Here is a 144,179-nt window from a genome sequence, read left to right as displayed (position 1 = left end):
CCACAGAAGGAGCACCGATGTGGCACAGTCTGTGTGAGAGCAGGGATCGGGTGTTGCTAACTGGGCTGCATGGCTGGCTCAGTGCTTTGCATGGAAAAGCAGCATGTAACACGGGGGTGTGTGGGTGAGCAAGTGAGAGCTCACACGAATTACAAATGACACCACTCTGCCAGTCGTGAACTGTGAGTCACATGGGCACTGGTGTCTCAGGCACATCAAAAATGCAACTTGCCCTTTTCTGTAGGTTTTTATGTTAATTTGTTTCACGTTCAACTTTCTAATTCAGAATGCAGAACTGGGCTGTGGTCAAGAGTACCAGCAGTGGAGATCCTGCAGAGGAAACAGCTGATCCCAGCAGGCAAGGTAACAGATGCTATTAAAGCTGAACCCCCTAATGTCATGTAATCACTCCTAAAAAATAAGCAATGCTTGCTTCTGAAATGCCCCTCCATTACCATCACGAGAACATGTTATTTATAATGTGTGTATTGGCAGGATGTTCTGGGCAGAAGAGCAAAAAGAAATGAGCTGTCATCTGCAGTTAACCTCTCATTCATACATCAGTGTGTGCATTCAGTGGTTCAAGGTTATGCGAGTTGACTGTGCCCTCATTAACGAGCAGTGTTAATTGGTGTCTATCCTGCTTTGAGATAAACATGTATATTATGTGTTAAAAGCATTGCAGGCTGTTGAGGAGCTGTATGGTATACAAATGTATAGGGGCCCTGCTCACGGAACTGCAGGGAGAGGTTGTGAAATGCTGGGACTGATTTAAATCCACCAGAGATTCCAGTCTGTGCAGCCCACGTCCCTGCAAGACAGCCTGGCGCTGGCTTGAGGGCCGAGTGACTTCTGCTGGCAGAGCTGTGCCCCTGTGTGTGCCCCCAGCTCCCCACTCGGCTCTTGCTGCACCCCTGAGCACTCTGCCTGCAGCCCACTTTTCAAGGTGAATTAGCAGTGATTTTAGTTTCCCTTAAGCCCCGAGGCTGTCACCTCTGGCCATCAGCAGCTTAGAAGTGGTTTAACCTCCAGTGCACCAGGGCAAAGAGACACAGAGGAAAGTGGTGTCCATCTCCATATGAACTACCCCTGCTCAGGAGTCAGGGGCAGTGCAGCCAGGTCTGCTCCTGGTCTCTGTGTCAGCAGCCCTTAGGGCTGTATTCAGCCTATTTTCTCTCACATTTCCCGCTGCTCATGTGCTGGCGTGGTGCTAACTCAAAATGAACTCCAGTACACAGACCCACAACTCCCACCTCTCCTGGTGAGGGATAGGAACGAAGGTTTCACATTTTGTCAGACTTGTACATCATGAAAAAAGCTTTTATTTTTTCCCTAAGAGCTGCTGAAAATCAGCACAGATAAATACTCTGAACCAGGTCATAATCAACACAAAACATTGATGCAAATATTACTTAAATTAGAGAATTATGGCAATTACATTAAATAATCAACTGGAATATTGTAAAGGCTCAAAAGAATTGAGTTACATGTCTCATAAGCAAGCACAAGCCATTCCAGGCCAATGCAAGAATTTACCAATAAAGTAATATTTGATCATCTAATTAATTGAGCTGTTATCTCCCCATAACAAGTGGGGCTTAGAGCTTTTAGGCTGTTAAACACTGTGTCTCAATGTTTAAAAGCAAGTAGCACCCAACAGACCTTTCCTATTCTCAGTATCGTTCCTGTGAAATGCAGTTGTTTACTTCAGGCCTTGAAGGCCGGATTAAGAGTGGAGATTGTTTGCTTTAAATTATACACACAAATTTTATTGTTATTCCTTCTGCCACTAACAAACTATTTAATATATGTCAAAGTGGCAGAGCTCACTGACTGCAAAAATAAAAGGGTCAAATCTGTGAATCAGAAATCATACTGAGATTTTCCTCTTTTTTCATGAAATGTACATGCAGCACGCAGCATTGAAGTGCTTCCAACTTTCATAGCAACAAGGAGAAGCAGCTCATGAGTCAGCCCAAAGAGGAAATATGTCATTAGCCAGGGAGTTTTCAACGTATGCAAAACCATCGACGTGTCTATGGCATCCAGGGAGGAATTTTTATAATATTCATTGCAGTCAGCAGTTTATTGCCAGAGCTGTGGGTGTGGGCAGGTATCGCAGTGGCTGAGGTTGTGATTGCTCCCAGCATCACTGAGCATTTCACTCCATGGCTCTCATGCTCCTCCTTTTCAAGACAGGAAACAGATGAGACATATTTGGTTTTAATAACTGCTGGAAAAACCCAACTAAGTCCTCGTGGTTGTACCTTGAGTTCCTCTTCATCCTTCGTATCATGCTCACTGCACCAAGGAAGGGGTAGGGCTCTTATCTCGGCTTTCTGCAGTTCCAGCCCTTCTGTAACTGAATGAAAACAAACACAAAGGAAAAAAAACCAGCTTCCTACACTTTCTTGCCTGTGTAAATTATGCATCACACTCATTATAGGAAAAAGGAAGACGCAGATTTGGAAATCAGTTGTGAGTTTCTCCATATTTCTTAAAATTATGCAAGTGTTACAGCTGCATACACAGAGGACTTTCTTTTTTCATGCAGCTTTACACCAAAATAAAGGCCTCAGTTGTTTTATTTGGTGATTAGGCTCAATATTATGCCTCTGGGAATGGGAAGCACAGGGACTCAGAGGAACAGAAACTTAATGAATTCTTTATTTGAAGAAGAAAAAAAAAATTTCAAAATGTTTTCCAGAGTTCAAAGGAGAGTTTTGGAGGTGCTTCCCTCTTCAGGAAAATGCAGCTCTTCCAGGTGAAAAAATTAATCCTCACCTGCTCTCAGCTGCCCCTCACCAAAGGTTTCCTTGCCCTCAGAGCCCAAGCTGAGCTGCAGTGCACAAATTCTCCCACTGGCTAAAATGAAGTCAATTTTACTTGATCTTTTTTACTAATATGGCTCATACTGGCATGTCTCCCTGCAGGACTTGGGACTCACAATGGGATGACTCAGAAACCAATCTTTTGTTGCACAACAAGCTTGAGGAATACAACTAGTGAATTTGCATATACTCGCTTTGGAGAGGGCCTGCAAATGGTTCATGAACCAGGCTTAGGAGGCCCCTGCTTTGAACAGGTTCCTGCATCCAGGTCTCACCCAAGAACATCAGACCTCAAAATGGAAAGCACTGTACCATGGGACAAAGGGACAGCAGCCCTGCCCAGCAGGAGCAAATGGGAAATATCCTTTTCTGGAAACACCTTTGGGTACTGGGGGCTTTCCTGATGTTGGTGCGAGGTTGTTTTTTTGTTGTGGTTTGTTTTTTTCAAATTTGACTGTTTTATGTAATGAAATAAATAAAAACAAACCCCAATCTCAGGATTGTTTGCAGAGCAACTGGGCAGCTGGCAGAGCATCAGTGAGGCAGGGCAGCAAATCCACACTGTGACCCTGAGACAGAGCCACCTGGTGCTGCTGGGTCTGTGACGCCTGCCTGGGGAACAACACCAGAGAGGCCACAAACCATGACAGTGGGACATCACTGGAGCCATAGGCCAGCACTGGAGCTGTGGACCAGCCTTAGCTCCCAACAGTCCAAGTGAGATATGCCCTACATCCCAGGACTCTGCCTCTGCTGCTGCTGCACTGCAGCACTGAGGTGACAGGGCCACCCATGGGCACCTGCTGGAGATCACCCTACTGCCAGCCCTGTCTACACCAGGAGGTGAAGACTCAATGGTAAAAGCTGCCCCCTGTCTTATTTCATCCCAGATCAGATGACCCTAAATCAGTGAGCTGTGCCTGATGCTTCCAAGTGCACTCAACCCTGTACGTAAAAGAGGACTGGCAAAATAATCATGTTGCAAAATGCTGAGAATAGTAGAAGTGGTCACCCAGTGTATCCAGGCTGCTAAGAAAGCTTTTTTATTAAATCAAATGCAGAGCACAAGAAAAATGCTCGCATCGTACATGATGGTGTCTCCTGGGCTGCCTTATACTGAGATGAACAAGAAAAAATTACCCATGCAAAGCCCACATCATCCATAATCTGCAATGCATTTGGACAGAGGGAGGCCAGCCTTAACTCAAACCATGTGTGTTTGGCTTTAAAACCAGCATCAGCAGAACTCAGCCAGCCTGTGTGCCATCCTGCCTGCCCTGGATTCCCCACTTCTCTCTCATATTCAGCATTTCTTTCCATGTTCACAGTTGAATCACTCTTGCATCAGCAGCATCACCATGGGCAGTGTTCCTTCTGCAGGCAAGTGGCAAGACCCCCAATCCTGCTCTGCTCCAGCTGTCAGCAGCGTAGGATCTCTTCTAGGATACTGTGTCAGACTCCTGCAGGGCCCTGCACAACTTTTTATTTCAATCCCAAATTAAAACTTAAGCTTCAAAGGCATAGATCTGGGGGGGGGGACGGGACGGGCGGGGGTCTCTTCATGCAGACACTGTATTTCCTGGAACAGATCCTTTAATTTTGCAGTGAGCCGGAGTTGAAGACATTTGTATTCAAATCCTTATTTAGGCTCTAATGCTCTTTAGTATTGGATATAGGGATTTTAGACTGGAAATGGCACTTTTGACTTTACTATCACCCCAAACAGACAATCACATTTTAAGCTGCTATTTCTTTTCCAGCCTTCTTATGCTGTTTCCCACACTCTCCCAGAAACTGTAATTATTCTGCCACATCTACTACACTAATAAAATGTATTCTGTTCTATGTTCTTCCCCCCATTTTCTTCACAAGTCTTACACCATCAAATAAAATCAAGGTTTTCATTTGTGAAGTGGTTATCAGCAGCTCAGCTTTTACTTACAGTTCTTTGAACAGGCTACAGGGATGGTAGATGGGTAGAAATGTAATGCAATAGCATATACTGTGGGGTAACCTCCAAGCATCATTTTGTATGGGGTGTCCCACAATACCTTCTCCTTTTAGGGGGGCGGGGTTTAGCCCTACAGATGATAACAGTACTGGTTCTAATAATTTTGCTGGATGTTAAAAAAAGATATTATTTAGTTGATGTTTATGTCATTCATGCCAGCTCACCTTAGTGTTTGCAATCCTGCCTGAACACATCAGGTTTTGTAATTTCCATGGGTCCTTGCAGAACAGCCCTCACTCAGGGATCTTTCAGGGCTTTACGCTGTGCTTTGTGTGCTGGCTAAAATCCACAGGGATGGACATCACTTGGCTAGTGCTGAGGCAGGGACAGGCACAAGACCACATTCCTCTAAAAGTACAGTGACTGAAATTCCCTCTGAAGGATTGAACACAGTTAAAATCTCAACTATGCCCAAAAAATATGTTGAATATACACAAAACATTCGTTTGAATCTCAGTTCATTCCCAGATTTGCTCATCTCTTTTGCATTGGTGGCTTTAGAAGCAACAGCTTTTGTAGCTGTCCAGCAAAGGATTCATTCTTAAATGTCCCTTGTATGCAGCTGTGCCTGTAGTGTCCAGAGTGCCATGCACTTCCTCCACTCTCATATGTGCGGATGTTTTCCTCAAATGTTCACACCTAAGCTGGGATGCATGGGCAGAGCCTCCCACTCGCTAACACTTCATTCCCAGGCCTGGGGCCTGGGAGAGTTTTGTTTCATAGTCTGGTATTGCTGTTGCTCTTAAAAAAAACCCCAACAAATCCCACATTAAGAATGAGTTTGAAATTTTATGTACATTCCCTTTGCAGAAAACAGAGACTCCAAAAAAATTGGGGAAGGGCGGGTGAAAATCAAATGTCATTCCCAAAAGGCAACAAGACAACATCCATTTATATTGTCTCACGTTCCCTCATCTAAAATCAATAACACCCCCAAATGAATAAAAGAGGCCCACCCATTCAGTAGATCTGGGGAATACTGCAAAACAGTAGTCAGGCATATTATTTCATATCCTCAGCATATGGATGTGCATTGCTCTGGGAGCAGCTTTCCATAAGAACCCCAGCTAACAACCTTGCTGCAGAGCAATCTTTGAGCAGCAAATTTTAAAAGAAGGCCCATAAAATATTCCCCAGAAGACAACTTGGAATAACTAATCATAAAAAACTTCACACTGGACAGCTAATTTAGGAGCTCTGATCATCCTTTCAGTAGCTGGAAATACACCACTTGATGTGCTTGTCCAGTCAGAACAGATGTGTGTGACTCAGAGCCACCCGCTCGGGAAGTTGTCGCTCACCCTGCACTCAGAGGCAGAACTGGCTCACAGGAAAGTCACAAGTGAGAACGAGTGTGTGTGTGTCTGTGTGTGTGTGTCAGGGGCTTCCCTCCAGCACATTATTTACTGTGAATTACTTAGGCAGCCCTAGATTTTATTTGATAATTTTTCCCTTGATGTGCTCCATATAAAGGCAATGTTAGCATTAACCAAAGCTAATCCACGGCGCAGTTGGGAAGGGGATTATTTTGCCAATGATTGGTTTCTTTAAACATGGACTTGTGATCAAAGCAATATGGTTCTGATTTTTTCCTCTATTTTTTTAGCTTTGTAGTATGGTTCTTCTTAATAGTAAGTTACTGCTATAAGCACGCTGTGAATTTCCAATATAGCAAAGCTTTAATAATTTGCAGCCATAATTGTTCCTGCTTCAGTCTCCAATTCAATTTGGTGTGGAATTCCCATCTCCCAACACAAAGCTTAACTCAGTGGTATCTGTGTGAGACAGACTATGAAACAAGTCTGGTATAATGGACTTCATTAGGGGTAGGCAAATTATTTTCATCTGTAATCTATTTTAAATGGAAAAAAAGGGCTTTTGAATAAATATTTTTCCTTCAGAAGTTATTAATTTCTGTGGGGGAAAGAGGCATCATTATTGTTGCTAATTTTTTTCCTTTGTTTTCATAAAGGGTTTGAAAATTATTTTCTAGTTGAATTATTTCTTTGGTTGAAATAACAAATATTTAAGACAGGGTGGAAACAACATTTTTTTATTTTACTGAAGAGTCAAACTGTGCAAGGAGCTTTCACTTCTTTGCCTGCCTATCTGTAACCTCTACTGATGCTAAAATCCAAGCTCATGGACTGACATAACAAGCATCACCCATCTCCAGACCTCAGTGGCCATTTCTCTGCCTGTGTGTAGATTTAGTAGCCTCAAACAATTTTTCAGTCCAGCCTGAAAGTAGCAAGCTGTGAGATTTTAGCACAGATATCTGTTTTTAAGAGGGAGCCTGTATTGGCACAAGACCATTAACCCTAATCTGAACATGCACAGGCTAATAACAGGTTAGTGGAAAGTCTTATTCAAGCCCTGCACATGGCAGTAAATTACTCCCTTGATGAGTAAAAGCCATTACTTAGTATTTAGCATCATAGCAAGAAGCCTCTTCGGCCTGTTCCTAACAGAGATGTTACAGTTAATTTAGTGTAAAATTATCACCTGCTGTACAATAAAACAACAAACTGCAGTCAAATAATCTCTTAATAAATGAAAATGTGTAATAAACTGTGTCAGCACCACAGAGATTTGGCAAGGCTGAATACCCTAAAGGTACCAATCCAAACAAATTCACCATACAATATATGGCCTATGTAATTTCTGGTTCTTATCAGAGATGATTCATCTGGGAATCCTTGGCACTAAGTTTTACCTCTAAAGGCCAGGCAGTTATTACAATGATATAATTTCTGCCACATTAATTAAATATAATGCCTGTTAGCCCCCTTTATAGGGGTCTATAAATTTGTTGTAAACATATGCTGTAGATGGGAGTATGTGATGATCTACAAATGTAATAAATGTTCAGTCAGCTTCCTCTCCTTGCAGAGCTGGGAGAAGTCAGATGATCACAGTGCCAGAAAGACCACGGATACCCAAAGGTAAATCTAATCTTGCTTCTGTCACACATTGTGATAAATATATGTATATATACATATACACACATATTCATATACAGAGACCTGTGTCTCTGTCAGAGAGGAAGGCAGCACGAGCACAGGGAGCATGAGTTGGTGGAAGAAGGCAGGACAAGCCACTGCTCTCACTGCCTGCAAGCTGCCAGATCCAGTGCTGGTGAACAGGGATAATAAAGGCCCTCCAAGTCACTGCAGTTCAGCACAGTCCTTCTGCTGGCCTCTTCGGACTGCCGGAGAGCCATGGTTTTGTTAAATTGCCTAAACTTTATATTTGCTGGAGATTAAAATGCTCCCCTTTTCCAGTATGAAAAAGACATAAGAGAGGAAACCAAAAAGGCAAGCGAAACCAAGGGAAAAAAGGCTGGGTAACACCTTTTGCAGTCAGCCAGACCCAGACTTTGAGCAGCATCAACAGACTTTCTGAGGCATCACATGAGATAGCTGAGGAAGACCATCCCCATTCCTAAGCTCCCTTGGGAATAGGAAGACAGGGTGCTCAGTGGGCACTGCTTGCCTTGAAGTCCAAGTCCATCCACTTGAAAACTGCAAGGAGACCTTGGAGGGCTGGCCTTTCTCTGTCCCACTCCACACTGGCTGCTTTAGTGAGCGTCGGGAGCCTGGTCCCCCCCAGCCACACAAGGTTTTTGCAGGTGTGTGGAGCAGGTTGTCCCTCCTGGAGCTGGCACAGGTCTCCAGAGCCGCTGACTTTCAGCTTCTGCTCTTGGAGGGAGCCCAAGGGTGGTCTGCAGCACAGGCTGTTCACACTTTCATGCTGTACTTATCCTTGTTTTGTTTCACAAAGCTCACAAGGCAAGAGCAAGGGAAGCTGGTGACAGCTGAAACCAGTGGAGGGTCAGGGCAGGACATGGCAAGATGCAGCTACCTAGAAGAAATTTTAAATAAGCATCACCATCAGGAGCCCTTTTATCTCCCCAGAAATATTAGTCATATTTTGAAAAACTGCAAAATTACTTCTGTATGTGTGCTGTGTCTCCTATATAGGCATTTCTGATCACATTCCCACTAACACAGTAAACCCCACGTTTTACAGTAGAGTTCGACTAGAATAATGGCTTCACTTGAGAGAACTTGGGAGCTGCCTGGCACCCCGTGCCACCCCTCTGAAGGGCTGGCCCTGGTGCAGGTCAGCAGTACTGGATAACCCCTTATGTTAAGCATCCATCTGCTACTGCTTTTATAATGCAATCTTCACCGGTACAAATAACCCTGATCCATCAATACTTCCAACCAGTCTGGTACCATGGGCAGCAGGAATGACCTCTCAAGTCTACTGGCTCACATCTATCTTCCAAGCTGTTGCTGGTGTCTTTACACAGCTAATTGTGCCCCAATACTCCTTAGGTCTCCACTCCTCCAAGATAACTTCTGCAGAAGAGAAGTGGAACAACTTGTCTCAGGCTTTCAGGATGGGGAAAGAAGCTGATGCATAAATTTGAAAACCAACAAGTCTGGTGTCTGTATCTAATGCAAAGGAGAAGTCACCAATAACAGGATGCTGTAGAAAACCTTGTTACTACCAAGAGGGGCTGAGCCTGGCTCAGTCTCCAGCCAAGGGCAGCTGATATGACACCCATATCTGGCCACCACAACACTGTGCAAATCAAAAGGATATCACAGCAGTAAGACTTTTGATCTGACTCACTTTGCAGTCCGCAACTGATGCCTGACAGGAATCACTGCCTGTGAACCTGTCCACCACAGCACAGGAAACAAAACCATCGAGGGTGAAGCCAATGGGCAGAGCCCAGGGCAAGGCAAGCACTGGTCCTGCTTCCTGCTCATTCCCATGGGGAGCAGAGGTCAGGGCCCCAGCTGCTTCTCACTCTGCTCATGGCTCAGTCCATAAGGGCAGCAGGACTGTAAGTACATCCCCACATCCTCCCACCCCCCAGCATCTGCCTGCTAAAACAGTTACACCACCCAAACCTGCTATGGTTTCAGTTTATCACATACCATGTACAGATGTCTCAGTGCTCACTGGCTCTCATGATGTTTGCTGCCCCCAAATGTCATCCTATAAAAAATACCTAATTCAGCAGGGGAGGGAGTCTGATATTTTCTTCTGAGGCTTTGGGTTTGTTTTCCTTTTCACCAAGCAAAATCACTTTGGCCTTCTATAACTGGAAGGAAAGAAGTGTGATCCAGGGCCTTGAACTGCTGTTAAAGGCTGAAAAGGAGGGACTGTGGTTTCCTTATTTCATCCCAGAAGGGCCTCTCTGTCTGTAAGGCATACAGTCATATATCATATGCCTATATGATATCATATATCATATGACTACATGATTTGACTGTATGATCTTACTCTGTCCACGAAAGGGACAAATCACTGCCTGAACTTGTGTTCTTGCTGCTGTCACCACTTAGTCTTCCATTGCAAACAAGATCTCCAGCCTCAGCATGTCCCTTTCTTTATATTATGAAAATGGCTGTTTATATGATTACTATTGCTACTGGCACTTAAGTTTGATGTGAAATGAAATGCTTGGTTTGGTAATGAACCATGGTTTTCAGTTTTTTATTAAAATTAATAAAAATTGAGTAAAAACAAAAGTTTGAAGTTTGAAAATCCGAAATTTTTAGAAAAACAGGGAACTGTTCAGCTTTACTTTGCTTTATCTTTCAGCTGTTTCAATGTCATGAGATTTTTGCATTTTTGCGAAGGAAACCCAGCTACTCCAGTTATGAGCTGTAAAGCTAAGAAAAATAAACAAGAAGAGTTTCACTAAGCCTTTATCTGTTGTCAAATCAGACGTGCCTCTTGCCAAATCAGACGTGCCTTCTGCCTGAAGTACAGTTACATTACAGCAGAGATGCCCATTGAAGGAGGATTTTCTCAAAACACTTATGGCCACTGCCATTCCTTATGTCCTCAGACAGGATTCACTCCACTTACCTGGGATCACCTTGCTTTCAGTTTTGCCCAGTCCTGGATTTTCCCTTCCCCTATCAAAGGCAAAGCCATTTTTGCACAAGGGTTCATTTTGCAGAAAGGGCAAGCAGCCTGGGCAGCAAACCAGCCCCCCTGTGCTGCAGGACCGCTGCAGAGGTGGGGGGTTCCCCCCAAAGTGGGGGGAACATGACACCACCCAGGAATGATTCCCCGTTGGCTGTGCAGTCCTGCCCAGGGGGCTGCTCTATGTAGGACTACACCATGCTCATATCCCTGACCTCTCAGCACATGCTGTGCCTTCCCCATGCAGGACACATGCAGAAAGGTGATGCTTTGACTTTTTGGAGTCACTCCTGACTTACACCACACAGCCGATTTAGAGATTCCTACAGGAGTAGCACTTGTATTTGGTTCCACATGATGATTTGGGTGGTGACAAGGAACAGGATTTGGGCTTTTATTATGGTGTCATTATTTTGATAACGATTTCTGCTTAACAGACATCTTCCCCCTCTCTGCTGGGTGCAAACCTCACACAGAACCAAAATCTGTCCAGAAGTGCATTAAAATGCAAAATTATTTCTGCTTCACAGAAGAACCTTTCCATGAACATCTCTAATAGACTGCATTATATTTTACAAAAACCCCCATTACAGTAAGGTGAAAAGAGGCAGAGGGTTGTTTTAAGTGATGTGGAAGCTGTTAAACATTTTCACTAGGTCTGTCAGAAATTCGCATCAAGAAGGTGAAGTTGCAGAAAAACCACACACACACCAAAGAATTCCAACAACTGAATTTCCAGGCCAGCAAGAGCTGTTTTGCATGTGCTCAGCCATCAGGTATGAGCAGAGTCTGTACTGCCCAGGCAGTTTCTTGAATCAGACTCAAGTTCCTCTGCTTATAGTACTGCTGTACAAACAGGGGAAGAAGAGCAACTGAGACCTCAAGACATGATTACACCCATGTCACTGGAATTATAGAGGGTCGGCATGGCAGAAAGAAAGAAACAAACAAAAGAAACCTGCCTGTACCCTGGTCTTAGCTCTGCCCAACAGCAGAGATGGTCCCACCACAGCCATGTCTCCATGGTTTGGGCTTTTCCCTAGTGTGTGTTTCTTTCCTGGCTGTGTGGTCTGGGCATCGCAGATCCACACAGGGGCTCAGCATCCTGGGCAGTGCACACCAGCATAGTTCAACAGCAGTGAAAAAGGTTACTGCTCAGTAATTAAAACTGAGCTCTCACCAGGCACACAGCTGGGAGATGGAGCAAGAGAGGCTGCAGCTAAGATTTAGCTTCCTTGGAATGCAGCTGCCAAGGGAGAGTACCCCATCACAACATGGCTTTCTGAGCCTTGTGTAGGGTCTGCAGACCCAGACATAGCCAGTGCCCATAGCCAGCCCTGCAGGAGAAACCGCCAGGAGAGGCCTAGAAATGGGAAACAGCCCCTTGGACAAGCTCTGCTCAAGTGTGCACAGCATGGATGTAACCCAACAGCAGCATAATCAACAGAGAAACAGCAAAGGAGCCACCTCAGGGCTACTGAGAGAGAGAAGGAGAGCTGAGCCCACTTTTACCTGCTTAGTAAGGAAAAGAAAATCCAATTGCATTCTCTCTGCAACCAACTACTCAGCAGCTTCCTTCTATTCCTTTGTTCTTTTGTTGCTCATTACAGACCTTGGTCTTTTTCTTGCTGTGACAGTCCAGGTTTTCCTCTCAGTGTAACCAAGCACACAGCTATCCTGAAACCATTTTCTCCTCTTCCTGGAGAAGAGAAATATTAAAGCACATATTTTCCTCCCTCAGTTCAACTCACCTCTCTACTTTCCACAGATGCCACTTCCCCTAACCTTAAATTTCTTCTGCTGAAAAAGTCCCTCAAAATAACTAATCCTCCTGCCTTCCTTCTCTACCTCCCACCTCCTGTTTCCCCATGCCTGCTCCTCTCCTGTTTCTGGTTTCTTCCCTTTCATCTGGTTTCTCTCCACCAGCTGGTCTCTACATATACACAGCTCTCCCCTTCCTTCCCAGTCTCTCTTCACCCCATTATCTTTTCTTCACTTGTGCTAATTAGGCCCTCAGTAAACATCTTCTCTGCCTCCCTTCCCCCTCCCTCCCTTTTCACGACTTCCAAGCCCCCCTGTCCTGGCATTTTCCCTTCTAGTGCTGCCTTTAATGCCCTCCTGGGATAAAGAGTGCACTCAGTGCATCTAGAGGTCTGTGTGGGCTCTGGCAACCCCTATTAAAATACCCTTGCTCAGAAAGCTGCCCAGTCTGCATCCCCACATGCTGCAGCTCAGCACCAGCGAGGAGCCACTGTGATGATGATCACCCCAACCAGGGCTCACTCTCTTAATTAAGAGAAGGAGGTCAGATCATTACCAGCAGGTCAGGCTGCCAGCACCAGCTCTGCAAGCACAGCCAGACCAGGTGCCATCCTCCCCCAGAGTCCCCAGCTCTGTGTGAAAACTGCTCCACTGCACTCCCCAACCACAACCAACACGGGCTGCCAGGAAGGGCTGTGCATCTCTCCCTGCCAGGGGGAACAGAGCCCACACGGGAGCATTTCGTCTCAAAGCTGATGTTCATGAGACTTGCCTTTGAGGACATAGGTTACAGCAGCAACATGACTTATAAACAGAGCCTTGCTCTGCATCCTGGTGGCACATTCCCAAGTCTCCAAATAGCACAGGTCACCGACAAATTGTATGGTTCAGATGCCAAACCCTTGGTATCTGGCGTGGCTCTAGTTAAGAAGCAGAGAAAGGAGGGCTTGTGGCTCCTGAGGAGTCCAGCCCATTGCTGGGAGAGGTCAGAGGGGTTTTGGTCTATGTGTGCGCTTTTGTCAAAGCTGGACTAGAAGAAAGTTTCCTCTTCCAGAAATGCATTTGAACTGCTTTTCCCAGGGGTATTTTTCTCACCACGGGATCCTCAGGCAAAGATTTCTGCAGCTGTCAGAAAACAAAATGCCTGCAAAGAAAACCAGTCCAGCTCAGTGTATTTTGTTTCAACGTCACTGTCATTCTTCCTCATCACTGTTTGCCAGAGCAACCAAAGTCCTATTACTGGACTAGACCCTGTGCTGAACATGGGAAAATTAACTCTCAGGTACAAGGGGAATCATCTAGACAATTAGCTCCTGTTTGGAAATAATTTAGAACATGAAAAGTAGATTTTTTTTTTAAACATTGAAAACACTGAGCCATCACTTATCCAGCTCATACACATAACCCACCTGAGGACACAGGAAGGGAACACAAACACTGGGTTTTGGCCAGCACTACTCGTGACACCCAGACTTTGCCTCTTTCCAGGCTAAAGGCTATAGGGAAGAGCTGGTATCAGTCTTACAGGAGGTAGCTGAGGAACTGGGTGTTGAGACATGTGAATGCATGGCCAGCTCTACCCAAGCATCACCCACAGCCCACAGAGAACAGCATTGGCAGAAAGATTTGTCCCAGCTCATCACAGCCCCTCCTCAAACCACAAGGAGCCCACCGGGTACCAGTGGGATCAAAATCCAGAGAAGGGCTCTGCTGAACACACATGAGAGCTGGCACAGGAATGCTATTGTCCCTTCCCAGCCCTGCAGGGCCTTTCCAAGGACAATGAGCCACCGCAGCTGCATCTCTGCACTGCAGCTCTTCCCGCTTGGAGGAACACCCGTTTGGGATGTGTTTGACCCCATATGAACCTTCTCCCTCCTTCCCCTGCCAACTGCAAATGCGTCACTGAGGGATATTGCCAGAGCCAGCCCCGGTGAGAAGTCGGGTGCTTTTTATTGCAAAACGGATGAAAATAAGGCAGTCTGCACACAAAACTGTATCAAGAAGTATTTTGACAGGGATAAAGTTATTACTGTTTTTTGCATCTAACAAATTTTATTTTATATTAAACCAAAATTTTCTGTTTGAGTTTTCTTTCTGTTCCCCCCCCCACCCCTTGGATTTAGAGGCTGTGTTAGCAAATGCCATAATGCAGCAGCAGTGCCATAAGCTCCCAAACAACCTCCTTGCTGACCTCACAGCACAGGCAGTGAATGAAGGACTCCTTTAAATTGCTCTCTGTTTTCCCCTTTGCCTCCAAGTCTCTACTCCCCAGGACACAGCTTCCTCTGGGACCACTGAGAAAACACAATCCATCTCCTCTTCCACAAATACTGAACTTCTGACTCTGACAGGCATAGATCCTCCAGGCTTGGGCTGCACCCCTTCAGCTGTCTCAGGGCTCATGAAGGCTGAGAACCACACTAACCACACCAGCTCCTCCCAAGCTCAGGGTCAGTGATCCATGCCTCAGCAAAGCTCTGCCTGGGCTGGGTTAGCCCAGCACACTGGCAGTCCTCTGGGATCTGCATGCCTGCCCACCTAAAATATTGTTCTTTTGCAGTATTTACCAGCTGCAGGATGGAACAGGCCTTGCTCACTCCAGCCATGGCATCACCCTCACCAGGTGTGAACACCAGCAGGTCCCCCACAGTCCAAAACTGGTCCTGGTCAGGTAGAAGCACAGGGGGCCTGGATTACCTGAGCACTGCAGCTGGCTGGGAGCTACGTGCCAGGGCCATGCCAGCTGTGGGAAGATGGGTAATCTCCAATGAACCATAAGGCTGGAGCAGCCCTGACAACCTCTATCTGATCTTGCATCAAGACAGCCCATACAGTTTACTTGTCAGAATGTTTTAAGCCCATGTGGATGTGCAGCAGGAGCTCCTGCTGTACCACTGCTCTGTAGCAAGGGGGTTGTGACAGCAGTGATCCAGGCTCCAGGAACAGCTATTCACTGCACTGGCAAACCAAACTCGTGGCTCTCCTCTCACCCAGCTCCTGATGCTGGCGTCACACATCATGGCACGAAGCAAAAGCAACATCATATTTTAACTGTGCTTGTAAATAAACAGCAGCAACCCTGTCCAGCTAAAAAGGGAGAATTCTAAGGCAGCAACAGGCTCCAGACAGGATTAACAGCACATATTCTGGAGATGAAGTATGGGTGGAAGAGGATGCAGTAGAGACAAGACCAGCAGTGCTTTCCTTCTAACAACAGTGATTCATTCAAGAGAGTTAACTTGAGTTTTCCCAGAAAAACAGAGTAAGATTTGTTCCTGTAATTCATTCTAAAACAGCTGGCTTTTAGTTTTCCATTGAGCATTGACCATTTCCTTGTCCATTCTTTCCAGGAAAACCTTTAGAAAGGTTGAGGGGGAAAGAGGGATGACAAGAGAAGGCTGTTCAAGAATGCCTGCAAGTTAATGTAAAAAAAAAAAAAAAAAAAAACAAAAAAAAAAAAAACACCACAGTGTGGAATGCACTTCTGTGACAAAATCTGAGCACCTGATTGTCTAAAGATTCAACACTACTTCATTGCTTTATTGATTTTTTTTAAGAGGTTTGAGTATATTCCCATTTGGCCAAATTTCCAGGCAGCTATAGTGTGAGTTTTACACACCCTCTCCCTGAGCCAGGCCTAAACTTCTCCCCATCTCTGGCATGGAAATTGCTCTCAGGAAGATGCAGGCAAGGCACAGCTTCCCTTCCCATCCCTACTCCCAGTGTTGGGTGAGGGGGGGCTGGTAGCACTTTTAGAACTCCAAGGGCCAGATCCCTGGGTTAGGTATCACTCAGAGGGGTTTAAGGGCTGGAAGTTCCAAAGCTCAGATCAGCAGTACAAGATCCAAGCATCATGAGATGAGACATCCCAGTCCTGGTGAAATAAGGACAACAAGCCCTGGCCACCACACCACCAGTCTTAAAATGGAAGAGAACATTTAAAAGTGCTTGTTTGCAGCACCCTAAATAGGAAAAATAGAAATATTTGCCCCTGTCATAGGCTTTGGTTTGTGAAGGGAGAGAAATGGGTTTTCAGGGGCTTTTTACACCTTTGTGAGCTTCCATTACAAAAATAAAAGGAGGATACAAGAGCCCTGTTTCCACCATTAGCAATAAAATGTTACACAGCTATGAAGCTGAACCTGAGATTATAAAGTAAAACTAACTTGAAATTTAGTGCTTTTGCCTTAGGTCAAGAAGTTGCATTTTCAGTGGAACTTTAATTACTTCTTCCAGCTGTAAGTCTTAAATAAGCCTGTCTGTCAAAAGCTCACAGATTGGGTTGAAGTGGAAATTTCTGCGTAACCAAATTTGGAGCAGATGAAATTAAAGAAAAATAAACCACAGAAGAAAAACAAAATGACATAATGCACTGAGCTGGAATTAGTTTTGCTTTCTTGACAGCCTTCTGGAAGGGGTTACCAGGTCCCACATGCCCATGTCCAAGGTGTTGGGCAGGAAGAGAGCCACAACAGTGCTAATGCAGTGAAAACACCTACATAAAGTTGAAGAAAGCCTAGAATAACTAAAGTCAAATTTCATTAGGTCACTCCTCAGTACAGCTGCATTTGATCATCTCCCAAGGTCAGTTTTCATGTGAGGGAGTGTCAAAGTCAGCAATTCACATTTTTTATTGATATGCCACCTTGCAGCATGTTCCATGTTAAATTTAATGTGTGCAATTTCCAGCAGGGCAGGCGGCTGCTGTGATGTTGCCTCCTCCTTGGGGAGCCCTTAGTCCTGTCTGTGTCTACTCCAGAAACCAGCTTAGGGCAGAGCCAGGACCACCCTGGGCTCAAGAGTTTTTTGGACACCAAGAGCTGTGGTAAGGTCCCACAGCCCCTCCAGCATGGTTCATGCTGCTCCACAGCCTTCCCTGGGGACAATGACCAGCCCAGCATGGCAACCTAAAGCAGGGTGGACAGAGCAGTAAGGACACCAAGAGTCACTGCTGGAACATTAGTCTGCTGCCAAAGCACATCCCCCTGAGCCTTCTAAGGATACTTGGCCTTAAACCCCAAATCCACATTTAGAGTAGGTCTAGACTCCCTCAGGTCATCTTCTTCCTCTCTTTTTCCCTAAAGACAAGGAATGTGTTGTTCATCCACTGTAACAGCTGGGACAGCATTTGGCCTGGAAGAGAATGATCCTCTGCAGAGGAAGGGCCATAGGAGCAATCAGCTTGCAGCCAACAATCCATATCCAAAGGTGTAGGCACTTCACAGCTACACCACACAGCTGCTGGCCAGCTGCCACAGCTGCTTGCCAACGCTGGCCTCACTATTGCCAAAGCCTGGAACTTTTCTTTAGTGAAGGAACCTAGTCACCCATCCCTCCCCATCCAGCCCTCTACCCCACACTTAGTCTGGTCACTGGTCTGGAGCTTTTCCCTGCCTCCATTTCAGTCTGGGCCCACTCCTGCTCATTCTGTTGTGCCTGATCATGTGTAAGGAAGTAGAGATAATCAGATTATCACCACATTCAAAAAACATTTAGAAAAACACAACTCAGGACGCCCAGGAGAAGCCACACTGCATCACATACTGTCTCAAAACAGACTGATGTGATAACAAACCTTACCCAGACCAGGAAAGGAACTGACACCCTAATATTTTCAATATATTGTGTAAAATATCATCTCCCAGACCCTATGAAAACAAAGGGCTCCGTGCACCCACCTCCCCCCAACGCCAGGGGAGGACAAGAGAATAGACAACTTGTGACAGACAGCCTCACCTCCCACCACACTGGACTGTGCTCAAAGCACAGAGCAATCATCCCTGACATCTCCTGGGAGGAGATGTGTCCAGGGCAGGCTCCTCTGCTCGCAGCACGAACGTGCTTGTGCGTGTCATCCATCCCCCACCCACGCCTTTGCTTTGCCGTGTCAGCAGTGCTCGGGAGTCCTTGGGGCTTTACCCATCCTTTTCAGTGACATTCACTGACTGTCAAGCCCCGTCCTGTCTCCGCACTGGGTTGGCAGCGAACAGGAGATGCTCTGGCCCCAGCACTGGGGTGCCATTCCGGGCTCAGCCCCAGGCCGGGCAGTGCCCGCCGCTATCCCGTCCAGAGGTGCATGCAGCCGCACCATTCCATGGCCGGCTGCTCCCGTCCCCACGCCAGATCACGTTGCCCTCTAGTGGAGCTGGAGTCACAAAAAACCTTCAGCAGCGGCCACAATGACTGGGGAAATTAAGACTAAATATATATATATATATATATATATATATATATATATATATATATGCATACACACATACACACATCCAGCATATCAGCTCCCAGCCGGGCTCCTCCCTGCATGCGGAGCCTCTCTCTGGGGACAGCCGGATCCAGCAGCAGCGCCCGCAGCGCGGAGTCCCCGGCACGGGGAACCGCTGACCGTGCAAGAAGAAACACCAGAGCCAAGTGCTCACTCCCGGGAAAAGCAACGGAGCAGCTCCGTTGGGGCAGCTCCCAGCCATCCCACACAACGAGGCCAGGACATTCCCCAAAGTGTTTGGTTCCCCTCCGCACTCGGGGCTGGAGCCTGGGTCACCAAAGGCTGCTGCACTTCGGATGAAAAAGCAACAAGAGATGTCCCTCCTCCTGGGAGAGAGGGAGGATTTTAAGTCGGCAGTTACCGAACTCTAAAATGCAGGTGCTTTTTGAGAGGGAAACACTCCAACTATTTAGCCGAGGTGGTGGGTTCAAAGCAATGGGAACAAAGCGATGGCTCCAAGCTGCTCCAGCCTCCCAGCTGGCTCACTGCATCCCACATCCGCTGAGGACAGAGGGAGCAATTATCCCCCTTAGAACAAGATTTCAAAACATCCTGCAGGACCTGTGAACTATCAGGACAGCAGCTTATTCCTTCCAAAGGAGGGGCAGCACCGCTGGAAAGTGGTGGCCCTGCCAGTGGCAAACAGGGCACGGTTCCGTCCTGAGACACAGGCACCAGCAAAGCTTGGGAGAGGCTGAAGTAGCCTTTTTTCCCAGCAGCTACTTCAGCGTGAATCCTTACCAGCTCCTTACAGGACAGAGCCACAAGAGAAGCTTCCCAGGAAGACCAAGAGGCATCACTAACTGCTATGAAAGCTGCCCAACTTCTCAAGGGGTTGATTTTCCTTGGCAACCTGACTCCAAATCCAGGAAGGGAGGATCAGCGCAAGACCTGGCCTGCTCATGTCATTAACTCCAAGGAACAAGCCAGACTCTTGACAGGGCTTGATGGAAAAGCAACACAAATGAGAGGAGAATTGAACTTTCAAGCCACTTCTCACCTAAAAATAGTTAAAGGTAAAAGAAACGTGACTATTTTTGCTTTATGGGTCAGCACAGACAGTCCTGCACCTCTGCTTCACAGAAGGATTCACCCACCCCAGGATGCCAACAGTCACATCAGGAGCTCAAGGCCACACTGGGTCAGGGTATTGTCCCAGTTATCCTTGGAAAGATGGCCCAACCAGAGTACTTTGGGCCTCTTGCAGCCCCTCCTCAAGTGCTATTCAGCAACTTCTGTCTGAAGTTTTCTGTGGTTTGCCGAGTTGGACAGCTGCCACTGCATGACTGCACCACCGAGTCATCCAGCTGGAGCAGTTGCTGAGGGGAAGCTCATCTGGACTTGGATGCTGCAGGAAGCCTCCCAGGACTGTGTCACTCTTGGACACTCACAACCCCACTCCCAATAAAGGCTTCCTCCACACTCTTCCTGGGGTGATTTTGGGCATCACCAGCCACTGGGCAAGGAAAGGTTTGTGGGTGGGAGCATGTGGCTCTTCATGTCTCCTGGGAGCGTCACCTGGTTGGGATACAGGTCAGATTGCTGCACCCCAGCAGGGCATGAAGGCAGGGACCTATATGCAGAGCAAAAGTCTTCTCCCTCTCTTGATCCACCTCAACCAGGAAGGCTCATACCCTCCCTTTAGCTGACAGCCATCCATGAAGGAGTTTCACCAACACTAAGGAGGGTCAGGCACATAGCTGTTTTTTGGGTTTGATTTCTCCATCTGTATTCCTTGCATCCATGGTTCAGGTATAAAAGCCATGCAGGTGAGGTCTTGGTGCGTTATCTATTTGAGACCAGGCAAAAAAGGAAAGGAGGTCAGTGCACAAGAGGTGCTTTTCCTCCAAGCCTGAGTCAGTGGGTAACAGCCAGTTCCTGCTGAGAGAAGAATCATGGAAGCAAACAGCCCTCAGGTTTCCCCTGAAAACTGGGAGTAGATGCTGTGCAAGACACTGGACTCAAGTGCACAATGCCCTTTAGCTGGGCAGTGGGATGCAGCTGATTACCTCAGCTTTGGTGAGGATATACTGTTGGACTCTACAGGACATTTCACATGCCTCTCACACACAGGCCCATTAGTCAGATCTTTCTCTTCCCCACTCTTCCACTTTTATTCTTATCCTTTACTCACGCATCCACCCAGATCCTCCCATCACCCAACAAACACCCACCTAGCAATGGCTTGTTTAAATCACACGATGGTTCCCACTGCTGGGCCAGCACTGCTCTTGCTGAGTGAGGGGGAAAGCAAAGAACTTTCTCCCCCCTCATGCTGTTTCTCCCATCCACAGGAGGAACAGCACCAACCTCTCCCCACCTGCACCCATCCTCCCCCAGTCCTTTCTTTCCTACTCCTTCACCTAATTCATGTCAAAGCTGCTGTGCTCTGTGTGTTCCTCCATTGCCCAGGGCTGAACACACTGAAAAAATCACTGTATTTTCCAACATACGCAAATAATAAAGAATAAATCTGTGATATGCTCACCCATTCTGCTAGAGCCAAAATGGGGACAGAATTTACCTTCAAAAGTCCTGAGACACAGTATCCTAAGCACAAGATTTTTAAGAGGCCTGAATAGACAGAGATGGAATTCAGCAAATTTATGATTTTTGGGGCATTGAATCTAAATTTGGAATCAGGCAGTTGCCTTCCTGTTAGCCCTTAGCTACCCGCTTTCCCAGAAGTAGATGCCTGTGTTTCCAAGACATTTGGCAACTTTTCTGCCTCTTGCATCATGACAACTTCCATTGGTTTCTGTAAAAAGACTTTAAATAAAAGGAAAACACTATAGAAAGGTAGGGCATCCCCTTTGATATGGGTTTCAGAAGACATAATCATGTATTCACCTCACAGATTGAGAAGAACAGTGGTTTAAGTTCTAAGTGCACTTTCAGTGAAAAAAATGCTCATGCGATTAAAAAGTTCCAAACTTTTTTTTTCATTATTACTGATGACAAATTCCATATGTGTTCAACTGGTGCCAAGTTAGGTCTTCTAAACCTCTGACAGAACCTTATTTCATCTGATCCTTAGTTACAAAATTAGTTCTTTGGGAATACCATCTCCTTGGAGAATCAAACAAGTTGAGAAAATTTCCCTCTGGGGAATCACTGGTTTAATATTCAGATTCAATTCTTTTCTCAACTTCTGGTGTGCATCTGTAGTATATTGAGTAGACAGTTGAAGACATTTAGTAGACTAACATCAATTTGAAATTCATGTTTTATCTGGGAATGTGAAGGCTGAGCTGCTAGAAGTAGAAGCATATTCGTCCCCAACTTGCGCTTGCAAGGGCCCCCCCTTCTGAAGCACTTTGTACAAAGCACCATTACATGTAAAGCTAATTTAATCATGCACAGGTGCTTTGCAGCACTGCTTCCCATGTGCACACAGCTGCTTAGGTGCCAAGGTCTGTGCCCCCAAGTGCCACTTTAGAAATCCCCACATACATCCTTATTTCCCAGCCAGGATGAAGCAACTCAGTGATGGCCATACAGCTCAAAGGGCAGAAACCCATGTCAGAGGAGTCCCCGATGCACCAGGAGCAAAGAGTGGCAGGAACAGGAAAAAAAGTCTATTTACCCCTAAAAGCAGTCTGGACATGAGAGTGAAGTAGAGAACACACAGCTTCTGAAGGAGGGGAAGCCTCACCCACTGGTGCCAGGGCGTTCACTGGTGCCTCTGCAGAGGAAGGATTCCAGTCCCTGAGGCTCTTAATCAGGCATTTAATATAATTGATCTTATTACACTAAGCATATTACTGTTAAGCCTTCAGCTGTTAATGTTCAGTTGCCATTGGAAGGGTCAGGCAGGCCGAGCCACAAATCAGCCTAAAAGCGACACATCTGAAGCAGCAAGATGATACTTCTGAGAGTAATAATTACTTTGTCCAGGGAGTCTCTGAATCAGCACAGCAGCAACTCCTAAAAGCACTGACTAGTCATTGTGAGTGACCTCTGGGACACTTCCCCCAAGGACATCTGTCCGCAGACATGCCTTCCTCCAGCCTCACACTACAAACTGCCACTCTGGGTTCTCCTGCTCCTTAAGCCCCAGCTCTGAGTAACTTGGACAGGTCTGTTATCCCATATCAGAGAGCATCCCACACTGAACTTATCTATCAGGTTCACAGCGCTTTCCTACCCCTATGGATTGCACAGGCTCTGCAATTCTCCATCCTCCAAAACACACACAAGCCTCACTGGCCTCCAGCCCAGCTCTTACATCCTCCAGAGAAGCCAGAGCCCACCTTCGTCTTCCGAGGCAGAGACAGATTCCCTACATGCACCACTCAGTCCCCAGCAGAAAGCTTAACAAAACAAGCTTCCCTCCAGCCCAAATCCCAGGACTGCTACTGAACATACCAGTAAAGATCAGTACCTAAACCCAGCACCTCCTCTTTGGGATTCCCAGTCTAGACCTTTGAGCTTTTAAGTGCCCTCTATATCCAGCATGAGCAGATGACAGCAACCACCTGAAGACAAATCCTTAGGAGCTGTAGGTTGCTGGGGCTTTTTTGATGCCTAAATGAAAGCTTTAACCCCACCTGGTGAGGAGTTCATCAGCCAAGGGGGTTTCTGTGGGTATTTGGGCAGCTATGGTGAACAAGGGGTCAGAGGCAAGTGAGCTGCTCTGGGCATGGGTGGGGGTCTCTCCACCCAGCATCATGTGGAACCAGGCAGAAACCATGCTGGATTGCATTCACACCATCTACTTTTCTTTGTGTCACAGGGTTGTTTTTTTCAAAAGATTTTAAAATTGGTCAGCTCCTTACATACTATTTGTTTAAAAGGGACCTTATCTTGAATACCCCTTTTTTGACATTATCAGTCGTGATTCCACAGCTTAGAGAGGCTCAAATTATCTAATGCAAAAATCACCAATTATCTAAAAAAATATGTATTTGAGAGTGTCTTTTAATTTCTTAATTTTCCTCAGCCTTTTTAGGGCAAAATTATAACCCTGAATTTGAGAGATGGAATAGAATTTAAGATAAAAAGAGTCAAACATTAGCTTTCAAATACCAGGAATGAGGACCCAGGGCTCTAAAAGGATCCTTGAATATTTGGAACCAGAACAGTATTACAAGAACCATCTGTACTGAAATTTTTTGTCTCATTGTTTTTACACATGAGGTGGAAATTTATATTTACAAAGTATTGCATGTGATTTAAGCACCTAAGAGGAACCAAAAGGGAAAAATTCAGCCCTGAAGATTTGGTCTATTGAGAGTAAATAACTGAAAACTGTGTGTTTGCTGATTCATTCAGTTTGTGATCAACTCTGTCATTGTCACTTACTTGATTTCCTTCTCTGTCATATCTCTCTGTTTCACAATGGACGGAGAAGACTGCATGGAAGAGTCCTTGGAAGCTGTAATCAGTTATCAGCACACTCAGATCTGTGACTGAAGGCTGTGGAAAATTCAAAGACTTCAAGCAGGAGTTCAGTGCAAGACACAGCTGTCTTGAGATGCTGGTAGGCAAGAAAAGAGCAGGTGAGGAAAAAAAAAGTGAGATCTGTGTTACAAGGGAAAAAAACCAAAAAAACAAAACAAAACAAATCAAAATAGATTTTGCAACGATGCCCACAGGATGCCTCTGTCAGACCAGTCCTAAGGAACACGCTGGAAAGTCCACGTTGCTACCAAGTCTATCCCACACCTTGCTGGTGGAAATCAGGGGTAAGGAATAGCAAACCCCATCCAAAGGATTCCCAAAAAAGTCCTCCCAATGCTCACGTGCATTTCTCCCACCGCGGGAAGAAGGTGCTCCTGGACTGAGGCAAGCAAGGGAGGCTGTGGCCCCTGAGCTGCCCTCCCCCAGGAACTCCCTCCATCTCTACTGCAGCAGCAGACGAGGCTGTGCCTGGACTGCCTGCCATGAGACCTCTCCTGGCCAGCCTTTCCCAGGCCATCTGGGCCAGCAACATCAACAAAAGCAGTTTAAGGCCATGAAGTATGAGTCATGCATCCTGTGACAGCCTTTGCACACAGGGACTAAACTCTAGGATAAACCATTTCCCGCTGTTTCCGTGTACCAGTAGCTTCCAAACCAGTGCCACTCAGTTCAGCACAGTGCACATTGTGTCCTGCAATTTGCACTGGTTCTTTGATGGAAGTTCCTGTCCCTTAGAAGCAGAGTCCAGCCATGCAGTAATCTCACTGACAGCTTGTTTCATACAGCCTCAGTCCTGCTGGGGAAAACCAGTGCTGGAATGGGAAGTCTGATGTTGGATAGCCCAGGGGCTTGAAGCCTGGGTTTGAGGCAGAGCCTCTGGTTTCTGAGATGCTCTCTGAAACATTATCCACAGCTCATTAATATGACCTGCCCTGAGCAGCCTGCAGAGCACAAAGATACTCTATTGGAAAGTCCTTGGCTACTCAAAACAAAACAGGAAATAAAATTGAATGAAATATAACAGCTCAAATAAAGGCAGCATTCTGCTGTATTATCCCATTTGGAAAGGCTAAACTAAGTCCAGTGGTGAGAAAAATCTTGATTTCACTCCTGATTTAGCATTTTCAAGGCTAACATGGGATTACACTATATAAACAGGCTGCTACCAAATTAGTTGACTTCAGGCTCTCCCCAGCTCAATAAGCAGCTGGATCACTATGGCCACGTTTTGCTCTTCTCTGCAGTAGGTTTTTGAGTGACTCCCTGTGAGCAGCAAGAAAACAAAATATCACCCTCCTATTTCTACATTTTTAGGGCCAAAACTGCTGTTCTCTCCTCTTCTGTGTCCAGGCACAGAGATCTAGACAAGGACAGTTCACCACCATTGGTAAAGACCATCTCCAGACAGGGAAGACATGACCTTCACTTTCCAGTTTCCTTCTCTGCTTTTTTTCTTTTTTTTTTTCCTTCTCACCATTCCTTTCTCCAGAAAGTCCCCTCAGCAACAAGACCAAATTAATACTTGTGAGGAGTGTCTCACCAGACTGCAAATGCCTCTGCTCTTTATCCTAAAATAATTCTCATGTGAGTGACTAGAATTGCAAATTGTTTTACCTTAGCCAAATGTGGGACTTAAAATTATTAGGCTTTTTAGAAGAGGCCAGAGGGTGCCCAGAAATGCCATTTCCCCCTGGAGTCAAGCATGACCTCTGCAGGGCATGGCTGTGTCCTCTGTCACTCCTGAGGGTGGCTGTCCTGCCTGGAACAGGGGGCACAGAGGCAAAGCTCTGGTAAGTCTTTTGCAATGCAGGTGGCTCTCTTTGATTCCCAGAAAGAGCTGCATTTGTATCAGATAATGGCTCAGGGTGATATTTGAAGCTGGCAGGTCCATGTTGAGCTGTCTGGAGGCAGCAGCTCACCCTGTGTGATTTTCATATTGCCAGAGGATGGAGAGGCAATGGGCACAGGGACATAGTCCCACCAGCTGTGGATTGTTCAGGGTGGCTCTTGTCTCTGCAGATTGATTTTGTCATCATCTGGAAATATCTTCTTGTTAGACATTTCACTGTGCTTGGTCTTAAACACACCTGTGCACATGTGTTCCCATCAGTGGGGTCACTGATGTCCCTCCTATGCTGCCACTAGGTTGAACATTTTGTCACTCAACAGATAAAAGATGCTACAAAGTGACCTTTTGGGAAGGTGCAAATGCTGATCTCCAGTCTGAGGGTAGCCCTGCCAACATACCCATGTATCCCAAAACCAGCAGCTCAGCTAGTCCAGAGCCCAGAAAGACTTTTGGGTTCAGAGAGAGAACCATGTGACAACGCCCAGAATGCAAATCACTCAAGAAATGTTAGCAGCCAGATCAAACCCAACATTCGCACTGAGCATCTCAGCAGTACAAAATCTCCCCTCCAAAATTACTGAAGGTGGAGGAAGTTTAAATGCAGAAACAAAACACTTATACTTGAATCAGCCAGTATTTAGAGCTTGTGTTCATTGGTGGGAGTTACGTGTTTGTATCCCATGCACGCACATTTGTATGTACTCATTAACTATTGCAATTTCTAAAAAAATGTTAAAATCTAAGATCACAAGAAGTAAGGATCACTCATATTAGTTCCATTTTTCATAGGCAGAGTCACAGCTGAGTTTAGCACCACGATTTGCTTTTGCTAGCTCTTTTCCCACAAAAACAACTGGTTTAGTGAAGATGCAGAGAACCAGCCCATGCCAGGGGCAAATTCCGGGCCTGGCCTAAATGAGTGTAATTCACATTCAAATCAGCTGAAGTTATGCTAGCCTGCTCCAGGACTGACCCAGCTCCTGCAGCTTTCCTCCTCAGATTGTTCCCAGACTGTCACTGTGATGAACACACACTCCCAGGATTTTGGCATAGGAGTGAGGCAAGGATGGCTCTGGACATGCTGATCAATCACAGAGCCTTACATTGGACAGATCTGAAATCAGTCACCGATTTACCAACTTCCAGGCATGTGACAATCAGGAGCATTTGGGGATACATATTTATGCTTCCAGAAATGAAAACACAGGGAGCTATTAATAGATGAATCTAAAAGCATCCCTGGGACCGTGTGAGGTGTCATCATCTGGCAGCACTTCACTGTACCCACTGCTGGAAACATAATCATGTGGGTTGTCATCGTGCACCTGCCCGTAGCAGCAGCACAGGTTCAACCCCACTCTGGGGCCAGCTCAGTCTCCACCAAAGGGGCAGCAATGTTTTAACTCCTCTCCAAAGCACTTAGAGAGGGAGTCGGTGCTGGAGCCCAGGCACAGCTAGGACAGGGATGTATTTTCTTCTTAATAACTCAGCCGTTTCCACCCTCCCTTAGGAGACAGGATCCTATCTCCTCTCTCCCCAGGCAGATTGAAGAAAGCCTGGAGCCATCCTCTGGTTTCATGACAAAGGTACATTTGGGTGAACGATGCTTCTCAGCTGGGGGCAGTGCTGAAGGAGGATGCATAACTTAACTTTGTTCTTATTTTCTTGGAATAGGACCTGGCTAGGGTTGGGAAATGGTTGGGCAAGTCTCAGCTTGATGCCTAGACCTTGTCAGCATGTGACTCAGCAGACTGGGAAGCATTTCTCATCCCCTGCATCAGGACCAGGGGATCAGGTAGGATTTGGCTGCACAGGCCAGGTGTTGTATGCACTGTGCATCAATATTCAGCATGAGGAACAGAAATGCAATGTGTGTGTCCATTTGTTTTTGTGTCCCTCCTGCCATGAGTTCCCCTTGGAATTGCAGTCACATTAGACTGTTTTCCAGCTCTAAGATAGCTCTTATGCAAATAGGCAAGGCAGTACTGGGAGATACTATCTCAATAACCTCTCTCACATCTGTGCTATTGCCCTGTAAAGGTGGAGGTGATAGCAGAAAGCAGGCTGAGCATCCACCGCTAAAAAGTGACAGCAGGAGAGAAAGGTGGCCTGACCAGCTGATTCCTAGTTAAGTCCTCAGTTCCTGGGTATGGAAGGCTGCTGAGCTCCTAGGGGAAAAATATTTTTATTATTTAAAGCCAAAAACATGAAATAAATAAGCAATTTTACCTTTTTTTAAATCTGTAATTTTTCTGGGAAGATTTTTCAAATATATTAAAATAGAGGTATTTCACATCTAATCTGTTCTTGTTCTTTAGTGTAGTCAGCTGGCATCCCCTTCAATTTCTAGAAGGTCATTCTACTAGAAGGCTGTTTCAAATAGCTTAAAATTAGTTACAGATTTATAAACAATTACATATTTATGTAAGATGAGGGATTTTCCTTAGTATGCATTTAATGAGACACTCAGAATATGAACTAGCTATGGTTTGGGATTTTGTTCATTTTTATGGTGTTTCTACCCATTTATTTTATGGAAGTGGAGTCTAAAATTGAGAACTTGTAAGAGGTTATAAAAGAAAAGGACATCTTTTTCATGGCAGTTTGAATAGACACGTTGAAGAAAAGAAAAAAAAAAAAACAGCAATGCCTTTTATTCACATCTTAGGTAATTGCTTTTTCCCAGTGCTGGACTCAGACGTGGGGACCTGTATTTTTTTCTCATGTTTTTTTTCCACTGCACCTCACCAATGCAGCCCAGTCCTCACCAATGTGAGAGCATCTCCTCTACCTGCAGCCCGAGGAGGAAGGGGCTGTCGCTGTCCCCTCCTTAGGGACTGGGCCAGGCAAAGGAGAAGCTGCAAGCAGCCAGGGGCCCAAGCAGAAAGCCCCAAGAGCCCAGTCATGGGGGTGCATGTGCCTCCCCCTGTATGTTTAAAGCATCACTCCTACCAACATCTGTCAAAGCTGCAGGCACCTGGCACTTCTGTAAATCAGATTTTCAGGTCTTCAGCAGGCATTCGGAGAAAAAGAAAACACATTTATGGCCCACCTGCAGTCAAACATCATGGAGGTCCAGACACAGATTTGCACAAACCAGTTCCTCGTGACGGATGGTCTGAGTACCCAGCAAGCCAAAAGCTCAAACTCCTTCTGTGTTGTTGATTGCATATCTCACATGCACCACTTCCAGTCCCTGTTTTTACAGAAAGTGTCTTGAAAGGAGAGGAAACAGCTGGTGAATAATTCATTGTGTACCCTCTCAGTTGTATTGCAGCCTCTCCTCAACAGGCAGGGTTATCTGTACCACCACGAGCCATTCCCCCAGTGCTTCTGGAAACAAAAGCTCCCTTTCTGCAGCTGTTTATCCAAAGGACATGGAGAGAGCTGCAGGAGAAGTTGGCGAAACAGCACAAGTCTGAGATCCCACCCAGTGTAATCCCTTCTCAGGGAGCAGAGGTATCTCTGGACAAAGAGGACTTGGGACTTACAGTCGCATTCCAGGTTTATATGCCAGCTCTGTTCCACTCATCATTAGGTCTTCTCCCAGCTTATAATGAGCCATCCTCCCATATCACAGACTCCTGGACTTGGTAACAAACCTGAAGTTGTGAAGATTGAAGAATTATGAAAATTAAAGAAACAAGCAATAGGACAAGAGAAAACAGCTTCAAGTTGTGCCACGAGGTTTAGACTGGATATGAGGAAAAATATCTTCACTGAAATGGTTATTAAGGGAAGGTGCTGCACAGAACAGGCTGCCCAGGGAAGTGGTGGAGTCAGTGTCCCTGGAGGTATTTAAAAGATATGCAGATGTGGTACCTGGCACATGGTTTAGTGCTGGGTTAACAGCACTGGAACTGGGTGGCAGAGAACAGCCCTGGGGGATGTGGCAAAGTGTGCACTGGCTCCAGGGAATACTTTTTCTGGAAAGTGGCCATTGCCCAGGACAGGGCTGACAACCAGGATAACCACACTGCTCATCTTGTGCTGAGGACCCCAGTCATCCTGTCACTTCCAGCTCATCCTGAACTTGTGGAAAGTTGGTATTTCACCTCCCAGCCCATAACTCACACATCTATTAGTCACTGACAACCAATTATATTTTTGTCATCACATGCAGTGCTGTAGATGTTGCCAGAGTCTGACTTGGGGAATATTTCTCCAATATGTCTTTAGATGTAATTTAAAAAAAAAATTCTCTCACCAGCTAGTTTCCCCAGTCAGCCTGCAGCATGGAGGGAGTCCAAGGAGAGGTTTGCAAGTTTTTTCAGAGTTGCAGTAAACCCATCTCCAGGCTCCCCACCGCCAGCCAATGCTGCCCTTTGTGAGCTGCACAGATGCAGCAGGAGGGAGAATGTTGGTTGAAATCCTGACAGACTTTATGCTAATTCACCAAGGAGCATTTTAGACCATACACGGACACTTAATCGAGTGGGAAAGACAGCAACGAACACGACATTTAATTATGGGAAAGAAAAACGAAGTCTTTTACCCTGCATTTGGCGTTCTCCCAACACACAGAGTTAATTGTTAGGAGGGTATATTAGAAGGCAATGAAGGAGAAGATTGAAAACCCTGATTATGCTGAGGTCCTGAAAATGCTGAATTTATTGAATTTCACATGAGAAAACACAGTCTGTGCTACACTGAGGGCTGTGCCAGCAGCCAGCTAAGAGCTCAGGGGGTCCGTATATGCATGTAAGAGGGGAACAAAGCACCCCAACTGCTTTGTGAGCCTCTGCCAACTGCTGGCCAAGTCCCACTGAAACCCTAAAATGGGGCAGGTCCACATATACTCCTGCAGATGCTTTTGGTGTAGGTGATGCACAAGGCCAGCATGTGTTTCAGGAGTTCAATTTTCCTTTAGAAAAGGATCTAACCAGGTAAAGTTCGAAAGTGCATTTTGTCTGTGACCTCTGTGTAGTACATTTAGTTGCATTTGCCCAGATTTGGCCAGAACCTGAAGAAACAGCAAGCCCAAATGCTTTGGCAAGCACTAGCACAGATGCCCATGAGATAATGAGTGGTGGGGCTGGATCATGTGAAGGTCCATCAGTCCCAGGTGCACCCAGAAGTGGGGGTACTACCAGAACAGAGAATCAACCAAAATTCTCCCCCAAAACACCCCACCACCTCCAACAGTTGGATTTATAGCCCTATCCTTGGGCTGTGGTGTTGCCTCAGTGTCCCTCAGAATGTTTCACTATTTTTTTTTTCAGTTGTTCCTTGAACCACATGAAATTTTAGCCCATTATTTCTTCATGCCTCATCATGGGTAAGCAGCAAAATTGTGACCTGTGGCCCAACATATCTCCCTGGGAAACTCCCCAGATAGGGTGCCCCAAAGGGAAAGTAGTGCCAATAATTGCCAATTCCGTTATGACATTAACAATCCCATCTGCTTTTGCTGAAGTCTGTAGAATTTTCTCTGGATTTTAACAGCACAAGATACTTTTTATTTCTTCCGTTTTTTTTTAAACGGGAAAAATCCTCATGGATAAATGAGTTCCAGCTGATGGGGCACCTGCAGTAGCTGTCACTGTGCTGCAGGGGGGAACCTTTGGCTGCTGATGCACTCGCGGCTCCTGCACGTTGGAACAGGCACCGCAAGTCAACTTTGGCCGAAATGCCCGCAGGAAGAGCCCTAGTGATTTGTATCGTGGTCACAATTTTATTACAGCTTCTGGGATTTTTTTCCTAGCTTTAAAGAGTTTAGGAAAAAGAGTACTAAAAATTAAAATATTTTTTTAAAAGACAAAAAGAATCTGACATTTGGGGTAAGATAGCCAAAATTGTTCCTTCAGATCACATGATTTTTGTGCCTGACCGATGTCACTGGAAATACCCAAACAGAAAACCTGAATCCGCCTCACAGACAGAGTCAGGCTGTCGCTGCAGAGGGGGAAGTCCAGGAGAAAATGTAAAATTCTGGCTCCTAATGAAGTGCGGCAAACCGAAAGTGTTATGTAACAGTGGCACACCCCTCTCACGGCAGCCAGGTGTGTGTCCCAGTCCAGGGAGCACTTGGCACTCGCTGAGCTCTGAACTGAATCCCAGCAGCTCCGATGGGAGTGAAGCTCAGTGCTGAGCCAGCTCCAGGCTGCTGCTCGGAGTGGCCGTGGGCAGCCTGAGGACACGCACAGCTCCCGGGATGAGGAGCTGAGGCAGGACAGTGCGACACCGAGCATCGATTTGTTGATGGAGATCTCAGGGGAAACTGCTGAGCCGAGAAAAACAAATTGACAGCAACTCCATCCTCAGCAACCAAACGCACTTCGGTTTTGGCTTAGATTTATCAGGTGCCTGACCAAGCTTGTGCTAAGCTTGAGCACAAGCCAGCCGTGTTTACCAGGCTGGTGGCAGGCAGGAAAGAGCATTGTTCCTGTGCCAGCCCAAGGCCTGTGGACAGAGCAGGAGCCATGGGACCTGGAGCTCTGGCTCAGCCCCACATGCTGGCAGCATCTGCCCCTTGTGACACAGCTTTTAGGTAAATAATTAAGTTTGGATTTTTAATTTTTTTTATGAGGCAAGAATAATTCTCTCAACTAAAATGTCCACTATGCTGTTTAAAATTTGATTTGTACACTTCCCACTGCTTTTTGATTATTTATTCCTCTCGGGGAGATTTTTTTGAAAAACAATTTTCCCCTTTAGTCCTTACAAATATGTTCCTATAAGGACCTCTGTGAGGATGGGGCTGGCTGATCATTTGCAAGAGTGTTGATCCCTAGGGCCATTTCCAGCACTGCTGGGTAATGCTCCAGGAGACTTGGCAATAATTCACCCCCAAGCTGTGTGTGCCCTCAGTCACATTGGATTTTCAAGAACCACGTCAGTGTAGAACCGCATGCCAGGCACACAGTGCCCTGCCCAGGTCAGCAGGAGAAAGTGTGAGCACACAGCTATGGGCAGGTCACGAGTGGAAATGAAGGTTAGAAAGGTGCAGAAGCCAGGCAGCAATTAAACACTGGTGAGCAGATTCCTCTTTTTTTCAAGGCTTGAGGGGAATTGATTGACTTCAGTTTGCAGCAACAACCACGCTTCAGATCCCCATTGCACTGCCAATGCAAGCATCCTCAGAGGAACCCAGGACCTTTGCATATAACGAAGATGTCTCAACACAGATTAAAAAAAAAAATTCAGAAAAAAGCCACCTCAACTGCAACACTTTAAATGGAAGTTAAGTTGATGATTGAAAGACTGGCCTTCTCCAGAAGCACATTTTCCTGCTCTCTGTATGACAAGCAGAGGGTGGTTTCAGTTCAGCTGAACTGCTGTACAGTAAAACTCACTAGTGAATGAGCTACTTTAAAAGCAACAGAACTTTGTCCTCTTGGTGGCTCGGTTTCTCTGGTGTCTCCAAAATGTTTGCTTATAAGTGGGAAATTACTAACTGGCCTGTGCAGAAGGCAGTTGAGGTTCCAGCTTTGGGAAGTTGCCCATGGTGTCAGGCAGATGGGACTGGGGAAGCCCTGTGAGAGCAGGGGCTGAAGGCAGCAGAGGGAATGCAGCTCCATCCTCACCACTGCAGGTGACTCAAGGAGTTCAGCTTCTGACATCTGCTTCAGCCCCCTGGAGCCCAGAGAGAAAACCTGAATGTCACATCCCACTGCTCTGACCTCGCCTCATCTCTCCCCCCACCACCATTCTCACACTTCTGCTAAAAAAATCCTGCCCTCAAACACACTTAAGTCTCTCAGAGCACAAACCAAGCATCAGAGAACCAGTCCCTTTTTCTCCAGGCAACAAAACACTGGAAGTGGAAGCACCAAGGAGGCTCTCCTTGCCTTTACATCTGCACATGCTGTCAACTCTGAAACTTAATGATTGTGCTAATGCAGCAGCTACCTTTGGCTTGCTTCCAGGGACCATTGCAGCAGGCTGCCAACTGCAGTGGGCTTGTGCCACCATCCCATACTCCTTCCACAAAGCCCAGCCCCTCAGAGGGAGCATCCAGCTTAATGCACATGTTTGCCATGACGCAGCCACTGCTGCATGCCACAGACTGAAAAGTCACCTCTGACACAGGACAAACTACAACCCATACAACACAACCTTGTCTTACTCACCAAGAACAGCCCAGACACAGGAAACAACAGATCAGCACCCTCTGGAAGACTGTGGATGCCAGCAGTAACTTAAGCACAGCTGCTTTTATTCTATAAAAGCAAGCAAAGACCTTGAACTTTTTTCAGGCAGTTATCACCAAGACAACCAAGAAAGGTGCTTGAACCCTGGCCAAAATGTTTTTCTTTCTGCTTCACAGAATACATGAATTGCAAGAGCAGGCTATCTCCAGGAGAATTTGTGCCTCAGAGATGGCAGCCAGGTTTCCAGGGTAAAATCAAATGAACTCTTACATCTCTTGTGGGCTTAACCAAAACACAAGTCTAAGGGATCTCAAATGCTGACATCATTTAATAAACCCAGCCCCACAGTATTACCTCTCCTAAGTACAGACCTTACTCCAAAGCTTACCTCCCTTTATCACACTGGTATATTATCCCAGACCCACTTTCTTCATTAAGCTGAAACAACTGGCTGTAAACCAGGACGCAGACACTTCATATTCTGCCATCCCCAGTTTGGGGGCAGGAGAGCCGGGCTAGAGGCTGATAGCAACAGAGCAGAGATGTGAAGAGGTGAGCCTGAGTAATTTTCTTTGTCTCCTACAAAGCTTCTTAGCATGACTGAAATTCCCACTTGCACTGTTGGGTATTTCAGTGGGTGCTGCCATACCCAGCTCTGAGTGAGCTCCCAAACAGCAGCACTCCCAACAGCCCCATTTGTGACAGACCATGTTGGCAAGCATGGGGTACACAAATGGGATGGGTGGCCAGGATGGGCTCTGCCCACAGCACTGCAAAAACATCTGAAGGTGCCCAAGACCTTTGTCCAAGTGTGCTTCACACCTTTCTGCACTAAAAAACCCCTGCATCTGCTCCAAACACTCTGTTAGCTTCAACAGTGGCTGCTCCACTGTGGGCAGCATTTGTGGAGATGGAAGGCAATGGTGAGCCCTGTCAGCCTATCCTACAGCTGGGCTGTAGGAGAGGTCCAGGAAGCAGAGCCAAAGGGGAGGAGACCACTGGGGCCCCTGCAAGGCTCAGGTGGTGGCAGGGAGCAAGCTGACCTTTGTGCAGTGCTTAGCAGCTGAGTTCAGTTGTTTTTCAGCTTCACTATTTACATGTGGCTAGTTTTGCTATGTATCTCAGATCCCAAATACATCACCTTTTTAGACCTTTTAAATTTCCGTTTTATGAGGCGGAGGCATCACAAAACTCTTGCAACACTTGGAAACATCAGTCCTACCATTTCCCTAAATTGCATGTAGAGGAATAGAGGAAATCCTGGCAAGGGAAGCTTGGACCCTAATGTCACAGCCACTTAATAAGCCATGAATAGACATACTAATGGACAAATCTGATGAGGCAGTTACAACAATTTCTACGCAAAAGCAGTGCTTCCAAATGGAGAGTGCATAAAATTATGCTAGTGCTGAATCCATCAGGTAAAAGGCACTGCTACCGTGATTTTAAGCACCTTTATATTCACAAAATTATCTATCACCTTTACATAGGGGATAGCTACTGACTTAGAGAGAGAAAAAGCAAATGGAAAGACGTTACTATGAACTCGCTATGGTTTAACCTCCTGATTGTACTTGGATTTTAAAATTTAATTAGAAAGTAATTACAGAGAAACCAGAAATATTGCAGAGGCCTCGTCACCAGGCCTGGGAGGTTTTCTTGGCAGCAGAGCAGCTGCATGCAGGACTAGAAGATTTCTGACCACTTTTTCACAAAGCAAAGGACAGACTCTTTCTAAACACCACTCTGCAGCAAAAAAATAGGCTTTTGACTGATAATCCGATCTTTTCTTCAGAAAAACAGGGTGGGTTCCCGTTGGACTGCTGGCGGCAGAGCTGCGGAGGCTGCAGTCACCGTTGGAGTTAACTGCTGCACCGCAGCCACTTCCCACCGAAGGAAGCTCACGACAGAGCTGCCCTCTTTCTTCTTCCCTGTTTGTTATTTCAACAGACCCAGCAGCAGCCAAGAGCAGAGAGAGTGAACAAATGGGAATAAAAATAAGTCCTCTAAGACATGCAATGCATTAGCCAATTCTTTTTTTAATCTTTCTACTTGGCCATATATCTATTGTGTTTTAGAGCTGAAATAGCAGAGGGGTTTCTTACAGCAAAGCCAGATCAAATACAACTTTTGGGTGAGTGTTATACTGAATGTACCAGCCTCTAAACAAAAGTGAGTGGGCTGCTTTGCTTTATCTTAGACAGGAGCTCGTCCCACAATGAACTACAAGGTCAGAACAGTCTCATGCTGAACAGCAGGGTCTGAACAGTCACAAATGCCACCAAAATGAAATATACACTAATCACAGGTGAACTCAAATAATTTAGGCCCAATGGTTGGATAACTAATTTCTGAGTCACAAAGCCCTACTCACATGTCAGCTACAAATGCCTTGGGGAAAAAAAAGGATGGTTAGGGTAATGCTCCCCATGGCAACCCAAGCATCTACACAGTGAAGCTGCTGCAGAAAGAGGGTATCTCTGCTTTGCTCCAAGGAGCCTTCATCCCCCCAGACCTCATCTAGAAAAGGGGATCTACATAGCCCTGACAAGTACAGCCTGCTCCAGAAACCGGGAGCTTGTGAACATACCGCTAGCACTATGTACCTACACATCCCTCAGCTTTATGCAAAGCCATTTCGGCATTCCCAGCAGCATTGCTTGGAATTAGGGTGCTGCTGTATCAGCAGTCCTGGGCCCTACAGCCTGAACCACAGGTTTCATTCAGGCCAATTATAACACATTATAAACAGAGGATCCTGCTTGTTTTGGAACTGGCACACAGCAAGCGGCAGGTTCTGCTTCCACAAATAGCCCAGGAGATGGTGAGGACAGGCTCACATCCACTGGACTGAAAAGTGCTGGGGTTAAAATGACACCAACAGGGAACAAGGAGATGTCCCCAGCCTGACCAGAAACTGGAATGAATAAGTCTGGGTACTGATCCCCCATGGGGCCAGGCCCCGCTTTAGCAAAACCTTTATCCTACTTACTGACAGGAAAACTGAGCTTTAATCCTGAACCATCCCTGAATGTTTTAAGTAGCAAAATTTAATAATCACAAGTAAACTTTTATAGACTAACAGATGATTTTGTAATTATTTTAAGGCATATTCATGATATATAATACAAAATGCAGGCAATTCATTGGTTCTTAGGGAGCCAGGGCAACAAATTCACATTGAATTCAATCAGGCACCTGCTCAGAGCAATTCCCACTGGGGAAGACATCCTATTCTCTAATTATAAAATACTGCATCATTTTTCTAACTTTTTAATATTATTGATTTTTTTTTAGGTGGGGAGAGAAATGCCAAGTGTGATGTCAGCAGGCAGCAGTACCTGGCACAATTGCTCTTTCCCAAAACAGAGAACTGAATGCCAACTGAAGCATGGCTGGACGTTGCACAATAAGAGACAAGCCATGCTGTACATATTTGGGGCAATGGAGGCAAGGGTTTGACCCCTTGCGCCCTTGGGAGTTGCTCTGCCAAGGCCAGGTTGCTGTATCATTATGATAAGGGTAATCCTGTTAGGCAAACACATCAAACAAATAGTCACTCCTGATTGCAGACCTTGTCTAGGCAGATCTAAGCCTGGATTAAAAATGTGCTGAGTGTGTAGTCCTCTGACACAGCACACCAGGGACCAAGAGAATGATACGTGGGGGTTTCTGTGCCTCAGAACCCCATGAAGGCTAATTCCTGGAAGTGTCTAAAAACTGCAACAGAATAAGTTCCCTCTCTTTCCCCTTCACTTCTTGTGTAGAAGAGGACAGATGACTCTTATGTCAGCCTGTTTTGCTTCTATATTTGTGTCCTGCCCCAGGCTCACAGTGTTCAGCTCAGATGCAATCCAGTCTGGTCATATTAATATATCTGGGAAAATATTTTTAACAACCAACATCAAGCTGAAGGCCAAAATCATCCACAGGCACCCGGAGGTCTCTGACCCCTCTTGACCACTTGCTTACGAAACAGGAAGGCTCCCCAAAAGATACTTGGTAGACTTTTAAGGGCCAAGCATGCTTTTCAGCTTCCCTATGTAATATGCTTGATTAAACTTAATCTCTGCTGCAGCTCTGGGAATTTCCCTAAGTTTCCAAAAGGATGAATGTGGCTCTTTTATTGCAGGTGCCAAAATCAAGGCTTAATAAGAGGTGGGCTATGAGTCCAGCCAAGGTGAAGAGGACACTGATGACAGCCTGTGAGCATCCCTGAGGGCTTGCAAAACAGCTGCAGCTGAAGGAGCTCATCACCTTGCTGCCCACCTCAGTCTGCCAGGCCACTTTATCAAGGAACCAGAATAAAAAATAAGTTTCAAAGCCTTAAAAACTGGGTAATCCCACTGGTGGGCAACACCAACAAATCTGTGACACCAGATGAGCCATTTATTCAGCCTCTCATCAGCTGGGACTGATGTCTGACAGCAGTCAACCCTCACATTATGTAATTCCTACAGAGCCACTGGAGAGATTTCCTTTGCAAAACAAAATGTATCAGAGCTTCATTTGGGCTCTGAAGAATTAAAAATGGGTAAGGTTGGAAGAGATCACTAGAGTTCATCTAGTCTAACCTACCCTGCTCAAGCAGGGTCCCTGGGCACACATTACTCTGGATTGTATCCAGGCAGTTTTTTAATATCTTCAGGGAAGGAGACTCCTCAAGGTCTCTGAGCAACCTACTCAACCAAGAACCATTTCAGATGAAGATTTTTAGAATTTTCTCAGCAACAGACAGGAAACAAGAATAACAAGAGAAGGTTTGCTCACTTTGTTGTTTCCAAAGCAGATTTTTTCTTTCAGGCCATGGATCAGGATGGAACTGATCCTATACTGCAGCAGAGAAAGCAGAGCAGCCAAGGTTATGGGTAGCTCTGGCTCAGTGTGAAATGGTGATTCACACAAAGTCAAGCAAGCAGAGACTGATTGTAATACGAATGAAGACTGAGGAGAAATAAGAGGTGGATGCTGAGCAAAACAGTGCAATTATGAGTAATGAGGACAGGGCAAGGTTCCAGGCCACTGCTTCTCCCCTGGATAGGGTGATGTTGTCTGATGATTCCAGCAAGGGAGCCAGAAGTATTGCCCCAACCCAGATCACCACTGACGCTCTAATCAGCTGTCTTGTTTGTCAAATGAAAGTATTTTTGGACTTCCCAGGAAAACTTCTGCATCTTTTCCAAACAGATTTGATATTCTGAAATGAAAGAACAGCCACTTGCCAAAATGCTCCCCTGAAAAATGGAGATGGGCAAAGAGATGGACAAAAGGCATGTACATGACTCAGGTGGGTATAGGAAGGAGGTGCTCTCATCTCTGCATCTCATGTGCAACAACCATCCATGGTGAGCAGCCCTCACCCACCACCACGTAGAAAGATGTGCACTCCTCCTTACCAGGCAGCCCCAGGCAGCTTCCCTTGCTGCCTTCCCATCCCTGGTGCTGCAGGCAGTCAAGGGTCCTGAGATGACAGAAACAAAGGACAAGCTCATCAGGGGAACCAGCAGCAGCAGAAGAAATGAAACCGAAAGGTTTCTGAGAGAATGTTTGTGTGAGGCTTCCACGAGGTGTCAGCAACAGCTATTATTCATCAGAGCTGAACAGAGTGCCTGGGGCTGCCATTCGCCTCCTCACATGGCATGTCCTCACCAAAGGAGAACAAATCCTGTCTAGTGACTGCCAGCAACTCTGCCAGCGTGTCTCTGTGCAGGATGACCAGTCTCTGTCTCCTGTCTAACACAGCAGAGCAGAGGGTTCCCCATGCAGACACCAGACCCCAAGGACCAGAACAATATACTTGCATATTATTCATGACCAAAAGAACTCACCAGATGAAACAGAATGGTCAAAGCAGCGTTGCTGCATCCTGTGTGCAGGTGGGATGCTGGTGGCACAGAGAGATTAAACTGAAGATAAGTGATGTACCTGTGGTGAGAGGGGGACATACAGTGTGTACATTCCAGTCCAGTGCCCCTACCCCAAAACCCCTGACTCTCCTCGTTCCTTACTTCACTCTGAAGATGTGCAGTTTTAGCTAAACAGGACATTAGGCATTTCTCTCTGACTTGTTGATGAAGATTCCAGAGGCTAAAAGTGAAGTGGCAGCTGTACTGCTCCAGCCCACCAGGGATCTGAAGCTGTAATCCAAACTCTGCTGACCTTTGGTCCTGAGCCTGCCTTTTTGCAGAGGAGACTGGTAAGGGTTCAGAGTCAAACCCATGCACAAATTCTTTGCAAGGTCTTGAGTAAACCCTGTATCCTTCAGCTCTATGCCTGAATGAGGGATATACTCTTTTCCCATCTTCAATCTTATGCTCAAACCCAGCACTAGACCATGTACAGTGTACTCCCTGATAGTGCCTATTTTTATTTGCTTTTAATTACACACACAGTCATGTCCATTAAGTCAAAATTATCCTGCCCTCAATTTAATGAAAGCCTTAGGAAGCAAATGACGCCTTCCACAAGAAATGGCAGAGCTTTTCCCTTTGTCCGATTACGTACTTGGGGTTTCCGTAGTATTAAGAAGGTTTTAGTTGGTCACTGACTGGAGAAACCAAAGGAACAAGGTCTCGGAGGAGGGTGAAGATGAAAATAGCTCTGAGAAAATACGTCACGTCACTTGGATATGGCTCCACTGACAGAGTAATCTCTGTCATGTGCCAAGGAACCTGTGATAAGCCCTCTCATAGCCGGATTGGTAATAAGATCAGTTACTTAATTCAAAGTGATTAAAACCAGACTGGACTGCAAGCAAATAAATCATGTTCATGGGTCTGTGCAAAAAAAATATATATATCAGAAAAGTAAAACTTTTCTGGGCTGTCCTGTTGTATCACTAGTGCTGAGCACTGCACTCTATAAACAATTTTGGGGCCAAAGGTAATCCAGTGCAGCCCACAGACAGGCTGCCTTTCCTACCGGTAGGTTCCCACTCCAAATGTATGTGACAAATACAATTTGCAAAGGGTTACCCACCAGCTGTGAGGCTGAAAGGACTTGGCATGATCTGCCCTATTTTTAAGCCAGTGCTAGGGCCCAAAGCACACTATGGTTGTAACCATTCCCACCACCTCCACAGGAGAGCTTAGCCCATGAATAACAGTCCCATTTCTACACTAAAGACATTAATTTCCTACAAAAAAAGCCAGTTTGGCTTTGCAACTATGCTAATGCCTTGCCATTGGGCTCTGACACCACTTGGTTTGCCCAGGCATATGTGCAGAATGAGTAGAAAGGGCTGGGCAACCTGACATCACCACACTGCACATCCAAATCAATGGCAATGTCCTAGCAACAGCTAGGAAAGGATTTGGGATTCTCATCAGGGCATCCCCCAGAGCAGGAGGCACACAGAGATGTGATGGGTACCACTGCTATCAGCAGTGGGCAGCAAGGCATGGGCAGACACAAAGGAAGGGCTGTAGAAGCAGCTATTTTTAAACCGTTTCTTTTGGTCCTGCACTTTGGTACAAATTATCCCATGGCTGCAGTGGTAGGACATGACTTACAGGTCAGTGCCCTGGTGGTAGCAGGGAGTGGTGAAGCGGCTGCCTTTAATGGGTTTTCACCTGGAACGGAAACAAGCAGTGAAAGAGGATTTTCTGTGCCTGGCTGACATGCAAAACGCCAGGAGCTGTGGTGGATCCGTGGGGATCCTTGGATGACGAATTGTGCTGACAAACACTGGACGTAATTCTCTCCAGCAAAGCAGATCAGTGCATATTATCCTTCTTTTATTCTCTTACCTCAGATGCGTTCCGCAAGAGTTTTTAAGCGTGACAGTGGCATGTAGTACCCTGTCCAGAACTCCCACCTGCCTGCCCCCCCTCACACGGATCCCCAGGGTTTGCTGTGAGCATCACATGGCAGGCAAGATGTTACAAAGCATACCAAGCACAGTTTAGGCATTGTTTCCCTGGCTGAATGGTGGTTCAGAAAGAGGCAAGACAAAGGGGATGGCTGTTCCTTGCCAGCTTCGTACTCATCGGGGTCATCGGGACAGTTGGTAGCATAATGTGGCTTCCTGCCTCTCCGAGCAGCTTCACAGAGAGGGCTGCAAGGAAGCAGAGCATTTCAGCCCCTGTCTGGTGATCCCCCTCAGTGTGCACAAGTGTCTCCCATTCCAGCAGCAAACAGCAGCAGCAGGACAACTCCAAGGGCAGAGAATTCAGTTGTGGCCTGTGAACCCATCAGCAAGTGACACTGCCCACCTGCAGATGTCAGAGTCTGATCTTCCTGATGGAAAGGACAACTGCTGCAAAAGGGGGAGACACTGGGGCCAAATGGTCTCCAAGGAGGAGCAGATCCCAGTATTTGCTATCAGTAAGAAGGCCTTATGAGAGAGCAGATACCAGTAATGCTTTCCCAGTGTGCGACTCTTACCTGTATACATGCATTTTAGGGCCAAGGGACTGCAGGTGCCCAAGGGCAGCCTCTGGTGCAGAGCTGTGGGCAGTGCTGGGCTCACCCCACGCCATGACTATCACCTCGCTCTTCTGTAGCCAAACCTGACAGGTGCCTGTCAGAGGGAATGGCTGCAGGCAAATGTCACTCTCTGGAGACATCCGAGAGCCACAAGTTAAGCAACAAGCACGAGTGCGCACACGTGCGCTGGCCGGAGGGCAGGGCCAGGCCCCAGCCCGAGGGGGCGGGCAGGGGGCAAGCCAAGAACTGGCATAGGCCAGGCAGGGCCCTGCCAGGGCGGGCACGGCCGTGTGACACCGCCTGCCCCGGCACCCGTGTAGCCGGGCGCTGCACGCCCGCAGCCTCGCACGCCCCGCAGGCCGGGTGTCCCACAGCCCGCGGGCACAGGTCCGCTGTGGCCCAGACGCCGTGCGCCCTTGACCCGTGTGTCCAGGCTCTGGTGTGCCCCTGATCCCCCAGACTCCAGGACTCTGCGCATCCCTTAGCCCCAGGGCCCCATACCCTCAGGACACCAGGTACCTGTACTCCATACCTTTGAGAACCCAGACCCCACACTGCTGGGACCCCATATCCCTGGGACTTCATACCACCGGGAACCCCGATCCCTACACCCCCGGAACCCCACACCCCCATTTCTCAGGAACCCCGTATCTCTGTGAACTCCTGCCCCCGGAAGCCCCGGTCCTTACGCCCCCGGGACCCCCGTGCCCCCGGCCCCCCTCCCCGCGGCATTCCCGCCCCGCCCCCGCGGGACTCCGAGCCCTCAGCCAAGTTTCTTGGAACTTTGCCTCCCGTGACGCACGCTCCGGCGCCGGGCCCCGTCCTCCCTGCGCAGCCAATGGGCAGCCGGGGCGCCGGGGCGGCGGCCAATCGGCGTTGGCCGGACAGTTCCCCGGTCCTGACCGACCTTCGCCGCCCGGCCGGGGGGGGCCGATAAAAGGGCCCCGCGGCGGCGCGCGGCGCTTCTGCCTCTCGCGCCTTCACTGCGGCGGACACGGCACGGGCGGCACCGCGGGACTGGCGGAGAGGTGAGCGCTGGGAGCGGGGGAAGGGAGGCAGGCAGGCAGGCCGGTTGGCCGGCCGGCCGTTCCCCTGTACCGGTTTCCTGTGCACTGGCGGGAGGCCGTTCCCTTCTACCGGGTCTCCGTGCACGGGAATAAGAGTGTGCAGTGTACCGCGGTGAGGCCGTTTCCTCATACCGTGTTCCCGTGCGCCAGGGACATGGGCGTCCTGTGCGTTGAGGGGAGGCCGTTTCCTTGTACCGGGGACACGGACGTCCTGTGCAGCGGGAGCAGGGATGGATGGACGGACGGAGGGAGGGATGGCGATCCCGGGATACGGGTGTCTCCCGCACCGGGATATCGCACCGGCTCGCTGTCCCCCGCGCCGGCGGGGATGCGGGTGGGCCCCCCCGGCGAACCCCGGAAGCAGCCCGGGGAGCCCCGGCGCTGACCGCCCGTCCGCTCCCGCAGGTCCGGGCCGATGGTGGGAGGCAGCCCCCGGCGGAGCCCGGCCGCACGCCATGCCCTGGAGCGTCCGCTTGGTCGGCGGCTGCGGCGCCCAGTCCCAGAAGCAGTGCAAGAAATCCTCCTTCGCCTTCTACCAGGCTGTGAGGGACCTGCTGCCCGTCTGGTTCCTGGAGGACATGCGGACCATGGAGGCCTTCCACTGGGAGGATGGGGGTAAGGTGAGCGTGTACTCGCCCTCGGAGGCGCTGCTCTACGCGCTGGTGCACGACCATCAGCCCTACGCCCGACACCTGCTCACTAAGTTCCCCCAGAGCGCCCTGGCTGTGCCCAGCCAAAGCTTCAGCTGCTGCCAGTCAGCCCCGCACCTGGTCATGGCCGTCCGATACAACCGCGTCCGGGTGCTCTTCCGAATCCTCAAGGCCATCCAAGCCTTGTCCCCGAGTGACAGAGCCGCCCACCTGGACCGCCAGGGCTGCAGCCGCGTGGAGGGCGGCAAGACAGCCTTGCACATGGCCTGCGAACTGGTGCGGCCCGAGTGCCTGCTGCTGCTGCTGGGGCACGGCGCGTCGCCCTGCCTGCAGGACAGTGCTGGGAACACCCCCCTCGACACCCTGCTGCAGCAGATCTCCCACTTGCCGGCAGCTAACATGCGTGCCAAGCTCCTGTGTCTCGACTGCCTCTTCTTCTTCGTGCCTCAGGACCTCAAGTTTGCAATGAAACAGCAGCTGTTGGATAACCGGCAGCAGTGGCAGGACCTCCTGGGGGAGAACAGGTTCCAGTGCCTGGTGGGCTTAGTGCCTCCATCGCTGTTTGTCGGAGCCATGCGTGTCTTGATCAGGACCATTTCACCTGAGCACTTCCCAGAGGCTCTGGATAATCTGCCTCTGCCTCATTTTCTAAAGCCTTTGGACTTGAAACTGGAGAGCTAGAGGGATGGTATGAGAGCCTCCGGCTCACCTTACAGAAATAGACTTGTGCTAAAAATGTATCAATATACAAAGCTGCTAATGCAGTGGCCAAGTATCTGTTTTACTGAGAACAGTGTTTTTAAAAATAATTGTATCCAGCACTTTACAATACATTTTATTTAAAAATCCTTGTGGTGAGGTGAGGGTCATGCTGCATTTTATAAAGGTGTTCTATGGCATGTATATATGAGGGAGAACATATTTGTAAATACATCCAAATAAAACAGTGGCAGATATGATCAAAATATAAATCAATACCCTGGAGTGGCATGTGCCTTGGAAAAGCGTGTGCAGGGTGGGGGAGTATCTTTTTGTTAGGATTTCCCTGTTACATAAGCCTTGCCGTCCTGGAACAGGATGACTCCTTTTTTTACAGCTCTCCTAATACATCTTGGCAGAGATGCAGGTTTTTTTTTTTAAAGGCACAGATGAAAACTTCCTTGTACACAAGACCAAAGAGAATCCAGATACTGTTACAACTTTATTAAACAAGGCTGGCAAGGATGTGCATCTGAACAAAATGTATTTTACAGGGAAGCCAACTGCTGTTTATGCTTATTTTAAGGTTGTCTCTGTTCCCCTTGGAGGGTCAAGGTGTTTGTTGTCAGGCAGAGAGAGAGAGAGCACACATGTTGCTGTGGCCAAAAATGTACCTGTGCTGGCCCTCTGTGTGACTGCTGCAGGGTGAGGAGGGTAGCACATAGCAGGAGGGCCAGCCTGCTGAGGGATGTGAGGAGGTGTGACAATGGCCCAAGATCCTAGATCATAGCTTTTTTTCAGTGGATTCTGGCCACTCCATTGTCATTCCCTGTCAGTGTGTGATGGCTCAGGTTCAGCTGAGAGCACCATGGCAGTCTTGCTGTCTGCTCTGGGTCCAAAGGAGTAGCTTAGATATCAAACCTTTCCCCAGCTATCCCTTCTGAGATGCTCCAAAGTACAAACAACATCCTCACAGCTGCTCCAGATCAAAAAGCCCTTTTGGGGTCATGTCCTGCTTCCAACACTTCTGTTTTGACTGAGCAAAGGGTACAGCTTCAGTTTCTTGCTCTGCAGCCTTTACTCTTCAGCATTCTGGGCAGTCCCTGTGTGCCCTGCAGGGAGCTATGTCGGCTCTGCCAGCCCTGCATTGATAGTGATCTCCTAGGACACAGCACTGGAGCCTTGTCTCTGTTCTCAGAAGTCGTCACTGAAACTGCAGTGTTCTGTTTCAGGGCTTAAATTCATAGCTAGGGAGTTGTTCGCCACTTGAACTATTTCAGGACTGTTGTTCACTCTAGGGTCATCAAGGAATCAATGTGCTTAGGAGGGAAGAGCTGTGTTCAAGGCACAGATTTCTTTATTCACTTATTAATTTTGGTTAAGGAATGAAAACCCCATAGAATTAGGCACTGTAAGCTCTTCGTGTTTCAGAAGAAGAGTGGTATTTCATCTAAAATAATCTCTGTACTTCATGCACAATAAAAGATAAGCCATGCTTCTGAAATTTGAGAAGAAACAGAAAAAAGATTGCTATTCTTAGCCTGATAGCACTGAAAATGTTTCCTAGAAGAGAAAATGTTCATTTTTCTTAAGAAACCAAGCTGATACATGTTCAAACCCATTACCATGGGAAATTCAAATCCCTTGCTGGAAAACACGGAAAAATTCTTACTGTTCTCCTCAGCTACCTTGTTGGTTATAAAAATACAGAAATCCAGAGAACTAATCCTAATCTTCTAAACCTAGCCACTTAAAAAAAAAAATCTATGTTGCTGCATTCTTTATTGGAGTAGCTGTTCCCCATTACTTCTGTAACAATGGTGTGGAAACATCTTTCCAAACAGACAAGTAATAAAGCAGTCAGGTCTAACTTGCAGGTGGCAAAGGGTCATGAGGTAGGGGAGGAGATAGAGCAGCAGGTGGGACAAATATTCATCAGCTTTTCTGACAAAGACATCATGAGATTCAGCAGTAGGGGAGAGTTGGTTGGTTGAACTGAGTGCTGGAGGATGCTTCTGCTCCCAAGCTGTGAGAGTAATTACACACTGGAAGAGCAGAACAGGCTGGGCAGGATATCCCACACCTTCAAATGAGCCCTTTAACAAAACACCAGTGCAAAGGCTGCCCTGTGACTGCCACCAGCTCTGGGGTAATTCATTTCAACAAACAGAATGGATCCCCTCAACATGTTGTGATGGGTGCAAAGCCAGCTGACTGCTGTGCCCTTCCTGTTATTCTGGGACAGAAGTCAGACTTGGTGATGAGCCCAGGCTGGGATGGCTCTTCTGGAGGTCACCGATCAGCCATCGCTAGGTGTGGCTCACTGATGCCTGCCATGCTTCATCTGGAGAGGAGCTGTGGCCCAAATACACTGATGAGCATACAGATTATTCACCCAGCTGGGTCCAGACTTGTTTTTCAGACAGAGTCACAGCTTGGAAAAAGGCTGGGAGTTCTTGGCATTTGAAACAGAAGTCTTTTGTTTATAGACCAAGCGATTGCAGCAGCATCTTTCCTCAGACTGACCTGCCAGCACATCTCTGTCTTCTGCCACCTTTAGGGCACAATGGAGTGCAGGCTCCACAGCCCATTCAGTTTTCCATCTCCTGGAGAGGGCTACCAACAAAAGTACTAAGAAGTGCCAGCTGCATCACCACTGGCAAGCTTAATAAAGCAAGCATGGACAGTGATTATATCACTGCAGAAGAGAACTGTGGTGCTAGAGCCAGGAAACTGACCACAAAGGTGTGAAAAAGAAGATTCACCAAGTCCTAACACCATGGAAACGCAAGGGTAAGGAGGTAAATCTTAAAAGCTTCTGTTTTACCTGTACAGGTTAATGTTGTCACACATGGCAAATTACTCATCCATAGGAAATGGTTTCCAAAAGCATGCAAGACAGTAGATAGAACCAACATTCCTGAAAAGCTTGGTTACAGTCAATCCCCTAAAAAACTATTTTCTGTCAGGAAACAGTGATGAAATCTAATAAATATGTCTCATGGGCTGCTCAAACTCTTCCAAACAAAAATATTCAAATACTACCCACCTCGTAGTACAAAGTGCTTTTATTTGCTGTGACAGGTACAAAAGGCCTGAAACATTATCATTCAGAAAGCAAGGGGTGGGAGGAAGTACTGAATTAGTTTAGACTCTGCAACTGACTCCTCTCTGCAGCTCCCAAAGTTTAGCCTGCCTAGAATCAGCCAAAGGAGATGAAGTCTCTTGTAATTTTGAGTAACTTGTTTAAAAGATGGGTTTGTGCTCTTTAACAGTTTTCTTTTACCCTGGCACAGAGACAAGGAAAGATAGAGACTAGAAAGGGGGCAGGGTGCCAGGCTTGTTTCCTAATTTCCTATTTGTCTTATGTCTGGTATTCAAGCCATATGGGTTTTTTTGATTTGCAGTATAAGAAATCTACTGACATCAGCCGATCCTTGTGCATTGCATCATCCCATCCAGGCAAACAAGGCACTCATGCCATGTGCTTAATATTTAAAGAGCACTATAAATCCTTGCAAACCAAGTTTCATAAGATCTAAGTTAATAACAGTAGTTTCATCCCTGCTTGGTGTCTGAGACTACATAATGCTTAATTCTCAGGCTGCCCTCAGTGGTCTCTCCTCATCCACCTGTAATGTGTGAAAAGGAAGCTTTGCTTATAACCAGCTCAGACCACATCAAACTGTCCTCTATTACCTAGAATCTCATCTGTGGTGCTGCAAGGCTGCTGCTTGCACTGATTTACCCCTGCTCTTCCCACTGCACAGGTACAGGTGCACATGTAGCACAAGAGTGGAAGGAGCTGAGCTCCCCCACAAAACCTGACTCAGCAGGAAACACAAACACAGATTTTTGTGCAAAATCATCAGAGATCCCTCTGCTGCTACAAGGAATGGAACCAAGTTCAGCTAGGTACAAAGATTGCCCCCACTTGCCCTGATGACCTCTGAAATGACTGGTATCTGTTTGCCCAGTGGTTTAGTTGATAGATGGGAAAAACAAACAAACAAACAAAAACAGAAAAAAAACAAAACAAACCCACAAAAAAACCCCACATAAATCAACAAAGCAAATTTCAGAAGTCTCAGACGCAGAGAAACGCATCATGTTTAGGAATTACTGCTAAAGCCAGGCAAGCCTGGCCATCTAGTCTAAATTGAGTATGACCCAGGCTAGCAGTTCTCATGTTGAGCTTATCACATCTGATTGATTTACAGCATCTGCTAAAAATCCAACCTTACTTTATTTCTAAACTGTGGCACATCCAAGGCTCTCTGAAAAACCAGTAGCTGAGCCAAAAAAAGATCCCATCCAGCTAACCTTAATCTCTAATCTGTCCCTAAACCTAAAAATATCCCCTTCCATCAACCCTACCTCCTTATTTTCTAGGAAAAAATACTCTTTTCCTAATACAAATGTGAGAGTTAACCAAAATGAATCTGAATCAGCAAGGAGAAAGGCAGAGACTATTCAGAGAAGCAAGGAAGGCAGAGAGGGACTTCAATCTGTCCCATACTTCAGCTTTCTGAGCAAGGTTTTAGCAAGTCTGAGCCAGTAAATCAGGATCCTGTGTGAGTTGCCAGACCCTCCAACCATTGTAAGGTTACATTCCCTGTACTGCAAATCTAATGAGAAGCAGAACAAATCAACACTTCTCCTTCAGGAAAGCAAATAAGGCCTGAAAAGCTCAATTCCCCTGTTCAGGAGCCATGGCAAGACATTTGCATGCCTGGGACATGAGGGGTGAGCATGGACCAGTCTCCCCTTCCCTGTGTTCCCCAGCTAAGGCAAACACAAGGGCAATACACTCCATGGACCTCAACAGGGAGATGAACGAACAACTAATGCTAGACAAGTCATTCCCCCAGGGTCCTCTGTGAAAAGCAGTGGAAGGAGGCCAAGGGAGGAGAGAGACACTTCCAGGCAAAAAGGATTTGGCTCAGCCAGGACAGGGAGCAGCTCCCAGCTCCAAGGAGGGCAGCACCCTCCCTGCCCCTGGCCCCCTGGCTCCTGCATGGTTTGCTGTGAGTGCCACAGCTCCTCTCCCACAGTCTCATGACTCTGAGGGCAAATTGACTGTCCTCCCAGCTGTGACCAGACAGTGTACACAGACCTTGACTCTGTTTGCAGGACTGGGCAGCCCTATCTTCTCTCTCAGCCAGCAAAGCAACTTTGCCCAAAATTGTCCCTCTACTCTTTTGTTCCAGTCCCAGTGGTAATTACTGTTTTGATGTAAGGGGTGTTTTTTGTCATCACGCTTTTAATATTCAGGCTTTATTTTATAATCATTAGGGGTTTTTCTTTTTAATAGCGCAAGTAAATTGCAGTAAACACATAGTACATCACACTCATATTTTTAATGTGATGTCATTTTCCTGACTATGTTTGATGCAGCCTTTTAGAGCAAAGCCTAAAAGGAAAAGTAATTTCTAACTCACTGTAAGGGAGAGGATGAAATCCCTTGAGGAGCTGAGTTTCTGGACATGCTTTCCTCTAAAACCATCTGCTAGTGCTCTCCTGTTCTCTCCCACTCCTGCAATAGGGAAAGCTATTGATGGTTAGTGACTCAAAGTGACAAGACAGAGGGATGCAGACTCTCACACCGATTTCAGTCCCTTGCTAATGCCATGCCCAGTCAGGGCTGTGGCCAAAGGCTGGCTGGATAAAATTCCCCAACTGCTAAAGGAGGTGATCTGAACAATGACTTGTCCATTTTTTCTGTGAGGAGAGGGGCACATCACTTCTGGCAACACATCTGCAGGCTCTCCCAGCAGGAGTGCAGCTACAACCTTAAGGGCCCCAGAGTTTAGGAAAACTGCTGAAAGCACTGTAGGGCCAGAGAACCATTGCAGAGCTCTCAGCGGTCTGAAAAAACATATGCCAGTGGGAAGAACGTGGGACTCCCTCAGGTTTGCCTCCTCCTCCAGATGCCCAACGTTTGACTCAGTTTTGTTGCTGCCTCATTTTCCCTGCCAGCAGCAGCATGAGAGGTGTGGTTAGACCATGAATGCCCTGGCAGAGAAACACCTTCTGAGACAGCTCTGAGGTGAGAGCTGCTGGGAGAGCAGAGCAGGTGAGTCACTCATTGACTCTCCGCAGGTAGAATTTTTTGAAGGATAAAACCGGGTCATTTCCTTCAAAGTGAAATGCCAGCTGCACATCACCCAGACTGCCTTCACTGTGGAGAGCATCAGCTGAGGTGTTGGAGCTCTGTACAACATCCTGGCCAGAGAGAAGCAGTTCATATCCAGCATCATCCTCCCAACCTTCATGACAGGTCAGCAAGCCACCATCCCATCAGACAGGGCTGTGGTATCAAGATCTAGGTGAAAGGCACAAGGTGTATTTCCTCATAATCCTTTGCTCCAGTCAGTCTGGTCTCTATGAGACTGTAATTCTTCCTGAGAGTTGCCACCCCAAACTGGGTGTGCAGAGAGAGACACGCCACCCTCCATTCTTTCTGTCAGGAATAAAGTCCTCTCTCCAGCACAGCCTGTCCCAAGACTCTTGTCTGCTACTGACCCCTTCCAGCATTTACAGCCTTGCTCTCAGGATGCATGGGAAGCACACTACCAGCATGGCGATGAGCATCCAGGCTGTCCTTCACTGTTCAAGAGACTGGGTAAGTCCCAGCTCCTCAGTGAGATCAGGCCCCTGTGGAAGCACAGAGTAGGAGGAACCTGGGGCTTTGGGAAGACAGCATGGCCAGGCAGACAATGGGGCCAAGCACCACAACACTTGTGTCATGAACGCAGTGAGAACCTGAGTTCCTTTGGCACCACATGGTATCAGCTGTGTGTACAAATAGGCTTAGACATGACTAGTAACAATATGGCTGTAGGTACTGAGCCACTGCCCACATGATGAACAGCCAACTCACAGCACATCTCCTTTTGCCAGTTTAGAAGAACACAGAGCAGTTAAATTCCAGTTTCTGAGTTCAAGCTTTTCCTGAGTAACATCAACAAACATTCTTATCAGTAGCATCCGCAAATATTCTTATCACCAGAGGTCTCTGGCTCAGTATTGCTCTGCAGTGACCACCACAGCAGCCTTTAACTCCTCAAATCTCACAGGCACCCACAGCACAAGCCAGATAGCAGCAGACCTTGTCTTGCAATAGTCCATGCTGCACCTGCAAACAGCATTTTTGCTGGTACCAGCCCAGGGGTTGTCAGGCAGGTGTTTCTACTGCACAGCTGAGCCCCATGGGGCTAGACAGAACCACAATGCTTTGTTCAAACAGCAGGGCTCTCATGTGTTCCCATCCCCTTTCCACTTTAGCTGAATGATGGGGGAGGAAAAACAGGGAGCAAATTACTTTGCTGGCCCTGACAGTGAGGGAGTAATTTTCCAAGCTAGAGCCAAGCAGAAGAGGGAAGAAGTGACAGAGCTTTGCTCTGCCCACCTCCAACTTAGAAAGAAAAGCTCTGCTGAGCAAATGCTCTGCCTTTCAGAGGGTGCTAAACAGCACTGAGTACTCACTCTGGGAGGTAGTAAGTCCCAGCTGGTAGTCTGGATCTGCATCTATTCACCTTTTCAGCATTTGCAGTTCATGCATGAGAAGTGGCACTGTACTGTACCAAACCAAGGACATAGAGCTGAGGGTATTCGGAAGTCTTTTGTTCCAGAATCAAAAGAAGCCTTTCCTGCCTCCTACTTGGGATTTGATGCTTTAGAAACTGGTTGCTCAGAAACCAAACAAATCTTGTGTAGACTCCCTATTAAAACAAAAGCATAGAAATTTATGTAACTAAATCCCTGCTTTGGACTGTGACCTTACCAGGCCCTATTCATTAATTAGGTTACACTGAAGCTTTTACTCAGATCCAAACCTGACATTGATGCAGCTCACTCTGTCGGAGACACCCTTGCTGAGGGGACACATACCAAACACACTGTTTTAGTTCCACGTTGACCACAGGTGACCTTGACATTAAATACAGTGTGGCAGAAAGATGTGTCCTACCTCTCTCTGTCAGCTGCTGTCTGTGAATAAAAAAGCAAGTTTGGTTATCCAAGCCAATGAATTTTAGCTCAGCTGACAGAAGGGCTGCACCCCCTGTGACAGCAAGTCTTGAGCTCCGACCCTACAGAAAACCCATGTTCTTTGTTGTATCAAACATGAAACTAGCAGAGTTTTAGAGAGCTCCTGGCATTTCTACCTGCCTTCCTAGCTCCCAAACCTCTACAACAGTTATTTATGGGTTAATGGGAAAACATAACTCTACTGGATTGTGGCTCACTTTCCTGTTGCTGTAGGAGATATCTGCCCATCATGATACTCTCAAGCCCACACCCTCAGTGTAAGCCCAACTCTTGACATCCTGCTCAACTGGGTAGTGAGGGTCACCCCACTCTGCTGTCCACTCCAGCTGGTTCCTTTCTGAGCAGCCTTTGGGAACTGCCTGACCAGTCAGTCTGTCAGCAGTAAACCTCCCGTTCCTCTTTCCTGTTTGCCTGCTCTCCTTCTCAGTCTTCCTTCAGGTAAAGGTAAGTTTACTACTGGTTTACCACAATAAATACATGAGATGACTGGGTTTGGGGAAAATGATCAGCTAATAAATAAAAGGGACAGCTCAGGCCTGTTGATGTCAAAGACTGATACTACACATCAGCATTCACTTGTGGAGGGATCACCTCTGTGGAGAAGGACTATTGGAACAAGCACCTAGAGCTTAAAAAATGCATTTACTACACAAGTCTAATAATTTGCCTGTTAAAAGTCTCCCATACTGTTGTAATGACAAATCATCAGTGGTCAAAGGAATCTTTCTTTTTTATGCTTGTAAGATACTGATTTTGAAAATAAAAAAACCCCAAACCAACCTCCAGGTATGTTACAGCTATTACAGGTGATGTCACATGTTATGAGCCTACTGGTGGCATTGCTTTTGTGCCTATTCTACAATAAAAAGCACTGTTCTCACACAGGCTGTCAACAAGCCCTGAATGTTCTCATGGATAAGAGAAGTGCTGGAGGACTGATGTGCAAAACTGCTGGGTGTTCACGGAACCGAATGACTGCACAGGCCATTCATTCATGAGTTGGACTCGATGATCCTTGTGGGTCCCTTCCAACTCATAACATTCTGTGATTCTGTGAAAATGATGTCAAAGGAAGATGTACATGTTCTTCACCTTCAAAATTCCTGACTTTCTGCTAACGTCATTCAGATCTACCGAGCAGAACACGAAGGGACATAAGAGAACTTTAAGAAGTGAAAACAAGGTGATACCACCTACATAAAAGACTCAAGCAAAGCAACAGAACATTAAATGGCTATGACAGATAGATGTTCTTATTCCTTTTTATAATTACAGGGTTTGCTCCTTTTGTCCAATGTTAAATGCTTCATGGAATGGAACTGCCACCACTTCCTGACAACAGCACAACCTAATAAGTCTTATGATAAGGAAATGCTTCCTGCCATTAAACCTGTTTCTTCTTTCCTCATTCATCTTCCACAGGTCAGAATTATTCTCTTCAACATTCCCTGAAACCATAATTTTACTTGTACTCACCCTACCAACCATGGATTAAGGTAGGTATTCTTTCAAAATTCTTTCATTCCCATCCTTGCTCCCCTTCTCAAGGGGGAGCATTCTCTCTCCTTGTACTGATTTCTCAGAAGGTCTTTTCTGAAATTCAGGTGCTTCCAGCTGTTTGCAGTAACCTCGATGTGAACACATCAATATCAGAGGGAAACAAAGTTACATTAGCACGATGCAATGCAAAAGACTTCATCCCAAACCAGGAACAAAACTGCAAATACTACATAAAACCACTACTGCAGGCTTCCTGTGATTTGACTATCTTTTGAACAGATAGGCTTCTATTTCCCAATCAGCAGCATAAATTGGCTTCCAAAGATACTTCTTACTTAATGTGAACTACAGCAGAAACATTGGGGTAAAGAGAAGGGTGAAAAAAGATGGCTCCTTCCCCAAGTGTCATCCATGTTAAAATTTTGAGTCACTGCCACAAAAAAAAAGACTATCACATTATAGTAAGAAGGTCCATTTATTTTGCAAAATCACTCGCTTGGGATGGCTTCCAAAAAAATCTTATTTGGCTGAACATGAGCAGAGTTGCCTCCAGAGATGCTATATGGCAAAGGCCTATAGGCAAAGTCTACTAATAATAGAAGCCATCCAGGGTCCATTGTAATGAAAGCTTTTCCATGAATAGGACTAAATATGAAAGACAAGCATTCCAGTATTCCCTACTTGCCTGGCTGTGTTTTCACAAAATATTTTTTCAAAATAGTAAAAAAAGTGGTTTTGTTTTTCCCCTAGTCAGCATGGCTGTAACTGTGGCCAGTATTTCCTGAGCTTTACATGATAACTGAATTCAGATACTCTTAATCTGCTATTGGGAAAACAGCTAAATATAAGTAAAGAGATCAACAATAAAAGTGCTAATAAAAATAAACTCTGATTTATTTTCTTTTGGGTGAAAGCAATGTTCATATTCCCACTGCAGCAGTGTTTCTGGAACAGTGATTCTCCAAGATGCTTCATCAGGCACTGCCAAGTGGACCACATTTGTCTGCAGAAGCATACAACTTCTGTGGTGTTTTCTATTAAAAACTAGATGGAAAAAGTGCAGGAAAATCTACAAGGAAGTTTTAGTGGTGACCCAGGTCAACCCACTCAAGAATTTGGGAATAGCTATTTTAAATCTACTCACTCTGAACAAGCTGTACTTGTAAAACTAAGAGCGAAAAAAGTGAGAATCTTGAAGGCTAAATGCAAACAAGGTAATAGTATGCAAATCATCTGGGTGAGAGGCCTAATTGTTGGATCCATTGGACACTGGATTTTAAAAGTACCCATCTCCAGGTCAGAGATGGGTACTTATGGAAAAGTACTGTCACTAAAATAATCGTAGATAGTAGACACAATACAGGCTGTGCTGCTCCCCTCAACATTTAAATTTTAAAATTAAAAACTCTATGAAATTTGGTCAAATTCACCCTGAGAGTGCATGAACAAAGTTGTATTTATAACAACTGATCAAGGATGCAATTTGTGTCTCTTGTGCTGATGAATAGTATTCCACCCTGGCTGACTTTGGGAACTATAGCAGGGAACCCTAGATTTAAAGCAAGAATCCTTAGAGATAGATGTGAGAAACCATCCATTTGTCCAGATCTGCAAAAGATTCCCTTATGCCCCCCAGAGACTGGCAAAATCTCACCAAGCAAGGAATCCTATGTAGGTGATGAGCCTGCCCATGCTGCCCAGAACAAATGTGCTCAGGGAGACACTAAGTCTGGACTCTTGGCAGTACAGTTCTGCAGAGACAATGTTATTCTTAAGGTCCCTGAAGCTGACAGCAAGATAGATGCCAACCTGCTTCTAAAAGTGTCTCTGAGAAATCACAGGCTGTATGATTGCGACACTCAGGGATTGAATGAAGCGTGGCCTTTTAAGTGAAAGCCAAGCTCACCTTGCTTGGGATGCTTTGAAAACTCATCTGGAAAAATACGGCATCTCTCACCCATATAAAAAAAATATAACCAGACATCTGTTACCTTCCATCTCAAAAGTCAAGTCTTCTATTAAAACCAGTTCAAGAAGTCACTATATTGCAAGCACTCAACAATGGTGAAAAACATGCTGCAAAGGACTAAGGACAAGGTTAAAGTTGACACAAATCCCTGCTGATTTAAGCTCTGTTTTTTTTTTTTTATTAAAACTGAAGTTAAAGTAGAAGGAGCTGGTTCACTACATCCCTGGACCTCAACTCCCATCCTAAAGCAATTAGAAATGGCAAGATGGAGAGGAAGGGAAGAAGGTACCATACAAAACACTCAATTGCCTGTATTTTCCTCAAAGGATTTGCTCTATATGGGCATCATGTAAATGCATGAAAGGACAGAAGAAAGATCTCCCCAGTAAGCAGAGAACAGTATGAAAAGCCATCAGCAGGCCTTAAAAGCAAGGAGATTCAGCTCCCCAGCGTATCCATTCCAAGTAGAGACAAACATGTGTTTCAGATTTGTTTGTTGCTGTTTCAAACAGGACTCATGTTGGCAGTATTTTAAGTAATCAGCTAATGAGATCTGAAGCCCAACAGATTTCCTACACAAGTACCTATGGCATCAATGTTAATATTTAACAAGGTCAGCATTATTATTACAGCAATTACAAAGAGAACCAACAGTGCTAAACATGCTATTTTGAAGTGTTAACACTGATCGTATACCATGTTCTCCTTAACTTAAAAGGTCTGACTTCCACCAAAGCACCATAGAACAAAGTGCAGGTCCATTGCTTCACATGTTTTTATCTCCAGTTTGGAGTGCTGGGTGCAGCTCACAGAGGGAACAGACCTTAGACCATCTGTTGAGGCACAGAACGGATTTAGCAAGACAAGCGTGGGAGCTGAGCAAGTAAAATCTCAGTCATTCTAGCAATTACCCTACTTACTTTGCACTTCCCATGATCAGCTGGCTGGTCTGTTCCCTAGAACAACCAGGGATTGTGGGATTTCTTGCTGGCAGTTGCAGTTTTTCCCCTGCAGCTCAAGCAAATTCGTTCTCGATGGTACATCCCCCTGCTCTGTAGCCAGGCACACATGCCAGGAATTCTGCTGGGGGCTTCCCTGGAACTTTCCTCCCAGCCTTTTATTTTTTTTTCTGGGAGAGATCTAGTTAGCTTGATCTTTCACCTGACCCAACAGAGCTTAGCTAAATTCATCCAGCCCACATTTAGGGAAAAATACAGCAACATGACAGCCTCAGCAAGGAGTCATCTGTTGAGTACTCTCATTTCATGCTTTAAGAAATGTTAACACCTGTGTCACTTCTCCATTCCATACACAAGATACACACCCTTAACAGCAGAGAGCTCTCAGCAAAGGCTCCCCACACTCATTAGAAAGCAGATCCACTGAATACAAATAAAGCACGGTCACTTGTGCAAACCCAAGATGGGAAGCACAGGATGTTATTAATTCTGGACACATCTTTTGAATCTCATATCCAGAGAAAATGTACCTAAACACAAGTGTTGTAAATGGAAGTCTCCTTCCTTTATCTGCGCTAAGTGTATCTCAGCTGAGGTTATGAGAAAAGTATATTAAAATTGAAAAACAAGTGACTGGTTTCTTCAGTAGCAGAAATAGTGAATAACTTTTGAAAGATTAACTCATAACTGCAGCTCCACTAAGTGATATTCAACTGTGTACTATTCAATTCCTCTATCAGAATCACAGGCTATAAAAATCCCTGTATTTAAAAGTATTTTCTGAGAGCCAAATGGAAAGGGCATTTTTCAGTTTGGAAGATTTAGTACTTTATGGTATTTTAACATAATTGTTGTTAGCTTATGCAGAACAGAAATCAAAGCTTTTATATATGTGCATGTACATATATAAAAAGTCCAGCATCCCTAAGAACAAAGAGATTCTCAAACAGATCTTTATTTTTTCTATGCTTTTTTTTCTTCCAATAGCATCAAGCAGGATTTTCACCTTATGGCTAATATAATAATTTGATAGATATATTTTAATAGATTTCAAGTCAGGTTGACTTAAAAGACCAAAGGAATCATCATGGTAATTTCACCCAACTTCTAGTGTGATACGACAGAACATTCTAAAACATTTCCTGCACTGAACCCAAACCTTACTTCCCATCTCAGTTTCAAGCAGTGAGAAATCCATAAATGATAAACCCAGATATTGCTATTCTCCAGACTAGGGAGATAATTTCATTCATCCAGACATTTTAATCTTTATTGGTGGAGCTTTGGTTGTAGTAATTCACAGAAGATAATGACTGCAACTCAACTTTCACTTTCTAGTAATTAAAATCTAGTCCTATATATTACAAGTTCTCTTCTGTCCTGCTGATGTGAGAGTGGTTAACTATGATAACTCATTAAAAAATTAGGGTGATCTACTTTGTTTGCACAGGACCTATCAACTTTCTCTGCTGGCAACTTGCCACCATAATACTGCTTCCAACGTGTAACTTTGGCTTTCAGGAAGGCTGCAAGAGGAATAAAGCTTGCATCTTGCATTTTACAGCTAGAAATCCTCAACCCAGTCTTATCTCTCCACTCCTGACAGTAGGGATGGGATGTAGACAGGGCCAGTTAAGTGTAAAAGATGGAGAACCTGAGAACTTACACCAAAATAATAAGGAAAACTCCATACCTTCATAAACAATGTAAGCTTCACTAATTGCTAATTAACCAGGCAAAGCCATAGGCATGCAAGCACTTGAACATCAAGCCTTTATACTCAGAACAGCATTTACTGAAAAGGTGAATCAAGGTAGTTCCTTGATACCTACCCAGAGCAAGCTGAAACAACTAGCAAAACCTCACTACTAAACTCTTAAAGTGAGTTGCATAAGAAAAGCAGAAATATAAACCAGAATGTCACACAAGTCTGAAATAACCCACAAGTGCCTTTGAAATGCTTGGCAGAACTCATCTATTGGAAAGTAGTGTTGAGGAGCTATGAGGTTCTGATGTTCACAAGTGTGTGGGAAGAAGGGGATCCTAGTCTATTCCATCAGACACTCTTTGAACAGGTAATGAAGGCTGAAGACACGTGAAACTTTGCACCTGCACAAATAAAACTGTTTAGGCAATGACCCAAGTTCCTAATTGTTTCTCATAATTTTCCTAGTAGTAACACAGTTTCATATAAACAGTTCTACCATCTTAACTAAGGAATTAATATGTTTTCTTTGACACTTGTTAGTGAAAGATTTTGCCTGTACCATTTAACATGATCCTATTTTTTTTTTATTGTTGCAAGACAAAGAAAACCAGGAGTTCCTCATCTATCTAAGATGGCTGGCTTCACAACAACTCATCACAGTCATCTTCCTTAAGCTGTGACATCAGGATTACTCCTGCGTTATAGCAAGGAGCCAGTGCTATAAGGAGACTTCTATTTCCCTGCAGGAGTCAGAGAAGCAGCTGAACCAGTTAGTCAGGATAAAAGCTGTGATAATTAGCAAGGACGCCCGCCGCCATCTGAATCTGAACAGGATTCCTGGGGCTGGAAGTGTGTTTAAGAGTCAGAAGCCTCATTAATCACTGTTGTGTTCTCTTGTGTGAAGTTACCCAGGTCCTGACTCAGTCAGGAAACGGCTCTCTCCTCTGGGAAGCAAAGCTAAGGTGTTCTCTTTTAAGCCCCAGCCGCAGTTCCAGCAAAATGCCAGAAACACAGGAAGTCCTCAGATAATGAATAATTCAAGGAAGGGTGCAGTTACAGCACACGTGGTACAATCACCATTTTCTGCTGGACCATTTTCTAGCTGGAACCACAAATGTGTATTTTTCACTGAGAGCTAAAATATTCAACATGCAATTTTTGTTCAGCATGTAAATAAAGAAATTTGTTTACTTCCATTACAGCAAGACTATGTTAATATGGAGGCAACAAGCTTAATATTCAAATATGAGACATGTTGAATTGTCTTTGCTTGAATGATGAACATTTTGCTGGCTTGACAATTTTAAAAATATATAAAACAAACTTCACAGTATCTAGGTCCTTACATTATTATGACCATGTTGTCTGGGGGAACATTAGGGAAGAATTTCATAAGCACAGTCTTTCACAACAAGACCATTGCCACATACAGAGAATTCTCTTGTAAATCACACAAAAGATGAGTCTTACCACAGTAATTTATTTCTTAAAAATCTAATTTATTGCACTTGTCTTAAAGCACAAACAAAACCAAAAACCTAAATACAGAAAAAAAAGTAGAAAAATCCATCCTAATTTTGTTTAAACTACCCTAAAAAGTAGTCTGTAAGAGCTCTTGACACCAATTTAATATTAACGACCATAGCAAGGAACAGTATTATACAGTAAATAAACAACTAGCAAGCTCAAACCATTAATAAGATGACTTTGAAAAATGTAATACAAAAGTGTCACTATTAAATAATGCCATGGTACTTGAGCATCTGGTGCTTGGAGGGCACAGGGAAGTTGTTCTTTCTCATGTCCTTTCTCCAAAGTAATTGACTTGGGAGTTGCCATAAGATATTTTTAAGCTGAATTTCAGCTTCTTTGGGATCCTCAAGACACCAAGCTATGCTTGCATAAAGCAGACTGGGTTACTGCACAAGCTGATTCCATTACCATCCACTTCCAGACAGGCTAAAAGAATCTCTCTGGGGTAATCTCTGTAGAGAGATGAGCTAGCAAAGAAGCAAACATATAATCTGTAAAAAGGAAATAAATCTGTCCTTCCTGTAGGACTGAGATTCGACTGAGAACTCACAGCCAATACCAAAAGTGCTACTAAAAAAACAAAAAAAAACAAAAAAACCCAAAACAAACAAAAAAAAACAAAAAACAAAAAACAAACAAACAGACAAAAAAACCAAAAAACAAAAAACCCAAAAAACAACAACAAAAAAAACCACACAAACAAACAAACAAAAAAACCCCGATAACTTGGTTCTCACTCCACCAATTCACATTCTCACCTTGCACCATGTTTGTTCCAAGTTCAGTGCAGTACATGCATGAACTATTCTGAAAGAGAACAGAGGTTAAAAAGAAAACACATCCTTTTCCATTTCTGTTAAGTTCTGAGAACAGAAACATTCCCAATTTTCAACTCTTGGCCTTTCCTGAAGCTGGCTCTTTTACAGTATTGGTTAGTAGCTGCTTAAAACATTCTGATGATTTATAAGCTTAGAACAAACACAAAATAACTCCTCCACCTACATACTGAACTCAGGTTCTCTCATCTACAGTTCTATTGCTTAAAAAAGATGAGGTATCCTTCAAAGAAGATTTAGTATAAAGAAAAATAAACTGCAATGATTAACTTAAGGTTACTTCCCAGTTCATCACATACTTCTGTTGCAACATCTGTTAAGTATAAGACACTTCAAAATTTAGCTAACATAGCTAAAAACAGAATATTGTTAAGTATTTTCTCACAATATCACAATTTTTATGGGATATATAGGTAATTCTATCAATTACCATTTTATTCTTAATACATCTAAGTTTGGTACTCAAAACAATATGAGTCCAAATGTTAAAGCACTGACTGGAGGCACAAATACAGCACAACAGGAATTATGACAGCTGCCTTGTACATTCCTGCTTTGTACTACAAGCCCAACAAGCGACCTCTTCTTATTCCAAACTGGGTCTCACCCCAAAAACTGTCAGCTCCCTGATGGCTATGGAAATGGGAAAAACTCCCCCTGATATTAGGTGTAATCCAAACCTCTACCTTGTGAACGAATCCCAAATTATGAACAAAATTTCTGGAAATGGAAGGTAGTATAGCCTTGCAATTATTTATATGGAAATGGATCAAACTCAGTTCATTCTAACAATACTGTGTAAACATGATGTTTTCAGATCTTGCTAAGAAATACTTCACCAAATTTTCTTCCATGCTATAAGGAAAAGTAATTCTAAATACATGTACAAGAGTCAGGGAGTGAATGATCCCACCAGTATAGTATGGAATTCCAAATACAAGAAGAAATTGAGAAATGCTTAATGTTTCCACTGTAGAGAAATATTTAATGCAACAGAATTCCTTCTCAAAATCAGTACATTAGTTGCATGCTGTTGTGAAGTACTCACTTTCATTGCTAGTAAGGTTAACTTAAGAGCTATATTTCCAAAGGAGCTTCTACAAGTAGTATGGTATAACAATTGCAGTATGCCACACCTAAAGAGTCTCCCAAAAGATATGTAACAAACATCAGAACTCACAGCTTGGGGGCTATTTAACAAGTCAGTTTTCCAATACAAAAGTGCTAATATCACAGGTCCAATAAGTGGCTTTTAGATCAAATATTCTGTACATACATTACAGAAATTCTGTCCTCCTGTTTTTTTCTTCACTGCTTCACAAGCTTGACAGACTTCATATTACTTCCCATTCATCTTCCAAATCATCAGGGTGAAGCAGAACAGAGGTGTCATTATTTTTCTGCAAACTGTGTGAATGGCTAAATGTCTTAGTGAGGCGCTGGAGCAGAGATCCTGAAGTACTGATCGCCCACAGTTCATCTAGAGGGGTCACTGCAAAGCATAAATTATCCATCTTTTAATTACAGCAGTAGGTTCCAATTCTAAACATTGAACAAATAATATTTAGATCTGTTTCCCCAATTATACCCAGAGAAGGTTTTTACTAATGTGATAAAAACACCCTTGGTGAAACACAGTATGTTCAGCTCTCCCTGCATATGGTCAGCTTGAGCACCATCAGGTAGAACTCAAAGCAGACATCACAGTATTTTGGACAGACTGTGATGCAGAACCAACTTGCCTGTTAAACGTGAGACATTCCCAGGAATTTTCTTCCAGTAGTCCCCTGCAGGATTCTTGTCAGTGATGCCGTATCGGCGCGCGACGTCTCCATTGGGGCAGTGTGCCCACACAGTCCTGCTGCTTAGAGCCAGCTGGCAGGCCTGCAAACCTACAGGGAATTGGACATGAGGAGGGAATAATCAGGCTTTCCTAGACACTAAATACACTGGCAGAAAGTACTTTGAGAGCAGACATTAAGACTATAATAGCTTTTATGTATTCTTACACGAAGCAGTGCCACACACAGTGTGGCAAAAGAAGTGTGAACAAAAACCTTTTTAACTGCTGACTTGGTACTCCTTGCATCTATTGGCCATAAGGGTTACCCCAGTTTGGAAGTAATTTTTTATGTGGCCACAGCCACAAGCAACATCCAGTTAGAGGATCTTCGTAACACGCTTTTGGAGCCCCCACTGTATGTGACTACCACATGGGGAATAAGCCAACAATTACAATCTTAATTTGTCTAAAATGGTTAACATTACAGACATTGTGGACTCTTGCCCCCTCTTCACAAGAGTACTCTGCAACTAAGTGCCATGAGTTAATGCAGTGACAAATACTTAAAAAGCACACAGCATCAATGCACAGTTATTTAGCAGGAAACAAATCAAATGTAGTTTTATTTAAAGCCAGTGCAAAAGTGTCATTGCCTAATCTACAACATATCCAACACACAGGATTAGTAGAAAGATGTGCAAAATAGTTTTTATTACCCACATCTAGGTAGAAACCTCATGTGATATCACAATCAAATACAAAACCCCACAGCACAAGAGTCTCCCTACTGCTTAGGAATTCTGCTTTAGTTTTAACTGAAAGGGAACTGTACCACTTACTGAGTGGCAGCAGCCTGAAATAACACAACAGAAATTCATCTTAAAAAATCGTATTTCTCCCAGTTAAATACTTGGTGTTTTTAAGTAAAACCAAGGTCCTCTTTAAAAGATAACCCTTATCAAACACATGATGGCAAAAAATAAAAAAATTAAGCATTACTGTCCAATTTAAAAAGCAACACAGAAAACAAAACAAATCCACTGAGATAACAGCAGAAATAAGGAACTGATGCATTGATTTTTACCTGGTACATGTTCCCAGTCAGTACCTACAGGCATTTCATCTGTAATTCCAACTCGTACGTGGACATTCCATTTGCTATCAATTGCCCACAACATCTGATCATTTGGACTTGAATGAATGCTGACCAAGTTGATTCCTACTGGCTATAAAAATTAAGCACAGTATTTAAACTTTGTACTATTGTATCTTTGTACTATTGTAGCATTTGTTTTTCTCAGAAGTACACAAGAGAAGCAAAATATTTACCAGATACTGAAGACAGGGAGAAATGCAACTGGTATTTTATGTGCTATTGCACTTATAAAATGATCAATTTTATAAGCACTTAACCCCTTTGTAAGTACAAAAGGAACATCAATGAATGCATCATTACTGATTATGATATTCATGTTTCATGTTCAGTATATTCAAGTTTAATAATGTTATGAGAGGTATTTGCTTAACCACTGCTATTCCAATCAGATACAGTTTCAACTGCAAGTTGGAAGAGGGAACTCTTCCAATGAAATACACCAAATGCAGTATTTTCCTCCTGCCTGACAGAAAGCTTTCCAACCATTAAATCGGCACTTTATTTCTAAGCGTATTCCAAAGCAGACCATTTCTAGAGTCTGAATGTCTCCTCTTTGCAATGAAATGATGATCTGCCTCCTTGCCTGTACTCCTTTCTACAGGAATACTGCCATGGAACTCACTGCAGAGCACCACAGTACTGGAGCTGCCACACTTGCAGGAGAGGATTCCCAACACTACCCACTGGCAAACACAAGTGAAACACACTTCCCATTCTGCTCCCAGGTATGTCCTTACTCCACCTGCTTCCACAGAGATTTGCCTTAACTGCTGTTCAAAATCAGCAGTCCTGACGTAACAACATGATTTTGTAGCAAAATATATCATCCAATCAGGTTGCATGACTGCAAATATCCTGCAAAACATGTACTTTGAATAAAACATGGATATTAAATAAAGACGTTTTTCTCCACATCAGCCTAGAAAAACACTGCAGAAGACAGTATGATGTCTGAAATACATCATCTCCTCACAAAGCAGCACTGCATTTCCTGCTTTAGCCTCATGGGTATAAGCTGAATTTCCAGAGTGCTGAATAGAAGAACAAGTAGTTCTCTGTATGTATAAACCAAGGGATACAAAAGCATGATCTGCATGTATATAGAAGCACACAACCCAGTCCCAGATGGGCCTTCTGTGTACATAACAGTTACCTAGTTTTGCTTTTAAAATTCTGGTGCTGACTTGGGTCTGACCAAGCTACAAACAAGTCTCACTTGCATCACCAAATCAATCCTGTCTATTCAAGGCCCTTGACAAATTATCTTCTCATTAGGTATTTGCCCTCTGTTGGAAGCCTGAGGCTGGTAAAGGCTTGATCGAGTATTCACCTGTGGTCACAGTAAATTCACAAGTGGCTGCAGTTTGAACACTTAAAAGTAAAGCCACTAATTGTCTTGAAAAGCACTGACTACATAGAATACATAGCTGCTTAGCCACTTTCAGATTGGTACTAAACTACTGTCTTGAACAAAAACCTCAATCAACAAAAAAAACCCCCCAAAAAACAAACCAAACCAAAAAACAACAAAACAAACCCAAACAAAAAACAAAAAACCACTCCAAAAGAACTCCAAACATATCCAAAACCAACTGAGCAACCCATCAAATGCCCAAACCACACTAAAAAGAGAACACCCCAAAAACCCACACAGTTTTCCCATTTGTATTTTCTGCTCCTTTGCTGGGAGTGATCCTTACTCCTGGCCCACTTTTCATTTCTCCCCTCCATTTTTTACTTGCTTCTTTCTACAGCCACCTTGTCTCTCACTCCCCACTTGTCCCTGCTCACCTCCCCAAACTGCTGCCATGGCACACTGCCTCACTCCTGCACAGCTTCCTGCTCCATCACATCCCTCATCACACTTGTGCTCTTTCAGTTCCTTGTTTTCACACAACAGAGCTGGGCAGTCATTAGCTTGTGCAGGCTGAAGTACTGTGTGAACAGGAGACCTTTGCCTTTCATCTTTTTTTTATATTTTATTTTTAAAAATCCACTTATCTCCTTCTTACTGTGTTCTTCTAAATAGCCACATCTTTCCCAGATTTAGGACACTGTCACCTTTCCCCCATGTCCCTCACACCATAAGCTGACAGTCTGCCTGTCTATGCTCTGCAATACACTTCATGTTCCAACCAGGGTCCATCCCAAACTGTGCCTGACACCTTGGTGAGATTTTGTTGCTGAGCTGTTGTGATTTCTGCACCTTGCTCACCATTCTCTTACATCAGGACCCCATGCCTCTCTTCTACTGTCATTTGTCTAGAACAGAGTTCTCTGAGAAAGAGCTGGAGGAATATTTCCATCCAAAAAGACCTACTTAGGTAGCAGGTTTAGTGCTTAAACCTACTACCTAAGCCTGTGCATTATTACAGATTTACAGGTAGTGGAAGCCAAGAAAAGCAGAGGAAACACCCAAAAGGAGAGCCACAAAAGGAGTTGCATGAATCTCAGCTAAATTGCTCTTGATACCACTGCAGGCTCAAGTGTAATCAAAGCAATTACTTCCACCCTATTCTGTACCACCAACACATCTAAGAAACAAATGACAATCACCAAATTCAAACTAATGTGTTTAAAAGCTTGGCCAATTAGTTCTCATTCTCTGCTTTACTAAGTGAGCTCATGTCATCCTTAAGTTTCCCTACCTCTCTGGGTATTTCACTTCCAGCTTCTCTTCCTTCTTCAGGCGACTCAGCTCTTTCTGATAACCTCTCGTCAATAAAACAATCCTCTCACTCCTACTGCAAAGGATCCAGGCAATTCCTCTACCCCCCAGCTATCTGCTGTGGAACAGCCAGTAAAAGACACAACTGACAGGACACATAGTGACATCATTATATACAGCAGCTTTTGGCACAAACCAGGGACAAGCCACTGGAAACAAATACAGGCAATTCTTAGAGCCTGTTGCAAAGGTCTGACTTCTGGATTATTCCTTACACAGAAAGCAGCCATCTACAACAAGAAGGTACTCTCATGGCTACTACAGTAAGGTGGATAAAATTAATTTTATTGGACATAGTGTACTATTTTCTTAGAACAATTATGCTGATATTATCTCAGATATCTCCCATTTTCACGAAGTTTTAATTAACATAAGCATGCTTTAAGTATAGGTTACATAACAAGAAAATCTATACAGCTGCAGTTAAAGGTTAAATAGAATTCTCTCACTGCACTAAAGAGAGAGATCTCTGCAAATATATAAATCTTCTGATAGCATTTCAGAGACTGATAACCATGAAAATTGATGAAGTATTTCAGTGTAGCCTTTACTCAGGTGGTTTAACTTCCACAGCATTCATGAGATTTATAAACCTTGACTGTGAAACATGTCTTATTTGTAATTTACTGAAGAATCTGTAACTTTAAAGAACTTTGCACCAGTCTTTCAGCCTTCCTGCTCTGATGCACCAAACTCTGTGTATACATTTATCCACAATATAATCACCACTGTGAGAGATCAACCTGTTATGGATCATTCACAGATCCAGTGCTATTTGATAAAAAATTGTGGAACACTGTTTTTCTATTACTTGGGTTACCAAACATTTCTGAACTCTAAAAATCTCACAAGTCTGACTGCTCTAGCCAGTCAGATCTGAATGCAGATTCCCCCATCCTCTGGTCTTGTGTCTTGGCTACAAACAGCCCAGTCACTCTCTGTCTTCTGATATGAAGAATTTCCCATCAGGACCATGGACTGCAACACTCTCAACTATGTCCTTTTCAACATAAAACCAATATACTAAGAGCTGTGGATGTATTTGTTGTCTGCCACAAATAAGAACAATGAAAACCAGCTTGCCACATGTCTGTTGTGAAAGCAGTGTTGATAAAATAAAATAAACTTGAATTAATCACCTAACTGGCAAATTGTTAAATTATATCAAGAAACTATGTCTATGCTAAATATATTTAGGTTATCGAGTTGTCCATTAGCTTTATAATTCTGCACAAGAATTCTTTCTGCAAACCACAGAGAAGTAAGTTTCAGTGTAAGAATTTAACTTACACAATAGTATCAAACAAAACCCAAAGTAAAAACTAACACATTCCCCCCCCACAGTCTCCCTACATTACCACTCAAAAGCTTAGTCTTATTGGTCACAGCTGAACCTAAATGGTTAAAGTTCCTTGTCAAAGAAGAAAGGACAAACACACGTACATAAAAAAGGCACCAGAACATTTTCCACGTCACTTTTCAGGAGCACAGAGTCCACATACCAGTAAACCTCCACTATCTCTGTTCTGCTGCAAATATCCAGGATAAGGAAGACTAAACACAACATTATCAGTCTGTCCAAGCCCAGTCCTTTTTGTAACAGCTTGGTGTTACATTCAGCACATAGGTTCTCCTTGCCTTCAAAAGACAATCAGAAACACCTTCAGCTGGTCCAGGCCAGGCTGTAAGAAGGTCACATCAGGGATACTTCTCACACTCTTGAGCATTATGAGTGTATCAGACTAATCTATTTTCATCACCAACAATATCCAGGCCCTCCTAATGAGGATAACAAAGAAAGAATGCAACTTAGAGAGACTCCCCCAAGACAGGCCTATTTACACATTATTTTCTGCAGTCCATTTAAATGAAGGTTGTAAAGCCCTTCCATCATTAGCTTGCTAAATTAAGTGCTGCTTTTTTCTCTGCAGAGAAGTTCAAGGCAAAATACAGGAGCAGGAAAGATGAATCTGTGTTTGGTCTTCCTCGATGCCAAGCGTACACATCCTTTAACGAATCTGCATTTGGTCCTCCTTGATGCCAAGCGTACATGTTCTTTCAACAAAGCTGGCATTAAATTGTCAGAAAAATGTAACTGTTCATTGTCTGTAAAACCTGTGCATTATTTTCCTCAGAAGCCTTAGAACAACAGCAGGACCCTTTGCACAACTCTCTGCCTTTTGTGGATAAAAGGGACAAAGGCCTTAGCTGGGTATTTCCAACCAAGGAAATATCTCTTTTCTATGACTAGCACCATCTGGAAAACAAAGCAAAGCCAAGGAGTAAATCTCTTGACCTCCTACTAACTCAAAACTTTTAATTCCAAAGTTTTTTCTTGAAGAAACATAGGAACGACAACAACACATGGTATCAAATCATAGAAAAGATCAAACCAAACCCATGTAACTACTCAACATGCTCTCAACAGAATCATAAAATACTTCAAAAATACTCAGCACAACTGAGTACTTAGAAGTATCTCAGAAGCAAGTAAAAAAAGAATTAATTTAAATTTCAAGTAACCAGATTAAAGACCATACAAACTCCAGGCCTACTCAGGTTTGCCCAGCTGTCTTCTGGTCACACCATTTTATAACTAAGATTATAAACTGTAATGTAGAAAATAAACCCTCTGTAATTATAATACTACAGGTATTTTTAATAATGTACTGAATAACTGAACTGTTAGGAGAATAAGAATGAATTACTTCTAGAAATGTGTGTTAAGTAAACATTAAGTTTAAATTCCCAGGAAACAGAACATAATTCAACACTAGGTAATAAAAACCTTGTATAAACAAAGATGAGTAACCAAGTATTTTATTTTTATAAACACACTTTTAATGAGCATCAGTGAAACACCCTCTCATGCAGCCTATGCCCTTAAAGTGCTCCTCTTTAGTTTCTGAAATTTAAATACTTTACCAAGGAGAGAAAGTTTTTTTGGGGGGGTTATAGGGAGGGGCCTTCAAGCTCCTAGTTCAAGGACAAAGGGTCTGATGGGTCCAGCAGATACCCCAGGATGTCTCCTTACTCTGTGCAACCACAGCTCATACCTGCTAAATCATGATGATCATCCTCTATCCATGAATTTCTATACCATGGTGCTTTTATTTTTGACTAGAGTAACTCTGAAAACCACTCAAAACTTAATGATAGTTGTGGTTACTTTATTTGTTCAACTGAATGTCAAATATATTTCTTCATCTCTCTGAAGAATAATTAAATATCTAATTCAGTGTTAACTAACCAAAATACGGGAATATTGGAAGAGTTGCAGGTATGAGGGAAGTTCCAAGTAATGACCAAACTGAACTATGAAAACTGAAGGTTCTCTTTCCCACAATTGTTGTTTTAAGCCAGTCTTGTCAAAAAGCAAATACACCACCTTGAGATCACATTTTAGAAGGACATGGGAGGATTGCCTACTGAATTTTCTGGGTGTACTGCACTTTGGGCACTTCCAGTGATCTGAAGCTTCTGGTGCTGATAAAAACTGCTATCTCCCATGACAGGCCACATGCACACTCTTCTGAACACGGTGATAGCAGTGCCTTAAAACAACTATCAGAAGGCTAAAACTCCAAAGCAGCAAAATACATTGAAATATAATGACAGCAGTTTTCTTAACTAGCAACAAGGAGGAAGATAATAAGCACTATGCTCAGCAATGGAATCAGTGTGAGACAACTTCAGAACAAATACTGAAATTGCATTTTTTCAGTGTCTAAAAGCACCTTTTATGTAACTTACAATTACGCAAGATAGGCATGCCTGTGAAGAACAGCACACACTTGAACTTAAACATTATGGCATTCTAAATCAGCTAAACAAAAGACACACCTGCAGAGGCTTTGATCTCCTATACTTATTTGCAACCCACCTTGAGACAGCTGCTCTTACAACTGCCAAACTGCTTTCTCTACATCATCTTGAAAAGTGCAGTCCTCCAGGAAAATCTTCTCCCTATTAATGTCTTCAGAGGCCTCACATGAGTGAAGATACATAGAACTACAGACTAGTTAGTCTGGTCTAGAGAGAACCAGGCCTAATGAGCGTATTACTTCTCCAACTCAAGCAGACTTTGGTTAATAAAAGATACTTCCCCTGAATCTCATCTCAGCACTCCAAAATAGAACTCATAGTAACTCAGATGTCTGTGCAATGGCTGAGCAATGCAAGCTGGTCCATGCTAGCAAAAACCAGTGGATTTGGAAAGAACAGGCAAGAGGATATTGCATTGGAAAGAAGAGACTTCCATGACAAGGATGTTCAAAAGTAGCACAGATGATTCTGAAGTAAAAGCTATAAAATATTTTCAACAGAAGAATTTCCTTCCCCTCTAAATATTCAGTTCTTGAAGACAGTTTCAAACAAACCCTTCCTACATTTCAGCTTAATGGCAAAATCTGCTCTCGAGAACTGCTCACCACTTCCTCCTCTAAGTACCACTTAGTGCAGAACCAGCCTTAATAACAGAAATCTCTCTGAGAAATGCAAAAAACAAGCCAGATGCAGAAGAAGAGAGTCCCCAGATCCACATTAAGTGTTCTGTGAGGTAAGCAGAATTTTATCTAAATAAAAGAAACAAAACAAAGATGATGACAACCATTTCTAACAAGTCAACACTCATTTGTAAGGCACAACCAACTCCTTACCTCTTCTTGACATACGTTCAATGTAAGGTATTGAAAAGAAGTTAAACCTATCCTGTATTGATTTTTTTAGAATTACAGATAATTTGCATAAATTCTAAATGGTATTTTTAGACTACCATTTGCTTAGTAGTTTTAATATTTTTGAATGACTGTAAAAGCACGAACAGCCTTAATTTAGTTTTTTGGAAGTCTGCGTGCAAGAAAAAAATAGCTCCTCCTAAGTCAGTAAGAATTTCTGCTAGCTACAAAAATTTCTTTTACCTATGATGTCAAGCTTAAAGTACAGAGACACAATTACCAGGCTGTTTATGGGAAGAGCAATAAATCAAAAGTTCCTCTAACCTGAAACACATAAAATACAGGTGACAATTTTATGGCAAACTAAGTCAAGCAGTGCTCATCTGCTGAGACTCTGGGAACTACAAATGACCAACCAAAGCTTTATGCAGTAGCCAAATGTTTCCTTAAACAAACCCCTCGCACTTCCTAGTTCAGACAAACTATGTGGATATTTAAACAGACCTCTGGATTTAATAACATCGCTTTTTCAATTCTATTCTCAATGAAATTTGGTTACAAATGAGCAAAGAGCAGCAATTAAAGAAGCGACAATAAAATGCCCCTATTTTTAGAGTAAGGCTGATTATTTACAATGAGTAGATGATTAATCACTCATTACAAATATTTGTTCTGTTTTCCTTTAATTTTGTCAGATAAAGTTGTTTATCTGATAGATGACTTAATGTAAATCTGAGAAGGTGGGTTTTCAGGCCAGATTTTAAACTGTGGGAAGTAAGGGTTATTCAAGATCAGATTTTGCCTCAGCATCCTTTTCAGAAGGTACCAGAAATCAAAGCTGAAATGTTCAAAGAATTATTCTTAAAGAGTTCATCCTGGGAGGACCTTTGAAATTAATTTAAAGACTCTTACCTTTTGATCAAGCTCTACTCTTTAATAATCTAAATTAGTCTATACTAATTTTCTATTTTATTTTTAGTTATTGTTCCTTTAGGCAAGAATCAGAAAAGCATTAAATCATAATAAATATACAGACACATTAAAAGATACTCTGTATTATCTATATAAATAATATTTGTATTTCCTGTGTTTTTTAAATTAATTTTTTTATATATGTAAAAATTTGTATGTATTTTGAGACATGCTACAATAGATTATAGTTTTATCCTGCATGCTAACAACAGAATGGAAGAACATTTTCTATATCCTGGTCTAAAATAATTTCATCAAAGCATTTTGATCAGTTTTGTCAATGTCCTTGAAGCAGCTTCCAAAAAGCTGCTTAACTACGTAATTATTTTACTTCTAAGACTGCAGAACCAAATTGATGAATCACAGAAAACAGCTATATATAAACTACCACTGTTCAAGATACTCAATGACAATGATGTCATCATTAGATGACATCAGCCACTTCTGAAATACTGGGTAAAATAAAAAAGAAGGAGGAGAGCAAACATACAATGTTATTCTTCATCTCAAGAGGTGCTTCAGTAAGGCGGTACAGAGGGAAGACTAAATGAGAACGTGTTTAGTCTTGATATAAGAAAAAAAATACAGCCATCACAGAGCAAAAGACTGAACTTAAATTATATTCACTCATTTTAGCATGAGCAAAATCTCATCAAAACTGAAGTCTCTGAATACCTTTGTGGAGTTATGCAAAGATGAATGCTGTGCAACTGCAGCACTCCTTTAAGGAGAAGTGGCACCATAAAAGCAGAGTCTGCAGCTGCTTACAAGCTGCTCCTGAGTCATGAGATCTGGGATAGACAAGTCATATTGACTCTGACATTTACTAGGGAATGAAATATCCATAGTTGGTTTTAAATTACGTTATTTGAGAGTGCTTCTGTACTTGAAGCAAGTGAAAAGCAATTTTGATTTCCTTCTTCAAACAGAAAATGGCTGAATCCTTCAGAAATACTTATTACAGTATTTCTGCTGTTCTGAACGTAAGAGCAAAGCAGCATGAACTGTGTCAAAGTCAATTAAGGGACAGAACAGTAAGGTGTTCCTAATAATTAAACACTGATCACTTAATAGCTCACTCCTCAGACATCATGTTATATTTGTTTTCCAAATACTAAGTTAGTATGTGGAAATACTTTTAAAGTTCACATATTTTCTCATTTTGCATTAAGCCTCTGCAAAAGCATGAATGGCTGCTCCTTTAGTGACTTGTTTTAAAATGCTGGAATTGACTCAAAACAAGCATGTAATCTGTAAGTTTTCATATTCTCTGCAAGCAATGTTTGAAATCTTGCCCCTTTGTATTGACTCATTAAATTTGTCATGTCAGGAGTTGGCAAGATAACAGGAAAGGGAATGACACTGCTCTGGCTATTAGAAGGTTATAATTTTTGGAAGGCAACATCATCCAGCTTTGTTGATAAGATAATGGGAAATAATTTGATTTTCGACCTTGTCCACTTTCTACTTAAGGAAGTCACTGCCAAATCATGAGCCACAGCAAATCCCAATTCTTATAAACACCTCTGTATTAAGTAATTTATTCTACTTCAGTGGAGGAGTAGAGAATTGCCTAGTACAGAGAAAATAGTATCAGCATAGAGAAACAGTTTTTGGGGCTATTTTCCTGGATAGACCTTTGGAAAGAAGTCAGTACACAAGTTTATTTTCTGTCTCTTGGCAAATTGAGTTTAAATGGAATGTTTCTTCCTCTTTTTTTTTTAAGAATACTGCCTTTATGGGAGACATCACTGACACCTTCAGTCTCCTCTTCCTGCTGCCCTACTCCCTTGCTAGCAGGGACAATGTGTTACATTGGAAGACCTACTTGCAGCACACCAAGAACAAGCACTGCAACCAAGGCCTTTTTGCAATTGATATTGGTGCCTATTATTCAGTCTGCCCTGCTATTCTGCAAAACAAGGTACCAGCTCTCCAGAACCACACTCCCTGTACAGAATTCCTCATCTAATCAGTGTTGTGCTAATTGATGGGATGCATATCTGCAGTTTTCATTTCCTTGTTCCCCTGCCCTTCTTTGCTGTTACACCCTGAGATACACATGAGCCAGCAACTGGCTGATGAAAGATAAGAACTAAAAGCAAATTATGTAAAAACCAAATAAATTATTGCAACTCCACTGCCACAGATTTACTTCTATTTCTTAATGTGTACTTTTGAAAGTACCACACATTTCAAAATCTTTAAGAGAAATGCTGTAACCTCATAGAATGTCAATCAAGTATGCAAATACATCCAGTGCTACTGTGCTAGATCAGCACAGTTCAGTTCAAGCAATTTTGTGCCAAGGGGTAAATAATCAGTAGTCAGAGGTCAGCTCCTTTACATCAGTCCCAACCCACAAAAGAAATTACTCCCATTTCATAGATTAACTTGCAAAGTATTAGAGCAGCAATGAAAGCAAGCACTGTGGTTTAAGTAGAGATTAAAAAAGAAAACAACCAAAAACCAAACAACAAACAGATACTGGAGAAACAGATTTTGTCAGTTTTCTGTATTTTCCATATATGCTTCCAGGTTAATTTAGGAAGATTCTTTCAACTCCAATCCTCCCAGCTGGCAGGTAGGAAGGATATAAAAGTTCGCCCATTGAGGAGAGCCTTCCCACATCCTCTGCTCTGTGCTGTTTGCTCATCCAGCCTCTTGCTTAGCACACAGAAGGTACTCCAAGGCATAGCTCATAACTCTGCTATAAAACCTGGCTCTAGTGTTCTTCATGAATTCTAAAATTACTGTTTTATTGTTTAGCATAAAGCTAAACCACCACGTTACAAAGAATTGTAATCAACATTTTACCTGTATAGGTGGCTCAATCATTATCCATGCGGGAAGCATCAAACTTGGGTTAAGAGGTTGAGTTCCTACACGGAAATAAATGCCACCATTGGTGTCACAGGCCCAAACATGCTGATTTCCACAGGTCAAGCTGATCAGCTTTACACCACCTAATAACAAAGAGATTATTAGCAACCTGGCATTTTCCTTTCAAATTCAGCTAATAATCAGAACTTGTATTTAGACTTCATTGTATTAAGCAAGCTTTAAATACAGTCACATAAAAATGATTAAAAGTTAATACAATTTGTGAGAGAATTTAAAAAATTGCTGGATACAATGAACAAAACCAACAGGTAGTGAATATGTGAGAAATTTCTCTTCTAAATCGAAAAAGAAATGTTTTAGTCATAGGAAAGTGCAATTTCTAAAGTACATTATAAAAATGCTATTACAATAACCAAATTCAAGCAGGGAACCATTCCGTGACAAATGCTATCAGTGCCTAGACAAACTTTCACATGACCTAACATGAACTCTACTCCGTAGCTGGCCATGCTTAGAGACTTTTAAAGGTGTTGATCTGCTAATAGAGTCAGCAGAGAACATTCCTAACGTCACCAGCATTTCAAAAATATGAGAGCATATGAGTTATGCATTTCAGTGTTAACATACCAGTGTCACATCTGTAAATAAAGGAACTGATTTTCAAATGGATTTATATTCCCCACTCTACATATTTATAACACTAATCTCAAATGTCCAGCAATATTTCAACTCTGTCAGGACCACGAAAACAAAGCTGCTAAATAAGTGGGCGTTACAATTTTGGTGTGGTTTGTGTTTGGCTTTAGCATAGATTCCTGCAAAGACACTAGAGATGCATACCTCGTATTTCAGACTAAAAAGAACTGCTAAGTTAACTGACTACTGAAACTCTTACTCCTTCGTGTTCATTTTAAAATAGCCATGTGATGTAACGTATCTAACATTTTATTTCCTTCTTTCACCCCATGTTGGACAAAACAAAGCTAAGCAATGGAAAACAAGCTCCAAGAAAGCAGGACTCGAGCAGTACAGATCCATGACAGAAGGAATGCTCTGGTCAGACTCCAAACTAAAGACTCTAAAAATAGGTCTTGCTGGTTAACTGAACATGCCAGTGCTGCTTGGGATATCCCATTCTTGGTAACAATTCTGTTTTCAGGGATGTGAAATTTGGCAACAAATCCTTGTACACTGCATCACACACAGCATTTGTTCAAGAGGGACGTTGAATTTTATCCCACAGAGTGCAAGTTCAGAGTATTTATTTCTGCAGAATTCAATATTCCCATTTATTAGGGCTTGCTGAGGGAAAAGAACAGGAAGCAACAGGACAACATAGCTTTATGTTTTAATTATCTGTAGTGGTTAACATCTCATTAACCAAATTATTTCACTTTCTGAATCACAGGAACAGAAATCAACCTATCTCATCCCAAAACCTCCTTTAATCACACAGCTTCATATGAAAACCAAAATGACGAACAATAACTTCTACTGCTTGGGATGAGAACATCTATAGCAATTTTATTTTGTGGACAGAGGCTTGACTTTGAGCTGCAAAGCCAAAATCTTACTTAAAACCTCATTGTTCCTTCTAACAAAGTATGAAGCAATGGCTTTGTCACCTGATAGCTCAGCTGTTGAAGTGTTCTGATGCAGACAAGCATCAGGCACTCAAACATGGAATCATATATCACCTACTCGGCATAGCTGATACTATTTGCATCTACCCTACAATCTGATATTCAAAAACACTGTCCTTATGAAAATGTTTTGGGGTTTCTCCCTCCTCCCACTTACTGTTTGTATTTTAGGAGAAGGTCATGCTAACCACATTCACCAACTGTTTTAGAGCAAGTAGCATGAACCAGCAGCATTGTTTATTGTTAAAACCTAAAGGTCATTCTACTGTGTTTAGAAACCTTGACAGTGATAGCAGAATGCTGATCAAAATAATCTACTGGGTGCTACTCCCAGTACATAATGTAAAGGGCAAGATACTATATCAACATAGTAAGAATATTTCAACCATAATGCTGGCAACCCCCATCACTTCCATACAGAATTCTGAACTGCATTTTACAGAAAGTTGCTTCCACACTGCCTGCTCTCCGCAGTTACAGTCCTAATGTTTCTGGAGTAAACCTAAACATACACTTGAACAGTAACAACAGCTCTCCAATTTCTTCAGCCCCTTTAGAATAAATAAATGCTTTTCTATTGTAGCCATGGATATGCACTTGTTAAGCAGTGATGTACCACATGCAATTAAATGGAGGAAAAAGGCCTTTAACATTTTTACATTTCAGTGCTAACCCACAGTGACAGGTACAGTGGAGTGTTTGAGTTTTTCCTGACCCCAAATCTCTTCTATGCCACCACCATGTGCCACAGAGCTGACAGGAACAGCTGAATGTAAAGGTTGAATTTCTGAACTGCTGAAGTTCACGGGCTAGGTATTACAGTCAGCTAACACCAATTACACTGATTTCCTGTATGAACTCTTTTGAGATTTTCAGACAATGGCCAGAAGTTACTTATTTTTTCAGTTAAACAGTGACTGCCTAAACTGCTGGAAAGCAATGGTTCATGAGAAGAGTTTCAAACCACACTAAGGAACATGAGAAGGACAAAGTGGCCAAATCTATCCTGTAGGTCAGTAAATGTAAAAGGCATCAGTCAGTGTTTAAACTATGGTATAATGAGTGATTTGGGACCAAATCATTGGGTCTGAAAAATAACTGGTGTACAATGACAAACAAATTAATTTTAAAAGATACGCTTTAGAATTTTTCCATTAATTATTATAAACTATATACTAAAATTGTACATGAGGCTTAAACTCCTCCAGCTGTGTCTGCCTTTCCTTAAACCTTAAGTTAAAATTGCTTGTCTGTTCTCAGACCAGTCATGAACATTGCCATCAAAAACGGAAAAACTACAAAGTTGAATTATTTTGAAAATGGTGTGAGATTGGTGCATAGTCTCAATTTCCTTTATCTTTGCCTGAAACAGGAATGCAGATGAGCATGAATGTAAGAATATTCTAACAGACTATTAAAGAAATAAATCTGATCAGAATATTGCTCATGAAATTGGCAAATAACTTGATTACCCCAGAGCCAAACTCCTAACGGTGACTACATGTCAGTAATCAAATTACAGTCAACCACATAAGTAAATGAAAAGACCAGTTAACCAGCATCACATTCTAAGCATTATGCTGAATTATTACATCACTGTACATCTGAACATGAGTGTTGTCAGCTGCATCACCCACAAATGATCCAACTCTTGGAGCGTAACACTTCCTTGGCAGGAAGCTTTGATGACTCTACTAAAAATGTTTAGCTATAAAATTCAGACCTTTGTGCTCTAGACCAGGTGATTATGGCTGCACTGAGGTACAGGAGCCAAACTAGCTAAAGCTGCTGGAGCCCCTGCACAGCACTGTGTCAGGCCCAGCCACCTCAGACTGACCAACTGCAAGATGCACTGAACACACAAAGTATTCTGCAAACAGAAACCTTCTTGTCTCCAGGAAAAGGCTAAGCAGAACACTTTTTGAAAGCCACATCTGTTCCTGATGTTTTACAACCACCTGACAATAGGTACTATTTAATCCAGGAAACTGGAAGACACTTCTGGAAAACATGGTGTGCTAAGAGATAGTCTACTCAACAAAAATGTCATACCTAGCTGGGAGAGATCCAGTTTTGTCCAGTGCATCCCTGTTGGGCAGCTGGAGGAAAGTGTTCTGATAAATATCTGCCCAAGACTATCCAAGCCCCAAATGGCATCCTGGCAGGCAGAGTAGTGCACCATCTCAGCCTCTGGTGGCAGCTGCACCGTAGAAGGACGAGAATGAGGATTCTGATCACTGACACAAAACAGATCCTTGTTGCTTTGGCACAGCCACAAAAAGCTTCCTATGGAAAGGATACTTCTGTTATTAAAAGAATTCCTAATTCACTCGGAAAAAGCTTATACATCTACTTTTTCTGAAAAAAAAACCTATTAGTACATTTGAAGGCAAAAACTAAAGCTTCTTGGCTATGTTCATAGGGTAATGCTTTGAAGTACAAACACACATCCTAAGCCCTTATTTAGGCACTTAAATACTTCATTTCTCAAATAAAGGAAGTAGCAAGTGATCTCACTTGAAGAAAATGTTTCATTTGAAGGAACTAATAGAGAGAAGACCCATATAACAGTGCACTATCACCTCTCTTTATTCTTTTGCTCTTTATCTTTGATAATAGCCTTTGAAAAGCAGCATTCTTTTTCAGCTCTAAACCACATTTTTGCCACTAAAGCCAGTGTACTTAGATAATGCAATTGCTTAACTATTGTAACCAGCAGTTCAATTCCCTGACAGGGTCTCACTTCTATCAATAATGGGCAATTTTCTGCAGTAACTGCACTGACTTGAGAAGCACTTGGTTATACAGGCATTTCAGCAAAGCATGCTCTGAAACTTCCAATTACAAATTCTGGCAATTCATGCTTTGGCAGTTTAGGAAGCTGCTGCTCCTGAGGACCACCCATTTCTCTGTTGGATGCTGCACCACACCAAAGGTGAGAGTGAATAATATATTATTTAAATCCCCAGTAGTTTTACACACGTTTCCACCCTACTTCAACTACTTTAGATCCCAGCAAACAGAAAAGATAACCAAAATCTGAAGTAATTTAAGATATTTAATTACTTCCACCATCAATTCCACTCTGTTTAAAAATCAGATACTATATGCCTCCACTGTTGATTTACCAACCTTCTTTAGATGAAGCTGGGGAAGCCAACACAAAAATCCATTTCGTAGCAGAAGCAGTACCACGAGGCACAATATTATTCCAATACGTGCCTTGAAAGAAAGAACGAGTGGCATTAATAGGAAGCTTAGTTTTCTGTTAAAATTTGTCCTTTAAATTTTAAAAGAAATTTTATTGTAATAAATTATTAAATATATTTTAGACAAGATTGTCTATGAAAATCTTTCAAGAAACTGTTGGGGGGAGGGGGACACCTCCTGATACCTATTATAAACACACAGAGAAAACTGGGAATGCAGAAGAGAATAAAGAAAAATATTAATGTTCTTCAGTAGGGGACCAATTTGGTAATGAGGTTAAACAATATCCTAGATGCATTGTTAGTGTTTACCTAAACAAAGAAATGTACTAAATCAGAATTCTATTTTGAGAACTGTAGCAAGAAAAAAAAAGCAATCCCTCTATTAGCACTGTAAAACCATAACATTAGTGTCTTGCAGTCACATTGATCATGAGCCAGACTCCACTGTGGAATATAAAATAGGTTCAGCAGCTTATGATTGCCTTCTCAACCCAGAGAAGAGACATATGTAGGTGTTAAAAGCAGTAACCTATGCACAGTTCACTGGTTGACAATGACTTTTCCATGAAAAATATTTCCCTTTAAATGAGAAAATATTTAAGACCAAATGCTAATGAATTTAATTTTTAAACAAGTTAAAGGTGCCCTGACTTGCCATGGGTAATTTCTGTGGTGACAGAGCTGTAGTTAGTTATTTCCTTCTATATAATATTCTTAACTTTAAAAAACTAAGATGCAAAAGCACACTAACCTATTAAGTTTCCCTTTGCTACATGGAATTCGTTTTTGCCTGAGGAGATCCAGACTCCACTGCCATTAACTCCAAGGAGGCTGGGCTGACACTGAAGCTGCTGAGACCAAAATGCCATTCGAAGCTTGTCAGCCACCTTCTCCACAGGTGCCTGAGCTGCTGTTGCCACCGTGTGAGTTGCCTGGATTATAGTCTGGAACAGGCTGCACTGGTCAAACACTACATAATCAGTGATGCTTACCTGGGGGAAAAAGAAAAAAGCGCTCTTGATAATTAGTTAAGCTGCGGAGTGAACTGCACAATCTTCCACCAGAAGCTTTTTTAGAAATATTCAGAAAGTAGGAAGGGAAAAATAAAAATGGTACATTTTGAGTAACTGTCTTGCTAATAAGCCACAATCAGTATTAAATGCCAGCTTACAACTCTTTCCTATCCAGCAATCCATTTAGAAATCTGCATTTTAAGATAGTCCTTTGGTATAGGATGTCTCCCTCTAAAAACATGCTGAACTCTGCAAACTAAGAGGTGAATTTTCAATATCCCAAAGGAAGAGAGAAACTTGCACAGTGTAGCAATTCAAACCATATGACAAAAACTTGAATGCAAGACTCCTTTGCAACTGCCTCATGGACACTTTAATTCACAGTGCAGGAGTCTAAATAAGTAATTGCCCAAGTTCTGTCATGGACAACTAGGTTGGCAACACTGTGGGATACTCCCAGAAAGGAACAAAATGCCTAAGAGCACAAAAAGAGCAGCAATAATGTAATAGTTCACCAATAATCTCAAAGCCAAGCAACTCGTGATGCCCATGTGCAAAAAGGGATTATACATGCACATTGACCGAAATTCTTGTAGCTAAGGTAGACAAGCAAATTTCCTGTAAGACTATTTTTGAACTCTCTTCTTCCCCATCCCTATCTCTGGAGAAAACAAGGAAAGCTGGAGAAACCAGAGTCAGGAATTCCAAATCATTACCAGGTAGTACTAGCAGTAACTGAGCTGGTTTCACCCACATGAACTGCGGCTGAAGCAAGCAGCTCCACATGGCCCAAAGAAATCTCAATTGAATGGAAAAATGCGAAACACATTCTTATACGTGGTTACTTATTATTTATTCTCTCTAGCTAAGGAAAAGGATGGTCACTGGAAGACAAGAGAAGGGGCTAAGTTCAGCAGTCAGACTTGATGCTCTGCCTCAACAGCATGTCCTGTGACCAGGCAAAGCATTTCTTGTGCTCTTGAAAGCTTCTGCAATGCTGCTCTGTATGATCATGGGATGGTTTTTCTCCCCTCCTTATAGCAGACACAAAAAGGGGATTTCAGCCATAGCCACAGAGAAGTTTTAATATACTGAATAAAGTGTACTACAAAATACAAAGCAATTAAATGATTTTTTTTTTCTTAGAATCTTGTGGGAACACAACACAAATAATCAATCCAAGGTAAAAGACTAAACTGAAAGCAAAATCAAAAAATGCCTACTTGCCACCAATGGTTATCATCTCCTTGTGGTTTCTTTGAAACTATACCAGTCCTGAACCAGAGATTGCCATGGATATCCAAAGCCCATAACGTCTGCTGATCGCCGAGGGTTATGCACACTGGTTCCAAAGCTTGCATTTCACTGGAAATGCAAATAAATAAAAATGTTAAAAACCTTAATTTGAATTTATGTTAAGGCTCTCTTAAGGAAGCTATTACAATGCTAATAGTTTAGCAGTGTTGAAACTCAGTGGGGCCAAGCTAAAAAACACATCTGACTTTTAAATTTTCAGTTATTCAGTACTTTATATTTTATTTAAGCAAAAAACATTCAATAACTGCAACAAAAACCATGAGTCCTTTAAATATCACTTAAGATTTGAAACTTGGACACATAACAATAAAACTAAACAAGCCCTATTTTGTTCAGTAAATAAGCAATCAAGGGCTGCGTTTTTTAAGTTTTTGATAAAACAGCTTCATAAATGTATCTCCTCAACTTCCTTGACCTACTCTGAGAACAATACCTGCAGTTCAGGGACCACAAATAGAAAACTCAACTATTTGACAGAGATAAATGCTGAATTTAGGACTATAAGCTGCCTGCATAAGTAAACGATTTTCAAGCTCAGAAAGTCAACAGCGTCAGGTGATCGTATCAGACACCGTAAAGGTAGCAAACAATGCTAGTTCTTTCAGATAACCTTTCTTGACAATTTAAGAACAAATAATGACTGCCTTCTGCAATTTTAACACAAAGCCCAAGAACATGAAATGTACCTAAGGTGTAGGTCAAGCAGGTATTTTCATTAAACAAACTCATTAAAGTACAAGCAAATTTGTACAAAGATACAGTAGTTTCTCAGACTACAAGAGCCAAATACCAGACTGGGAGGTAGTACAAGTTAAGGTTTCACAATAGGATATTCAGTAGATAAAATCACCTGATGACAAGAACTTGAATTTCTTCCTATACTTGTGCCAGGCTGATGTCACAAGAGACACTAAATTCTACATTCTCAAAGCCAGCAGTAGAGACTCAGCACTTTTAACTTGATCGCAAAGGAACTACTGTGAACACAGGATCAACTACAAAGCTAAATACCAACTACACAAAATGTTTATAAAAATCTGTGGAAGGGGAGTACAGAAGCATTATCCAGCTGCATGGATGACCAAGAAAATGAGTATACGTTTAATCTCAGAAAAAAAACCAAGCCCTCTCAAAAAACTGGAGAGCTCCTTAAAACCATTATGGTACAGATTAAAGAAGCAAATTTAATAAAAAAGTCATGTTGACAGAAATTATAAAGAGCCTTTAAAATTTTTCTCACTCTTTAAACCTGCTTCTGTTTATGACAATTCCTTTCATTACATAGCAGTCATGGATGAATGGACTGCTGCCTGGCAGGAAGGAAGGAAGTACAGAGAGACAGACAGCTAAAACAGATATATATATACACACAGAGTGGTACATAAACACACGAGTTCAGGTAATACTTCTTCAAACATCGAGGCGCTCCAGCACAATTATTTGTGTCCTCTGGCTGTGCCCAGAATGTCCCACTGGAGTTACTACCTGACAATATCACTCTTCCACTGCTCTCCTTCAGGACAAAAGCTGCGCACTCCCTCCCGGTACAGCAGCGCCCGCTGCTCGCTCAGAGCCCACACCACATTATTTCTGGATGTGACCTGTGACAGTGGATAAGGGCAGTCAACCTTTACTGCTCGGGCACAAGGACGATCCACACTCAGGCCTAAAAATCAGAAAATGAGGATTGCTTTACAAACTTTGGCTTTTTGCAACAAAAAGGAAAGAGATAAAATAACTCAACAAAAGAAAACGCAGAAGGGAATCTCCTTGACATGCTAGCATTTGTCATTTGATCACAATTTCCTTGAGTGACTGTCCTTTCTATAAACCATTAATAATTTCCTCCAATATAGCTGACCTTATATTTTGAAAAATAAGACACTGTACATCCTTCAACATCCTGCACAGTGCATGCCCAGTCCTGTCATTTCTGTTCCTTTCCTCCCTCTAGTGTCAGCACCAGGAATCTCCATTTATAAAACCCATTAGAGCTGACAGAAGCATCAAAGAAAAAACCAGTAACGGAAGAACATTTGCCCAAAACATGCCAGGGAGAGAAACAGCCTGATCAGAATAGTGACAGAGAGCAATTACAAAAGAGAGCATGCCACAGTGGGTATTACTGAAAGGAGCAGAGAGGTTCTGGCAGATTTACAGCCAGTTGGCACACATTTCTACATCAAATCTAAAGGAACATGTCTTCTTTACAATTAGGCTGAAACTTGATTTACACATATGAAACTGCACGTGAAACCTCTCAGAAGACACAGCTTTTGTTTCATCTCCTCATGCTGCCAAAACCAGTATAACAGACTCACATGTATGATATACTCTAAACTAAAAAGAACACTCATTTCTAAACCTCTGAGCACACACTTCTGTTATAAATGTTACACAAGACAGTGAAGGGAATTAAAAGATCCTGGAGAAACAATTTCTACTGGCTGCCTCTAATTAGGAAGACACATATACTAGGAATTTATTTTTTGCATCCAAGTACAAATTTGGATGCCTAAGAACAGCAGAATGTAAGCTGATGTAATCGAACCAATCTCTCAAAGGGAAGAAAAATATTGATTCAAACCTCCACAGAACCCTGTATGATTAACATCCAAAATTTACTTTCCATCACCACTACCCATGCCTGTTGGCAAAATGCATGTGACCATGGGTAGGCCACTTGATTTCTCTGGGACTACTACATTTCACTGAAAGAAATAATTTTAACAGAGCATCTTTGACACACTGATGTATATTTAAAACAGTTTTCTTAATCACAAAGAATTTCTTCATTGTGCTACAGTAACTAAACCTGAAAGAGGAATTACAAGAGAGCCAAAGTTAAATGAAAGGTAAATAAGAATTTTGATAGCCACTCAGACACGCTGTCCTGTTTCTGTATGTCTTATGTAGTTTCCCCTTAACCCAGTCCTCCTCCTCATTCACCAGTAATTCCTTCATCATGTTACTGGTAATTTTTCCTCAGCTCTCTGTGTAAGCTCCACATGCCTGAGAGTCCTTGATACTTTTCTCCCTTAACTCTAAAACTAGTACTGCCATCCTTCATCCTAGCTCCTTGCATTTAGCCTGAATATTGTTTGCGTAACACCTTCCAAATACATCCTCTTCTATTCACTGAACAACTTAAAAAAAACTAAGGCCATGACTTCAAAGTTGCCACTACGCTACCCCTTTTTCCAGTTTGTGCCTCATTCACATCCACTAAGAAGGCAGCTGCAGATTCCTGTTCCACAGCCTATTCCATTCCCCCATGGTTTGGCTTTCTCTATCACATAAAACACACACCATTTGTCCATACTTCCAAAGCATTCAAGATCTGTCTCAGAATACTTTCTGTTATTACCAAGTGGTAACTCTTACCTTCTAGAGAGCTGTGCTTTTCAAAACACAAAGCTTCTACTTTTCCTTATTCTGCCCACTTAAGGCCGAGTTCAGCACACCATACCATTTCCAAAGCAAGGATAGTGTTTTGGTATTTTCTACAATCCCTTTCCATTTATCTCCATCCATCTCCTATCTTCCCCATGCCATAAACTCTTTGTACTTTATGTACTCCACCGGGCACACACAAACAAGTGGCCACAAACCAGCTTTTCAACTCCTAGTAACACAAGCTCTCACAACTGTTTGCAAGTGTTTCTCAATATAAAAAGGTTTCCTTATGTCCTGGCTGTGGATAAAAGTTTATAGCAAACCGCCATCATTCTACAGACTTGAAATCTAATAATCTCAGCCCACAAAAATTCAAAGCACCTGCAATTAATTCAGGTACCTGTTTGCAGATACAGATCTCCATTTGTTCTGATAATCCAGGCGGTGTCATCACTCAGAGCTACAAATACAGCCTGGGGTAAAGCCTCATACCAGTGCCGTTTTCCTTTTATAGTTACTTTTCCACAAGCAAAAGCTTTGTTAGTCTTCTGTTCAATCTTCCAGAGAAGAGCCCCTGTATGAGAAGTAAAGAAAGAACATAATAGCACTCAGCAATTACTGCAACAGTCACAGGCGGTATGTCCCAGCTACACCTAAACTAATGGGAGGGGAAAAGCAAACCAGTAGCATTAAACAAAAATGCAAGTTTAAAAAGCCCTTTGAAGTTTGTTTTTTTAAAAAGAAAGACCAGAACAGTAACTGAGTTCTAATAACGATTGCTTAGGAAAAGGAAAACAAATGGAACTCAAAAATTAACTTCTGGTTTGTGCCAGAACAGTACATTGTTATTTCCTCTGAATAATTCCACAAAGTTGTATTTAATTCCATTTTGACATGTTGTGGTTAACAGGCTCCTGCATTAATACATTAATGGTAAACTGTGGATGCTAGAAACTTCCACAGATTCAGTGTAAAGCTGGGTGAATTCCTGGAACTGAAGGATAAGAAATGCAGAGGAACAACCTTTTGCCCAGGCAATCTGAGCCACCAACTGCAGCCTGAAACCACCAAGGGCAAACATCACACATGCCCACGCCTTTTATTTTTCTGCAGGGACTTGCTGCTGGACCACTCTTGAGGGTAAGATACTGAACTGGATGAACCCACACTCTCAACTACAAGTACACTCAAATTGTTTTGGATACAGCAAAGCTCAGCCACAGATCAAATCCCTACAAAAAGAAGGGAAAATTGACATGTGCCTTTAGAAATTACAGGGAAGAAAAGTAGAGGCAAGGCAGGAGACAAAGAAATTAAAATGGTTGAGAAACTTTGTATTTTCACTCCAGTCCTGGTACAATGTGGAAGGCCAAAAGTCATGCAAGTTTATAACCAAAACCTGATTATTTTTAATCAAACATAATCCTCATTCACAACCATCCAGAACAAATGCATATGCAAATGTAATAAAACTTCAAAGCTTTTTCTCCAGTATTTAAAAATAAATTAAATTAACCAACCCATGTATACACAAAGCCAATTCTACGTTTACAAGAAAAAGAACTTTAAAACTGAATCACAGAGTGGTTTGGGTGGGAAGGGATCTTAAAGATCATCTAGTTCCACCTCCTCTGCCAGGGCAGGGACACCTCCCACTTGACCAGATAGCTGAAGGGCACATCCAGCCTGGCCTTGAACACTTCCAGAGATGGGGCATCCACAATTTCTCTGGGCAACCTCTTCTTGTGCCTCACCACCCTCACAGCCAAGAACTTCTATAGCTCTGTAATAAAAACCAAGGTTTTGTATAGACAAGGAGCTCTTCTCTGCCTACCACTAAACAGCTACTTCTGAAGTTAACTTTAATCAGGCAAATGCATCTTGAAAACCTCCTAAAATGCAATGTGAACCTGTTAGAAAGACAGCCACTTAAACTAGAACATGGGATGCAGAAGTAGTGAAGATGCAGTCATATAACTGTGACTATTTAAAAAAAAAAACCAAACAAAAAGAAAACCAAATCAGCACACTACTTTTACATGAAACAAGCCCTAAATAGCCAAGTTTCTGGAAGCAACTGATTTGAAAAAAAAAAAAAACCAAAAACAAAAAACCCAAACAATAAATTGCTGATGTGGAAATCACATATGCACCCAACTATATCTGCAATCTCATAAAAATCCCAAGTTTCACCTAATTAAATAATAACTGAATTTAAAAAAAAAACCAAAAAAACAAAAAAACACCAAAAAACAACCAACCAAAAAAAAACCAAAAACAAAGGAAATGCCCAAGTCCATCCAAGACTTATTTAGGTTTACAAAGTGACAGTGCAGCAGAAGCCAACCTACCTGAGGGGGAAACTGCCACTTGCTGGACTCCATCCTCAAACTTCTGCCAGCGCAGCCCGGCCGCAGGAAGCGCACTGCAGTACAGGCTGCCTCGGTAGTCTAGGCACCAAATGTATTTTTCTGAGACAACCAGACTCAGGATGCCATATCCAGGGCCAGAGTATCCCATCCAGCTCTCTGCAAACTAAAAACTGCAGAGTCAGAACAATGTCAGGTGTCTTCAAACTGCATAAGAAAATGGGTATATAAGAGCAGCAGCTCCCATGTTTTGATTGTTAAAAGGTTAAACTTAAGTTCTTTAATCAATTAATTAATTTGCTTCCGAAGATAAAACTACATCCGTCATTCTCTAAGGCTGTACGTGCACAATGAGACTGCTAGAACAACAGAGTTAGCAAAAAAGTAAACCCCTCCACCCCATCATCCACCTCCAAAGAGGGAATACATAAAAACGTACAGTCTGCCTTTAGTCCAGGAAATTATTCATTGTCTAGGAAGTGACTGGCAAAGGGAACAAGACAGCTGAAGGGCAGAGATGGTTGAATATCCAACTCTGACTCTCCGGATGGTAGAGGAGCCATATCTTGCAGAAATCTGGTTTACAGCCTACTCTCAAATTTTGATTGCTTGCATGAGGTGAATTCAAGCACTGCATACATTACCAGGGGAGTCTTCTGAACATGACAGAGTAAAATATCATAACCTGAAACTAAAACATTCTGCACTTTGGGCTGCAGACGTTAGTAGATAATTATCTATTAACATCATCAACTTATATCCTTTATGGATGAATATTTGGTTGATATCAATACAAGGCTGTTACAGATCTAAATGAAACAAAATCCCCACCCTACAAGAGAACTGCATTTCCTTCTTAAGACTTCTGCTAAAAGTCCCAGTGATTCTGGCAATGTTGCACATTTTACAATTAACTTTAGTACTTCTTTTTAATAGATTCTGTGAGCATTACCCACAAAATAACGATGGAGGAAAAACAGATAAAAGAAAAAGGAAACTGTCAACATTTTAAGCACTACTAACTTCTTCTGGCTAGGGGACAAAGACTAATCCTTGTTCTAAGTATGTACAGGTAAAATAATCCCAAAGCAGAAGCCAGCCATGTGAGATAATTAGCATTAATTCTCCATGAAGTCAGCTGAATTTGGGAACAGCATCATGCACAATTTGGACTACTGGAGACACAAACAAGCAGCAGCCTTTGAGCGTGACTGGATTTTACTGTTCACTTTTTACTGGATGGGTTTCTAACAGCATTTTTGTTGAGCTGGGAATAATACAGCCAGAAAAGCTTCTTTGCATTACAAGCACACATCACCCATTCTGAAGTCAGATACATCACATTTTTTAAGAGTTAAAACAGGTACTGTTGTTTGGCTTTATACTTTACTTGTGTATTGAATCAAGTGAAAAAAAAAAACAACCTGCTCTCCTAAAGATGTAAAGGACAGTAATTGCAGGAATGTTTCTTTTGTAAAGCTGTTTCCTTTTAAGGTTAAAGGTACTTTAATTAAACTGAAAATAAATACCTGATCAGATTTTAACAGCACCATTTCATCTAGGCTTATCTTGGTTTCATCCTGTGCACCAGGCACAGCACCAACTTCAGGCATGCTGGTCTCTGAGGATGAATATGGTAATCCATGTCCATAAATATCCTCTTCGTCACTTGAGGCAGATTTTTCAGTCTTACTTTCATGAGAGTATGCTACCCTTTCAGCAGAGCCAGTACTACATTTAGCTTTGACTGCACTTCCAAAATTCCACCCAGAAATGGAACAGTTATCTGAATGAACGTTGTCTGAGATGTCAGACTGGAGTGCAGAAGGGTCTGACAGAGCACTGTGGATTAGAGACAGCTGCTGCTGGTCTTCCCCACCAGTTTCATCACTTTCCTTTGGTGCCAGAGATGTCTGGACACCAAGTACACTGCCACATTCCAAAAACATCTGGTCTGTAAGGTCTGGATCTCCAAAAGATTTTTCAGAATCCTGCAGCTTCATTTTATCCAAGTCTTCATCTATTTTACACAATATAGGAAAATCCTGTTCCCCCTCCTCCTGGCTCAGCTTTCCAGGACAGCATTCATTGCTTGCAGAAATCACACCACCATTACATTCATCACCAACACTGTTTGTCAAGTCTTCTGTGAGCAACAGAGGAGATGCAGATGTCAAAGTATCTATAACAGCTGAAGTACCCATGCCACTGTCACTGTTTGGAAGTTTCTGTAAATCCACCACATCTCCATTTTCTTCATTTATTAGTACATTTGTTGACTCAGGAGACTGTAGGACACTGAAAGTTTCTGAACCGTTATCTTCTTGCAAGATTGTATGGGACTCCATACTGAACATACTTTCCTGATCTGGAGATCCAGTACTCAAATGATCAATGCTGCCACTCATTATGCTGGAAGTCATGGAAAAGGAGTCTGCATTCAAGGAATGTGGACTGTCACCAGAAAGCTGACGCTCATAAATTGGTGTGCCTTCCAGAGAGCTGTGGTTTCTCCTTGTCCCACTTTCTGTTACCACACACACACACAGGAAAAAAAAAGGAGAAAAGTAATATTAATAAAATCTATTAAATCCCAGCACCAAGTAAGAAATTAAAATATTTCTAGGACTGGAGGAAGAACAAAGCTAAACCTTTATTTTAACAATACTGATTTATTCTCAACTTTAACATTAAATGTTAACATATAAAGCCAAAAAAAGTCCTAAAACATTAAACAAAATTATGGACTACTCACACTACTTCATCAAACTAAAGAGGATAGCTAAGAAAGACACTGCCTAATATTCGGAATAGGATGAATATATATTACAAAATTCCAACATAAAACTGGATACACAGTCCACTGATTTCTTCCATTAACAAATACATTAGAAGTCAAAGCATGTTTACATAAGGCAAAACAAAAGAAATGAAGTTCAAACAGATCTAAAAAGACTTCATCAATTTTTCACTTTTAAAGGAGATTTCCAACTTAAACAGAAATGGCCCACCACAATTCCTCAACCATTTCAGAAGCACAACACAGTACACATGAAGCCTGCCAAACACAGACTCATGTAACATGCTCTAACAACAAGCAGTGCCAAGGAAAGTTCTGCTCGACCTACCCTGTTTCTTCTTTTTTCTCTTTTTCACCTTAATTGGCTTTACAATGAGCTCTTGATCAAAATCTTCAGAGCTGATGGTGCTGAATCGTTGTGAAGAAAGCTGACCTTCCCTCTGAGCTTCTGGAACTTGGTCTGCACACATCATAAAGCTTGAGCCACTGTCCAGAGAGTTCACAGAGCTGCTCCTGCTTCGTGATTCACTTACTACAGAGCAGCCCCTTTTCCTGGTTTCATTATTGAAGTCTCCCACTCTATCAAAACTTTTCTCTGATAGCGTTGGAGTTTCCAGATCATCTTTCACAGAAGAATTATCATTTTTATCACCAGTAACAGAAGGGGAAATAACCATTTTTTTTTCTGTTTCCACTGAAGGGCTGGATGACACAGATGAAACGACTGATGATGGAGTCAGCAATTTAGGACTTGTATCTGTTAAAGGATTTGACAATTTTGAATTCACATCTGAAATTGTCCAAAAGAAAAATAAAAGTATAAATAGTAGTTCAAGTGTAAATACTAGCATCAAGTGAGTAGGGGCATAATTTTGAAGAGTATTGAAAGAAAAGAACATCTATGCAAAAAAAAAATTCTAAGCTAAAAACATTTAAAAATAAATACCTGCACGTGTGCATACACACACTATAAATTCCTGTAAATTAAACTATATGAAACACTTCCTCCAAACCCTCTATCAAGCTTCTATTAGCAAAATTCTGAATTTAAGTTTATGTAAAAAGAACAGTACAGGTCTGCAACTTGGAAAATCCAGTTGTATCACACACTGAAGTGCTATCCTATATCTTTAACTTCTTCATTCAAACATTCAGTAGCTTGAAAAAAAATCAAGAAAAATGACCAGAAAAATCACTGTAGTGGTTAGAAGAAAATACACTTCTATAGGCTCCTTTCAAACTATACTTGAAAACTGAGGTTAAATTCATAAACAGTCTCTAGAAGTTTGTGAGTTAAGAACTGCCTAAATGACTAAAGCTACTGCCAATATGCAATGACAAGAAAGTTAAGTTCTCCAGCATGCAATGAGACTTCATAGCATATTTATTAGCATTTTGCTAATACAAAGCTAAGATGGAATATTTAAATGCATTAGTAGTCCCTTTTCTTTAAAGGGTTCTAGTAACATAAATATGGCAACGACTATGAAACGGTCAAATTATTTTAGGAATTTTAGGAAGCATTCTTTGGATTTATTTGCCAGTTATTTCTTTTTGATTGCTAGGAAGGCTGAGATTTCCCCTGGAATGTGGCTGGTGACAGGTGGCAGGGAACCAACACATTCAGCTATTGAGACTGATCCTAAAGAAATAACCATGATCAGGAATCCAGACTGCTTTAGCATCATGGTTGAGAATGAGCTCTCAAATGCACAGATTAGAGATGCCTCGTTAGGTTAATGCTGATGAACTCTCAAAAAAGGCAAGCATATTCATTTTCTTAATGCCCCTGTTCTCACTACAGCCAAAAGAGAAGCTCAGATAATCAGATAAACCAGATCTCTAAATAAAACCTATCACAACAGATGAGTAAGTCTACAGGACCTGTCAGGTTTTTGCAGTAATCTGAAGGGTTTTGTCTGAAGTTTGGTTTGTTTCAGTTTTGTTGGTTTTGGTTGTTTTTTGTTTAATTAACAATGTACAACAGACACCATGTTCCATGAGATGCACACTAATTTATACATACTAAAATTGCTAATTTCTACATACTGAGCTTACTAATCTATACAAACCTATCGATGACAGTCCTTCAGGTCTATTTGAAATTCTTATTATGTCTCTATCTCCCTTTAAGAGAAAAATCTCATTGTTGGTACAGGACACAGACACAATATCACCATATCCTTCCAAGCCACCAATCAAAGCCTGTAAAGAGTCAACAGAGAGAGAAAAAAACCTGGCATTAGATTAACAGTGTTTGCACAACACTGTATTCTTAACAAGAACATTTGTTGGATTTTAATCAACATAAACAGTTACAGGCTAAGGATTTTTATCAAAAAAAGAAGAAAATAGAAAAAAGAAACAGGCAAGAACCCTTTAATCATGATGCAGCTCCATTTGTATACTAATTTAAATTCCACAGATCTATTCTTTGTCCAACTAAAGGCAACTAAACATAACAACTTAAGCGATATACAATTTGGTGGCAGAAGAGTGTCACAATACAAATGTTTAACACAATTTATAAAAAAATATACTTGTATAGCTTGTACCCACGTTCATATGTGTTTTTAGGGCAACAAAATGGTTAACACTTCACTGTGTACCAAATAAAAGGTAATAAGTCTTTTTTTCAGACACCAACAGTAGTAGAAGGGAAAGAATATATAGTTCCAGGCATATTTTATAGGCTTAAAATATCTTTTTGCATTAATTCCTAGACAGTAGGTTTCACTAAGCATCAGAATTAATTGTGATGTCAACACCTCAACTGAAAGTTTTAAATACATGAAATTTTCATAAACAACATATTGAGCTAGTTGGTGAGTATATCATTGCAATGACAACTTGAGAAGGGAAACAAACATTCTATTTTCTGGTTTTGAACAGGGATTTAAATTACAGCCATAGAATGCATAACCAAAACATGGCATAGCATGAACAAAAACACGGAAGAAACAAAATATGCAGCCACAAGATTTATCTACCTGGTTCACAGTGTCTAGTAAATAGATGCTGTATTCGTTCCAGGTCAGCACCCATCCTTCTTGGAAAAAGCATGAGACAAGCCCAAGGTGTTTCTCTGGAGAGCTGTAACTTCCTCTTTCAGGTGGTTCCAAACGAGGATACAGTTCAAACGTTTTTATTCCTCCAGCAAATACATCTTTCAATATGAATGTGGCCTGAACAGTCCCATGAACATCAGACTTCCACAGACGAAGCCCAGGTCTGGCAGCAAATAGTGTCAAGTCACTCTGTTTACACAGGCCAGGTATAAAACATGCTCCAAATTTGCCAGTGCTAAAATGCAAAAGAATTTATTTTAAAAGCTATACACTCAACATAGAAACAACTTAAAAAGTAATGGCACAAATTCACAACCACAAATTATCGAAAGTCTTTGATTAAAATATTCAGTCAAATGTCTTAACCAGAAATTTCATTACAGTTACAAGAGCAGTAATGCCAAATAACAAGTTTCCCCTCAGCTTTGGATGTCAGATACTACATCAATTAAGCAAGTTAAATGACTCCTCCTAATAAGGTTCATGGCCTTAATGCCACTCTGTCCATCCTCAAAAAGATCCACCTATGCACTCTTTCGTCTCTCAGAATTAATAAAAAGCAAGCAAAACACACAAACTAATGCTAAGAAACCAACAGCCTTTACTCGCAAGAAGAACAGAACAGACCTCAGCTGTTAAACCCTTCATTTCTCATACACACAAATACCATTACTATCATCCAAGAAAACCCTTCACATGTAAGACAGACCTTGGTATGCCTCTTACTATTCACATCCCTGAAAGATACTTCCTAAACCCTATTTCAAGGGTAAATGTCATCTCCTTAGAGACAGAGTCAATCATGCTGCTCTATGACTGGGTTCCCTCTTCCTTACTCGAAAGGGATTGTATAAGAGAAGATGTCAAAGCCACACAAGAGATTCCTAGACTTCAACTCAGATTTAAGTGGTTACTATAGTTCTTCCTATTAACTCACTTCACGGTATAAGAAAAACAGGGATGATGACTTGCTTTTTGCACCCAATATTACACCACCCATTAAGAGACTTGATTACAATGCTTGCTCACTCCAAGTCACAGTAAACAAAGGGGGAATGCAGAGGAAGTTAGGTAGTGTTTTCAGTTTAAACAGTGAGAAAATATCTTCAATATTTTTGCTTAATAGTGCCTTGAAAATATGATTGTGATATACTTGCAACCACATACTTTCTAAATAGGTATAATTGTCATTTCATGTTCGATCACAGCTAGCTTGTAACTAGCTTTTTATGAGCAGACTGCTGTGCTGTATTAATTTCAGTGCCTAGATCACTCTGTCTGTAATTCACTTTGAAATGCAAGAATTAATAGATGAGGCTGCATCAGGGTTTTATGAGGGTTACTTTTTTCTGGGCTGTGTTCCAACTTGGTTGACGGACTTCTCTTCTGTGTAAAAAAGCAGAGTCCGCTGTAAAGTAGAGACAAGCAGCACCTTCTGGTTGTAATCCAACTGGACAATCGAAGATGGCTCTTCCAATACAAGGCTGGAGTTGCAAATACCCTTTCAAAGACACACAACATTCACAAGAGTCAAACCCTCCTAAAAATACAAGGTAGTAACTAACACTTCAAAGAAATTTATAATTCCAAGAGAAAAACCAAAACAAACAAAATGCTTTTGAATTCCCGCTGCGTGAAATTCACTTAATGAATACGGACTTAATTTATGTAGGCAAGAGGGGAGCTAGATTGTGTGTGACACATTATCAAATGTAGTTTCTCTTGAAATAATAGCTAATACATTTCTCTTGAAATCAAGAGAAACTTTAGGAACTTTGGGACACATTTTCTTCCTTATTCCCTACTGCCAACTCATACATTGCTGAGACAAATCACTGCTTTGGTGATTCTGTCAAACCAAATCGAGGGACAGTCATAGATAAATCAGGACAGACGTTATTTAAACTTTTCTCCCATTTAGAAATTCAAGTCAACATTAATTGTATTGACATCTCAGGTCTGTATTAACTAATACTTGAGATGAACTAAGATGTGAGAAAAATTCCATTTACTGGTAATATGCTAATCAGCCAGCAGCACTCAAATGGTATACACTCTAGACTGAGATACTGAACAATTCTGAGAGAAATATTTCACCAATAGAGCCACATCAGTCAAAAACACCCCTTCCAAACAAAAGACAAAGTATTGTCTGAAAGCCGAAAAAAGATTTGATAGTTATTTCGTTAAAAATAACAAGGATCACTACTTCTTTTAAAATGCATTAGTATCAAAACCAGGTAAGGCAGTAGTGAAGGATATTGCTGGGTGTGCACATACTGGGCCAAGTTTACACATATCAATAAAGCCATCCAACCAAACACATAACGCTGAGCAATTATGTAACTGCTAAATATTTAAACACACAAGCATCCTTTCAGAAAGTACAAATGTGAATTAAGGGCCCTACAACAACTGCTCACCTGGTCTAAGTCTAGTGCAGAGTAGACAATTTTTCCTTTGTCATCTCCAGAGAATAACTTCATTCCATTGGGACTCCAAGCTAAAGCCGTAATGCTACTTTTGTGGATGCCAGCAACATCAAATCTGCGAAGCTGTGAAAAATAACAAAGCAATAGAAGAATGAGATGAAGAGAAAATGGATGCACAAAGCCTATTCTGTGACTCCTAACTGGTTTAACTGGAGATCAAGTACAAAAGTGCAGGTCCTTCTTAAGTTTCCTTAGCACAAAAACCTCATAAAAATCCTAACCTCCCTCCACCAAAGAAATCAGCCAATTATTACATGACAAATCTCTCAGAAATGTATTTGATTAAATACAACTTCTGTAATGTAAAGCACGCTTTAATATTATTGTTTTATAAGCTCAACATACAAAGCCTAAAATATATTCACGGTTATTTCATCAGGCAAGACTGGCTGGATTTCACTCTTAAAAAGAATCACAGTAACACTCTACTAGAACTGGCCATACCAGACCTCACAGAGACTTAGGCAAATGAAAATATTTACCTGTTTGTTCCTTCCAGGTAATGAAGACACAAGCTGGAAAACTGCAACCCGACCTGAGGCTGTACCAACAGCAACCAGATCATCAAAACAACTCAATAGCTTTACAAAAGTTATAGATTCACACCTCCCCTGTTGAAACAAACCATGAAAAGAACCCACAAGTTAATATTGACACACCAACAGAAAGCTCAATTCTGACCAACTCAGCTCCATGAGAAGAGACAACAGTAAAAGTTTGCATTTACCTCAAAATTATATTTTTTCATCTGGTTTAAATGTCTGCAGTAGAGATAAAGCATCCCAATGCTGCTCCCCACAGCAATGTAGTCTCCATTGGTATCAAGTGCTGTGAGGTAAACCACAATAGAGCGAAAGCCTTTCTGGATCTTTGTAGGAATGGCATTGAGGAGATAATACAAGGGACAAAATTCCTTAAATATAACCGGCGAAGCCACAGATGCCATAGCAAGGATTTGCATCAGCAATTTTAAGGCTGAAATAAACACATCTACATGACCACATAGGGAAATCTGAAAGAAAAAGCAAAAGACATGTGGAGAGAGTAAAAGGTTAACAGATAGCCACAATTTAGCAAAAAAGAAGAAAAAATTTTTTTCATGAAGAAAAATCAAGTTCAATTCTTGTAGTGAATGTAACCTATTATTAGAAGAAAATTTTTCTTATCAAAAAGTGTATTCCTTAAGTTCAACTAACATATAAGGATGTATGGTAACCACTAAGTATGAGATAACCATTTTTTCTTGCATCTGTAAACTTGTCAAAGTTGAGTTGAAATGCAGTGTTGCTTTTCATCTGCCTAGTGGAAAAAAACCATAAGGATTCTGACACTGAACAATCCATGTGATGTATTTCCTCATCTTTCTGCAGCCTCTACCCTCAATCCAACCAGTGCCCAGGAGCATGGGATATTCACTCTGGCAGTGCTGTAAGACCAAAGCAACAGACTAGCATTTGTGCTCCATTCCTTAATGCCCCACAGCCCAAAAAAATCACAGCTGAGAAACAGTTCAGCTAGAGCTACATCTGCTATACATTCATATAACAAACAAAAAATTAATATAGCGTGGGAAGAAAGGGAAGAGTAAAAACTTAAGAACTCCTATTTTGACAGACACAGGAAAGTCCATGTAGCAACTGAATTTAGAAAGATAAGAAGCAAACAGGGAAAAAGGACCATATGTCCAGACTTCCTTTTATGGGTAAGAAAATAATTTCATGCTTTTGAGCAATACTGTAAATATACTTAGGGGACAATATCTAAGAATAACTGAAACAAAGAGTCTGTTTGCCTTCTCCAAGAAAAACAACATAGTCAGAACTCATCACAGTAATAACATACTGTCACCTTCAAAAAAAGCTGATCATGAGGAACGTAAAAATATTAAAAAAAATTAATTAAACCCAGCAATTTTTCTCATCACTACAGTCTTGACAAGAACATTTTTCAGCAGTAGCTGCTGCTTCTCCTCATGGGTGACTTTGAAACATGGAAAAGAAAAGCAGCTTTCACTTCTCAAATTTTATTTCGCCATGAGCAAGTCAAATTAACAGAATGGTATAGAGTCTTGAAGTTTTCCAAAACAAGAATTTTGGATATCTGTAGACAGGAAAGTTTTTCATGGTTGTTTAAGATCTTTTTTTTTTTTTTTTTTTTTTTGAGCTTCAGCAGAGCTAGAACTTCCTTAGAGAAATAAAAGACAGAAATCTGCCAATTGAAGTTAGAAATGCTTCTAAATGCTCACAATTATTCTGTTTAGTACTCACACTGCAATTTGTGATATGTCCTATTGTACCTAGTTTTTAATTCTCCAAGGATAGAAAACGTTTCTTGTTTGGCAGCTTCATACATTAATTGCAGTGTGTATCAACTAAATCAGAAAAAAACCCACAAAAATGCTGCTCTAGTTTAATATCTCTCTTACTGGGAAATGCTCTGGTGCCTCAGTTTTCCAACTATTTCAGTTATTGTGCAAGAGCATTCAGCACATACACTTTGGGTCCTGCAATGCTTGCTGTCAATATCAACTTCCACTTCCACAGTCCAAAGGGATTGTTTCCATGACACTGCCCACGCAATGCACATTTTGTCATAAACAAAAACACAGGAATAAATACTGGTTATTTGGCTTATATTTTACCTGCTAAAAAAACTGCCAATATCTACACTAGCACCAGTTGTTAGATGTTTCTAATTGTGGTAAATGTTACTGCTTGCTAGAGTTAATGAATCAGTTCCACTCTCCTCCAGTGTTTACAACCTTTTATGATGTATTTAATGAAATATCATAAAGACCAACTGATACACGTGTCCAAACTATTTCTGAATGAACAGCTCCTTTTTAGAGATGTTTACTAAGTTAACTTAAATAATCTCAGCGCATCATGACACTTCCACAATATTTTCACAAACCATCCATTTCCTTTCCTATATTTCAAGTCTCCTACCCTTTTCCTCAGCATTTTTTACTACTTTCTATCTAAAGTCAACTAAATATAAAAAGAATCCATTGCTAAAGCCTCATTTGCTGTTCTAAATGTGCTGTTTTGCCACTTTAGAAATTTTACTAGTTAATGATCTTTTTTGCTTTTCTCTAATAAAACATAATCCAGTCTTTGTCTTGAGTCACATTCACCAATCTTCCTCAGTCTAACCTCAACTTCTACCACTATCCAACTATTGCCTCATGAATTTCACATATTTTGGTTTTTTAGTTTGCTTTGTGATTCTTGCAATTTACATCTGTCAGCATTCAAAGCTGCTCTTGTAACTGGAATCATCTCACACTCCTCAGTTGCTAGAGGACCTTCCAAATCCTCAGAATTCATCCCCTTTCTTCGTTTCCATCACTTATTCTTCCAGCTCCACTAAACCATTAAAAATAGAGTAACTGATTACCAGCCATGGAAATGTGCAAATTTGTATTATCCAGAAAAACTTTTCCTCTTTCCTCTACAATAACCCTATCTGCTACCTGATGCATATTTTGGAAGTTTACATTTATTTTTAAAAAAAGAAAAAAAGGAAAGTTTGATAAGGTTTTTTCTTCCCACCCACAAAAAAACCATGGGAGGAATTATTTCTTGTCACCTAATAAGTTAAATTTTAAACCTCTGCTGTTAGGTAAGGATTTTCACTCTTTGTAAAATTTATATACAACCTCTGATGGCAAAAAAGTAATATTTTATTCTCTATAACCCATTCACCCTGTACAATAAAAAGGAAACATTTATATGAACTATAATTTCTTGACATTGTACACAAATAAATTTCATCTTGAGTGGTTTACAGACTAACAAAATATTTCTACTGCTTGTGTAAAAACAGGTAAGTGAAAACTGAAAACCATACTGTTATTAAAAATACTCCTAATTAAGTAATTTTATCTACACTAACCAAATGTATAAGGGACTAGAAGGTCTCCCATATGGCCTGTATATTCAAAACATCTGCACAAATGCCATAATTCTCTCCTTTTAAGCCTAAAGTCTTTAATATCCCTCTAATGACAGTTGTGTATCACATGTAGTCCGTAACAGCTTTAGGATTAATTGTTATCTTTTTCCTACCTCATTAATCAAAGGCAAACAGTGGATATAATCTATTTGCTCAGGCAGATTTTGGAACTGGATGCATGTGTTCAGTCTAAGTCAGCCACAGTTATTCTGAGGTACATAACAGTCACACAGGGCAAATCAGCTTGTGCTAAGCAGCTGTCCTGCAGTAGAGATAAAGTGGAGAAAAATACCACATCAAAAACAATCACCAGAGTCCTTCCTTCTCAACTCTCAGACTTCACAAGTTCTTAAATAGTGTATTCAAGGCCATGCTTTGAAAAACAGCTTTTCAGGGTTTTTTTCCTGGTCTTAGAAAGAGGAGTAAGGCTCAATGCTGCCTAACAGAGGCAAATAAAATGAGAGATAATCCTGTGGCTCAGCAGGCAGGCAGTGGCTAAAGTTTCAGTGCCAGGATATGTCACAGATAGACTGCAGGAAACTAAAGCTGCCACTGCATTTCTCTGAGCCCAAGGGTTCTGTTTGTACTAGAGGGACACCAGCTCAATTTTTTAAAAATCACTGACATTAAAACTTAAATGTAAGTATTTCAGAGCACAGACAAACTCCCATATGACCACAGCTAAACACAATAGTCTCTGCTCTCAGCTAGATCCTGCCAACTAAAAAGGAAAGCAGTTTTCTTTTCTAATACCACTCATACATTCAGACCCAGAGCAGGCTGGGTCACCACTGTCACATCTCCAGAGCAGAATGCAGCCAAGCAGAGCAGAGAACACAAATACACACCCCACCAAAGGAGTTCTGCTTCCACGTGTCCTGCACCCAGGCAAATGACCACAGGGCACACAGGTCATGGTTACCTGATCAACACATGCTTGGCTTTACACAATTCACGAAATTCTGCATTTTTTGCTCAAATGATGTTTGTTTTTTTTTTCTCTGTGACATAATAAAAAATAAATAACAAAACAAATAATCTAGATGAAAGAGGTGGAAAGGGTAGCAAAGGGGAACCCACAGTCACTGGATATCCTTATAGGCATGGGAAAACTCAGCTGTATTCATGCTGATGGTCTTGTGACACCTTACGAAACCCTCACAGAATTTGGGCTGGAAGGCACCCTAAAGATCATCCAGTTCCAACCCTCCTGCCATGGGCAGAGCCACCTTCCACTAGACCACACTGCTCTGAGCCCCATCCAAGCTCGCCATGAACACTTCCAAGGATGGAGTATCCACAGCTTCTCTGGGCAACCTGCTTCAGCTGTCACAGCGAAGAATTTATTCCTACTATCTACTATAAACCTGCCCTTCTTTCACTTCGAAGCCATTCCCCCTTGTTTTAATCTCCCTTCCTCAAACGTATTTCTTAAACATATTCTATTGAAACACACTCAGATGTTTCAAACCGCTCCTTCCCAACGGGATGGCTGGAGCCATCAACAGTGGCACAACAGGGCGCAGCTGCAGCCCCTGCCAGAGAAGGACAGAGCCAGAGAAGGACAGAGCCAGAGAAGGACAGAGCCAGAGGCTCCCGGCCGGACACGCACGGGGCTGCCTCTCCTCCCGCCGGCTTTTCCTCGGTTTACGCCGGATTTACCGCCCAGACCCAGAGCCCCGGCAAGGGGAGGGCAAGACGGCCGCCCCTCAGCCGCTCCGCGGGCGCAAACAGCGCCGAGCCCCGCCGGAGCCCGCCCCGAGCCCCCTCACCGAGCGCTGCCCGCGCCCCGGGAGCCGGCCGGGAGCGCCGCCGGCAGCAGGCCCCGCCCGGGGAGGGGAGCGGAACCGGGCCGGCCCTGAGGCGTCCCCCTGGCTCCGCGGGGACGCGGCTCCACTCACCGCTCCGGGGCAAGGGCGGCGGCTCAGGGAGGGCGGCAGGGAGCGGCGTCACCGAGCCCCGAGGCGGCGGAGCGGCGGCGGCCCCGGTGCCTGCGCCGCTCGGGGGCCGGGCTGGGCGGGGCCGGACGTGAGCGAACTTCCGCGGGGCGGGGCGGTCACCGTGGCCGCCATGGCGGGTGAGTGAGGGCGGAGCGGCCGGGAGCGGCCAGAGGCGGGGGCCCGGCGTTCTCTCAGCAAACTAACGAGGTTTAACGTGCCCGTGGTGCTCTGCCAGCCCGCTAGGGTCACATCCCGGTGTGCACCGTGTCCAGCACCTCGCTCGTGCCCCGGGTGGAACGGGGCCCCCCCATGTGCTTTATCACATCTCTGTATATAACTATGTAAAGGGTGGGTGTCAAGAGAATTGAGCCGGGCTCTTCTCGGTGGTGCCAACCAGCCGGACTGGAGGCAAGGGGCAGAAAGTGATGGACAGATAGTTCCACCTGAACACGAGGAAGAACTTGGTTACTGTGCAGTGACAGCCCTGAAACAGATAAGCCAGAGAGGTTGTGGAGTCTCCTTCACTGGCGATACCCGAGAGCCATCGGCACAATCCTGTGCCATGTGCACTGGATGGCCCTGCTTGAGCAGGAAGGTTGCACCAGCCACCCGCTGTGGCCCCTCCCAATCTGACCGAGTCTATGATTATGTATTGATTTTACATCTTATGGTGTGATGAACTCTTTTCAGGCATCTCTGGGTAAAAGTTGAAGCCAGCAAACATTCAGGCAGAGCATTTGGCTTGGCTTTGAGCCCTGCTTCGGCTGCCAGGGCCAAAGGTGAGGTGTAAGAGCCTGAAGTGTAAGGATGGGTCTGCTTTGTGTGATCAGAGAACGTGCAGTGGCTTCTTACAGCTGTCTGCCCTCCAAGGAGACACCATGGAATGAGGGCTTTGTGCTCAGCAGTAAAGCACCCATCACCTTCAGCAGGACCCAGCCTTTCCCCAAACTCTTGCAGCTCGCATGTTGCTGTGAACTATTTCTGACATCCATGGCATGAGCACTGCATGCATGCGCAGGAGCTGCTGCCATGATTTCTCTCTGTGGTACTCTGCATTAGCATCTGACTGGCATTTGATGTCACACGACTGCTAAATCTGCCAGCACTACAAAGCCACTGCTGTGCATTCTGCAACTTCTCAGAATGTGCTTGCATTTGTTTAATAACATGGTTTTCTTGCAAATAGCAATAGATGAAGGATTAGATTTTGTGACCAAAGACAGTTAATGTAAATTCCAGTTTACTTTAATCAATATTTACCAGTAAAGCAAGGAAATCCTTCACACAAATGGCTGCTGGACACTGATTTGTTTCTGTATGCTTTAAATGGCTTCAATATCTTTATTTTCTCATACAGCCAAAAGTCCTCCTGATAGTACTCCAAGAAGGCCTGTTTTATCTGTCAGTGCAAGAAAAATTAAAGATAATGCAGCAGACTGGCATAATTTAATGATGAAATGGGAGAGACTGAATGATAATGGATTTACTACAGCAAACAAAATAGTCAACATGAGGATCAGTGAGCAGTAAGTATCCTAATACACATGAATAAAGATAGCATAAAGATTGTTTTTATTAAGAGATTAATCTGCTTCCTTCACTAGAAAGTTCTTTGGGGGATGGGAAAAGAGCATGTCACAGTGGATAAGGTAGCTCTTAGATCAGACTCAGCAATTGCATTTTTTGGTTACATAAACTATTTGCATTCAAATAATGTCTCATATAGTAATGATATTTGCAAGAAATGGGAAATATTTATTTTACATAGTCAAATGTAACATATTTTCAATACTTATACAATGTACCAAGTTAAAATCTAATTCTATAAATCTCAGCCCATATGAGTTGCTTTATTCTCTTGCATATTTTACAGTGAGGTGTAAAAAACTCAAGTCAAAAGTTCAGATTTTAAGAAAGAATCAGTGATTTCTACAGACAAAAAGTTTTAACAGTGATGATTTGAAACAAAAGCAATGAAGAACCAACAAAAATACCACGCCGCAACCACCATTAAAAAAAAACCAAAAAAACCAAAAACCACTGAAAAAACGCTGCTTTGGTAGAGCTTTTATTTTCATGCTGTAATGAAAAACCTTAGCTAGCAGGGCTTTGAACAGCTTTTCCAGAGTCCTGACAGCTGAAGAGGGTTTGTCTGACAGGGTTCTGACAGGTACAAGCTGAGGAATATTTTGCTGTAATGGTGCCAGATGTTGCTTTTTCTCTTTAGCAGCTCTCTCTCTGTCTTTGATCTAAGTTTACAGCTGGGGTGGGAAAGTCTGCCAGACAGGGCAGGTGTCTGTACATTGTCTGCTCTGGGGTCACAGATAAATGTCTTAAATTTGCACAAAGGGAAGTTTGTGGTGAGGCACCAGATTGTCCTGCAGAGTAGCTGAATCCTGGAGGTACCTTGTCAATGAGGAGAGAACAACCTCCAGCACAGGGGCAAGGTAAAGAGGGGGAAAAAGTGTTATCGTAACACCTGCAAATGCTTTTTCAAGCACATGTTCTAAGGTAGAGTAGTTCTGTTTTTCTCTGAAGATTATGGTATTAGCCCCATTTGCTCACATGGCCAGCCATGTTTTGTGCTATTTTTATGTAGGAATTCTCATGAACAATCTGTGAGTGAAAGATTTTGTTGGGTCAGACCACAAGGATTTTATCTGCACTGCTTGAGTAAACCTATATGTAGTTGTTTACATTATGTCATGTTTCTATTTTAGATTTCAATACAACAAGCTGGAGATAGCCTGTGATAATAGTGCCACAGAATCTGAAAAGCCAACCCCAAAATACAATGAAGAGCTGGACAATTGCTGTGCAGAATTACTTGAGACCTTAAAGCATATGGTAATACTAATTTTTCAGATTTAGTCGATAAGAATCAATTTCAAGTGTGCTCAAGTAACAAGGAAATGTCCTGAAGTATTTATTGTAGACAGAAAATTGGTATTTTCATTCACAATTCTTTAGCTTCCAACCTAAATTACTATAAATCCAGAGTGCACCATTTGATTGATTGGTAAATTTGAAAGTTGGTTTTACGTCTCTCTGTCAGTTTATAGTTCTACTCCCCCCTTTATAAAGTGATCTGGAAACAAATTGTACAAAAAATGCATTCCAAAGCTGCACCTGTTTTCTGTTTCTCATCCTGGATATTCCCTCTGTTTAGAACAAAAGAAACTGCAAAGCATAAAGCAGTGCTTTACCTGCCATCATATCCTTGCAGCTGTCTTTGATCAGACATAGTGCAGTCATATTTTTAGCCTGCCTACCTGTATTTGCTGTGCAGATCTCCTTCTTTGGAGAGTGGTGTAAGATAATTATTATGTAACCCACCTTTTTTTCTGGATACCTTGCTAGGAACTAATGTCACCTGTCAGTTTGACAGGAAGCAAATGATTTTTTTTCTGCCAGATACTGTAATTCAAAATTCTTACAAAAAATAACTTTTACAGCCTTTTGCCAAAGCGGAGGCCCATTAAAAGCGTGGTAGATCTGCTTTTTCATATAGACAGGATGCAGTCCTCCAGTATTTAGGAAAAGCAGGAAACTGGCTAGATTTCCCTCAGATTTTGTTCTGTGGGGAAAACGTGGGGATGTTCTTTTCTTTTTTTCCTGATATACTTCTGTATTCAGACTAGAAATGCATTGATGAAAGTTTCTACTCTACCTGTGTAACAGGAGTCCAAGCAACCAGTGTTAGATTGGATACTAAACATAGGTGCTATGACCTAATTTATTTTTCATTTCTTGGGAATTTATAGAGCTTACAGGTTCATAGATGTATCTGTGGTTTAGCTGCTTGATGTAAAGATACTGCCTGCAAGCTTCATTTTGGTGTACATTTTCATACCCAAATGCACAAAGTCAGATGAACATGAAGGAAGTGAATGGAATGACCTATTTTTTGACGCAAGCTGTTAGATCAGCCTAGATATATTGTCAGTAGTAGCTTGAGCTGCTTTTCTCACCTGCTGCTGATCTTTTGAAATTAGACATATGGTAATGTAATAAAATATCTTGATAGGGCTTGTGCTATACCTCTGTGATATTTTTCACCGGTGTTAAATTGCTGTAGGAAAAGCTAGGGAGGTGAAAAAATGAGAGGGCTTTAGTATATTTCTACATGTGGGAAACAAAAGAATGTCCAAAACAGAGTCATATCTGCAGTGTTCAAAATTTCAGGGTATGGCTTATTAAATGTTTATGTAGATTCCAGTTTTGATTCCTGTCTGGAGTTAAAAAATGTGAGTTTGAAATGTTAATATTAAATAGCCTTCATAAAGAGTGTGTTTTTAAAAAAATGCTTAAGATTATAGTAGCCTAATATTCCTGAGACATTCATTAACGTTCCACGTTCATCATTTTCAGACAAAAATACAACTGAAAATGGAAAAGCTTACTTCGACTACTAAAGCAATCTGTGACTTGGAAACATTCCACCATGGAGCTGGGAATTGCACAGCACCCTTCTTTCATACGTGGCCCACACCATACTTCTGTAAGTAAAATATTGATTAACTTAGCTAATTACATTATGTCATCAGTGTCATCTAATTTATGACTGAAAAATAAGACCTGTTATCTAGATGTCTTGCCTGAGAGGGAAAGAATGCTGTCTCCTTTACAATTGACTAATCAATAAACACATGAATGCACCACTTGGTTTAGGGTTACTGCTGATGACTGCCAAGCATTCTCTGACATGCAGCAATTACAGCACAGAACTAAATTTGTCAGCAGCTTACAGTGTCCAAGCTGCAACAGCCACATCCTCTGCAGGCAGAGATGTATTTGCAGCTTGCTGGTGTTAAGCTGCAGGCTTAACTACTTGACTTGTTACTTGACACTGAAATTAAATCCTTGAATGCAAAGAGCAAGCTATACCTCAGTTAATTCTCAAGCAGCCAAGGAAAAATACCTCTGATCTCAGTGTCAATCAAGACAAGTAAAGAAATGTTACACTCTACTGTTAATCTTTTCGCATTCACTTGATGGCAAAAGGCACTGCCTCCCAACTGGAATTACCCCAGTTTTAAAACTGTCTGAATTCAAGAGAAGCCTGATTGCATGCAAACCAACTGCCTTCTTTGTGAAGTGAAACTCATACCTCTGTGAAGCTCTGCTTCTTACTTCACTACCACAATTTAGCAGGAATCTTATGTATTAGTTTCTGCCAGCTTAAAAGAATGACAAAGACAACTGCTGTCAAAACACCCATTGTGACTGAATCATTTAATGATGCTGTCTACTGCATGAAAGACTAAATCCTTCTGAAGGCAGTGATAGTTCAGGCTAAGTTAGAAGCACAAGATCAGTCTCTCTTTAAAAATACTTTGTGTGGTTATTTTTTAAGGATTCACACAATGAAAGATTACAGATGCATTTTGACCCCCTTAGCAGTTTTACTAACATAGCTAGTAACAGTTTTTACAACAAACCCTTCAGGTTTGATCTGTTGAGGTGTTTTTTACTGTTGTTTTTCATTACTGATATTACTTATGGGTGATCATGCATTGCTGAAGTGCATGACAGCCTGAGGGCATCCTTAAGACTAGCTAAAATCAAGAGCAATTCTAAAATGTGAAGCTTGTATTGCAGGATAGCATTGCCAAATTTTAAAATCAAATTTCAGTTATTTAAGGAATAGCTGTAATTGATAATTTTACAGTGGGTCCTGAGAACCAATACCACTGCTTATTCTATAGTTAAATGCAGACTCATGTCAAAATCAGCAGTGTGTAAAATACATCTCAAAGCTGAGGAAATTGTTTAGCATTTTATATTCTAATGTAAAAACATCATTAATGCTAGAAAAAGATGGCTAGATTTGGGGAATAGATTATGTAAGGTAGGTTTTTTTAATGATCCACATATTACATGTATAATTTAGCTTTTAGAGACTTGCTGAAATGTTCTGATCAATGTGCTTGATTTTTCTATCCATTTCAGATGAGGTTTCTCTGAAGCTGTCTGAAATGTACAAGAAGGAACTACAACTCAAGCAAACAATTGTGCAAGACATTGCTCATTCTGCTGACCAGGATCTGATGATGGTGTATTTATCATCGTGGTTGTACCAGCCTTACATTGAGAACAGCAGCATGCTGCTACTCGAAGCCATGCTGCTGGAAACAGGACACAGGCAGTGCTAGAATTCCAAAGGTTAATGGCTGGCTTCTAGTGATGCTTACATGAAACTGAATTGGCATATTGCAAGGCTTACTAAGTAAGTTGATTTTTTGTAAAACTTACTAAAAATATTTTTCTCTGTTCATATTCCCTACTTTGTCTCAGGTGATACTCCTTTTTCTCATGGGACAATCTAGTTTTGGTTGTTTTTATGTATTTTAAGAGGAACACAGAGGCTACAGGTATGAAGCTAAATCCTCTGTAGTCAGAAAGAGGTAAGCACTGGTTGGTGGTCTGGGGGATTCAATGCTATAGAAGCTACAGCAAAAAATGTTACTTCCTCCCAAGACTGGATAGCCTAAAATACCTACATGGTCCCTTTTGCCATAGAAATTCAGCACTTCTTGATCTTTCATAGCGTTTTGTTTTTTTTTTAAATGAATTAACAGGGCAAATATTTTTGTACTTGCTTTATAAGTGGAGGAAAGAAAAGCATAAAAAAAAATCCAAAAGGATCCACATAGTTTGGTGCATGATTTTTGAACTGCTGTTGCAGACAATAGTGTAAATTCTGGTTTGTTTTGGATTCTGGTGTTGTTGGGTACATCACCCTCAAAGAGTGATCCAAGCGTAAGCCAGCATCAGGGGAAGGTTTAGTACAACCCATCATTCTACAGTCATTATATAATAAGGTCTTGTTCCTTTTAATTAATTTTAAATTCTTTTGTTTTCTTGCTGTTTTTTAAGAGATGTTTTATGAAAACGTCTGTTGAATAAAACAAAACCTGCTTTATTCAAGGCTGTATCACATCTTGTTTGCTCCCTGTAACAGAGCTAAGTGAGTTTTTCCTTGGGTTACTGTTACTGATGTCAGATGGTTTTGGTTTGAAGGTGTGCCCCTCCCTCTGTACTGATGGAAAAGCAGGGTGACTTACCTAATTAGCCCCAAGCTGAAACCTCCTAAGCTTAGTAAGGGAAATACATCAGTTTCCTGCAGTAACAGGACAGACAGACATGAATTGAAAAGTTTTCTTGAAATGTTGCTCTGTTGAACAATGAGGTTATTTCTGGCAGCTAATAAGAGTTCTATTCTTAGCCCACAGTTCCAGCATCTAAAAAGAAATTCTGCTGTAGCTCAAGGAGAGTAAAGTTAGGAACAGTGTTGTTGGGTTTTGTTATCTTTTCAGTGGAAGTGTTCCACTTAGTATAACAGCAGCCTTAATTCATCCGAGTTGGGCCAGACCTGGATCACTATGGAAACATCTCAGTACTTCAAAAATATTTTCCAAGGAGAAAAGATTGGTTCACATACAGAATTGTTCTTGTAAGATGAGAGTAGGCGTATTGTATTTCCCAGCATGTGCAAATTGATAGGGAAGGCAAAATTGAAGCAAGTTTTCATTTTCTGCACAGGTGGAAATTGTGGTTTGTTCTCATTTTGTAAGAGGAAAAAAGCTCTTCAGGTAGGAGTCTTCATATTCATAGACCCTCTTGCTTATTGACTGTTGTTGGGCACTGGAAGATTACTGCAAAATCATTGCAGAGATGTTTTGTCATTCTAGCTCTAAGCAGTTGATTGTTATATTTGTAGCCCTCAAATATAATTATTAGACAGTACAAAAGAGTATAATAAAGAATTGCTCACCGCAATCAAAGACTTTGAAAGACCAGCAGAACTTTGCTTTGTATGCTACCTTCACTTACAAGGTAGGTCTGTATCCTCTGGCAATTACCACCTCCTAAAAAACGGGGAAAAACCCCAAAACAAATAGTAACTCATTAATGCACAGTATCTTTCACAACTGCTCATAAAAGGCAGCATTTTGGGTTATCAAATTAATCTTCTACTTACGCAACCAAGGAAAAAAAAAACCCAACAAAAAAGCCTAACCTAACTGTTTAAAGGGACATAGTAGAGCAGTTTATTTAATCTGTAAATTGTCTTGTTTAGATTCTATTTTAGTGTTTTTCTTCAGTAACAATATCATGAAAAAAAATCAGTGTTCATACTCGATTTAAGAACAACTCTCCTGTCCTTGGCAGATTTGTCCAATTGTCCCAGTAGTTGAATTTATTTAGCAATGAGGTGACACACACATTTTAAGGACTTGTTACACTTTTCAGTAATGTCTGCTCATTTAATGCTCTTCTTTTTCACATGCTACACTTCTTGAAAGAAAAGATGGTGCCTTGGACAAGATAATGGTAGAAGGTCTCCACAAAAAAACAGTCTGATCCAAGGATCATATTGGAAGTATGACAAAAATTCAAGTCATTTGCCAAGTTTTCTCCCTGCCTAGAGCAATATTCCCTTTGTATTATGATTAAACAGTACAACGTAGGGTGGAGTTACTGGAAAGGTCAAAGGGTAGAACTGATAAAGGATGCATCATCAGAAAGGAAAAAAAAATGTATAATAGCAGTCTAACAAAAATAAGCCATGGTAGACTAAAAAAAAAAAAGTTTGGTACCTTGTTAAGGAAAATTAGATCACTACTTATGCACCTTCCCATTTATGTCTACGTACCTGCAATTTTTAAAGGTGTGGCTGAACATTAGACACACAACTTAAATACATTTCCAACTGTTCAGTACAAATCAGATCTTGTTTGAGGCTATTTTTGTCTCCTAACTCAGCAAATGCTTGTTTCAGTAAGGATCAGCTAGGCTGTCACATTGTTCCCAGAATGCACAAGTGTGGATTATACTTAAACCTGCCCATTTTTCCAGGCAGATTTATGTGCACTGAGTCTAGATGCTAATGAATATTCAAGATAGGTTTTTAAAAGCACAATAACACTGTTCAGTAATCTTAGTGGCACAGAAAATGAACATTTTTAAGATAGCTTTTATTTTACCCATATAGAGCTTGCCAGCACACAGCACATCACTGCTGAACAGCAGTACAACTTACTTCATTTTTAGATGGCTAGAGAGAAGGAATTATGTAACAAAAGGGAACAGTGAGAGAAGGAATTATGTAACAAAAGGGAACAGTGCAAGTTTTAGGGTTGACAAGATTTCCACTTTCCACCCATCCCCAACATACAAAGCAAATAGAACAATGTTAATTCTAGAATTTTTGGTTGCAATGCTGCTAGATTATATAAACATAAGTTATAAAAAGTACAGGGCATAGAAACAGTTTACAAATAAGTTACATTTCAATTATCTCTGTATTCACATTAGAAAAATATACATTTTATAATCAGTCTTTTCCAGAAGAAAGCTTATAGGGTTTTCTAATTTATGGCTCCAATTCACTTTGCTAGAGCAAAATATCTTCACTCTGGCCACCTGCTTCCATTGCCAGTAGTGCTTCCACTGTTTCCAAAGGTATCCCTTCAGGTGTGCGAATGTGCATTGTAGTACCATTGGAATCAGTCACGATAACGATGCCTTCTGCCTGAGACAAAACAGCAGTGTCTGGATGAGACAAGATAAGCCCATCTGAAGTCTGAATAAAAATCTGTTCGTGTCCCTGAGACAAAAAATCATGGCTCTCATCAGAAATCTCAAAAGCTACAGTTTCATCTACAGTAACTGTATTTGCCAGCTCCTGTGCTTCCTCTGTCCCACAAGAATATTCACTCTGGGTTTTGAAAGCGTTTTCCTGGTTCCCATGAGCAGACAGGGAGGCTCCCTGGACAGCGTTCTGGTGCGACTCAGCCTGAGCACTCTGGGGGTAGTTTATTGGCACAACATTTGTTGAAAAAGCTTTTTCAAGTTCCCGTATCTCGTTAGTCATATCAGCATTACGGAGTTGCTCAGAACATTCTTTAATTGCAAAATTAGGGTTTTCTTCTTGCAGTTCATGGTATTTTGGACCGTGACCATTTTCTTCACTCGTTGGTAGGCCAGTGCTCTGCCTGGCCAGTGCCTGCTCCGACACGGAGCTGCAGAGTTCAGGAGCCGCCGGTGCCCCCGCCACACTCCTGCTCACAAACTGTGCCTGAACCAGCCCAGCCAAGCTGCCTGCTCCGAGAGGCAGCACGACTTCAGTGTGCAGCAGAGAAGCTTCACCTGCCACATCTGGTCCCTGTATGCTCACAGGCTGGGGATACTCTATCCTCATTTCCACAGTTTGGGAGGAGGTACCTGAATTTTCACCATCGGTTCTAACTCCTGAATCAGCAACTGAATTATGCTCCTCTGCTGTCTGTAATGTACTTCCAGTTGTACAGCAAGTGATATGCCTATCTTCTGAAAGCAGGATTTCTCCATTTAATGGATTAAAACCTGAAAAGGGGAAAGAAGTATTATTTTGTTGGGCAATTTAATATTGCATGCCAAAAATTTTTCATCAGTAATTTTGGAGGAAAATCTAGACTACTTCCCTGCTTTGCTCCCCTCAAATTAGCAAACCTAAAGCACCTTACAGGAGTTTCACAGAACTTCCCAATGAGAAAGTCACTATAAATATAACTACATATATATATAAAAATATTTAAGGAATTTTTGAATAATGATATTTTTATCAAGTATTTCTATTTTAAGAGACCTTACATTAAGAGCCAGCATTCTTCTATTCATCCTGAAAACAACCTGGGCTGAAAGGAAAACTCAATTTTCTTCCATCTGTCATGTAGTCAGTAACATTAAAAGATAAAGACTTTACCAGGCACAAACTTGTCAGCTGCTCATCCTCATCACTTTTAGCAAGTTGATGGAAGCATTTAAACTTCTATTTAAATTTCTGTTCCTAATCAAGCTCATTCTGGACTCAAATATGTCATCAGGTTGCTACATATTAATTAGCTATGCTAAGAGCCCCAGCAGCACTTTTGTCCTGTGCCAGAAAAAGTAAAAACCGTAAGAAATGCAGTGTTCTACCAGTTACTTGACCTGGACCTGACCAGGGTCCCAAACCCTGAAAGTAGTTGAACAATAACTACCAAGCTTCAGTAGTATGAGCTGTCAGTCTTTATTACTAAAGGTCAAAAGGAACAAATAAGCTGGTTTGGTTTTTGGAAATTTTTTTTGTTATGAAAGATACCACTGCACAAAAAAGGAGACCTAACACTGCAGAGAGGACCATTTTTAACATTTTGCTCTGTAGACTAGCAAACACCCTACTAGCAGGAGCAAGCAAAGCATAATTTTGAAAACTCGTAGCTCAGAAGAAAATCATAGTGCAGCAAGAAGTAAGCATGATCATGCAGAGAGCCTTTCAGAGAAACAAAATCTAACAGACAGAAACAAAAACCACCATTGACTGAAAGACATGCAAAGGGCAAAAGCAAAGCCACTTACAGCAAGACCAAAACAAGGTATTTACAAAGTGGATGGTGCTGATAGACGTATCTTACTAGAGATTTACTTTCCTTTCACTGTTACCCTGCTAATCTGAAGGGCAGCAGGATGAAACATGAAGAAGGAATAAAAAGAAAGGCAACCACCTGAAGACTGTGGTGCAAAATAGTGCCTCAGTTCCAATACAAGATGTATTCCAATGATGGATACAGGACAGCCTACACCAGCTCTCCCTTTCCCCCAAGTTCCATAAAGCTCTGGTAATTCTGTTGTAGCTGGCTGGGGCCAAGAGGAAGGACATGCACTCTGCTTCCTCTTCCTCTGTTCTCCCACAGCTGACACAATGGTCATGCACTCAGAGGGATAGGACAGACAGGTAGCACACAGCAGAGGACAGTATTGTGCTATAAGTAGTATCAATAACTGATTATCATGCATCCAGGATTGAGCTACTGCTGTCTGCATCATCTGTAACTTTTCCCTCCTCATGAGGCCTTTCCAGTTAAACAGATGCTTTTGAAGGACCTGGGAAGCAAGTTAAGAAATTAAACTGTAAGACAAAAACCACAGTAGCTTGAAGAACAAAGATTTGTTCAGCTCCTCCATGAACAGAACAGAACTGGAAAATCTGAAGAGGTTACCATCTCTTTCAAACAGTGTACACAAATTCCCACTCTTTTCTTTCACTTCATGTTGACTGGCATAAGCATTGTTCACATTCTCTGTTACATCTTCTAACTTGGTCCTTTTGGCTGGTGGCAACAGTTCTTCCCCTGAGCTCTGTCAATACAAGAGATGATTAACTGCTGCCCTGTAACACTTGACAATATTGGAAAAGATAACTGTGGGAACATCATGGCAGTGAACTGATGATCCTTAAAAACAGGATTTACACTAGAGGTCTTCCTAAGAGGTAAAGATTTAAATACAGCCCTCACAAGTCACCAAAACTCCAAGGGGATGAAACACAGCTCTCTGCAACAGCTATAAACAACTGAAGCTCATCAACTGACTTGTCAGAAAGACAAAAACTGTTTTCATGCCCCTCTATTCACTGCCAATTAGCACAGCAATCACTTCTCCAATGTCTGAGCCTGCTGCAGGTTAGGCCATTTCCTCTAACACAGGTTAGAATCTGTGGAGCCCCCAGTTACCAGCACCTCAATGAAGTTCTTTTGTCCCTGTATCAAAGACCTGTGATACTCTGTCCTGAATGCTACCAGGTGTCTTCCCAAAGCACATAGTGTGCTAGTTCATATGCCCTGCTATGATACCACAGCAGAGTGTACTTTCAGTATTTCTGAACACCACAAAAGCCTTATTTAGCATGACTCAGATAATAGCAGCATGATTTTGTAAGGAATAATTATGCATTTTTAAAAGTTTTAATTTGTCTAAGTTCAATTGTTAATTTTCACAAAGGTGTTCCATACCTCAGCTAACCGTTTTTGTACCAGTATGTCCACAGGCAGTTGCTCACTAACCATTTTAATTACACATTGTGAATAGGAGCCTGCACCTTGCATCTTCTGTTCTCCAGTGAGTATTTCTGTGATTCCTAGAGATTCAGCAACCTTCAAAAACAGATATGAGGAAAAAAGTGAAAGTTAGCCTCTCAGATCTGAATACATAAATGCTGAAATACAGATTAGTTTTCTTAAAACTGAGCTAGAACTACATCATGTCTAGCCTGACAATCACCTCAGCTCAGTGCAAATTTTTAGATCCCATGTTTTCTCCTAGCCTTCACACTGACACATAACCTTCATCTGAAGGTGACTGTTAAGGCAAACTTGAAAGAATTATGGTTATACATAGAATCCAGGGACAGTTACTAGGAGCAGTGTTTTATAAATATTACTGAGGCCCTCCATCATATAAAAAAAATTTAAGTCTTCCTGTTTAGAGTGTCTCTGCATAGTTAAGAATTTTCCCCACTCCTCACGTTCCATTCCTGTGCTTCATCCTTACATAGGTGTGTGCTACTATCCAGCTTCTCAAGGCTAGGTTGTTTTGGGGTTTAGTTTGGTCTTGTTCTTCTCTTTTAAAGAGCATCATTCTATATTAAGAATGCACATGAACACAGAAGAGAAGCAAGAAAGAGATTCCATCTGTCTTTCCAGATACAGCTCCATAAACAATGAATCTGGAGTCACTGAAATAATAGTGTGCAGTTTTATTAATGTAGTCACTACCTTTCAAGTCTGTTGGTGTGACTGAACTGCATAGATGCATTCAGTTTGCCCTCATTTGGCAATGAAATTACTTATCTCTTTAAATCAAGGTCACTCATTTTAAATATAAATGCCCCTCCCTTCCTGATCAAACATCAGGATGTACTTTTATTAGTGGTTAATGCTAAATAAACCTTGCAGTAACATGCAGCTTCATACTACCCTGGATATGCAAGGCAGGTATCAGCACTGCTAGAACTGTTTCTTATCTTCCTAGCTGAATCCAGTGACATAAACTAGAATTCCAGTTTTATTATGGGTTTTTCTTCTTGGTAAGTTGTTGAACTTTTCACAATAATGTCTATTTTTGCTAATTAAAAATTATGTTGTTTCCAAATACATATACCTGCATGCAAAAGTTTATCAGGGAAAATTAAAAATCCAAGGCATCTAAAAGAAAGTAAACAAACAAACAAACCAAGCATAGTTCCAAAAAGAGTGTTTTATTACCTTAGCATCTTTTATTTCAATAGGCTGTTGGCAATTCACAGAATCAGAATTACTTAGGTGATCATAAGCCATTTTCTTTACCATGTTATGCAAATCTTCAAATTCCCTATACACATCTGGAAAGTAAGCTTTGGCTGGATGGCCTTTTTCCACCTAGGAATAAGAGGGGAATAAAATAAGGCTTGTTTCTCCCTCCCTATACTTTAAAAAAAGATGAAATTATGATCTGTCAATTTGTTTCTGCTCAACATTTTAAAATAGAAATATTCAAGTCAAAACACTATGGAATATTAAAAATGTCACTGAACTGGGCAGCAAAAAGCAAGGCTTTGAGTTGAGACCTACCAGAGTTTTGCCCATGTAAGACTGAAGTGATGTGTGCAACATCTACATGCTGCAAGATATTAATTTATGAAATTCAATTATGTCTCTAAAGGAATTTTTAATGTACACTAATGGATTTATCCCTAAAATAATTTAATATTCTTATGTAAAAACTCACCTTCATCAACAGAAATTCATACACTGTAACAAGCTTTGTAATACGTGGGAGAGCCAGCTCCATTAAGTCTTCATTATCACATTGTTGTATTAGCTGTCAAAAGCCAGAATGAGATTATGAGGAAAAAGCAGCCCAGACGTTATGCACCCCATTTTCAGAACATAAAATATCACTACTTTTTCTTGAAAGATATGCTGTACGTTTAGGCAGCTTTAAGAATAGATGCAAACTAACTCCGAAACGGGGCAAGTTACAAAACCTCAAAATAGTTACTACTCATGTACAGACAAAACTCAGTCCCACAAATGTTGGCAAGTCATAGAAAGAACAGCAATATCAGTAGTTTAGTAGGCATGAAGGATCTATAACACACAGAAAACAAAGAACAAGTTGTGTTACTTGGATTTAATCCTCATTCTATCCTCCCCCAAGACCTTCTTTGTGGTTTTTTTTTTTAATTACTATTTCTTTTACTGTGTTGGAGGAGATAGCAGTAGTAGCTAGTAACTTTCCTTCTCCAGAAAAAGTGTAAAAAGGCTACATCTACATGTCAAAAGTCCCTTTCCAAGCCGAGTTCCCATTTTCCCTTTTTCCAGTGGTCTGTTGGAATTATTTTTTTCTTAAAAGATAAATTAATGTTTTCTTCCTAGAAGCCATCAAAGACTTCTAAGCCTTATGTAAAAAAAAATAAACAATCTTTTTTAAAATGGTTAATTGAAAATAAGTGTTTTTTTAAAAAAAGGGGTGAGGTGAATAGGATGGGGGAAAAACACTTGAGAAGTAATTGCAGAAGAGAACCATACCTCTTTTAACCTAGCTTTTCTTCTGAATACATTGTGTTCTGCTGACACACTACTAAGTGACTTTGAAGGGGACTGACCAGGTCTGCTAAGCCTTCCAGAACACCTGGATTTTCCACCCATCCTGGGTCGACCACGTCTCTTTGGTCGTTTGGGTCTTCCAGGTCCTTTTGGTGCTACAGGTCCCCGGTGTCCTGAACTGGTTTCATTTGGTTGTTCTGCCAGCAAGTGTCTGCTTTCCTCAAACTCTGAAGCCTTAATTAAGAGAAAAAGTATTTATTCACCATTTTAAACAGTTTTGAGGAAGACCATTTTAGAATTAAGTTTGTCATCTATGCAAACAATAAACAGCATACTAAAGAAATGCAAAGCTGGATACAAGCATAACTTGCAAAGAAAATTATAGAATAAATCCAACACATTAGTAAGACTTCTGCATCACATATATGCCACTATTTGCAAAGTTAGCATTTTCTAACCAAAAGATGTCATACAAAATAAAACGATTAAATAAATACAATAAAAGAGGTGTTTTAAGTGGGTTAAATACATTTAATATTTTTGAAGTAAAATATATCCTCTTTAGATAAAGAGATTGTAGAAATAAAACTTAATTAGCAGTAAAACATACTGAAAGAATAATTTGGGTTTCATTATAACCACATCAAAACATTAAGACTTTAGAAGAAAGACAAAAAACTCTGACACCATGAACAGTGACAAGACCATGTCAAAATGTACTGCCCCATTACCACATTTCAAAATCCTGTCTTCCCTAGGAACACAGCTAGGAAGCAGCTTCTGTTATAAGATCACACAGAAAGTCAAAGGACCTTTTATATGTTTAAGTTATAATGATCATTTCAGTGTAAAACTTTTTAACTGTTCAAAGCAGTGATTTCTACTTAAATATCTTCCCTTCCAAGTGAGAATTTCTAAGAATGTTCCATCATCTTTCAAGAAATGAGTTTATAATAGTACTCGGGTACATCAGGCTTCTTTGCGTAATCTGTGCATTTGCATCCCAACATTCGTAACTCCCTCCTATACCACTGATTAGGAAAGCTCTATTAAATGGCAAATTTATGTCAGTTCTATCCAGGGATTAAATTACTAAATTAGTTCTAAATTTGACACAGGGCTAGGGGTTGAGCATGGGGATCTTGATTGGCTTCCTGTCTGTATCAAACAACTACAAGAATTCAGAGAGCAGACTTAGGTATTTTGTAATTCTCTTTTTCCAGAGACGATAATTGAATGTGGAGGATGAGGGAAGATTTGTTTTCTGCAATGGCATTTTAAGCTGCAAGTTTTCATTTTCCTGAGAACAACTTCACAATTACAAAGACAAGTAATATAAATGTGACACCTCTACACCTAAACAAGTACTTTTTCCTAGCCAGCAGCTGCATCTGCTCTTGCTGCAAAATGTAGTCATTTCAATATTAAAAGAGAAACTTTTCTCTGAAGTGACCATCTTAGAACATCACAGGAAAAAATTTGCAGCTGAGGCAGCTTCCACCCCAGAGACTCAAATTTCACCAGTGTTTGGTGTGCAGGGTTTCAAAGCCTCATTTTGAAAACCTGCTCTCGGAAAAGCTGCAGATCACTGGTGTGTTCCAAATAAGAGATTTTTCTGCGATTACATTATTTCAGCAACAGAAAATGAGAGAGCAGATGATGTGTTGCTGTCATGCTAAAGGCTGTAACTGAACAAGTGTTCTTATCCAAACGCAGAGAATTCAGTTTATGCAGACAAGGTGAAAACTGCATGTCAGAAACCCAGTAAGAAATGAACTCTCAGTGAACATTTAGTTGTATGTGTCTGTGCAAGAGTATTACTGCTGCAGCACTGCAAGAGACAATTTGATTTTTAAAGGACTTCAATGGGAAATTTGCCTAATGTAATCTATCAGTGGATATTTCTGAGCAGAACAAGACTGTGCAGCTACAGAACTGCCATTCTACTTCCCACAGAACAGACAGTTTTTCTAAGTAACACTTTACCTCTTCTCCAGCCTTTGAAACAACAGTCTCTTCCAGATTGGTAGCTACTGCTTTTTCATGATTTAAAGTAACAGCAGTTGAAACCAAATGTGCTGGGCTCATAATTTCCTCTTCCACAAAGATACTTCCATTAGGCTTATTTAGAGGTATTTTCAGAGGTGAAGACTCCAGCTGTCCATGGTCTGGGTTAAGTTTATAATGTCTTGCTAACCCTCCTTTTCCTATGTAAGATTTTTCACAAGTCTGACATTTAAATGTTTTGGGTTTCAGATTATAATTTGAAGAACTGAATAATGCATCCTTTCCCTTTACCTTTCCTTCTTCATCATCTTCTATACTCAGCTCAGAGTAGTCATCAGAATCAGACTGATGACCATCAGCCAAATCCTCCATTTTAATGAATTTATAATCTTTAGCTTTGTATTTGGGGGGGCGTGAAATCCGTCCAGAACGAGTTTTCACCTTCAAGGACTTCTTTAACTTGTCATCCTTTTGCTTTTTTTCAAGGTATGGTGTACTTGCTGAACTGGCTGCAGCCATGGTAGGATTTGGAGACTTCGAAGCTGATGCTCTGGCACAAGCAGCCCTCTGTCCATTCACTGTCTTAGATGGGGGAATCTTGTCCACAGATGGTGAAGGCCTCTGCATAAGCAACTGAACCGGAGACTCAGAAGAACTATGCAGGAATAGCTGCTGCTGCTCAGTTCCTGAAACAGGCTGTATCCTAATTATGTGGGGATTAATAATGCCAAGTCCTGGTATGCTAGAATTCCTACCAACTGGCTGACTCAGCGTTATAGTTTTGGACTGGATTGGTGCCAATGATGTCATTGGCCCTTCAGTTTCCTTCATCTGTCCTGGCTGAACTTGGACACAAATGGCTTCCAGCTGCTTTTGTGGAAAAAAGGAAGAGTTTCAGTTACACAAATACAGTATTAATAAATAAATACAATACTTATCGAGATAATACAGATGTGCCCTTAAAGCAAAGCATGCAGAATCCACTGCACATCATTCGCTTTCCATTTCAGTGCATCAAAGCACAGATTCCCTTCCTTTAAGCTATGGGTTTTCCTGCACATTATTTTCTGCTGTGACTGCTGTTCCACTAAAGTATGTAAAGTTTGCTCTGAGGCCATGTCACAGCTTTGTTTCCTGATAGCCGACCTGTCTGGAATAACAGAGTCAATGCCATCACCAAGGCACATTCATAACCTTCAGCAAACCCCACACAAAGGAAAACTCCAGTCTGCTACATGACACAGGCCATATACCCAGTCCAGGACATACTATAATGTGTGTTCAGTTCACAAAAAGTTTGTGGTGATGATTCACAGAATCAGATGTAACTGTTCATCCCTCTCACATTTTCTCTGCCTCAGTTCATATCAATCACTTCACAACCTGCACCCAAACGTGGGCTGAAAGCCCAGGTACTGTCATCTGCAAGAGGCATGCACTAACTTCCCGTGTATCACCACTTAACCACTGCGAAACAGCTCTTCTAAGCTGTTCTTGGCTGCACGTGTTGTCAGACCGAAATAATGACCACAGCAGCTATTAGCTACATTCAAACACGGATTTTCCTAAACCACATTGAAAGCTGTGCCTTAGAGCTATGGGACGGGAGTCTACACCCGAGGGCAGGTGTGACTGAGGAGAACAGGAAAAAAAAAACCAAAAAAACCAAAAAAACATTAAAAGGGATTAAACCCGCCGGAGCCGCGGCTTTCATCACCAAAGGAGCACCGCAACCTCCCTCCCCCCCAGCCCTCGGGGTTACCTTCTGCGGGAGGAGGCGGGCGGCCGCCGCGGCCCTGCCCTGCTGCAGGGCGACCTGCTGGGCCACGCTCTGCAGCTGCCGGGCGGCGTTCTGCATGATGCCGCCCGCGGGGCAGGGCTGCGGCGGGGGCGCGGCGATCGCCGCCGGCTTCAGCGGCTCCTGGGTCTTGCTCACTTGCTCGATGACCCGCCGGAGCTCCGCGGGGGCCAGCGGAGCGGCGGCGGGACGGGGCGGCGGAGGCGGCCCCGGGCCCTCCAGCAGCCGCCGCCGCTGTTCCTCGCCAGCGCTGAGCCCCGCGCCCTCTGCCGCGCTCCCGTCCGCCCGCAGGTACGGCACGGTGCCGCTCGCCGCCCCCGCGCCGGCTTCCAGGGCGGCCAAGCTGTGCGCCAGCTCCTCCGTCACCGCCAGCACCTCCGCGCCGCTGCTGCCGCCCTCCTCTCGCCCCGCCGCGCCGGGGAGAGCCCCGCGGGTCCCGGGGGGCTCGTCCTCAGCGGGCGAAGGGGGCGGCAGCGCCCCGGCGGCCCCCGCCCCGGGAGCCGCCATCTTGGCAGGCGCGGGCGGGCGGGCACCGCATCGGCAGCTGCCGGCGGTGTCGGCGGCGCGGGCGATGCGCGGGGCACCGGCAGCGCCCGCCGCGTCCCCCGGGGCGGGGCCGCCCGGCGCCGACGGCGGCTCGCGTGGGCAAAAACGGGCGGAGGTGCGCCCGGAGCGTCTGGCCCCGGGTGGGGCTGGAGGTGGGACCCGCGGGCGGAGTTACGGTGAGTTGGGTTTTCCCGCTGTTCAGGCTGAGTTGTACCGAGTGCCTGAAGGGGCAGAACAGCGCTCCTGGAGCGGGTACAGTGAAGGGCAGTGGGGGATAGTTGCGGGATTGGAGCGTCTATTTTAGGAGGAAAGGATGAGGGAGTCGCGCCTTTCAGCCTCGAGAAGAGACAACTCAGCGGGGACCTCGTGTCTGTGTATAAATACTTAAAGAGGCTTGTGCCAAGAGAATGGATCCACGCTCTTCTCGGAGGCGCCAACCTTTTGGAAACGAGACAACCGGCAGAAACTAATGCACAGAAAGTTCCACCTGAGCACGCGGAAGTACTTAATTCTGCAGGTTGCCGAGCGCTGGAACAGGTTGCTCAGAGAGATTGTGGAGTCTCCCTCGACTGGAGATATCCCAGAACAGTCTGGGCGCAATTCTGTGCCGTGCGCTCTAGGACAAGTCTGCTTTAGCAGGGAGGTTGGACGAATTGCGGTCTTTTCCAATGTGACCCATTGTGTGAATGTGCGCTCCGCCGCTCGCTCTCACCGGGCGGGGTTTCGGGCGCGTGTCACGCGGGAAGGACAACCCCCCCAGGGCAGAGAAGAGCCCGAAGGGGTCACCCGAGCACGCTGCAGCCGCCCGCGCACAAACAGAAATCCGCGCTCTGCCGGGGCCGCTGGCTCCGAGCATCAGCCGCAGGAGCGCGATCAAGCTCTGTCCGTGCTGCAGCCGCCCCGGGTGCTCGAGCACCTCGCAGACAGACAGACAAACACACCGCCCCCCACTCCGCGGCCCTGCCTTTTGCGCAGAGGTGACACCGCGTCTCATTGGGAATCGCAGGCACAAATCCCAGAGGCGAAAAAAAAGGACGGAAATGAAAAAAACAATACTTCGTGGCCCGTACGGGGATCGAACCCGCGACCTTGGCGTTATTAGCACCACGCTCTAACCAACTGAGCTAACCGGCCAGTTGCTGTAGTTTGGTCCCTCTAAGATAAATAACGATATCACAGTTCCAATGTTCCATCTTTTGGCCAGATTAGTGAAGGCGACAGACTGGGGGAAGAATCTCCTTGTTCCAGGGAGCGCCGGAGCCAGGCCCGCACGTATGGAAATGCATAACTCCTCAGCAATACCGAAAAGGTATTACCGAAAAGTAAACAGGAAAACTCTTCCCTGCCTACAGAGATGCAGCGCCTGGTAGGGAGCAACCCTAACGCGGGAATAGGGACAACTTCGCCTTTAAGTCAACATCCTAATACTTCTTCAAATTTACTAAGATATTATTCCAGTTGCTTTTAATTTAAATATTTGAACATTCTTTAAAAGCATCTACTATTCTGTTTAACGCACTATTAGGATCTTAGTTTGCACAGACAAACAATTCACTTTTTATTAGTTTTGGTTTTTACTACATAACGCTGCATAGAAAAGACGACTCTTCTGCTCACCTCTGAAGCCTACGTTAAAGCACAGGATGCCCGTTTAGCAAGAGGCAAACACCGCGAGGCGGGAACAGGGAGGGAATGACACAGCTCTCTAAAATGCAGGGTTTTGGAGATAGCCCGGTGAGGAGAACACAGCCCCCTGGGCTTTTCTCTATGCGGGTCTGGCGGTACGGCTGCTGTCCCCATCCCGCAGTGGCGCGCAGGATCCGCCAGGGATCAGGCCATCACCGGGGATGAATCTGAGCCCGCCGGGGCGCTGCTCCGGCCACGGGAGACTTGGCTGCACAGAGGGCCTGTCGCTGGATTTATGGAGCATATCTTTTGTCCCGAGGGCTCTCCCCCTTAACCCCTCACCCACGGGCGGCTCAGCCCCGCCACCTCCGAGGTGTTGGGACCGTGGTGTTGTCCCGAACGTGGGCTCGTTACCGGGTAAGCAGCGCCAATTGACACCTCGGGGCGAGGTATTTCTGGGTTTTATTCTAGTTTACGCAAAGCAGGGAGCAGACTAGACTTTGGTAACCCACAAAAGTCTAGCTCAGTGATCATCAAAACTTTACACTTGCTGTGTACCTTTTAACAAACAAAGGCATCAGCATTCCTTGGTTACCAGCTACAAAACTTTTCTGTTAATTAGTATTCAAACCACTATTTGCTAGTAACATCTCGCTTCTCATGCTAATTAGTCCGCAGGCGCAGTTCTTTTTTCTGGGGTCCCTTTTGGGTAGGTGGCCAATGGGTTATGATCTCGCACTGACGAAATTACGTTTCCCCCAGTTACTGCTCCATTCTTCTGACTTCAGTCCTGGTGGCTCTCATCCAGACAGCCCGTTCACCTTGGGATTGTGTTTCCTTTTCCTTAAAACAAAACATTATCCGAGGGTGCGACGTCCGCAACTCTCCCGCACCTGGGCGCGCACCTGGCGGCAGGGGCGGGGCGCTGTCACCCCGTGCGCACTGCGCATGCGCCCCATGGCCGTGCCGTGTGCAGCGGGGCCGGCGCGTGCGCGGTTGCCGGGGCGACTGGAACACATCATGGCGGCCTGAGGGGAGCGCCGGGAGCGGGGTCGGGATGGCCCAGCCGCTCCTCCCCCAACACCGGCACCTGTGGGACGACACGAGAGACACAGTAAGGGGGCACGGGGGAAGGCCTTGGGCCCTTTCTGAGGGGTGGTGCGAGCCCGGAGCCTCCAGGGAGGCTGGCGGTCACCGAGGGGGCCGTGGTCTTAGGGAGTGCCCGCGCTGAGGGGGCCGTAGGTGCTTCTGTAGCCCCTGGAAACGCCGTCCCTGCAGCCCGTGGGCTGCTTCTGGGTCTCGCGTGCCAACGCTGGCCTCTGCGTCCCACTCCTTTGCAACAAGGTGCCAATAGGTCTTTCTCTCGGCTCCTGCGGGGCATCACCCTGGTTGCTGGTCTTTCCAAGTGCTTTCTCCGGAACTGCGAAGTTTTCCTGGTTCGGCACGCCTTGCCTTCCATTGCTTAGCATCCTTCATATCATCCCGTGTCACACGCATCCTGCGCATCTGGCGTGTCTCTGAATGCAATAATTACGCACCGTGGCCTTGAAGCTCAACTTCTTGCTGTTTCCTTCATTTCTTTGGTTATTTCTCTCTTCCCATGCGTATCAATGTCTCACTTAAACATCATAGCTTATTCTTTCTCAGTATCTTGGCATCTTTGTAACGAAGTGTCTGCTTTAGATTTTTATAATACCCTGTTTTGACTACTGTAGTGCTGTCTTTTGTGCCGTTTTATATTCAATTCTTTAATTCTAAATGATTGTTAATTTTCCACGCTCTCTAGTTAAAATGGTTGGGTGTTGTCTTTGAGTTCCATCACTTGCCCATAACTTATATTTAGATTGTTCCTTATTTCCTGGGTTCTCTATTTTCTGGGTTCCTCTGGCATATTAAACTCTTGATCTGTTGAATGATTCATGGCCACTTTTTTGGGGTGTTGGATGAGTTCATACTGCTACAACTTGTTCTTCCCAACCTTTATTTTAAGCTGGGACGTCTGTGTGTGCTGAAACAGGAGAGGGAGAGGAGAGGTTAGATAACATCTATTGTTACAGATGCATGAAAGAACTCTACACGGTGATCGAGTCTCTTTTATTCTTCAGTGTTCTTGCAGATGTAATTAGAATGCTTCCTTTAATTTATCCTCGAAACTTTCAGTCTTACAGCGCTCATAAATTTTTTAACCTTTCTTTCAGTCTTCATCTTTGACTACAACAAATTCAGGTAATCCAACTAGTAGTAAGTTTTGTTTTGTAGCTGTATGAATTTTCATAGCTTAAAGTTGCCAGGCTCTGACCTGACTTTTTTTGTTCAGCATGTGTTTGAAGTTTTTTGTTTTGGTGGGTTCTTTTTGTTACCTGGTCATTCTTGGGATGTAATCATATCATGATCAGGATGGTGCTGAAGTGGATTTTCAAGAATCTCCAGAAATCTTGACTTGTGAATGCCAAATTAAAATTTGTTAGTACACCTGAAGTCTAAATTTTATTTCTTCTTATTCCATATAAATGTCTATGCTGTTATTCTTACAATGCCTGATTTTCTTTCAGCTGCTGATTAAACAATAACTTGTCATCTGATCATTATAATTTTGTCCCTAGGAGAAAATTCCTCTTATTGTAGTGACATATTTTGTTCAGAGTTTACACATTGATTTTATTAATCAAATAAACATTTCAGATAATTCAGTGTTCTTTCCTGATTCTTCCCTTTATTCAATCAGTTGAAATTATCTGGGCCTTTGCTTCTTTCTTTTCACTGGATGGATCTCATAAGTGCGAGGTTAAAACCTCAGTTGTTGGTTATGTGTAGGGTATTTATTTTGTCTACAGAGCACTCTGTTGCAAAAGAATTGCAATAACAAACTTTACAGGCTTACATGGAAAAGATCTTCAGTGCTGTAAGAATGTTTTAAAATATGTAAAGGATTAAGTCTTTGTACAGTATTAGAACTCTGCCATTTAAAATTTAAACAATTCAAGTTGTTTTGAGCTCTCCACTGTCATCTGGGCTTCTCTTGTATGTGTAAAATACATTTATAGAAGAAAATATATAAACATATCCAAACAGTAGAAACATATACTATCTGAGTTCTTTAAATACCTGAAGATGTTTTCAGTAAATTTGTACAATAATGCTTTCCCTGAATTTCTCTGCCCAAGTACTTTGGTTTATTAACACTATGGCTGGTATACCATAGATATAAAGATCTTATTTTTAGATCACATGATTTTGATTTTTTTTTTGTTTGTTTTTAAGGCCAGAGAATCTATTACTTGCATTTAAGGAAAAAAAAAAAAGCAGGATGGCTATTTATTAGAATAAAAGAGTAAATCAACTTTTTTTTTTATTATTTGTAAATCAGCTAATTTTTTTTGTGCCTTTCTTGGGTATATTTTGGCCCCAGGGCAGGCTCTGATATTATTATTATAAGAGCGTATGACACAGTCAGTGTGTTTCCAGTTGCTACCAAAAAAATCCACTTGCACTGAATTCTGTGGGAGTAGTATTTAAGTAGTCTGAATTTACAATCTTCATCTTACATTTAGCAATTAAATAGGAAATTAAAACTTAAGGTGGGGATAGAGTGGTGATTTTTCCTGACAAGATGTTACTTCCTCAGTCTCAATTAGTGAAGGCTGAGGATCAGCACACTTGAAGCACTAACTGCCCAGTTATCAAATAGCAGCCAAAGCAAATCAATCCTGTGGTATCCTCCCCATTTTGGAGTCTCTGTTAGAGATTGCCTCCTTTACCCACAATGATTTTCAAATTCAGTTTCTGCTTTTAAAATAGCTCTAGATGTAAATTGTCTATATTGAGTGTATTAAATTGTGTGGCTTATTTTAAATTACTCTGCTATTTCCAATTTTTCAAACTTAGATGGCATAATTAGTTCATTTATGATGCAGCATGATTGATAATGATCAAAAACCAGAAGAAGATGATAAAAATGAGAAGAGCACAATTCTCATCTAAGTGCTGCTACTGTATTGAAGAAAGAGGGGTTGCAAGGGGAAGGTTTCTACTAATTAAAATACAAGCATTTGGCTCACAAGGGAAGAAAACACTTTTTTGTTGTTTGGTGGTGGTATTTTGTTTTTTTTTAACAGAAACAAGTATAAAAGCTGGGGAGACAAAAAGAGAGTAAGAACACAAATTGATTGTTAGTTGGAAGACAGCATTAGAATGTCCCTGCCTAAGTAACTTTTCCCTCTGCAAAATTTCTTGGCAGACTTTCTCCACTGTAAGGCTGTGTTTATACTTGTAAATTAAACATATCTGAAAATTTTCTTGGACACAAAGAGCAACTGGCATGAAATCACTCCCATCTCTGCTAGTAAATTCTCTTATCTTCCAAAACAAGGCAGTAGGACAGAAACTGCTGGAGAACTGACCTTAGAAGGAGTCCTCACACCAGGCAGGGAAGGTGGCTCCCAGAGTGCTGACTGTCACAGGCCAAGTCCCTGCCAGGGACTGTTGTCACAGGCAGCTACACTGATTTTACTGCTATCACATAGCTTGAGATACCCATAAAGGGCTGAATATGATAAAAGAGGGTTTCTGCCCTGCCCTCTCAAAATGACTGGGTTTGCACCTTTCTTGAGTAATAAGACCATGTCAAAAGCAACAGCAGCATAAAGCTAAGCAGAATTGGATTTTGCTCATTTTTTACTGAAAAAATTACCAAGGATAGAATCTGTGCTAAAAATAAAAGGAAATAGGAGGATGAGGTGGGTGAAGGGAACTAGGCACTGGGATTGGTAAGGAACAGTTAATCACAAAGCTGAAAGAGAATAAAGGAGGAAAGAAAAAAGTCAATTCTGATGGAAATTAGAAGACCTGAAAATTAATATAAGTAAAACTTTTTTGATTACCTTTATCTGCTTCATCTCTTAAACTTCTGCAGAATTAGAATTGACTGATTTTTCACATCCTTGTATCTGAAGCACTTCATTATCAAAGCCAAACAGTACTTTTGGCCCAGTGCAAATCTTACATCTGAATTTAATATGGGAATAAAGCTTTCAAATCAGAAACAGCTTTGCTTAAAACAAAACAAAAAACCAAACCAATCAACACCTTCACAAAAAAAACCCAACAAATATCCCCTGTGTTGGAGCAATGATTATGTGATACACTTGCTTTCCAAGATAATTTATTTTCAGTACATTGTAAACGAAGGGAAATTTTTTTTTGTTTCCTTGTTGTGAAAGAAGCAAAGAATAAATTCAAATACGAGTTGCTTATGTGCTGCAGCATAAAAAAAGTTAGGAAGGGCAGTGTGAAGAGGCATCATGTCTCTGAGCAAGGAGGTGGTAGTTTATTGTCCAAGAATTACTGTATTCTACTTTCTGGAATATATATTTTTGTAATCTGGGCAACAAAACTTCACTTGCTTAGGAAACAAAATACCTCTTATTTGAAAGTTTTCCATTAGTCAGAATTTAAGAAGTCAAGTAAGGATTGATAAACACTCTTCATAACAATTTCAAACATACTGAAATGGTGTCTTTTTGTTTTTAAAATACCAGTTGGTAAGATAAGAAGAGAGAACATTTTCTGATGTTCTGGAGAAACTGAGTCTTAGGGAGGGGAAGTACTATACAAGTAAACACATGAATCGACCTTTTGAAAGGTATGTATAATTAATCATAGAAATTCTACGGAAAATTGTGTTTTAAGTTCAGTGAGGAAACACAAAATGAAGACTAAGTAAAGCTTTTGAAGTACACATGAATTAAAAAGGTTTGCATGTGGTATAGAAAGACAATTCTGCTTTCCTGTTTGGCACTGGGGGGGTTATTTCCTTGAGTACTGTAATTGATGTCACCCACTGTATTAAATGGTGCCTGGCCACTGGGTTGAGGGTGAAACAAGATGAATGAGGAATAAATAGTTGATTTCTGCCTTGCCAAATGCAATCAATCTACTTGTGCTGTTTTTCTTTTAGCTGTAAATAATAATTGGAGGAAATGTGTCAGTCCTTGTGTAACACTTTTTTTCAGTCAACTAAGTACTGTTTTAATGTGGGTTAAAACCCCTGCAGTTATCCTTAGTCAGTGTATAGCATTAGTTCTCCTTCATATTTATATTTGCATCCATCATCCAGATGTTATATGGTCACAAAATAGGTGCTTTTTGTCAGTTAGGAAGATAGAGGAGAGGGCTGTGTGTAAGTAGACATAGACTTGGCGTTGTCCTCTCCAAGTATGTAAGTGCCAACATGTGCTTCTTGGGTTACTTATTTTGTATTCAGTTAAATACATCAAGTTCCTAATGAAATCACTGGGAATGACTCATTTGTACATACAAAATGAAATGGGACATTTTGCTCTTAGGTGAGATTTCAAGATGTAACTCAGAGCTTCAAAGCATATCTGTTGAAAAAAGAGAACCATCTTCAGGTAATGTGCCTTCTGATTCTCTTTTATATTGTTAGAGGTATGTTGGTCCATTTGTACACTACCTACAACTGACAGAATTGTCCACTTTATGATGCAAAGAGTATTTAAACTCTCTGCTTAACTGTATCAAGGGCAGATGTATACAACTCAGTGGTAAGGCACTGCAGACTCTCTTTCATCTTTTCATCTAAAACATCTTTTAGGCCTTTAACACTTTGATAAATTGACTGACAAATTCTTTTGATGAAGTGAATTTTTTTAACAACTGACAATAACATTATTTTAAACAGAACCTGCCCATAAAATGTATTTCTTGTTTCAAAGTGGAAAATACTGTTTTGGTGTTTAGCTGACTGGGAAAAGACGTATGTCCTGCTCTGATCCATTCAATAGTGTGCAAAGCTCTTTGTTTCCTTCTTCCTCCCTAGAGTTTCTGTAGCATGGGCTTTTTGTTTATTAAAGCCTAGGAGGGCAATGAAATAATATACACAATAATTGAATAGTGTCTATTTTTCATGGAAGAGGTTTCCATGAAAACTTAATTTTAAATGTTAAATTTGGCAATGCATCCCAATGAGCAATGTTTGGAATGTATGCTACATCCACAGAGTAAACAATATCATCCATACTCTTATGCAACACAAAATTCCTGCTGGGTAGCTCCTTGGCATGGTAACTGGTGTCTGGAGCACAATACATCACTACTTTTCTTCTTGGGGTAAGCCCACCAACTCCAAGCTGCAAGAAGGAGTAAAGCCATTTACTAATTATTACCAATAAAGAAGCAGCAAGCAAACAATTTATTGGGCCCTGCATTTGAAAATTCAGTGACAGACTAAAGTTCTGACAGCCTCATGGCAGGGGAAAACATTAATTATAATCCAGTCCCTCGCTGCAAGTCAGTCTTCCTCTTTTCTGTTGAATTCAACTTTAGTGTAGAACAAGTGAATAATCTGAGATAAGTACAAGCACTAAGGAGGCTGAGTCCACATCCTACTATCTTTATGTTCACATCAAGTTGTTTTGGATGCATGGTGCATAGATTTCTTTCTTCTTTATTCCTGTAGTTGAACAATATCCAGTAACTTTTGAGTCTAGAGACAACTTGCAGATTCTTAACCAGCTTTTTATTTCAACAGAAAGAAAAAAACAACACGTTTCTCAAAATCTGAAGTCTACATGTCTGCCTTTGTTAAGAAAGTCTGATGTAGCTCTTGCTTTCTGTGGCTCTTTTCCAACAGACCAAAATATTTCAACATTAGTATTAAAATTAAAAACTAAATATATGCTAAGCATAGTTAAATTTGATTTCATAATAGGTAAGATTTGCTGGTGATATCAACCCACGTCCCATATCTAGTTAGTGCTTTAACTGTTCACCATGGCTCAGTACTCTGGTTAGGCACACTCAGAGCTTATCTGCTGAAATAACCCCTGCTACTTAAGGACCTTGACTTATCAGTTTGAACTAGGGATCAAGGCAAACTACTTGGCAGTATCATTTCATAGGCAACTCACAGACACCCCTGTGTAAGTAGTTGAAGTTCAGGTCTCAGAATTAGGCAGTAGCTGAGCTATGCTTTTGGAAAGTGGTGTCAGTGATAAAGTTGGGTTCCTTGCCTCATTAAGCACCTCAGACAGAACATGTCCCCAGAAGACTCTCACAGTGATCACGTTTTATGACAGCATTTACTCCATTACTGCATGGTACATTTCATCACTGTGCAACAGCAGACATGTCCTTCATTATTCAAATACTTGACACAAAACTTGTTGACTGCTCTGAAATATTTTTTCTTGCCCTTCAGGCTCTTTTTTTTTTTTTTCCCCAAGGGTCGGTACTACTCAGTACTACGCTGTTATTGCTGGGCCCGTTTTCTACAAATACATGGGAAGCTGCTAATCCTGTCGGCAGCTTGGCTTTCTGGAATTCTCAGCCTCAGCTGCTGTGTGTTAACTAAGTGCAATCCAGCTGGCCAGCCATCTTGCTGAGCTCCTGCAGTCTGTCTGCAAGCTGAACTGCAGATTGTACCCTCAACCTTTTATTGGCTGGGTTAACACAGCATTGCAGGGGAGATGGACTGTAATGCAATTATCTTACAAGAAAAACCAAAGACCTAAAGATGTCTGCCTCTGCAGGGCAGTGAAATGGAAAATAAAGTGTCAGATGTATTACATCATGATTATACTTTAAATTGCTGTTGTCAGCAAAGTAGTGATTCCAGCCAGATACTCATTGCCGTGCAGTAGAACACTACTGGAGTTCTAAGTAGAAAGTATTGTCACATATAGTGTAATGGCTTTCCTTTCTTTTACTGTAAGCTTGTACCAGTTAATTTACTGGAAATTTCTTGATACTGAACAGTGTGATATGCCCAGAAAACATGCCTTCAGAAAGCTTCATGGAATAAATCAATTAACTTCTGCAGCGGATGCTTTGGATAGCATAAACTAAAATTATGATACCTCAGATGTAAGTTTAAAAACTTCCATGAGACAGTATCAATTAAAAATGAACACATGCATTTTAATACCGATTAAACTACATACTTTTTTCCTACGCTGTGTACAAATCAATGTGCAAGTTTTATTTCTAGCTTAAAGTCTCCTTATTTGTTTCTGCAGTGATGAAAACCCTGGCTCCCTTTCACTGGTATGTGAACTGAAGTCCATGAATATTTATGAGCTGATGAAAGGTATGTAGCATATACTTAGGAAACACAAACTGTCCTTGGATAGATCACAAAGTGGAATTAATTATTTTTCACTTGGTTGTTCATTGTTACAGATTATAAAACTCATAGAGAATTTTGTGGTGTACTGCTTTACCCTTTAATTCTTGCCAGTGGAATATACCCAATTATTTATGGCAGGGTTGCATGCAGGTTTCCCAAGAGTCAAGTCCATAGCCATCTATTCTACAGTCAGACAACCTTGACTGCAAAACACAAAATAATTGCTGTATATAACCAAATTATGTAATTATGTAACAAAAAAAAAATTAAACTTAAATACATTCTTTGTTAGGTCAGGGCCACAGAGAGGTAGTAAGAAAATTATTCCCATTTGTTTCAAAACTGTTGAATCAATAAATAAGAATTTTTAGTTTTTAAGCCTTAGAAAAAAGTCTTTCATTAAGTTTTCTTCCTAAAATAACATTGTTCCCTCATACCTCCTATATTTAAAAATTCTGGAGCTGAACAAAAGCTGATTTAAAACCAGTTTTTGTATGAACAGTAAAGGAATTTGATACAGCAAATGAAAGGGCTTAAAATTCATAAGAGGATTCTAAACAGTTGAGAGTTTAATTTAAATAACTGAACGTGCAACTGTCATTCAGTGTAATGCAATAAAGCCTTGCTCCTGAACCTGACATTGGTGACACTGAATATTCATATCTCTAACAAAAGGAGTACCTCTGTTTCTGACCTACATAAGAATTAAAGATTCTTTAATTAAATGAGATTAAAATTGAGTTATTTGCTGATTGCTGAAGTAGACATTGGTGTGTACTAGTTTTAATATGACATTTTGGGTTTGCTATATTTAGCATGGTATTCAGAGAAATTCAGAGAAATATTCTGGTATATATGGTATTCAGGAAATGAGAATTATCATTTCAGTATGTTCTGATTTTTTTATTATTTAAAATACAAGTGCTTTCAAAGTTTTTCAGAAGATTATTGTTTTCACACCATTTAGTTGTAGTAGCCTCCTTTTCTATAGCATGGTGAATCAGTTCAAAATGAAATTTGTGTTGAATAGTAATCTGAAATGCTGCAGTTAGGGATTATCTGAACATTAATCTGGGTTTACCTGAACTTCTATAAATTGCTGATTCTTCTTTATGGTCTGAATTTTGGGCACTGAACTGTGTTTACCATGATACAGTGCCTTATTTTTAATGATGTATAAGGTGATGGCACATGGGGTGAAGCTTGTCAAATCATAGAATAGAATAGAAAAGTGAACTGAAGTGGACTGAAAATGAATTTTTGACAAGGAGTATAGAGACACTTCTGTAATTAGGAGGACAGTTCACTGTAATGCTACTAATGTGGAAAATTGATACTTCTGGGTTTTTTCCTTAAAGAAACACCAGGTCCATGTTACTTCAGTCAAGCCTATTGGTCTTTACATACAAATTAATTGCTGTTAATTTATAGTGGAAGCATTTAATAACTGAAAAACAGTTTTGCCCTTTGTTTAGTCAACAGCAGTTTGGTCATTTTAAAGCAATGAAAAAAGTGGCTGAGAGAGAGGTGTGGAGGATCTCTCGAGAAATTATAAAGCCTCAGGTTGCACTGCCTTAGGATTCACTGCACCATTACTGCCAAATAAGGTTTCTCCAGTGATAAATCTGGAAGTCGAAGAGCATCTGCTCCAGATTTTTCTAGTGACATGTAATGAAAAAGCAATTGAGCGTGACTTCCTTTAATGAAGGCCTGATTCCTTAAATAGGAATAATAATCTAAATTAATTTGAATAGCTGCATTTTATATCTTTTCTACTATAAATGACAAAAGTCCTGATGTTGAAAGCACCATTTATCTCTATGGGGCACTACTACTACAATTCCCAATGTAAATGGTACTCTGTTCCAAGTGCTTTGTGATCTAATCCTGCTCAGTGGATTATGTGGCTGCCTGGAGGAGCACTGTAATCAGTTGGGAACACAAGTCCTGCTGGCTGCTGGAGCTCTGGCCTCAATGAGTTACTGTCCTGATAATCTCACTCCTCCTCCCCAGCCAATTACTCATACTACTGTCATCACACAGATCAGTACCTGCTTTGTTTTTCAAAAATGTGATCATTTCTGCCTGCATTGATGGCATTTCAGCGTTACATAAAGGCATTACAGCAAGATTAAAAGGCCTTTGGAGCCTATAAAAGAAAAAAGCTGAGCAGTTACTGAATGGCCCTGAAAAATAGATAAATTTTATAACTGTAATTATTGCCTAACAGCAACAGCAAGCTAAACTGCATAGGTTAGCCTTTAATTTGCAATTCAGATGTGAATCACAGTCCTTTAACCATAGCAGTCACTTGAGGTGATTGATACAAATCTTCAACCTGAAGGATAATTACTTTGAGTAGAGAGGAAATGAGGTATTTAGAACTGAAATATTTCAGTTCTGCTAGAACTTGGGGCAATAGAAACTGCAAGTAAAAAATAAGGCATTTTACAGAGTATTGAATTGACAATTGGTAGCTGAGCTATTCTGGGGCATACTGAAATATAAATAATGTCAGAAGTTGAGTGGAAAATCATTTAGCTATAAATGACAGAAGTAGTGTAATTAAAAAAGGTGATATCAATGCACTTCTGGAGGCTGAAGACTGTGGTATTTGCGTTCTATTTGTTCTTTACTAAAAAGAACTCACACAACTTGAAATTTTATTCTAGGAAGGAGAAAGCCATTGCCTGAAAAAAAAAAAAAAATCGGGAACAACATGTACCAGGTATGCAAATCTCTAGATTGAGTACAGAGGTAAAAGGCCTGGTTCAGCAACAGCTTTACAGCAAATGTACAGCACACATTTATTTCAGGGTATTCTCTTGGTAGAAACAGAATTGTCTGGGGCAGCAGCTGGCTGCTGCAGGGAGAGGAAAGGCCTTGTCCCAGACACATCTTTGCCTGCAGCAGAGCCCTGGGAGGCAGCAGGCTGCCAGAGCTGCTGCCAGCACCCCAAAGGAGCTCTAGTACCTGCTGCAGGAAGCCCTTCTGGGAGGGGATGGCCCTTGCAATCCTCTGATAGCCCTGGTGAGAGCAGAAGCAGAAAGCCTGGCCTCTCCTTCCTGGACTTTCCCATTCCCCATGTCCATTTCTATAGCTGTCGTTTCACCATGATGGCAAAATTTCATTTTTTACTAATGTTAAGTTTGAAAAAAGTGCTGGTTTCTTTAATTATTTTTTTTTTAATAACTGGAAGCACTGATAATGTTTATCTTCTTACTGAATTCTCTTCTGTGTTTGTAGTAGTTCAGAAATGGGATATTTCAGAGAGATGGGCAGCAAGAAAACGTAACAGTAAAGGTAATTAATTTTATGTGAGGATATTTAACTGAAAGTGAAGTATGTAAGTATTTGTCTTTTTACCCTGAGAAGGTAATGTTTATTCATTAATAAAAGTGCAGGTTTTTAAGAAATGTATTGACAGTTACTATATTCCTGATCAAGGGGAATGAACAAACCATTTTGTTACTGGCTAAAACCTGAAATGACTAACATACATTACACCCTGCATGTGTTCCCTCCAACCTAAAAACTTGTTCTTTATCCTCTGTCAATATATATATTTGTTTCTGGTTAATCTACACACTGGAAATAGGGTTTAGTTTTGCAGCTCTTTCTTCAATTCCTACATTTAGTGGAAGTTACACAAACAAAAGAGAGCAGAAGATAGTGGCTTTCAGAAGATGTAATTGTAACCATCTCTCCTGACAGTTTCAGAAAGTTATTTTACTAATGTTTGAAAAGCAAGGATTTTTAAATTCAGTTTATCAAATTTTACTTTCTGAAAATAAATTTTTCTTTTGAGTCATTGAAGTATACAGGAGAAGCCAAAGCCACCTATTATAGTACTGCTAAACAGAAAAACTAATAATTTAATCTAGATATCATACTTAGCAGCCTTTCCTTCTGTGAGAGTCCCCATGCTCTTAGACCTTTCTTTTCATGATGTACAGAACAGTGTTTGCATTACATACTATGGACACAGATATCCTCATGCCTGGAGCTACTTTGTATTTTAACACAGCTTTACTGCTGTGTTACTACTACCCCTGGATTTTGGAAAGTTTATTCTATTTTACAGTCATTGCTTGACTATCTTACTGTTTGTAATTTGTGGGAATACTTTATTTTTGCAGCAGAACACCCTAAAGTTAAGAGACTTTGGATCTTGTAGGAGTATGTATTCTCAGCAGGCACACAGTACCTCCCCACGCTGGTCCTGAGCACCTGAATGTTTGCTTATAAATGGGCTCTATAGTTACAAAACTGGCATGTGGAGTCCTGGCTATGTTTTCTATGAAATCACAAGGTACTGTGTTCAGTGGAGGGTTTTGCTTATCGCTAATCAAGATAATCAAAGGTAAATAACTCAACTTAGGAGCATGTGGTTTGGGTAATATGATCTTTGCTTCATGGATTTGTAGAAGAAACTTCTGTGCTTAGTCTGCAGGGTTCATGAGGCAATAATCCCATCTGGTCTGGCACTCTCTTCACCCTGTGGCAGGTTAGTAATAAAGCAGTTCAAGAGAAATAAACATTTTTTAACTTTTTTCCCCAGTGTTTTCATATTGAGTAAAAATGTACTTTCTCTGCTTTATCTCTGTGAAGAGTATGGCTCATTTCCTCTCATGAGCATCACAAATTACCCTCAGTCTTGTTAATGCACTTAATGGTAAAATGTTTCCCACTTTTTTGGACTTACTGATAGTTTCTGCAAAACCAGAGGAAATTGGAGAATACAATCCCTCTGATTTACGACTTTGATTTATAGTATAGTGTGTCTAAGACCCCTGAGCTCTTAAGATCTTATGTGCTGGTATATTTTCAAATCGGGTTCTGATAAAGGAAGAGTTCAGGAAAACACCAATTTAAGTCTTTTAAGATTTTTGGTGATCGTGAAACTGTAACTCAAGTAGTTGGTCACTGGTCTTCAAGAAAAAAGGAAAAATACCCACCATGAGTATTTCTCCAATATCTTTGTGCCCTAGCAACAGCAGCAGTTCTTTATTCTCCTCCCACACTGCTGTCTCTGATATGCAACCAGGACTGATAACATTTGCTTTGCTTCTTTCCTCCTCCACATGGCAAGTGCAGCTGCTGCCATCACCATCACATTAAATGACAACCATTATGCTTTGCCTGCTAACTTGTAGAAACATTTCTACTTCTCCAGCCAGAAAACTGTTAAAAGAAAAATCCCAAATGTGGCAGTGCTCTTGCAAAGTAAATTGTGACCAAAAGCTTTAAGAATGCCTCATTTTTTCATTTCAGCTTGAATAAGCTGGGCTTTGTAGCTTTGTAAGAAAATTACATGCTACAAACTTACATTTTCTTAGGGAAAAAAACTCAAAGATAATTTCCTTGTAGTTTCAGCTCAATGTAACCACTGAATGTTTTCAGAGACCTTATAGATTTGTTTAAGAGATAAGGGAGGGGTGCTTATTGGAAATTAATGAATTGAAAGAGATACAGCCTTGCCAAACTAAAGGCAATTATGGACAGGTTTGTTTCTTTTTCAGTGCTTTCTCCAGTTGTTGCTGTTGAATGGTCCCATAAGCCTTTATGTTTTATAGTACACTGTATAAGAACTTTCAGTCTTTTACTCAGCCATGCTGATCTTTCAAATCTTGTTTCCCTTTCTGTTCCCTTTAAATCATGATTCCTGGATCGCACTTTTCAGTGGCTTGCACAGTTCTTTTGTCTTTGTTACAGATTTACATTCGATGACAGCACATTTTTTAGTTCACACAGAAGCTAGTCCCAGCTGCATGTCTTGATGCAGCTGCACAATGTGAATCAGATCTTTTCTCTCCTTCCTCTACTCTAGGCTTTGTGAAGACACTCAGCAGTGTGCAGCCAGCTGTTTGATTGAATTTGCAAACAGTTAGAAGTTTCTCATGTCTACAAAGGGGCTGAGTGTTTTGCTTTCAAGAATCATGTGGTGCTACTGAAGTGTTCCTTAAATTATAAGACCAAGGAAAAAAGCAACAAGTGCAGGAAATAAATGTTGGTGGACCTGACTAAAGTCAGATTGCTCTAATATGATAACGATGTTTTCAAGGACTCTGTGCAAGTTTTGTATTAACTGAGGATCAAGCTCAGGAATGCAATTCAAATTATCATCTTTCCAGTATTGCTGCTTGTAAAGAACCTGTGTTAGGAATGGAGTGTTATAAATACATTTCTAATGTGCATATACAGCAAGAGGGACTGCTTGATTCTGCTGTTTTAAGACAGCAGAACACACTGTTTTCTAGGATCTACCACTTTACTAGAAGTAAACACAATCCCAGATCCATTGCCCTTCACCACAAGGGATGATCTCTTCACATATTTTGCCCCAAACCAGGAGGAGAGGGCAGCCACAGATTTCCATTTAATAACCCAAGCTACTCCTTCAATCCAAACCAGCAGCTGTGTTGCTCTGCTGCTCACATTATCCTCCAGTTGTTATGTATTAAACTATCCACAAATGAATAATTCTAACATGTTATCTTCTTCATAAAAGAAGGGGTTTTTAAATCAAAAGTGACAGTTTAACTGTGTCTTCTCTAGTGCTAATACCATCTCTTACCTTGCAGTTTCCAGCCTCTTTTTCTTGGATCTAACAAGCCCATATTTCAAAAATCCATTAAGTGATAGGCACTCCTGGTAACAAAACTTCAAAAGTTCAAGCACTAAGTATGCACTCCCCTAGTTACTAATCTCACTGTTTCAATAGCCATGATAGAGCTGTACAGCTGTGTACAATTTCTGTTCAGGGAGCCACCACAAAAACCTAAACCTGTGCTGACCCAAGAGCAGTGTCTTCTATCCCTACCCAGAAACAGTCACCCATTCATTAACTTTACAGGCAGAGCAGAGAACATCTGAGCCTATCTTGATCTTATTTGGCCTTTTATTTTCATAGTATCTTTAAGGCCAGTGACATAAAATTTTAGGAAAGTAAAGGGTTTTTTTCAAGTACTACTTACTTTTCCCTAATAAATAATTACCTACGTTAGGTGAATTCTTTCTTTTCAGTAAATTGTAATCCTCTCTGAATATGCCTGATTAAATGTTTTTCTTAGCTTGATTAACACAGAATTTTGAGTTTTGAATCCTCCCTTTAAAGAAAGGAAAAGTCTTCTCTTGTGCACAAATTGCCTTTCAAAGGTTTCTACTTCCTGTGTGCAGTGATTAAAATATGACCCCAACGAGAGAACTGCTGCCCATCAAACCTTACAGCACCCTTATTTTCAAGAACTCTGGCAAATGACTTCAAATCACTTCAGTTTTGAAGACTAAAGTCAAAAGGTGAGGGGAGCGTTCTGTCCATGTTTCAGGTGCTGTGAAATTAAATTTGTTTCCAGTGCTAGTCCTTGTCTTGTCAATCATGAACATAATTCAGTCAACATAGTTTTTTGCATTGAGTCCAAACCTTACCTAAAACACTGTTGATGCTTGTCTCTATTCTTTTTGTCCCAACCTTTTTAAGACAGCCAATACATGAGCTTCTACCATGCACAAAAAATTAAGAGTAGTATGAAATACGTCAAGGCAAGTACCTCAGTACTTGTGGCAAATCTCAAAGGCAAGTCCAAGACAAGTAGTATTTAAGTGGAAAAACTGTCAGCTGGTTTAGAGAAAGTAATTTGTAGCACTGAGCTTGTTAGCTAGAAACAAATGTTTTACCTAAGCTGATTACTTGGGTTTATTCTGTCTGCCTAAACACAGATCTTTATTTGGTCAGATGCAGTTCCCCCTCCTCGCAAATCCCTGACATACACAGTTAGAATTTAGATGCTCTGATACCTCATAATTCCTTCTGTAGGCTCTTGTTAGGGTTGCTGTTACTTAAAGGATCAGCTCCACCTTTATTTTTAAAAATAATCACCTGTTTTTTATGTCTGCCTTGAGTTTAAAAGTTTTCCAGATGAAATGTGGCAGAGACAGGAATTACGCTTTTGCCTCTTCAGGGCTTCAGTCTATATTTTGAGCAAATATAATATTTTAAAAGAAACTTTATTATCTATATACAGGGTAATTTCGGGGGAAATTCTAAATGTGTATTTGACATGATATAAATAATAATTAACATCTGATTTAAAATTCTGGCAAACTAAAACCGTTTATATATCAGCTATGTGAAAAATACTCTGTATTCACCTGCTGTATCAACAAGGTGAGGTGGAAGTTAGTACTGCCTGGAAAACTTTCAAAAACAGGTTTTTCTCAAAAAAACCCACAAAAAACCTCCACAAATTAGCAAAGAACAATTTTAATTTATTTTCTGCTATACTCAGCTTTGAAAGCATGGACTCTCCTACAAAAGCCGCTTTTCCCATGAATTTAGTTCTTGGGTTCATCAGTGTAGGTTTTCTAAGAAGTTCCTTTAGTCAAGATTTCAAGAAACATCAAGTAAGGCAAGTAATTTTTGAAAAGGAATGAGGTAAAGCTGTCATTAGCTGAGGGTTTTTTAATTTCTGATAATTTGGGTTTTCTCTTCTAATTGTATTTGTTAGGGTCCTCTCAGAAAGAAATTTAATCTTATTTTAAAAGCATTCTTTTAGGAAAGTCCAAGAAAAAAAAAACAAATCACCATGGGCCTCCGCTGGGAGAATTACCAAAATTAATTTTTTTCTAGAGTAGCCAAATCGATTACCTGTCCTGCTTCTACATTACATTCAGTTTTCTAGGGACCTGAGGAAGGTGATGGAACCCCTGTGTTCCAGTCTGTCAGATTTATTGGATCAAATACTGAGGTGTAGACTCTCACTTGCCCACTGAAGCACATTTGAAACTTCTGTTGTTTCTTCAACAGTCTGAGAAACAGAAGGCACTTCAGTCTTCCCTGAAACATTTCCATTTGCCTGTTATAGAAGGAATAGAAGTGAGGAAAAGCCTGGCTATGCAGTGAGAGACCCAGTCATACTTCTGTTGTTAGAGACCTAAAAAGAACAGCAGTGCCTGATTTTGCCTTGCTCTGACAATTTGTAGGAAAACCCCACAAGGTTTGATGGCTGCTTTCCTACCATTTTGATATTCTTTTCCTGAAGGGGGTCAATATTTAATTAAAGCATTGTTCTAGCAGAGCACAGAGAGTATTCTGCATTGAACTTCCTAAGTACTTGTTCCTTTTAGAACCTGGTGGAGGAGGAGGTTGGTTAAAAATAACATGAAAGGATTCTTTGAGTTCAAGTATTAGGAATGGAATGTTATCTACAGAATTTAAGTTTTCAAATTGTATTACAAATGACAGCTAACTACTGGGTTTTTTTGTTGTTTTTTTTTGTTTGTTTGTTTGTTTGTTTGGTTTGTTTTGTTTTTTTTTTAGATTTAAGGGTTTGGTTTTTTGTTTTATTTTTTCAGTTGGCTCTGGAAGTTATTCCCCTCTTGTACTCAGGTTTTACTGAGAGTATGTAAATCGTATGTGCAATTGTATGAGATACTTGACTTTGATGTAGTTTCTGTAATTGCTAAGTATTTTTATGTAACTATAATCTAACTCAAAGATAAACCAACTTTTTAGCTGATTCAAAAGCAAGTAAAACTTAGTCATAGTTTGCTTCAAGCAGTTGATCTTAACATTAATGTAAGATAAGAGGGACTGATAATACAGCCAGTTGCTTAAAAGAGCAGTAAAAGCAAATAGCTCATCATGCTTCAGAAATCTGGCACACAGCTCATTGGTAACAATTTAACATAAAGGCCTAGTAAGAGTAAAAAATTATGCCTGTTATGTTCTCAGCTCTTCTTCTGAGATTCTGCAGGGTTGTGCATTTGTGAAAACAATTATTCTTCTCACTCACTTTGAGGTGTTCCAGTAAGTGGGCTTTTTGCTGTGATTTGTTGATTGGTTGATTGTTTTTGTATGAAAAGGCATCTCAACATTTGTAAGGTTCTGTTGTGACTGGATTAGATCCTAATCCTTGTTCAGGTAAATTTTGGACATTTTGGACAACTCTGAGCATGCCCAAATTCCACACTGTAGCTTTTCCATGTGGAAAAGCTCACGAGACTCAAGTTCTTTATGAATCCTTTTGACATCTACTGCTTAAAAATACTTGTCTAACTTATATTTGTCTTCATGTTTAGAAGATGGTATTATCACATACTGTACTGAGGATCAACGTGACATTTGTAAGGAGATTCTTGAAAATGTGAAAATATTCACAGAGTAAATCTGTGGGAGTATTTGATATTGATTCAAATTTGACTGTCCAAGTTAAATATCGTCCACCTGCATCATGTTCCATTGCTCAATTTATGTAATTTCTTCATAGCAAATTTTCAGAATCTCAATAGCAAGAATGGAAAAACAGCCCAGCCCTGGAAAGAATTTTTATAGAACAAGACTAAAGCATTTGAACAAGGCTCTGCAGGGAAACCTCTACTGCTGCTACTCGCACTAGGTGTGCCAAAGCAAGAGCAGTTCTCTCTTACTAAGAATGAACAAATAAATACATGAGCCAAATTTTTAGTGGACAAAGTGCTTTACACCAGTAGAGTGAGAACACTGTAACAAAGGGCAACAGCAGAATACAGTGGTACAGCTAACTGCTCCTTGTCATTTTATTGGAAATCCTGCTGCATGGATGCTGCTTTTCTCTAGTTCTAAGCAAAAACTGTTCTCCTGAACACGGTACCGCAAAGTGCATTGAAGGTATGTAAAACCACAGCGACTGGCTGAGTTTTCCTGCTCTGTTATATTTCAGTGAAATCATCTCCTCATGTCTGTATGCTTTC

The 144,179-nt window shown here is 42.0% G+C and overlaps 5 protein-coding genes, 1 long non-coding RNA gene and 1 other non-coding gene across 16 annotated transcripts; 4 read left to right on the top strand and 3 right to left on the bottom strand.

Moving 5' to 3' along the window:
• The first annotated feature begins 43,536 nt into the window (after positions 1–43,536).
• ANKRD9 (ankyrin repeat domain 9) lies at positions 43,537–45,324 on the top strand. 2 transcript variants are annotated; one of them, XM_062494731.1, is made up of 2 exons: positions 43,575–43,623; positions 44,068–45,320. In XM_062494731.1, exon 2 carries the CDS (start codon positions 44,118–44,120, stop codon positions 44,991–44,993), a length of 876 nt encoding a protein of 291 aa, XP_062350715.1. In that variant the 5' UTR covers positions 43,575–43,623; positions 44,068–44,117; the 3' UTR covers positions 44,994–45,320. The 2 variants fall into 2 exon arrangements, with proteins under 2 accessions (XP_062350714.1, XP_062350715.1); XM_062494730.1 differs by having other exon boundaries at positions 43,537–45,324.
• Positions 45,325–60,494: 15,170 nt separating this feature from the next.
• On the bottom strand, positions 60,495–102,966 carry TECPR2 (tectonin beta-propeller repeat containing 2). 8 transcript variants are annotated; one of them, XR_009933314.1, is made up of 22 exons: positions 102,896–102,966; positions 97,765–98,049; positions 97,520–97,648; positions 96,969–97,100; positions 95,889–96,046; positions 94,468–94,780; positions 93,550–93,682; positions 91,806–92,267; positions 90,207–91,204; positions 88,660–88,843; positions 86,709–86,882; positions 84,398–84,578; positions 82,819–82,960; positions 81,334–81,574; positions 80,503–80,592; positions 79,423–79,656; positions 75,701–75,849; positions 64,436–64,577; positions 63,311–63,460; positions 62,845–63,060; positions 61,491–61,539; positions 60,498–61,223 (listed from the first exon to the last, which is right to left on the bottom strand). XR_009933314.1 is itself a non-coding variant. In XM_062495631.1 (20 exons), exons 2-20 carry the CDS (start codon positions 97,996–97,998, stop codon positions 62,903–62,905), a joined length of 4,371 nt encoding a protein of 1,456 aa, XP_062351615.1. In that variant the 5' UTR covers positions 97,999–98,049; positions 102,896–102,966; the 3' UTR covers positions 60,496–62,902. The 8 variants fall into 8 exon arrangements, 4 of the variants coding, with proteins under 4 accessions (XP_062351616.1, XP_062351615.1, XP_062351618.1 ...); XR_009933313.1 differs by having other exon boundaries at positions 60,498–61,199; XR_009933312.1 differs by having other exon boundaries at positions 60,499–61,539.
• On the top strand, positions 70,833–75,025 carry LOC134045455 (uncharacterized). The gene is made up of 2 exons (XR_009933301.1): positions 70,833–71,793; positions 74,610–75,025. It is a non-coding gene; the product is annotated as an uncharacterized LOC134045455 (long non-coding RNA).
• An 84-nt stretch (positions 102,967–103,050) lies between the features above and the next one.
• CINP (cyclin dependent kinase 2 interacting protein) lies at positions 103,051–109,864 on the top strand. 2 transcript variants are annotated; one of them, XM_062494703.1, is made up of 5 exons: positions 103,051–103,071; positions 104,292–104,460; positions 105,655–105,781; positions 107,306–107,435; positions 108,887–109,864. In XM_062494703.1, the coding sequence occupies exons 1-5, from the start codon at positions 103,065–103,067 to the stop codon at positions 109,087–109,089; spliced, it is 636 nt and encodes a 211-aa protein (XP_062350687.1). In that variant the 5' UTR covers positions 103,051–103,064; the 3' UTR covers positions 109,090–109,864. The 2 variants fall into 2 exon arrangements, with proteins under 2 accessions (XP_062350687.1, XP_062350688.1); XM_062494704.1 differs by lacking the exon at positions 103,051–103,071 and adding an exon at positions 103,243–103,713.
• Positions 109,865–111,929: 2,065 nt separating this feature from the next.
• Positions 111,930–122,638, bottom strand: ZNF839 (zinc finger protein 839). The gene is made up of 8 exons (XM_062494702.1): positions 122,096–122,638; positions 120,313–121,203; positions 118,309–118,560; positions 117,506–117,598; positions 117,004–117,156; positions 115,753–115,893; positions 114,961–115,099; positions 111,930–113,305 (listed from the first exon to the last, which is right to left on the bottom strand). The coding sequence occupies exons 1-8, from the start codon at positions 122,636–122,638 to the stop codon at positions 112,335–112,337; spliced, it is 3,183 nt and encodes a 1,060-aa protein (XP_062350686.1). The 3' UTR covers positions 111,930–112,334.
• A 1,099-nt stretch (positions 122,639–123,737) lies between these two features.
• On the bottom strand, positions 123,738–123,811 carry TRNAI-AAU (transfer RNA isoleucine (anticodon AAU)). The gene has a single exon. It is a non-coding gene; the product is annotated as a tRNA-Ile (tRNA).
• A 3,676-nt stretch (positions 123,812–127,487) lies between these two features.
• On the top strand, positions 127,488–143,485 carry MOK (MOK protein kinase). The gene is given in 13 exon segments (XM_062495403.1): positions 127,488–127,494; positions 129,857–129,944; positions 131,648–131,719; positions 133,339–133,409; positions 136,121–136,205; positions 136,703–136,751; positions 137,588–137,760; positions 140,033–140,061; positions 140,064–140,132; positions 140,635–140,724; positions 140,945–141,050; positions 142,078–142,195; positions 142,255–143,485. Coding segments are annotated over 13 exon segments (1,053 nt in total). The 3' UTR covers positions 142,351–143,485.
• The last annotated feature ends 694 nt before the right edge of the window (positions 143,486–144,179 follow it).

This window comes from Cinclus cinclus, chromosome 6, assembly GCF_963662255.1.
Source record: "Cinclus cinclus chromosome 6, bCinCin1.1, whole genome shotgun sequence".
NCBI classification, from domain to species: Eukaryota; Metazoa; Chordata; class Aves; order Passeriformes; family Cinclidae; genus Cinclus; species Cinclus cinclus.
The sequence above is the reverse complement of the archived record's forward strand: the minus strand, read 5'-3'. Positions and strand labels throughout refer to the sequence as shown.

Excerpts from the sequence above, each read along its gene's own strand:
- CINP (XM_062494703.1), top strand. Across the intron at positions 104,461-105,654 it reads AACATGAGGATCAGTGAGCA|ATTTCAATACAACAAGCTGG; the intron begins GTAAGTATCCTA and ends TTTCTATTTTAG. Across the intron at positions 107,436-108,886 it reads GTGGCCCACACCATACTTCT|ATGAGGTTTCTCTGAAGCTG; the intron begins GTAAGTAAAATA and ends TATCCATTTCAG.
- TECPR2 (XM_062495634.1), bottom strand. The coding sequence starts at position 97,998 with ATGCAAATCCTTGCTATGGCATCTGTGGCTTCGCCGGTTATATTTAAG. Across the intron at positions 97,101-97,519 it reads TACCTGGAAGGAACAAACAG|CTTCGCAGATTTGATGTTGC; the intron begins GTAAATATTTTC and ends TATTTTTCACAG. Across the intron at positions 63,061-63,310 it reads GAATGTCTCACGTTTAACAG|TGACCCCTCTAGATGAACTG; the intron begins GCAAGTTGGTTC and ends TATGCTTTGCAG.
- ANKRD9 (XM_062494730.1), top strand. The coding sequence starts at position 43,893 with ATGGATGGACGGACGGAGGGAGGGATGGCGATCCCGGGATACGGGTGT.
- ZNF839 (XM_062494702.1), bottom strand. The coding sequence starts at position 122,638 with ATGGCGGCTCCCGGGGCGGGGGCCGCCGGGGCGCTGCCGCCCCCTTCG. Across the intron at positions 117,599-118,308 it reads GAAAAGCTAGGTTAAAAGAG|CTAATACAACAATGTGATAA; the intron begins GTATGGTTCTCT and ends GGCTTTTGACAG. Across the intron at positions 115,100-115,752 it reads TACAAAAACGGTTAGCTGAG|AGCTCAGGGGAAGAACTGTT; the intron begins GTATGGAACACC and ends TTGTATTGACAG.